Source organism: Archocentrus centrarchus, chromosome 15 (assembly GCF_007364275.1).
Source record: "Archocentrus centrarchus isolate MPI-CPG fArcCen1 chromosome 15, fArcCen1, whole genome shotgun sequence".
Classification (NCBI taxonomy): domain Eukaryota; kingdom Metazoa; phylum Chordata; class Actinopteri; order Cichliformes; family Cichlidae; genus Archocentrus; species Archocentrus centrarchus.
Window position 1 is genome coordinate 2,540,019 of NC_044360.1, and position 144,179 is coordinate 2,684,197.

Consider the following 144,179-nt stretch of genomic DNA (forward strand, 5'->3'; position numbering starts at 1 on the left):
CGTTTTACACAGACAAATTATTCTGTATGTTTTTAAAGTTTATATTCAAGATTATATTTAACTAAACTTTTTATTTAGACTTAAAAGAAAATGACAGTACTGTTGTTGTTGTTGTTGTTGTTGTTGTCATGGAGAATCTGTCCAGAGACAGGCTGTAAATATGATTTTTAATGCCTTCAAGTGACTCAACTCAGGTTTGAGTTTAAACAGTTTTGCTCTAAACTCATAATGAGGAGAACATTATGTCTGCTCATTATGAGCACGTTAATGTTAATGCGTATTTAACTTCAGTGTCAGGGTGACTTCATGTCTGCAATCTTCTTCTGCAGAAATTAAAATATAAGAACTAAAAGGAAACGAGGCGCCCAGAAATCTGAAAGAGGCTGTGAGGATCATCATCGTGATCATCGGGTTTCAATAACCCGATGATCTGGTTTCTAGTTTCATGCGTTGCTCCTCGTGACATCTTCATTTTCTGGCTCCTGTTTGGTCGACTGTGACCTCGTGCTGCACATGAGGTGACATCACTGCTGCAGTATGTACTGTACATTGCTGTGACATGTGTAATATGCAGCTTGATCACATTTACCAGCAAGTCAAAGAACACCTGATATGATGTCACCCGTCTGTCTGTTGACCTTTGACTTCGGTGTATGATTGGCTGTGCCACAGTGAGAAGATGTTTTTGAAAGTGTGACTATTTATTCCCCATCCACCAAGAACCTCGCAGTGATGTCGCTGCATTTCTGTGACCACATGACCAAAAAGATACTGCCAGAGACGGTCTGCGATCGGGAGGATGAATCACTCAGCATGTTTAATAGTTAAAAAAAAAAAGAAAAGAAAGATAAACAGAAAAATACCTTTAAATCTTCATGTAACTGTTTAATGAGCTCTGCAGAAGTTAAAGAACACTGAAGATTTACATTTTAGCTCCACTGATTGGACGGTTTAGGACACTCAGAGTCAGACGATTTTAATAAGGGCTAATGTGGGAAAGGTGGACAGCACACAGGCAGGAAGTGAAGGAAGGTATCAACACAAATTAGGAATAATAGCCCCAAATAAGGAAAATTCAATAAGAAAGAAATGATGACTGCACTGCTTATGTTCTTTTTAAAAAATATCTGTCTTCATGTTTACAGCGATGTGACTGCTTTATAGAGCAACAGAAATATGCAAATGAATTGGAAACAAATAAATATCAACAGCATGTTGAACAAGACTCAGCATCAACATTTGATGCAGAGTAACTCATCAAATCTCATCTCCGTCTTTGCACGGTGACAGACATGCCAGCAAACTGGGCAGGACTTGGGGTGGGACGGGCTGAGTATGGAAATGAGGAGAGGATGGGAGGGGTGGGGGGGCACTGCTGGTAGCTCTGTGAATGCCACATGAGGACAGTGATGTAACTTGACCTCAGTGACAGGGCCCATATTTTTTTCTGCAGAGGTTTAACAGAGCTATATAAGAGGCCGAGCATCCAGCAGCAGGCTCCAGAGACAGACTGACTGACCGAGCATCGGTGCAGAGGACCGTGGACTTAAATCTGCCTCCAGGTACCCACAGCACTGTGAAACCACCGCTCAGGGAGAAGAATGGGACTGCTCAGCGTCGAGGAACTGGTAAGATCTGCTGACGAGTGCGAATGTGATCGATGAGAAAGTGAAGCAGCGAGAAAATGTGCAGCTGCTAAATCACAGCTGTAAACTTCATATGAAAATTAGAAATTAATCTTTTTAAAATTATATAGCCATAGCCATATCTTTAAAAATCAAAATGATAATTGTTTAAAGTCTTAATTAGTCTTAAAATTAAGTTCTTCACATTCTAAAATAACTGAATTAAAAACAAGTTATAGAAGAATGTATAGAAATAAACAGTGCGAGTATTTATTGTTGCACACAGTGAGACACAACAAATAACACAACACATTAATATTAAAAAATCTCTTTAGGACAGACAAACAGTCCCTGTGGATCGAGGCGACTGTTGCTCTGATTTGGTGCTGTATCAATAAAAGTGAACTAAATCACTGAGTCCACCAAGACTGATCTCACTAAAAGTTACTGTGTAATAACCTGCCTTTCTTTTAATACAGAGAAGTACAAGTAAACATTCATATTTAATCAGCGGTTCAGTTACAAATCAGAAAAAGAAGATTTAAGTGTCGTTACAGGAACACGTCTTATTACATGTGTATTACAGTCAAAAGCACAATTTTTGGACCTCAACAACCCATTTTACTCTTAATGAATGGAGCAGTGTGTGTGTGTGTGTGTGTGTGTGTGTGTGTGTGTGTGTGTGTGTGTGAGTGTGAGTTTAGCTGTTAAAACAGTTCAATATGATCTGAACTGTCTGGTTGCCCAAAGCTCAGCTTCCTTTACCTCTAAACTCTATAAATCACAGGTTTTTTAGCCTCACTCACTGATTACGCCTCACTGTCCGAGGTAAGAACATAGTTTTAAAGCAGTGAGTTAAATCAGGACCAGAGGAGCTGTTTTCACCTTTGTCTTTGTTGCAGTTTAGCGTCTCTTTGTTTCGTGTTACAAGATGTGTAAATGATTACATGACTGGGACAGTTGTAGCTCCTTAAAGAGCTGAGTGAGTGAGTGTGTGTTAATGCGTCGACACTGCGGTGTGTTTACATTCCCGTGTTCTCAGCAGGACTTGGCTGTGCTGACTTTGACTCTGCAGCAGCAAAACCAAAGCTCAGTGCAAAGGGCTTCGCTCAGAGTTCAGCCTTTCAGCTGCTGGATACGAGGAATCCAAGGCTCACCGACTGTCCGGCTTGTGACATCTCCACCTCTCTTTCTCCTTCAGGTGACTGGTAAGAGGTCAGAGGGCATAGAGGCAGACGACTTTCAGGGAGGCGTGTACGAGGCAGCCGTCAATCAGGAGAAGCAGGATGACCGCAGATCCCGCAGGGAGCTGGGCGTCAGCGGGCGTCTGTCGGAGGAGAGCGACAGTGGAGGCGAACAGGAGGAAGTCAGCGTGGCAGCTCTCAATGTAAGAACAGCTGCTGCAGTGCAGACGGGTTACACTGTGGAAGCATTGCACTGCATGCAAACATGTCGATATAATTATGTAACACTCTTGGGAAATGATAACCAGGGGATAGATTTTTTTTTTCTCCTAAAATTCATTAAAATATGACTTTATTCAACTTCATATTATTGGAAGAAAACTTACTCATAAAAATCAGTTTTTGAGATGGAGCAAAAAAAGTGTATAATATGTATTTTTATTTCACTGATCAGGCTGACTGTGGAACGTTATAGTAAACGTGAACTGCAGACGATGAAGCTTCAGGTCAGGTGTGCAGGTGAAGTGGAAGGTGACATAAAATAAAAATATGAGCACCTTAAAATGATTAGTTACAATTAATCATGTGCTTGATACATTTGAAGCATTTGTGAAAATATATTTACAAACATTTTGTCCTGTCTGGCCTTAAATAAAACAAAATTCTACTGCAAATTTTCCTTATTATTTGGATGAATATTGGATAATTAGAAGAAAATTAACTAGAAGAAAATGCAGCCTTTAAATGATCACATAATGAAGAAGAACGTGAGGAAATGATGTCATCTTTAATCTCACCTGAATCGCTAAAGGAAAGTATTTCCTTCATTTCTTCATGAAAACGTTAAACTGTCCTTTTTCCACAAGAACCTGCTTCAAACTCGACTCTGCTCACAGCTCAGGTGGCTTCAGTTTAATGGTGACAGATTCGTACCTGTGAGAATGGAAATGATCAGCATAAGCAGGAAAAACAGGCAGTGACACATTAAAATAGTAACAACAATAACTGCAGCAGTATTAGAGGCAGCAGGAGTGTCTCATTGTGCGCTGTCACACATCCTCTCTCCCTTTGTTTCCTCGGGCAGCTGCTCTTTAAGGTTGTGTTTACATTCAGCTTTTTGCTTCTTGCTGCAGTGGAGAGAATTACAGGTGCAGAATTATGTAATAAGCAAGACTGACGTCACACAGACTGTTTAAATCCAGTAAATGATCTCATGCAGGGACAAAGGTGAAGGAATTCTGAGGGATCCAGTTGGCTTTCTCCCCATCTGTGCTGCCACCTGGTGGCATCGAGGAGTATAACAACCTGCTCCCATCCACATTCTGTTTGTTGGTGCATGAAAGTTAAATACAGACGACAACAACAACAAAAAAAAACATTAAAAAAGACATTGTTATTGATATGCAGATTTAAGCACCATGTTCTGTTTATTTATTTTTCAATGAAATATTTAATGTAACAGATTCTTATTAATCAGGCACTTTGTAACCTTCATAAATAAGACGAGAGCTCAGTCTCAGGTTTTACTCAGTGGCATTAAAGACTGATTAAATCAGATTTTTCTTTTAAAACCAAATGTTCTGCTCATAAATAAAAGTAATTTACAGTATGCACATTATAAATATTAATAATAGAAAGGACATAATGAATTTCACTGGATTATCATTCTGTGAATAACTGGAGCTGCTTTTAAAGAAGATGTTTCAGTGCTGCGTGGTGACGTCCTCGGTCTGCTCCCTGTCCTGTCAGACAGATAAAAAGCGGCAGACTGAAGCTGGAGACGGTGGACGACCTGTTTCAACATCCTGCAAGCTGAGGAAGAAACGGAGAGAGAGGAAGACCTCCGGTCCACAAGAAGGAGCAGCCAGAGCCTGAGACCGTGGTAACAGTTTAGGCCGACTTTTGACTTCCTGAATTTGCTTTGATTTCCTATTTGGAACTCATATTATCAGCAATATTATACACTTTAATGACAGCAGATATTTGAAGGAAAGGCAGCTCAGTGTAATGAAATCTGGCATTCACAGACTGGAACTGGACTGAAATTAATGACACTTAAGAAGTTAATATTAGTGAAACTTCTACAGCATTAAGTTGGTTGCTCATTCTCTCCAATCATGTAAGGTATAAATACATATTCTATTGGATTGAATGCACAATAAATGCATTCATGAGAGTCTGTTGCCTTTTTAAGCAGCACACAGCTGAAAAAAAAGCCTCTCTTATGGCATGCTCCGAGGTGTACTGCTCTTTTCTTCTGTATTTTTTAATTAAAGTTCCCTTGCACACATCTTCCAGCCAGAGATGGTGGATGAGCAGCTGTTCCTGACAGCAGCCATGGAGAACAAACTGCCTGTGGTGGAGAAGTACCTGTCTGATGGAGGAAACCCTGATGCAAGCGACAACGTGAGTGTCCCACAGCGATGTCTGCCTGCAGCAGCTCACAATCTCAAGAATAAGCATGTTGATGTAATGCTATTTATTTATTTTAAAAGAGCTTAGACTGCACGATAATCTATGCTGTCTAACATCCAGTTCCAGAGAACAGCTCTGCACAAAGCTTCTTTCAAAGGTCACGTAGAGGTCATGAAAAGACTTCTGGAGGCTGGAGCAGTCATGGAGAAAAAAGACAAGGTGAGCAAGTTTTAAAAAGCCACGCCTTCTCCTTTCCCTCGTTTATGTTCCCTACACACACAGAATCACTGTGTGTGTGTGTGGTTGTTGTGTGTGTGTGTGTGTGTGTGTGTGTGTGTGTGTGTGTGGTGTGTGTTTCAGCTGGAGGCCACAGCAGTCCACTGGGACTGCAGAGGAGGCAGCCTGCCGGCCTTGCAGCTCCTCCTGGACCGAGGAGCTAAGTTCACCTCCAGAGACAAGGTTTGTCCAAAGCTGCGAGTTCTTATTTTGAAAATTACTTTTGCCCCACCTAGTGGTGGCTGAGAGCACGCACCTCACAGCACTCTCCCAGGGAAAACATAAAAGTATTTTCACAAAATGCTGGCACAGTTTAGACCTTTAATGTTTTGGTGACATTTAATATTAGATATTTTCTTCTATTAATATGGAAATCCCCCCCCCCTCCCCCAGCTGCACAGCACTCCCTCTCCACGTTGCTGTGAGGACAGGACACTGCGAGTGTGCTGAGCACCTCATTCACTGTGGAGCAGACCTGAACGCCAAAGACAGAGTAAGGACTAAACAAAGCAGCAACAGCAGGGACGTCTCTGTGGCTGCATGCATCCTTTATATACAGTCTACAATTAGGACATGAAGGTAATGCAGCCTCAGGTGATACTACAAGTGATCCTGCAGGTGATCCTGCAGGTGATCCTACAGGGGGGCTGAGTCAGCAGCAGTAAAATGTGATGCAACCAACACCAATACATGCGAGGTTTGGACTTACAGTAACAGAGATAATTATTTGGGCAACCTGCAGTAAACAGCTTGTCATGTGTTTGGACCTGAAGTTTAGTGCCGTATTTTTGCAATATACAGAACGAGTTTGGTTTGTTGCTCAGCTGCTGAGATCTTTTTCCCTCTGTGGTTTATTTCTCCCTGAATTTGGGCCAATTAATAATTAAATCACCTGAGTCCTGATACCTGTGATCCATGATTACATAAGCTAAGATAATGATGACAGCCTATAAAAACTTCCCTCCAGTCTCAGGTTCTTTCTTTAGCTGAGATGTCGGTTTTCCCCCTGGCTGTAGGAACGGAGACACACCCATGCACGATGCGTGAGAATAAACCGATTCAAGATGATCAAACTGTTGATGATGTACGGGCCAGTCTTCATACAAAGACTGTGTGAGTACACAGCAGCTCCTCTGGAGATTCACAACACTTAATATATACCTAGAGAAGTACTTAATTACAAGAGACAGTCTTAAATTAGTGTTTAAACATTAGAACAAAGCTCATCTATGTATCATAATTAAAAGTACATCTTTGGAAAGATTAAAACTGAAGCATAGAGAGACCATGAACAGCAAAGAGGACAAACAAAAAAAAAAAAAGTCAATGAGACATAAATAACAAACAAGGAGTGAAAAGAGGGAAGAGGAACACTTCAGTGCATCATGGGAAGCCCCCAGCAGGATGAGCCTCTAGCAGCGTAACTAAGGGATGGTTCCGGGTCACCTGATCCAGCTCCTAAATTTAAAAGTCTGTTCCTGACCCGACTGGGAACCTGGTTCCACGAAGAAGGGCCTGAAAGCTGAAGGCTCTGCCTCCCATTTAGTTTAGAAACTCTAAAAACAGCCGATAAGCCTGCAGTCTGAGAGCGAAGTGCTCTGCTGCAATAAAACGGATAATTTGAGGTCTTTAAGTTACGTTGGGATCTGATTATTCAGGACTCTGCACCATCCATGCTGAAGCTGATGTGCTGCAGGGTAATGTGACTGAGGGTCACAGTCACCTGATTCTTATTAAATTATAACTGGGTTTGGGAGACAAGCATCAAAAGAAAGTAGCTTTTCTATCTGCAGTTAATACTTCATGTATGGTCCTGTTCTGGAAGCCCTATGCTCTTTAATCTGCAGACATGGAAACCCTGAAGCAAACAGTAAGATCTGAGCCCATTAGAGAGCAGTCATCAGTGACAGCAGACACGACTAGTCAGACAGAGCCTGAACGGCAGAGGCGGGATGCAGAGCAACTTCATATGAGAAACAACTATAGGCAGATAAATAGCATCAGCAGGGCAATTACCTGCAGTGGCTGGCCCTGAGATCAGCTGATCTACCTGTGTTGCAGGCTCAGCTCAGCCTTGAAGCCTACATGAACTAACTTGATGGAACTTTACTCGTGTCAAGTGCCTCAAAATTGCACTCAAATACCTTCATTTAGTCTTATGTGTGTAGTTAAAGCAGACAAATGTGTGCAAACTCCCCAGAATGGTACTGTTTCAATTCCCAGTGTTGAATACACCTCAGGTTTTCTTAAAAAATAGGAAGGACTTTAGGTCATGGCCTTGAGAACAGCTCTAAGAACTGTTCCTTCACCACACGTAACCCAGTCAGGGTGAGCCATCTGCAGGGAAAACAACACTCCACTTTTCCAGTTTTCATTGACGTTTTCCTGTGTTTGTTTTTCCCCGTGCAGGATGGAAAACTCCGATGAGACATTGTATTCATGGCAGAAGTGGAGCCAAAGCCTCCTGTGCAACTTCAGCGAGGAGAAGCCCGATCAGTAGAAGCCGAGTCAGTCCAGTAAAGTCAAACTGAAACGGAGCCGCGGGATCTCGTGACCACGCTGAGGTCCATGAAGGGCAAAGTCCACTTTATCCAGAGAAGCTTTCCGAAGTGTGGACGCTGTTTTCCAGTCTCACGCGCTAACTCACAGACATTACGTTCCTCAGGAAATTGGGTGACAGGTGTTACCTTGTACCTGTATCTCCTCCTAGTTCAGGGATTTAATTTGGAACAGTTGAGGCAGATTCACCTTTGACCTGCTGAGTTTTTTCAGGATTCATTTTCCTCATATGATATGAGTGCATGACGTGTATGGTCACATTGGAGACCAGAGTGAAGGAACCTTTGATCAAAAATGTGAAATGTAATCAGGATGATGTCGTTATTAGCTCTGATAGATTCACTGATATTGCTGGACAATGTCTCGGAGGACAGTACAGAGATGTGCTTTTCCTTTCCTGTGTTCTTACTTTAAGCTGAGTTAAAGTCTAGCATCGGAAGGTGACTTGTTTATTGATTAATGGCATTTCAGTATCAGACTTCATTAACTTTGTTCTGTCTGCCCAACAATCCACTTAACAGCTGAGTGACTGATTATGTGGCAGTTGGTTTATTGATTTTTTTAATGGTCAGAGTACTAACTAAATATGTACAGTATAGTTAAATTTATTAGCATATTAGCAAAAAGCAGTGAGTAGATTCAATGTAAAACTTAGATTGTTTAATAAAAATGTGCAGCTCAGTAAGATGATCCAAGTTCTTTGGTCTTCTGTGTTTTGACTAGATGAGACGGGATGAAGTAGGTTTTTGAGTCAGGTTGATGAAGCGTTCTCCACCTTATTTTTATTTCTGTTTAACTCGGTAATCTGTGTCTGGACGTGGGTTTGAAACGTGGACGTCGGTGCTGCACCCGCTGGTTCATGGAGGACATTTAAAAGCTGTGACTTCAGCTGTTTGGCCTTGGCCATCTCGGGTGTTTGAAAGCGCTAACTCTTCTTGTTACAGATAAATGTAACTATAGCATCAAAATGAACATCCTGTTGTATTTTCCTTTGAAACTAAGAACTGAAAATCGTCGCCCCCCTGCTGGCCATTAAGATGAATGCACGTTTGAGGCACTTTCACACCTGATAGCTTTACACACAATTTTCCTTTCCATATAATAGATATTACTGTAAAATCGGCTACATCAGACCTGTTCTCCCAGCACATGCTTTAGATCAGTGTCCAAAGTGCTCCTCTTTGGAGCCTCTGCTGCTTTGACGTGCTGAGCATGCTTGCTCCTCCTCGGTCTGAATGCAGCCCCCTCGAAGGTAAATTTAGATAAATCATGTTGTTCCTGCTATCAGACCCCAAAGCTCTGATTTAGAGTGTGTTTTCTCTAGAAGAGTTCAGCTTGTGGTTTAAATGAGTCATCCCAAGCATCCTCGGCCATCGGCTGCAGATCCCATTATTTGTTCTGCTGCAGGGGTAATGATTAATTTCTGATTTCAGCTGTTTCTGCACATACACACGAGCGTGAGAGAGAAGGAGTCACTGTTGGTTAAGAGGAAGTTTTTATGTTACAAAATATTAAGATGGATATAATATTTCTTTGTGTTTATGGTTTGATGTAACCAATAAATAAAACTGATTTTGAATTTAAGCTGCTGTTTATTGAAGGACGCAGTAAATACAATCTATGCATTAAATTCATGCATGTTTTTTTTAAACTGTTTACATTTAAAAATACAATTTATTTATTTAATAAAACATTTGATCTGATCATTCCTTTTGATTTTTTTCCCCTGTGAACTCACAAATGACCGTTTACTGTTCAAGAGGTTCAAAATCATAAAATAAAAGTTACTATATGTGGCATTTTGAAACCTCCACCTTATTTGACACACACACACACACACCACACACACACACACACACACACACACACACACACACACACACCACACACACACACACACACAACACACACACACACAGGGCAGCTGCTCACAGTATTTAAACTAACGTACACTGTTTATTGTTCTGTTTGAGTGCAGCAGGTGGGAGCAGAGAACAGAAACTCACTTGTTTCTCCAGGCAGCCTGTGGCTGATGCTGGATCAGCAGGAGGAGCAGAGTGTGAGGGACACTTAAATGCTTATATACACTATACTGACAATGTAGTCACTCACCCATTCAAATCACTGAATTCAGGTATTTTCAGGTGTATAAACCGAGCACCTAGGCCTGCAGACTGCTTCTACAAACATTAGTGAAAGAATGGGTCGTTCTCAGGAGTGGGCTCGGCCCTTAGTTCCAGTCAAAGAAACCTCTTAATGCTTCAGCATACCAAGACATTTGGGACAATTTGATGCTCCCAACTCTGTGGGAACAGTTTGGGGATGGCCCCTTCCTGTTCCAACATGGCTGCACACCAGAGCACAAAGCAGCTCCATAAAGACATGGATGATCCAGTTTGGTGTGGAAGAACTTGACTGGCCTGCACAGAGTCCTGACCTCAGCCTGATAGAACACCTTTGGGATGAATTAGAGCGGAGACTGTGAGCCAGGCCTTCTCTCCAACATCAGTGTCTGACCTCACAGATGTGCTTCTGGAAGAATGGTCAGAAATTCCCATAAACACTCCTAAACCTGTGGAAAGACTTCCCAGAAGAGCTGAAGCTGTTATAGCTGCAAAGGGTGGGCCCACATCATATTAAAGCCTCTGGATTAAGAATGGATGTAATCTGTGTGATTGTGAAATAGCTTCTTTCAGCTTCACTAGGACTTCAAACTGATAAGTCCAACAAACATGTGAGAACCAGTTTAACAGAAGTGCAGTATTTCCTCTGGGGGCATGTACAGTTTGGTGGCTGTGCTGGAAACCTTTCAAATCTGTGTTACACACTCTTTTAAACTAAAGGGTTAAAACATGTTAGGATCTGTCTCCAAACCTGTTGGAGATCTTCATGAATGAACAAGATGAAATATTTGTCTCAGTGAGCACACATATGAGGACAAACAGAATTTGTCCACCTAACTTCTCAGGTCATATTTTTGTGTTGAAAAATATGGACTAAACTACCAGTGACAGAAGAAATAAATGGCACACTGATGCGAAAGTGTAGCAGATCCACCTCTGTGTCACTTTCTTGTGGGTCTCAGCAGAGCTTCAGGTCATGAGCCTCAAACTGAGATTTAAATAAGCTGTTGGCTGTCAGATCATTCATTGGAGTCCAAAGACATGTACTTAGTGGGGTTAGGTTATTTGTTCATGGGTGTGAATGTGAGTATGAATAACTTTACATATAAGCATGTTTTTTTGGCCATGCACATGACCAAATGCCGCTTCTCCACCCTTGAAATGCTCTGCTGGGCCTTTTCTGCAGCTACCTTGAGGAGTTGCTTGTTTGTACAGGTCTTAACATCAATAAACATTCCTGAACTCATTCCACTGTCATCCGTACATGTCATAACACGGGTACCACCTAGATCTGACAGATGATATAGTGTGCTTCTGATCCAGAGTCAAGAGATTCAAGAGACTTTATTTGCCATTTGTACTCGCACCAAGGTTTGGGTACATAGGAATTATTGTGCAGAGCTCTTGAATAACAGTGCACAAAATATAAATTAAATAAATATATACACATAAATATATATACATGTACAAAGATATAAAAAATAGGAAATAGCTGTGCAAGATGTAAAAAAAATGTAGATGGGAAAAAATCAAATATCATAGATGGCGCTCCTCAGTGTGCGACATCGCAGAGCCCTCAGAGTGAGACTTTAGCTTTGTTTATTATTTTCACTGATCTTCACACTTAGAGTTAATGGCACAATGCGAGTAAACATCAACTATGACCGAGCAACCTTGTTCCCGCTGGAAGTGAGTAATCAGAGCTTAATTTCTGATACAAGTGTACTGGACTCTTTTCTGAACTGCTCACGATGCCAGGTCAAGCCACAGCAGGGGTCACGGCTGAGGAAAACAGGCCGAGGAGGCGAGCGGGTGGTAGAAGGGGGTTGGTTTAGGGTTAGTAAGAAGGTGGGGTTTAGGGTAGATGTTAGAAGGAGAGGAATTGACCGGAAGCTCTGCTACCTGGTGTTAGCAAAGGCAGGCTAACTCTCCTGGTCATATTGTTCATATTGTTCCGTTCGTGCAGATCGGGACTGCTCATACTGGGCTTCTGAACACATGGCTTGGTAAGGATACACTGGCTAGAAATGCATACAAACCCAAACCCCATTCCCAATGCTGCCTCAGCCCTGAACTCTTCACCCTATACACCCACAACTGAGTGTCCAACATGGACAACACAGTCATCATCAAATACATGGATGACACCACCATCCTGGGCCAATCAAGGGTAGGGACGAGACAGGGTACAGGGCTAGAGTGACTGACGCACACTGGTCTACAGAGAGGAAAACAAACTAATCCCCAATTTAGAAAAGACAACAGAATAATCACTGATTAAGGAAGAAAAGCTCTCAAACTGCCCCCCACCCCCCACCACCCACCCCAACCCCCCCCCCCCCCACCCCCACCCCTCACCATCAGGGGCACTGAAGTGGTGAGAGCGGAGACCACAAGTCCTCGGCCTTCGTGTGTCATTGATCTGAGCTGGTCGGCAAACACTGCAAGCACAGTGAAAAAGGCCCAGAGTGGCTGCACTTCATCAGACTGCTCAGGAAGGCTGGGCTGAGCTGCCCCCCTCACACAAGCCTACAGGGGCCTGCTGGAGAGCATCCTCACCACTGACATCTCAGTGTGGTATGGCAACAAGGCTCTCCAGAGAGCTGTAAAAACTGAAAAAGTTATCAGGACTAAACAGCATTGCAAAAAAGAGGGTACAGCACATCATCAGAGACCCACACCACCCTGCCCACTTTCTCCTCTGGCCCAAACACGCAGCATCCAGCCTGAGGGAAAGCAGAGCAGACAGCAGCATCACAAAGAGGACCAGATCCCATAAAAGATTCTTTCCTGCCACAGTCACACTGATGGCATCCCAGAACCAGAGTAAAGGACCGTTCACAACCAAAATCCACTGTGCAATATTTCTCATACAACTAAAAGTGCAACATTTTATTTACTGAAATAACATTCATTGGTGCAATATCTGTTTGAGCTACATGTGCAATATACACTTCATTATCTGTGCAAAATCCACTGTGTTTGTAATAGTGTGCACAGTCTCCAATAACCGGGTACTCTGTAATCTATATTCATCAGGAGCACCGGATAAGAAATCATCCTTTTCCTATATGTATTTATATTTATCTATATATTCATTTATTTTATATTTGTTACTCGAGAGCTCTCTGTACCCGAGCCTTGGGTGCGAGTACAAATGGCAAATAAAGTCTCTTGATCACGAGCTGTTCCTTTTCTTGTCCACACCCCTCTCCTCCCATCTTTCTGGTACGACTTCATTTTGTTTTTATCTGTCCAACGTTTCAGCCAGAGCCGGGCAGCAGAGATCCAGAGGTATCGCTAACTGCCTGCTGACCAATCGGTTCACAGGAAAATAGCATCACCAGATCCTTCAGACCATGGTTCGTGGTAAGTAATGTTTGATCCCACAGGTATTTTACCTCTGTGACAGCCACTCCGTTTCATAGGGTCCAGGCCACACCTGAAGCGCGGTCTTACCCTCTTCTGATAGTTGTGACACTACTTAAGCTGTGGTGGGGCTGTTCGTCTGGTTCTACTGCCAATATACCTATCATCTGCCCCTCTTCCTCTTTACTCCGATGCTCCTGGTCAGGAAGGCAAACACAGCCAGGCCCGAAGCAAAGTCCAGATAGTTTTAACAGCCAGCCCCTTTGATCAGTGCACTTGTAACCGACCAGAAATCTTTTATCGGTTTGGAAAAATAAACCTAAGGGACATATGTTTAAGTTGAAGTGGACTTCATACGACTAGTGTGTCCAAATCCGGATTTCTCGTACTGGAATCCATATCTGCTTTTTCCTCAGCTCCCTGCGCGTCGGGTCAGCTCCGGCATGGCCTAGTGCCTCATGCACTGCTTCCGTTACCCCCTTCACGCAGTCTTTCGGGACAATCTTACCCCTGGGGGTGTTATCCCACTTCCCGATCCCGACAAAGACAATTTTCCTCATCAAACATTTTTTATGCATGTTTTTGCTTATCAGTAAGAAATTTGGGTTCTTATGAACCTTCATGTGTTGGTTGTAATTTTAAAAAATTCTCAGTTTTAGTGTTCTGTCATCACGATGCTAAATCAGGGCACCCATCTGTACAAACATTTGCAGGTAGACTCAATCTGAATTATGTTTTTATATTTAGTTTTTAATGGACGTTAGACCATTAAGCACCAGCAGCTGCTGTTGTGCAGTATTTTAAAATGAGAATGTGTGATTCATTGCATTATTTCCAGAGAGACAAAAGTGTCAGGGTTTTGGGTTTTTTTCTCCAACAACAGCTATCTGACTTCCTTCACCCCAGGCTGCAATCAGGCTAAGTGATCACATGAAGCTTTCTAAATTGACAGTCTAGTTGGCAGTTCTGGTTTTTTTTACAGTGTGCACACACTTGTGCTTAAACAAAAGCTGTGCGCTCTGCTGGTGCCCAGCATTAAGTCTGCTGTGTAGCCCGGGTGCTCTGTAGTCTGTGTGAGCGCCACTGCACCCTGAACTTCTCTGCCCCACCTCTCCTCCTGGAGATGGAGGTGTAAATCTTTTTTTTTTTTCAGTGTGACTCATTTGAAAGAGCAGAAGCCAGTGTCACATTGTTGTCATGGAACAGCTGTGTGGCAGGCAGAGAAGGACCCAAATGCAGGACTTGGAGGACGATGATTCGACTTAAACTTAGCTTTTATTCGCAGGGAGAAATACTAAATAAACACAAGGCTGGAGCCAGAAATACATTAACCAGGAAACAACTGAGGAGGACACAAACAACACACACATGAGGTAATCAGGGAGAGTGGAGACAGCAGGGGACAACAGGTGACCTAAATCACCTGACAAGACAAGGGAAGCAAAACTGAAAAACAAAGCACACGATGCAGGGACTGTCAAAATAAAACAGGAAGTGAGTAAACACAGAAACAGACAGCACGGGGAGGCGGGTACACAGAGGACACGAGGAAGTAAAACCAGATACAAAACACAAGAGACAAAGAACACAGAGGGACAAAACAGACACCGGGAACAGAGGAAACAGAGCTGACATGGAGAACACGGGGAACCAGGGGAACCAGGGGTTAAGAACAAATAAACTGGAACCAAGAACAGAACACAAAACTAAACCAAGTATGTCCAAGGAAAGAAACAAAGAAACCAAACAGGGATTACTGCGAAAGGTACACAACTCAAAACTGCAAAAACCCCACAATAAACTGAGAATCAGAGACATGAACAGAAACAGTGAGTCACAGAGTCAGGATCATACAATGTGAAGTCAAACCCGACTGTAATACAAGAAAATGTTTCCATTTGGAGTAAAATAGCTAAAAATAATGAACTGAATTTAGAAAACAAGCAAGAAAAAAGAGGATGACATCAAAGCGCTGAGTACATGAACAGAGGCTGAAATAATGCACACACACACACACACACACACACACACATCCCTGTGTGTGTGTGTGTGTGTGAGAGAGAAATGTAGTGACAGGTGCCCCGAGGTGTCTGTAACTTTCCACTCCTATAAGGAATACATGTAACTCTGCACTATGTAATGGCCATATTATTGACAAATGAAGTGAATGCAAACCATGACAGCACCACATCATCAGAGGGGTCAAAGGTTCATCTGCACAGACGTAAGTACAAAAATGAAAACAAACAAAGTTCACACTGTATGCTTTTAATTTTTAAAAAGTATATAAAGATAAGCCTACACCCCCATTTTCACTGTTTGTTTTCTACATTCACATCACACCAAACTGAGACTGATTCTTTGTACTTAATCTTTAACATCCATGTGGGGCGGGGGGGGAAGCGACAGGCCCAGGCTTGGACCTGCGCTGTGACCTGTGGTGATGTGCTTTGAGAAGCACTGAGAGTTATACTTTAAGTAAGTAACCTGAACTTTCTTGTCTATCTTATTCCAAGAAAACAGGTCATCTACACAGGAATGCTAACATGTGCTAATCATTGGCTCTGATTGGCTCTTTAGTCTGTCATTGTCTTCTGGGGTACCACCTGTTGGTGAGGGCTGGACTTTCACTCTGAACACGTCCAACTTCTCAGGAAGCAGGTTTTTGTTGAAGAGCACGGACATCAGGTAGAAGAAGAACAATATGGCACCAATGGAAGACACCATGGAGATGGTCTTTACCGGGGCGTACTGGACGTACACACCGTCTTCAAGGGTGCATCCTGGACAGCAGAGGAGGACTGGCAGTCGTAGAGCCGGGTCTCCGCTGAGCACTCTTAACGTCAGTCCCACCACACAGCCCGCGATAACTCCGTAACCATTGGAAATTTTGAAGAAGAGGGCACAGACGAGTTGAGGGAAAACTACAGCATAGGCCACCTCAGCTCCAACGAACCAGAAAATGATGATGCTGTTTTCCAGGCTAGTGAGTGATGTACCAACTACGCCCGCTACAACAGCAGCAGCACGGATCGCCCACTGAATCTCTCTGTCTGATGCCTGAAGAAGACAAAAGGACAAAAAAAGAGAGAGATAAACTGCAAACACTGATAGTTGCTTTTCCGTCCTTTTCTGTTCTCCATAAAAAATTTTTTTTTTTCAAAAAGAATGATAAAAGAAGTGCATTTTATCACCTGAGGCCTCAGGACACTTGTAAATGTTGGTGGTGAAAACAGAAGACGCAGAAAGCAAAGCAGAGTCAGCTGATGACATCACGGCAGCAGCAATACATCCAATACCAATAATGGAGATGAAGGGTGGGGTGAGGTGCTGCAGGGCAATGGGGAGCACTAGTCCGGCTTCCCCTCGTTCATATGGAGACGGAGAACCATATGAAGTCAGGTTCCAAACTGAAGTACCAACACAGACAAGACATTCAGAGCGACCTGCAGTCCAGACACCACAAATAATCTTCTTAAGCTTTTAGTGTCCCCCAGGTCACCGTGACTCTCCTCGGTTTAGTTAAAACTCCTTTTTAGAGAATTTTTCTTTCTATCTGAAACACAAAAATGTACCACAAAATTCAATGCAAAAAAAATCTAAGAAAACAGATTACGTGACCTTAGACTATGTGACCTGTCTAAGGTGTGCCCCACCTCTCACCCTAGGGCTGGGTTAGGCCCCAGCAGATGCCCCCAGCAGTGTGTAGAGACTGCCATTACCTGTGGAGGACACAGCAGCACCGAGCAGTATGGGAGGAATTCCAAAAACAAGAAGGACGAAAGCAGCAACGATGCATGTTAGCCTGGCCGTGGCTGAGGAAGAAGCTGCCAGCGTTCTCTGGTGGAAGCACTGATATCCCAGACTGCCTAATGACTGGAAAGTAATAACATCAATTAATTATGGAATAGAATAAACACGAGCTGATTTCTGTCTGCTAATTGCACTGAATTGTTAATTCACATGTAAATAGAAATGAAGACATATATCTTTGATTTAGGCCATATTTCTGCATCATCATCGTCTTCATCCTACCAGGTATAAAAAATCATCAATCACAATCCAGATCCTTTTCAGCTCCAGTCTTCCGATCCATGGAGCGTGGAAGGGATTGTTCATCAGCGTCTGGCTAATGTCCAAGGAGTGAGGGTTCATCATGACAAAGGGAACACAGATCCACTGCAGAGAGATGGTGAAGCTTTAATTATTCTTCTATTTATTTTGCATTGCATTCCCCATTTTTCTCCACACCAAAATGTCTCGACTGTATAAAAGATAAACATGTAGCAAACTCGCCAAGCTGATAAATATGAGGACAAGCTGTATAATATCTGTGTAGGCCACAGAATAGAGACCTCCCATCAGCGTGTAGATGACGGCAATGGCAGCAGAGATCCAGGTGCACAGGTGAAAGGACAAATCCAGCACCACGCTCATGGTTCCTCCTGTCAGCCACATCGTGTCAATCTAGTTTAACAACCAGCCATTCCCATCCATAGTAATGAGTCATGATTACATTATATTTACAGCAAATAAGCTGACTCTAAACAGTGTCTGTTCAGTCTTATTATCTATGGACTTGAAAAAAAAATGATCAGACACGACGATCAGTGACTGCCAGTGTGAAATGTTCCACTTCGGTCCACAAGCAAAAATAAACAAAAACAAAAAAAATTTTTAATCTTGTCTCTGTGGAAACTTTCAAATGAAACAGTCAAGATTCAAGTGCTGAGCTCCAGCTCACACAAATTTAAAATATTGGCTAGGACAATGATAATGATAATTATGCATGAAGTGTAATCAAGTATACCTAGACCAATTAGTGTTGTAGGCACCCAAACCACATCCTGAAAAAGTGAAGGCAGGCACAGTCCAGCTGTGACTACTTTTCCATATTTCAGGTGAAACGGGTCCAGCATGGTCACACACTTCCTCGCTCTCATCGGCTTCACAAACACCAGCCCACCTTCATTTAAACCAAAGGACGGGACAGTCAGGAAAAATATGAACTGATGGCGCAAAAAGACATTTATTTATCATATTTTAGATTCTTTTTAATGTTCATTAACTTTAATGTTTTCATTAAAACCTCAGGCATGCTGTTTCCTTCATATATGCTTTTTGTTTTGTCGGCCGTGCAGAGGGGCAGGAACTTGTTAGCGATGCTAAACCCTTACCAAAAATGAACGATGTGCTGTACGCTGTTATCATCATGATGGTCCACATCAGTCCCATCGAGGGTGTGTACATCATCTCAGTTAGCCCAACAATGAAGCCTCCTCCGACCCACGTGGCTACAACACACATTAACACACAGCAGCAGATTTAATGGATGATTACTTTTATTAAAAACAAACAAACTTATACCCAGTGTCTCACTGACGCAGCTCTGCATCTCACCATGATGAGCAAATCCTTAAAATCTGAGAGCTCAAACTGATGGTATATGCAGACTCTTCTACAGACCTGCTCTTTTATAGGTTTAGGGGAAATACCGTATAGTTAACACGCCTGAACCTGCCACCTATGTGAGGTCTTGTATTAAGCTGATGTTCTTTCTCCGTGGTTAATCTCATTAGCTGGAAGTGAAACAAACAGCAGCAGTGATCATAGGCATCTCGCCTCAAACACGTCCCTGGACCTCACTGCTTCAGATCATTAAAGGTTCGTTCTATTATATATTTTACATATATTCACATATTTACAGTACAACACACAAAACATGTAAAATGTTAAACTGAGAAATTTTACTATTTATGGTAACAACACATTTCAAAAAAGCTGGGAGGGGGAGGAGCAAAAGGCTGGAGAAGTGAGTGGCGCTAAAAGGAAACAGCTGGAGGAACATTTAGCAGCTAATCAGGTTAATTAGCAACAGGTCAGAAACAGGACTGATGTAAAGAGAAGCAGAGGTCCACTAATCAGCAAAAAAAGTGTCTACAAATTGTGTAATCATTTCAGAATAATGTCCCTCAACCTGTGAAGATTTTAAATATCTCATCAGTACACGATGTCATCAAAGGACTCAGCCAGTCTGGAGAAGTGTGTGTGTGTGTGTGTGTGTGTGTGTGTGTGTGCAAGGCTCATGGGTGATCTTCACACAGCACTGCATTCAGTCAGTACCTGTTTGAGTCTGCTAAAACCTTTGTTTGTCTGATTGAAGTGTCTTTAGTGTTTTCTTCTGTCCATACTGGGTGTTTCTAACATGACCTCACTGCAGCATTCCTGCCTGTTCTACATGACTTACATATATAAACATATGAGGAACAACTAAAAACAAGGTTAAGCTGAATGCATGTGTCAGGTAAAGAGGTTTTTTGTGAAGGAAGACACCTGAAACACTTTAATTCATCCATTCATCCATTCTCTTCTGCTTATCCGGGGCCGGGTCATTTAATGTATCAGAGAACCAGAAAAAATACACACATGCATGTGGGGACTCTTATCTATAACAGAAACAATCTCTGGGTGCTATGAGTTGACCTTCGTCACAAGCTGGTTTTCATGACTCATTATTCCTCAGCTGTGCAGTCATGAAGCACATCATCTTCCTGATGTTTTAATTATGCATCCTTGTGGCCGGTCCTCAAGATAAGATGCACTGAAACAGAGAAGTTAGTCTACTACTTTCTGATCTGTTGCTCTCTGTCTAATGTATTATTTAATTGTTTATTATTTGGTTGATCCACTGTTTATTAATTAATTTACTGGAGTTTAGCTTTAAACATTTGTCCTTTATTCACTGAGTAAAAAATAATCCCTAACACATGAATCACTTTACCATTAAAACGTATACCATACACAACTTTCAGGGTGAAAGTGCTCTTAAAAACTTCATAATGCAGCTCAGCTTATCTATTTTTCTCGGGTCACTGCAGATGCTATTCATACTGTAATTTGAGAAATGTAAATCTTTTGTAAATCCACTCTGCAAACGGGCATTAAAAACAGAAAGAAGCCTCGAGGCTCTCGTTGCTTTGGTGTTCCTCATTCCTGCTTTGACCCTACAGCTGCCTACAGAACACGGGCTGATCACTCTGTGCACGTACTTTTAGTCAAAATATGTTTTTTTTTTCTCAAACATTTTGTTTCGTTATGTTCTCTTTTGCATTTTTTCCAGTAAACATGAGACTCGCCCTTTTCCCAGATGTGTTCTCCTCACCTGTCATTGTGAAGATTCCCACCACCCAGTTAATGCCTCGGTTTCCCAGCAGTGCCATCTCCATTCCAGTGGCTGCAGTTTTTTTCTGTTCCCTTTTGGACTTGCAAGAGGCCCAGATGCCAGTCCCGAGGACCAGCCCGTAGAAAACCACCATCACTATCACACCTGGGATGTTCACAGCCATGATGGTCTACTCAACTGGGAACAGTTGCTCCTTTCCACCCTGACTGACTGACTGGAAAAGAGCATTCCAGAGCAGAACAGGAAAAACCTCCTTTCGAGATAAGCTGTACCTGAAGACACTGGCAGCATTTTTTTTTTTTTACACAGCAGGTGTATCATGTGTCCTGAGTATCTTGTACACTGAGAGACTTTCTGATTAACTCTGTCACATTTTTTATATCCTTTATCCTTGTGAAGTTTGTCTCATTTGCAAATCATGCAGCACTTACCTCTCTCTCTGAACATGTATCAGGTGTAGTGGAAATCTGAAATAAATTGAAGTGCACAGCCAGGTGGTCTCTCTGAGTTTTATTTGACTTTTCAAATCACACAGAGCCATTTTTTGACCAAAAGGGATGTAAGAGAGACAAGTAGAGACAAGTTATCTGTCAGCCATGGCCACAGAATACAGTCAAAACACTGTGTAAAGAATTCATACATCAACATGTGGAATACCTGAAAGATTACATGGACACAGCAGAAGAGTACTGAGCATGGCAGCTTGACACAGAGAAGCAGCAATCTTAGTTTCCATTAGGCCACCGGCAAAGGTCGGGGGTGGGTTTTGTTTAGCTCACCCACTTGTTCTGACCTACTTGGCCTTACACTGCTCTCTATAGTTAAGCCTAACCTTGTGTTAAACCCTCACTACTTGTTTTAGTGCCTAAACACTAACCAGCACCTAATATATATATATATATATATTAGGGGTGGGACTTTAATGCGTTAATTTCGATTAATTAATTACAGGGAAATTAACGCGTTAAAATTTTTAACGCATTTTAATCGCACTTTGCACCGTGGAACGTTTCTCAGTGCACGAGTTCCCGGCATACAGATTATATCGACGCACAATGTCCAAATTAGGGGCTGCATCCTGCGAAGGACCCGGCCCACGTTTTTCGCAGCCCACGAACACCACAAAGGCCGGAAGTGAGCGGCTAGCCTTCATATCAGCGTCACCGTTTTTCTTCTCTTTTTTTTTTTTGTTTTTTTTTTGTTTTGTTTTGTTTGTTTCTAATTAATTTATCCTTTTACATTTCTTTCCCCGTTTAACGTGTGAAGTATTATCTTTAGCTTATATATCATTGTGTGCCTTAAATATGTAAAACCTGATGTGTTTATTGTGTATACATGCCACATGATTCTGTACATTTGTTCAAATGTTTAATTAAAAAAAAAAATATCAGCGTTGCCTGCCGTCACCTCTGCGTAGCTCATGTCGCCTAGCAAGCGTGAGTGCGAAGCACAGCTGTGTAAAAGCAGCTGGTTAAACTGAGAACGAACTTTTTCTCCTTTTTGTGCTTTAATTTTAAGTCTTTAATTCAAAATAAGCTGTTAAAACAAGCATAACACATTTCAACATCAAGGAATACAGCTGAGAGAATGATTAATTTCCATTATAACAAGTGAGACATTAATGTTGAATAAAACTATCCAGTTATGATGCTTAACTTTAATTTCAGGAGTTTGCTTATCACAGGAGTACTTCCACCCTTCATTAGTCTGTGTAGTAGACTGGTGGGAAAATAAACAACATTTTGAAGTTTAAGCTTATGTATATTGATTCATTCATCAACTAAACTTAAATTAATATTTATCATGTTAAATATTGAAATGCGATTAAAATGCGATTAATTAATTACAAAGCTTGTAATTAATTCGATTAATTTTTTTTAATCGAGTCCCACCCCTAATATATATATATATATATATATATATATATATATATATATATATATATATATATATATATATATATATATATATATGTGTGTGTGTGTGTGTGTGTATGTTTTTAAGCCAAAGATAGCAAATATTTCCTGATGTCTTTTCTGTGGTTTCTGAAAAAGCCTAAAAAATGTGTTATGTAGTAAGAGGAGTAAAAACAGATTAATTCATAAATTTAAAACATAGGACTGCACCGATGAATCCGTATCTATTATGTTAGTTGGAATTTAAACTAATCTTGAAGGTGAAGAATTTCTTTCACTGAGCAGAAAAAGTGCCGGTTAAATGAGCAGAGATCAGAGGGACGCTGAGAGCTCGGCTTTAAGAAACTGTTGGACTGTTTACAACAAATAATAACAAATAATAAATAACTCTGCACTAGAACGCAGCTGCCTTAATACCTGATCACAAAACAGAGCACCTATTTGTACTTGTTGGCCTCATACCAAGTGTGTGCACAGTCTACGTCTACATTTGAATTCTGTTTTTATATTTAAGCTCTCCACTTATGATAGAGCTGCAGTACCAAGCAAAATGCTGAGCTCACACAGTCGACCTTCCTGTGAGCCTCTAAACAGAAGAGACTTTATCAATATAGCAGCTTATTTTCAGTCTTATGGAGCAAAATGCTTAAAGTTCAGACACATTCATACAGACCTTTATGTTTCTGTAACAGGCCCCGTTACAGCGGGCGTGCAGACAGATTACACTCCTGTAAAACAGGAGAAATAATGAGCAGAAGAAAACGTGCTGCCGTTCGCCTGGTCAGTCTTGCCAGAATTTATTCACAAAAAATAAACATCTGTTTACGCTTGCAGCACAGCGCTTGGGAGACTTATTAAATCTCATGTTATTTGTACACAAACCGTGTGAAAGATACAAGATTTTATACATATAATCAAACTTAATTCACAAATGTGACCACATATTCGTGTGGGTCACATTTCCTCCACACACACTCTGCTGCTTTCAGTCCATACTGTTTTCAACCTCTTGGTAGTTTCCTAATATGAGAGGGGTTTTTTGTAAAATCAGCCGCTCTGCTGCCAGTTTTCTGATTGGTCAGATGCTGCCAGCGCAGCAGCCAGATTGATAAACCCTGAGTTCAATTATCAAGTTCATAACAGCTTCAAGTGATCGCTGATGTTAGAATAAGAGAAGTCAGATAAGGAAAAGATTCTGAAGCTGCTTTTAGGGCTCGGCTTGAAAAAATGGTTCAAAAATAGATTTCTGCATGAATTTACCATCAGGAATCTGAGGACCATGATTTAGCTTTTTTTTTTAAGCTCATTTGTGTTTCTGTTTTGAATTTTTTGTGTTTAATTGTTTAGGTTTGTTCCCGTACCTTTTCTTTCTGTCCTTTGAGAACTGTTCCAGCATGTTTGATCTACCGTCACTCAGATATTAGTCTGTGTCCTTTCCCACTTGTTCATCTTCAGCAGTCCTTTAATGTTTAATGAGGCTCATTTTAGATAACATGACTACTCTCTTTCACTGCAGTCTAGGTTTCTGTTTCACAAAGATGCCCCACTGATGTGTTTAAGCCAGGGGTCGGCAACCCGCGGCTCTTTCAGGCTTAATCTGCGGCTCTGTGCGGCTCGTGGAAGTAAATTATAAGTATCCAATTGAAGTGCATTTTATTTTTGTCAGTTCGGTTTTTGTTGTAGTTTTACATTGGAACATTGTTGTGATCTTGAAATATTAAAATAAAATCATTTTATTTATTTGTTTTCGTTTCTCAATATATGCGTCACTCGCGGTAGCCGCTACCGGCTTCCGTTAGTATTTGCGGCTCTCACTGTTTCTTTTTCCGTGGAAACCGTGTTCAAATGGCTCTTTCCGTATTAAAGGCTGCCCCTGGTTTAAGCTCTATGCATCCTGTCTACTGATCATCGCTGGTAGTTCTATTGTAATACCCCCTCTGACCATAATGTGGCGTTATTAGACGTGAAATGTCACATACTCGAGCCAGCATGTAAATCTGTGATGAACGTCAGTGTCTTCCTTGTTAGTGAAGTATTGCGTGGCCCTGCCTGCCACGTTTGAGACCACAGTTCAAATCCCTGATGAAGAGGTGATCTTTCTCTGTCAGAGTGCACGCAGCATTTTAGTGATTCAGGGGTGATAGATTCTGTAATTGGTTTGCTGTACAGTGTAAGAGTGTAAAGATACAGTTACCTCACCCACAGACAGTGTAACTAAACAAGAAGATAAAATCTTTGAAGCCCTGAAAATGAAAAAGTTCAGCACCTCCCCAGGCAGCTAAAACAGGATATACTGGGGTGAAACACGGGGTGAAAAAAGGAGCAAACCTGAATAACCTGGCTTCAACCTTTAGGCAGCACACACTGCCTGACATTTTATATTTTTTAGAAGCCGTCTCTTGAGTTCACGTCTCCTGCACAGGGCAGGGCGTTTTGGAAGCACTCGTATTTGATGGTAGGAACAAACAACTTGTTGACTTTGTTGTCATGACAGATACTGAATGTGTGTCAGTATCTTGTAAGAATAAAAAAATGAATGAATCAGCTGAAGGAACATGAAGATTAGATGTGGTTAAAATATTACAATTTCTCCGGCCACTTGAGGAGATTAAAGTAGAGATTATTCAATTCTAACAAAGTCTTGACCTCAATTTTCAACTTCTCCTTTGTCTTTCATCACCTGCAGAATATTAATGGACCTCAGACCAGATCAGCTGTTGTGTTGGTCCAGTCCAGTTAAACTGCACAGCAAGATTAGCTCAACACTCTGAGGCACTGAGGTGCAGCCTACGAGGCCTCTAGTTGTATTATTTGAACTGAAGCTGGCCAATATAATCAGTCATGATCTCAGCCGTACTGTAGTGCAACATTAATAGTAACAGAATACTTTATTCTAATTCTAGCCAGACTGTCAGCGGCTCAGAGGAAATGCAGATCTTATTGTGTGATAACACAAAAGTGCTCTCAATAAATATGATAGGATTTAAAAAAATAATAATGAGCCCCATTTGGATGTAGATTTGATACAATATAGATATGAAGTGGCAAACATATCTGCAGAAACAACAGCTAAAAGGTAAATGAGAAATCAGTTCAATCAAATCCACAGTAATGGGTCATTAAAACACTCTGGTAACTTTTAATATGTGATTTCAGGATGATTTACATATTTTTAATGACAGCATCACTACTCAACAAAACAATGCTTCCTGTTACTCACAGTGAGTGCTGAATGACTGAACTGGTGAACAGCCAGAGATGCTTCAGCTGAGAGCAGAGAGCTGAATCCACTGTCAGACAATATTTACAAAGAGTGCTGTTTGCATATCTCAGTTTTTTCCTGCATCTCTCCCATCTTTCGCTCCCCTTTTTCTCTGCCAACGTCAACCCACCGGTCTGTACTACCGTGGGTCACACTGCTGATGCGGCGCTAACATCACTGATGCAGCAGCACAGATATGCCAGCAGCCTGTCAGTCCACCCTTTCCACATGAAAACAAATAGAATCAAATCTGCAAAAGGACTGAGCAGAAATAATCTCAGAACAGCATCTACGGAATACGCATCTGGCTGATGTGATCTGGCATGAAGAGTCAAGGTGATCATGGGAAAGATCATCACAAAGTAGTTAAGGAACAGCAGAACGACAGCACCCATGATTCTTCGTTTTTCGTCAACAGGCACCGAGGTGGCAGCGGGAAGGGCCATGAGGCTCCCTGCTAAGAAGAGGATGAAGAGGGGAGCAAAGAAGAGGGCAAGAATAGAAACAAGAAATACTTTCTCTACTGCGAGACAGACTGTGACAATGCAAAGGATCCAGATCACGACACAAGCCACCACAGAACCCTTCATGTGTCTGATGAAGTCCAACAGCTGGCAGGTGACGGCAGACAATCTGCAACACAAGTCAGAGAGAAGTTCTGATTATCACAGCACAGAATTGTGTATTTCTAGCAATTAGGATCTTTCACAGAACAGTATAAAGTTAAAAATATGATGGAAGTACAAACACAGTGAAAGACAGACTGGTACCTTTCCAGAGCAATGCATGCTTTGAAGCCAAGATTGGCCATCATACTGGCGGCATAAACAGAAATGGAGACAGAGTCGTAGGTAACCTGGCCTGCGTTTGCCACCAACGCGATCATTGCACAGAGCTGGAGGAGAGTGGTGATGAGGAGGTTTGTGTAATAGATGACAGGAACCTGCTTACTTTGTAGTATCTGCAGGAAGGATTCATAAAAGTCACATTAACACAGTAATAAACATGACATGATGAAAATGAGTGCGCAGTTTTCCTCTTTCTGCTGTCACTGTGTTCAGTTTCAGTGTTCAGTTATATTTAAGGCTGAATCAGGAACTGCATCGGGTGTAATAATCTGACAGATCAAACATGCAGCGCTACCTGCTGTGGAGAAGCAGGAAGTAGTACAAAGTATCGTGCAAAAGTCTTGAACCATGTGTGATTTCTTTATATTTTCTCTCCAAGTTTACTTGGAATATCTCAGTGTGTTCTTAAAAAATAATGAAAGTGGACAAGTTGCAATACAAATTCATTAAATTCACATTATTGCAGTAATAAATATGATGTCTAACAGGATTTGCATCAGATTTGATAGGCACGAGCTGCTGTTACTGAATTTAGTGTCAGGAAATGAATACTTTTGTTTCAGTTTTATATAAACTGGCTTCCACAACCCAGAACAGTTTTGTAGATGCTTCTGAAAATTGTTCACTGACAGAAAGATAGTAATCATTATTTACTTACAACACGACATGAAAAAGCGATGAGCAGAAGGGTCAGAGGGAGGCAGACACAGACATCAGTGAGGAACATCTCATATGCAACAAACGCCATCTCCAGCTGAGTCTCTGTGCCGTGGAAAAGTAAAGGAACAGTCCACTCAGTCCACTTCTTCAGTAAATAACCTGCAGTGTGGTGAAACAGCAGGTGGTGAAACATGAGCCGGTTAATGTCTTTGTTTCTTCAAAAGAGAAGAAGCAAAGGCTGCTGAACTGAACAGTCCTTCACAGATTCTTCATAAGATGAAACTAAGGAGTAACTTACCTTTCTCTGCTGTCCTGTTGTCCAAAAGGCTTCAGTTCTATCATGGATCATACCACTGCATTTACAGTATGGCGGGAGAACCACTTATGTAACAGGGTTAGCCAGGGACAGAACTGAATAATGTGATTTTAATGTTTAATTTTAACAGTTAATCTGGAAAAAATAGATATTTATGTTGATGTCAAAATTTCTTAACTTATTTAATAATTTCATTTGGTATTTTCAAAGTATACTTTTATCTATGCCTTGAGGGACATGACTAAATAGGCATTGTCAAGTGAAAAAACTATTTTATTTCCCATAAAAGGATGAAATTGTGTTCAAGTTTTTTTTACAGTATATCAAATAAAACATTTTAATGTACATTTAAAGCTGTTTAAATATAATTTTTGGTAATCTATTTATTAAAATACAACTAAAGAGGTGAGAGGTACTCAGTTGTGCTATTTTCATAGAATGCCTCATCTATCTATCTATCTATCTATCATCTATCTATCATCTATCTATCTATCTATCTATCTATCTATCTATCTATCTATCTATCTATCTATCTATCTATCTATCTATCTATCTATCATCTATCTATCTATCTATCTATCTATCTATCTATCTTTACACTACCAGTCAAAATTTCCTTACAACTATTCTACTCTTTAATTAAGGATAATCATAATCATTTGTCTTACATGTTTCAGGACAGCTTCCAGCTCAGCTAGTTGTTAAAACAGTAACCTCAACTTCCTTTCTCTCTCCCCCCCCTTTTTTTTCTGTGTAAGTCTAAAAACGGAAATTGTGGCTTTCTGTTTAGCCACCCCCTGCAGGAAGGCACACATTCTGTAGTAGGTAAACCTGTCAGCCGTTCCCTAGTTTCCGGCTGTACTTAATTTTAAACAGAATAATTCAATTGAACATGATTTAACACTAATCTTTGGAATTTCTGTGCAGGACTTTCTCTTTGTGCATGACGGGGAATAATAGCATGCCAATAAAGATTTGATTTGAGGGCATAAACAGCTGGCTGACTCCTAAAAGCAAAGTCTGTAAAATAATTAAAACACGCTGCAGATGTGACAGTGGTCACGACACCAACAGCATTTAATTCATCCATTGCTTCATAGGATATGTGCTGTCCTCACAACATGTGAGCCAGTATGCTGCTAGACCAAAATGAAGATAGCTCCACTTTTCTTGTATCTACTGGAGGTTCTCTTTTAATATCTTTCTTTTTTCTTTGTAACTAAAAATACTAACTAAAAATACTATTTATTTCGGCATATAAACTTAAATGGATGTGCTAGAACATTCACGAATACTCACAAAGACAAACGTTTTCTAAGGAACAAGCGTAAAGCGCACATTTAACACGAAGTCAGAGATTTGCTGTTCCTCAGCAGCTGGCCTGGCTTTTTACCTTTGGAGAAAAGACGTCAAAGATGTACTATTGTGATGAGAGCACCACTTCTACTCCAACAGTCACCACAAAGAAAAAGCAGCATACAGATATCTCACTCTGATAATTTCTCAGAACACTTATTAAAACTGATTTACAAGGAATTAAATCTATTTATTAATTAACTATGAACTGATTTCTTAACTTAATAATGTCTTTACATTTGATGCATAACATGCACACCCCTTCTAATGCACAACATGGGTCAAAAATGACTCGTATTCATTTACCAGGTTATTTCATGCTGACTGAGTTTTTCTTTGCTCTATCTTTTGAAATCAATTTATTCTTTAAATATCTTGTTTTTAATTACCACAGATGAGTATTTTTTTTGTTTCATTTACTACTTTATCAACAAAAATACTTTTTATATTACTACACATAGGTCATCCAAGTGTGATTTAAAATGTAATGTCTTAATACTATAATAAAAATCCATTGCAAGTAATTACTTTATCAGTGAATGGGGCCAAACAGGTATTTATTTAATATTTTCAACATGTTTGTCTTTTTGTCACACATACACATAAATCCTGATAACAGATAACAGCTATTGAACTGAACTTAATACAACTGTAAACTGGTGAAATAAAACACAATTGGACACATCACTAGAACACAAACTGCCATCTCAATTTTTACATGCCTCACAAATGATCACTAAGTGTTTGTGCTCCTTGCACACAGGCCTGGTGCACTGCTGGCTTTTTTGTCTTCCATAACTGGGGAAATCGTGCACCTCTTTCTCTTCCTTTGGCCCTCCTGTCCGATGTCCTTTTGTAGCTGGGTGGTGGCTGTGTTTTGTTTTTTTAACCCACACCTTCCCATTGCCTCAATAAGAAGCTTCTGGAGTTTAGGTGTGCCCTCCATGCGCCTCTTCATATGTGGCATGACAAGCTCTTTGCCCAGCTCCTTGATAAGTAGCCAGCATGCATTACTCGCACCACTCATATGATCAGGGTGTTGTGCACTGAAGTTGGTGTACAGTAGGCATTGAGTGTGGCAACATCCAGCATATTGTACCAGAGAACCATGGGCCACCTCCTTGTTCTCCACAAACATGTGTAGCTGCTAACCATGTGAACCATTGTGTCCACTCCTCCTTTCGTTTTATTGTAGTACTACATCACTTCTGGTTTCTTCTTCTGACTGCTGTTATCCACTGATTTGTCATCATGCATGGTGCTCAGTAGGACAACAGCCTTTCCCTTCTTCTGCACATAGCTCACCATGGTCATTTTGCCATGGAATCCAAATTCCGAGCTATGAAGCTCCCATGAATCGAACTGACCAATTGAAAAACAATACTTACATGTATTAGATGGGCAAAGGGTCCTGTGCTGAGCTGTGAAATATCTGACACGAGCACAATTCAGAGTTCCCACTAAATGCTGTAGTAAATGGATGAAGGTCATTTCTGACCCATGTGTGTAAACTTGATCTAGAATTAGAAAAGCTGTGCTTGTTCATAACTTAAAAAATGAAAAATAAAAATGGTGATTTGTGCTAAACAAAAACAAGATATTTACTGCATAATTTTAAAAGTAAATGATAAAATTAATTTATTTCAAAACAATATCATAGAAACAGTCAGCCATACATGAAGTAACCTGGAAAATGAATGCGGGTCGTTTTTGACCCATATTGTGCATTAGAAGGGTAGTGATACAAAAAGGGTTTTTATTCAAAAAGTAAGAAAGGAAAAAATAAAATAAGGATATATGATGATGAAAAACAAGTTAATTGAGGAATACCTTGAATGCTGAATGATAAAATTAAATTATTGCAAAGATATAAAAGATAAAAACTCAGCCGGGTCACTTTTGACCCATGTTTTGCATCAAAGGGTTAAAGACATCACAGGATATATCTGCACCTTTTGCTCTTTGAAAGAAACAGCCTCTGCAGTAAAAGCGCATCAGTGAGGGAAGGGAAGGAAGTCTGTTATCTGTACTCTGGAAATATACACAAAGCATCTCTGAATCTGGAAAGAAACAGCCTCTGCACCCTTGTAGTGTGGTAATTTATGGGCATTTTATAATGCATGCAATTTTCAAAGAGCTCACTTGCTATACTATGAATACAAAATCAACAGTTACAATTATGAATTGGAACCTGAAGTATTTGGTTTGCCACAAAAAGGTGTAAAAGTTATTCCAGCAGGACATCAGAGACTGATAGAAATCCAAAGTTCAATCAATACAAAGAGTGCAGGTATGCAGAGAGGTGAACAAAACTGAGCTGGCAGCCCAAAAAACATCCATGAGGAGAGCTTTCTAGAAGCATCAGGAAACATATCATATGAGGAAAGTCCAAACCAGAACCAGCCAGTGGGAAAAAGAACTGAAAACAAGAAGCAACACGGCAGCCTGACAGCAACAGAAGGAAGTGAGAGGGCTGAGAGGACTTAATGAAGCGCAAGTGGTTCTCAAAACATAACGAAGGAGTGGAGTGGAAATAAGTGACGTGCATGACCCACGAAGGTTTGTGTGGAACAGTCAGGGTTGTTTTAGGAAAGTCCCTAACTCAGAGATTATGTGACTCTTACAGTTTGTGAGCTTGGCATTCGTCCTAACGGCTGACATTTTTCTTCAAGATCAAGAAAACATTTTCAGAAAAATTAACTTGAGGAATTTTTTTTTCTAACTCTGCCTGGAGACCCTGCAGGGTCTTTATCCCAAGCCCGGATAAAGTGAGGAGGGCTGGACGTAGGGCTCGTACTACAGCAACTGTAACGAGGGGCCCTGTGGTTCACAGACAGCCAACAGGCATGCCTCAAGACAATTATTTTCAGCTGTTCAACCACAACTGTAAAGAAAACATAAAACAGGAAGTAATTCACATGCATGACAGCTCTCAGAGTAAGTGCTTGAACAAAGCCCAGTAAATTCTTTGAGTATAGGAGATTTTTAAAATGATAAGTTAAGTACAAATACTTCATTAGAATTTTCAGGTATCTGTACTTTACTTGAGTAAACTTTCTGCTTTTACTCCTTACATTTTTTTTTTTGCATTTTTGGCCACAGCGGCTTTTGTTAGCAGTGGAGAGAGACAAGAAATGGGGGAAAAAAGGGAAGGACTGCTCAGTGACATCTGATAAACCTGAAATCAGTGGCGCAAAAAGGGGGTATGCACTATATGCAATGCATAGGGGCACCGCACAAGAGGGGGGTGCCAAAACGATGTGGGAAAATATTTCTCTAGTTGCATTTTCTGTATTTAACAGCTGTGCATATGACATGATCAATAACAGAGGCGCGGCGCTGATTAGGCGCCCCTGCGCTCCTTCACCTCCCCTCCTCCTGTCCCATTTAAAGTCCATGAATAATTGATCTGCACACATGAACACAGTAAACGTTGAGAGGATGCGGATGGTGCGTTTTGTGTGTGTGTGTGTGTGTGTGTGCGTGTGTGTGTGTATGTCTGTGTAGTGTTCTAGCTAGTGGTTGATCCCAAGGCGCCGCGCCAGGCTGAGACGCTTCACTTTCGGAGCTCTGCTGTCTCTGCATTTAGCAAACAGGATTTATTTAAATCAGTAAAATAAATTTGAATGGCCAGAATACAGCAGCTTTTTTCCTCAACACATTAAATAAAATATAAAATTATATTATTCTTCAAAAATCACATTATATATATATATATATATATATATATATATATATATATATATATATATATATATATATATAATTTCAAACTGATGAAAAGTTGCAGATTTTTCAGGTAAAAACTGTAATGTGAATTTCTGCACTTCACAGTCGGGAAAACGCTGCATAAACTGTGCAGTGTGTCCAGTTTATCAGCAAATAGCGCAGCTGCAAACACAGCGGTGGAGACAAGTTATCACGAGGTCCAGTCCCCAAAGCTGCAGGGACACATTATGATGCTTCATGAGAAAAGCCGACTCTCAGCCACCTTTCATCCCGGAGCCCTGCTGAGGCTTTTCCTTCACTTTCTATGAACTGACAGATTTCCTCAGGCAGCTCATCGCACCTGTGTAATAAGGCGCGTCACCAAATTCAGAAGCTATTTACTCCAGAAAAGACTGAAACTGCTGCAATTTAAACCTTTGCCTCTTATAAAGTTACCTGTCTGTGTTTCGGTGTTTATGACGCGTTCTGTCTTCAGGACTTTGCTGCGCGGCGTTTCCTGCTGTGTGACGCAGTGATGCACTGTCAGCTCACCTGTGCAGGTCTCCTCTTCATCTTTTCCGTATCTGTCCCACCAATCCGCTCTTTCCCTCGCAGTGCAAGTGAGAAAAAGAGACAGATGGTTTACCTTCAGTGTCAGCGTTCAGGTCTTTTGCCTCCCACCTGTTTGGAAAATCCCTGTTTTCCACTTTTCGTTTGGTCATTTTTTGGGGAGTCAGGCAGCTTAAATGTCACTGTAAAAACTGCTAAAAACAGTTCTTGGCCTGCCTGCAGCTGCTGCAGTGCGTGGAATTTGTAGTATAAGTGGTGGGAGCACATTTACCCGCGGGCTATTAATAATAGCTGAATGAAATCATCTTGCTGGCCGTATAAAATTAGATCGTGGGCCGGAAGTGGCCCGTAGGCCTTGAGTCTGACACACGTGACATAGAGAAAAACTGCAGTATGGAAGTTAAAATGGGCAGATGAATTGTTAGTATGAAAAATTATTTCTTATCCGATTACTTGATTAATTGATGGAATGATTGATACAATACTCGATTCTGAAAATAATCGATAGCTGTATTCATAAAGCCATAGTCAAACATTAGTTTTCAGCACCAGTGGAGCTGTGAAAGGCCTTAAAATGACATGCACCTCGACAAATGTAACTACAGGTTCACAAAGACTGTGATTAGGCTTTAGATGTGCTTTCTGGTTACATGTGTAGGACCCTTCACTCAATTAACAAGCGGGAGCAGCTTTTAGCGGTTAGTATTAGCTTGCTAATTAGCATTACCACCCCCGCCCCTGGGGGGGGGGGGGTGTATATAGCTGCGCCCCTGCCTGAAATTTAAAGGTTTTTGTGAAATGTCCTGCAAAACAAACTGAGGTACACACTTATTATTAGTGTACCTTTATTCAAAGGTTGCATGAAAATACTGCAGTTTAGTGCAGGATAAACAGGTTAGTTTGCTGTACTGTGGTAAGTTTACAGTAAAGTTCTGTGATGGGTTGGTGCACAGTGGCTGTGGTGTTCATGGTCAACGTTAGGTTACATCAAGTGAAGCAGAGATGAATTTGAATTTAAACCAGGGGTGTCCAAAGTTTGGCCCACGGGCCAAACATGGCCCAAGCTTGCCTTTTATATGGCCTGCAAGTTTTGTCTAAAAATGTGTTATTTTTGGCTCGCTGGCACAAACAACTCATGGAGGCAGTGTCATGTAACAGATGTCTGTCAAATGCTTCAAAACCTCAAAAAGAACAAGACTGAATGCTTGACCAATCACAGCCCACGCTGCGGCATCCGTTGGGATCACAGGTGACACAGAGGGCTTCACAGGTGTACGCTGCCGAGTTGACACTTAGCGAGCGGTGAGTCAAAACAAAAGCAAGCGATGAAGTGTCTGTTGATTACTTAACATGGCAAAACTTTTTTACAGAAGGTGACTTTACTAAAGGTGAAAACAGCAGAATGCATTTGCATTCAGGTCAATGAAATTAGATTTTTTTTTTTCGTGAGCCTTCAAGGAAAAGATGCAGCAGGGAGCCACGTATTTCCAAAGACTTTGAAACAAAGCTGCAACTTTTCCAGAGACATTTGTCACAAATGGAGCCCTGCACCACATGCTTCCCATCTCTGCAGGAGGTCATGGTTGTCTGCAGGGCCAGATGGAGGCATAGGCGACATATGCGGGTGCATAGGGACCCCTGACCACCAGGAGGCCCCCAAGCTCACCTAAATTTTTCATTTTCACTTTTTTTTTCATGCCAGTGTCCTAAAAGAATAAATTAATTGTTAAAACACTCCAGAATTATGCAATTGTAGCAATACTAATAATCCGAATACTAATTTAATGAGTAGACTACTTGCTGACTGACTTTGTGTGTCAGCATGAATTTGAGTAGTTTGGGCAGGCATGCCAGCGAGGCTCCAGCTGACCTGATGGTCTGTCAGTTATGGTCATTTGTGGATGAAGCTACAAAACAGAAATGTGACAGAAAGGATCTGTCCCTCTGAGGCTGAGAGGAGGAAAAGGAGAAGATTAGAGGAAGAAAAAGGCTAGAAGACAAAGGTATATTTTCATGAGCAATTACAGTATGTTTAGTTGGTAAATGGTTGAGTAGTTAGCTATTTCTAGCTGGCGAGGTATGATCTTTATCATGTCGCTATATCTCTATCTAAAAAGGACAACAGCCTGTGTCAGCGACCTCAGTGTGTTTCTAGTTAATGTACATTTTGCTTGGATCTTATTGTTGTGTTTCTGGGTTTATGACCCAGCGTTTTTAGTTTTTGGACTTTCATTTTTCTATTGTTTAAGGTTACTGTTTGATTCCTAGTTTATTGTTTTTTTGCAATTTTTAATTTGTGTCTTTTTCTGGTCATTCCTGGTTGGTTTCTTTATCTCCTCAGGCTTCTTAGTTTAGTTTTCCTTGCTGTTGTTCCCTTTGTATTCAATCCTGTGTTAAGGAATATTTAGGAGGATGCTTGTGAATACAGAGCATTACAACATTAAGCTCATGCAGCCCCCAGTTTTCCAACAAAAACACTGAAAACACAACAGCAGCAGCTGTTTTACGTTGTTATGGAAATTTATTTCTCAAATGAGAGAGACAAGATTCCTTTACATGGTTTATTACTCGTACGAGGAGACGTCGCCCACACACTGAGAAGCATGTAAGTGAGTTCTGAATCTTACACAGAAACACAACGTACTTATACCCTTTTCACCCCCCTGTTCTCCCCCTCCTTAACCCAACCATAAAGAAGAGGAGCTCCTCCCCCAGTTACATGTCCCTGTATGAAGAGACTAACCAAAAGGACAATAAAACTAACAAATGTGACCCCCATTAACACAGGAGATCCTGAGAGAGGAAGGGTGTGTGCAGGTTACAGATAAGGGAATGGTCATCTGGACAGTTTTTACAACCTACCGGTCACTTCATGGTCACACACTCCCTAGTTGAACAACATATAAGAGGTTAAAGTAAAATTTTCCATCACAACGTGCAGTCTGTCTGCACATGCGCGCAAAGATGCGGAGCCGTTACCGAGACGGTGAGCTCAGGTGGAGCGAAGGGAAACGTTTTTCTAGCAGCAGCGCTTTTTCCTGTAAGCACCATTAAACCTTTACTGGGAAACAGCTGGAGGTCCTTCACCTGCTGATCAGGTGGTTGATGAAGAAAAGAGAACTTTGTAGCTGCTCCATCCACCCTGTTTGTTTCACACAGAGACAAACTGCAGTACGGAAGTTAAAATATGCAGATGGACTGTTAATAAGACAAAAGTATTTCTTATCTGATTACTTGATTAATCGATGGCATAATCCATAGAATACTTGATTACTAAAATAATTGATAGTTGCAGCCCTACTTTGAACATATGTACATTTTGCTCAGTGTGAATGTAAATAATGCTTCCAAAAATTTCCAGGTGCAGATCAGCATCTAGATGAACAGGTGGGCACGCTTGGCTTTAACTGACCGTGCTGACTCAAGGTGAGTGTCTGCCTCAACTCAGCAGCAGATCCACCTTCAGATACCAGGCATGCTTTCACATTAGGCCACATCTGTCTCACATAACACTCATTATAACCTATATTAAGACCACTTCATGATTTGGGGGCCATGCTGGGCACTCGTCAGTGCTATGACTGAGCTGTAAATCCTAAAAATAGGCCAGAATGATCAAATTTTCATGTTAGGATGAGGATACAGCAATAAACAGTGGGACGCAGAGAACGCGCATTTTATTGTCAGTCATTGTATCCACAGGTCAAATAATGAAACAAAAATATCCTGTAAATATCACATAGTAAAAATAAATAGACATTTCAGCATTATAAAATTGTCCTATAACTATAATAAACACCACACTGATGCTCACTGACGAAGTCTAAAGAGCTGTCACAGGATAAATACACAATAATAACAGTAAAAAATGTTTTCATTTGTGCAAACACTTTTACAATATTAGGGATAAACAAAAGAAAACAGTCACAACAGATTATGAGGAACGATGCAAAATGTTAAATGTGTTATTGTTTGTATGATTGTGCACCTGCAGGGTGCAGACACAGACTGTCTTCTAGCTGGAATAGTAACAGCAGCTTACTGTAAATAAATGGATTATTAAAGAAAAAAATAATAATTCTGTATCAGTCATGAATATTCAAACTCGCTCATTAAGATAAAAACAAAAAATCCAAAGGAGGTTTGGAGACACGTGATGATCCCGGTCACATCATCTGTGTGCTTACAAGATCTTGATGCAGCATGGCAGGGCCGAGGAGCTCTTCACACTTTTCTTTGTTTCATTATATTTTTTGCCACTAAATAGAGTGATTTGGGATCTTGGTAATTAAGATGGTCTGATTCCAGTTTCCTCTACTGGAAGTCACTGGGTCTGTTTGCATTCAAAATTTTAAAATTTGCTTTGGATTCAGTCTTTAAATTCTTTCATCATCATCATCCCTTCATCTTCATCTCTACTGCGAGTCTCTGGCCCGGGACTCGGAGGCAGCAGCTCTGCATCCTTAGAGCTGCTCGTGCTGGCAGCTCTGGCAATCCTGGTGAGGGTCTGTTCGTATGGAGAGGGCAGATAGACCATGAGGAACACGCCATCTGTCACGTCCTGCTCGGAGCTGGAGCTGGGAAGTGGACCTCTGTTGCAACGAAGGGAGGACAGGAGCTCGCAGTTCCTCTCTGGGTCCTGCAAGTCCTCCAGGGCGATCACGTTGGCCAATCCCAGCTTCCCGTCAAAGCTGAAGCCCCGCCTTCGGCGGCAGACCAAGAAGCCGAGGACGCTGAAGAAGAGGACAAGGAAGGAGATGCTCGCTATGGCGATGTAGGTGACTGATCCACCGCTGAGAATGGCCTCACCAAAGCTCTGGCTCTGTGAGTCACACAGCATGGTTAGCTCAATGACCAAATCCACACAGTGTGCATATTATCACATATTCTTACATTCATTTTTATTTTACTGTTAATCTGAAAAATTCACTTTGGACATGTTGGAATATGGGAGTCACACATTTACACCAACTAAATAAAAATAGTTTTAACAGAGCTAGCGGCTCATTTCAGGCGGCACATATTTATTCTCAGACTCTCAGACTTTACATGAGCTGCAGTTCAAATTATTAATTAAAGCCGCAAGCGGCGATGAGCGGGCCCTCGCACCCGGCGCGCGTCGACCCCTGGCGCGCTCCAGCCAAGCCGCGCGTCGACCCGTGGCACGCTCCAGCCGAACCGCGCTCGGAGGTTCTCGCAGACGAGAGAGTAGCTGGCTCACCCGGCTGCTGACGGCTCAGCAGGCTAGCCGTACTTCGCGTCGATCGTCTCCCGCTTCCACTAGGTGGCGTCGGTGAGTGCCCACTAATTAATATGTCACAATGCTCTATGTAATGCCTGCAGCCATCAATGAAACTGTAATGACCATAGGATGATGAGTATCAGTGTCCTACTGATTTCCTGTTGCCACTAGGTGGCGTTATGAGTGTGAAACAAAGCTGATAGAGGGGTGTGTCCGGTCTCCCTTACCCTCCCATTAAGCCTGTGAAGTTTGAGGCAGATCGGACAATGTATGTCAGAGATGTAACAATTTGGTGCACTGTGGTATATGAGTAAAATCCCACATTTAGAGGGTTGCTACGGCAACACCGTTCAATATTCTACAAAACCATGAATATCTTTTGATGGGCTACTTGTGTAGATGATCTGGAGCCATTTTGGTGTGACTGGATGAAAAGCTGTAGTAGAAGATGATTCAAATAGCAGGCCTGAAAAATGTGAAAAATGCTGCAAAAATGACACCTTAATTAGAACATGTCAGGCTTCCTGTTGGATTTCGGCTATCGGTCCAAGAGACTTTTTTGTACGTCTTAGGATGTTACTTCAGCATGCACGATTTCAGGTACACAGACCAAGCACTGCCCTGGGGCTGATGTTTAGAACCTATCTGGGCCTGAAATGGAAAAAAAGTCCAAATTCAGAGGGTTGCTACGGCAACAGCGTTCAATATTCTACAAAACCATGAATATCTTTTGATGGGCTACTTGTGTGGATGATCTGGAGCCATTTTGGTCTCACTGGGTCAAATGCCCTAGGAGGAGTTGAGGCAAAAAGGCCTGAAAAAGGCGAAAAATGCTGCAAAAATGACACTTTAAAGTGAACGTGGCTGACTTCCTGTTGGGTTTCGGCTATCGGTCCAAGAGACTTTTTTGTAGATGTTAGCATCTTACATCAGCAGGCACATTTTCAGATACACAGAGAAAGCACAGCCCAGGGGCTGATGTTTAGAATCTCTGTGAATTTGAAATTGAAAAAAGTCCAAATTCAGAGGGTTGCCATGGAAACACCGTTCAATATTCTACAAAACCATGAATAACTTTTGATGGGCTACTTGTGTAGATGATCTGGAGCCAATTTGGTGTCAGTGGGTGAAATGCCCTAGGACAAGTTCGTTCAAATAGCAGGCGTGGAAATCGCAAAAATTGACACCTTCAAGTGAAGATGGCCGACTTCCTGTAGGGTTTGGGGTATGGGTCCAAGAGACTTTTTTGTACGTCTTAGTATGTTACATGAGCATGTACATTTTCATACATGTAGATAAAACGTAGCTCCGGGGCTACTCAAAAAACTTGCTATTTTAAGATATTCCGAGCTGCCACTAGGCGGCGCTCTACCGTTTTTGGACTTTATGCATATGAGTGTGTTCCGGACAGGGTGCTTATCACACCACTGAAGTTTGAGCCAAATTGGGCAAGTTGGGTTTGAGTTACAGCCATTTTTGTGTTCATGGCGAATCATCGAACTTTGCCGTCCCATAAGGGTCACGCCCTTTTGTCAAAAACTCACAGTTTTGAAAACACAGTAAGTCCAACTTCTTAAGGCTTTCCAGGTGAAATTTGAGATAGTTCTGCTAAACCACCTTGGAGCTGGACCTCCAAGTGTAAAATATGACATTTCCTGTTCCCACTAGGTGGCGCTGCGACTGATATTAAATATTGTCATATGTATGTGTTCAGGGGGGCACCCTCATCCTACTGGAGAAGTTTGATGCACATTGGTTCATGTAGGTATGAATGAGAGGCAATCAAAATTTCATGGCGAATGATCAAAGTTCAAAGGGGCATAAGGACCCCTCCCCCTTGGCAAAAACTCACCATTTTCGAGATTTTGATTCCCCTGGGGGTGTAGGTTAGACAAACCAAATATGAAGATGATAACGTCTAAAACCTCTGAGTTATTAGAAAAAGTGTGAGGGCTGCAAATCGCCAAATTTGCATAATTAATTCAAAATGGCGGACTTCCTGTTGGGTTTAGGGCATGGCTCCAAGAGGATTTTTTGTGCGCCCGGACATGATATACATGTGTATGAAGTTTCATTCATGTACGTGAAACACAGCGGTGGGGCTCCAGTTTAGGGGGCGCTAGCGAGCCATTTGGGCGCGCCCTTGCCCGAGCCCATTAAAATACTTAAATTTTCACCAGGTGTGACGCATGTGCAAAGTTTCATGAGTTTTTGAATATGATAAAGCCCCCAAAAAGCCAATTCATTTGCCTGAATAATAATAATAAAAATAAAAAAAATAAAAAAAAAAAAAATAATAATAAACGAAGCAATTACAATAGGGCCTTCGCACAGTTCGTGCTCGGGCCCTAATAATAACAGTTCCCCGAATTGGATGAGTGGAAGAAAATTCATGAATGGATACTACTACTACTACTACTACTACTGTTTGCGGGATCTGTCTGAACATTTTCACAGTTCTTTTTTTTATACTTTTGTAATTAAAGTCAAAAGGTGCACAGTTGTTGTACCAAAATAAGTGCTGACAAACACTAATCCCACCCAGTGTGTATCATTTACAGGAACACTGCGGTCATTTGGGATTCATTAAACATCTGTCCAGCAGAGGGAGCTGTCAGTGACAAGTCTGTGCAGAGACGTTTGCACTGTGAGGGACAGACTGAGCAGACGGACAGTTGATGTTTTATTTTATTTTGGAATATATGTGGAGCAGACAAAGCTAAGACTGCAGTGTTTAGCCTTTCACCGTCTGATCTTTACTCTTCTTTCTAAAGAAGACTTACTGACGAATGACTTTTTCAGTTTTAAAACCTAAAAATGTTTTTGAAAGTGAAATAATATTACTGATCATTGTTGTGGGAAAATTATTGAAGGATCTCTTCCATTTCTACACATTTGAAATGTTTTGGATGTTTTTTGAGTCTGGCTTTCAGCACAGCTGGATTTCAGGCAATGCAATAAAAAATTGTTAAAATTAGATTAAATAAAGTTGCAGTTTCAGTTTCAACACAAAATATTAGTTTTGAGAAGAGCGGCGGTCACAAGTGCAGTTTCAGAAAGGAAAGCATCAACTTCACCTGAGAATCATCTCAAAGTGAAATCTACATTTGATGCTGCCGTGTAGTTAGAAAAGCCCCATAATAATAATAATAATAATAATAATAATAATAATAATAACAACAACAACATGATATCACCTATTGTAATGATTACGCTGAAATGTCTAAATGTCAAAATCCTGTTATTAAGTAGGATTTAGAAAAATCGGAATAACTATAACTCTGTAGATAATCGTTGAAGTGATACATGCTTTGGATGTGCAAGCTTTGTAACATCCATCCATCAACAATAATTATTAATATTTTATTTGATGATGTGGGCTCTAAAACCTTCTGCGGAGTTTAAGTTTTAAAAATGAGATATTTTTCAGATTCAGTTATAAGTGGATTATGGACAGCTTATTTAATCATAAAAATAACATCTACATGAACTCACCGGTGCTTGTCTGTCAGTGGAAGGCAGAGCCGAGGGTCCAGATGACCAGTCCAGAGAGTCCCGGCCAGCAGGTCCGAACTTCCTCCAGCTGCTCTCCATCAGAGACCGCATGGTGGACAGGTTTAGGATCCGAAGCCCAGCCAGAGGCAGGGGCCGCAGGGGCCGAGAGCGCTCAGAGGGCGGGATGAAAGAGACGAGGAGACGAGTCTGCTGACAGCTCACAGGGACACTGACTGCAGCGCTGAAGCGATCAGCCTGAAATAATGTCTGGGAGGGGGAGGGACGGAGGGAGAAATGAGGGCAGCAGACAGCCCAGCATAGAAGAGACGCATCACTGGTCCCACTGGGTCACGCAACCAAGGGTGTTTCCAGGATTATTGTTCACGCCAGACCACCTGAGAACTGGTCTGAAATTCAGCAAGAACTAATTTAATCCTGGACAGGTACAGAAGACCTCCCGCCTCCACAAATATGCATTAGGAGACATCACTACTCATATGGATCCCACATTAAAGCATGAGACTTATAAGGTAACCAGAGAAAATGCATTTATTATTATAATCCTAAAGATTTTTTATTCTACACTGAGCAGGAGGCTTAAAGCAGCCCAACACGTGTTTGTTTGATAAGTGCAGAGGAAAAAGAACACAGATGGCTGATGTATAAACAATGAAACAATGGGGAGCCTTTTTTCAGGATAAAAAATTCAGGCTGACAGCTCACAGTGGATGATATCATCCCTCTGAGCATGCAGAGTGCTCCACTAGAATCTGAATACCAGTTTATTCACCTGACCTGTTAAAACTTAAACGTTTCAGGATAAAGTGTGTCTGAGAGGCAGAGGTTTCACACTCTTTGGGACAATTTAAAAAGTGCAGAACAGTAAGGTATATCACAAATTTTGTGTAAACTGCACAACAAATCGCTGCCAATAGTCTCAGCACACTGTTCACAATCAAGTCACACATTTTCTTAAAGCTGCAGAACTATTTATGGACTGAAGAGAGTCTTACTGAAGAGTAAGACGAGGATGAAGAAACACGATGAACGCAGTGCTGTAGAAACACTCTGCGACTGGACTTCTTTAAGTTCTTCTTCAGACTCAAGAAGCCTCTTGGATAAGAACTGAAACATCCTCAAGAACTTAAAGAAGTCGAGTTGCCTTTTTTTCAAGCTTCAGGAACTACCGTGACCTGGATAACGGAGAACCTACAGACCTGTGTTAGTTACACTGTTTCAGGAAAAAAGACATCAACATTTCCTCCGTTTTCTGTCCATGGTTAAACTGGTGTGACTGCACTTTTTTTTTTTGGAGGCTTCAAATATCACAGTGCCACCTTGAGCTCCAGCCCCACACCTTCACACAACACAGCTGTGTGTGCCTGTGCTGTATTCAAGTATCCGTCCATCCATCTTCTCCTGTTTGTCCATTTCAGGGTCGTGAGGGCAGGGTACACCTGAACAGGTAGCCAGGCTGTCTCAGGGCTAACAGAGAGAAATCTAACCTAACCCCACTACCTGCATGTCTTTGGACTGTGCACCCCCATGCTGCTCTTGTGTTAAAGTATATGGGTCAAAATTCAGTTTTTGTATTGTGCAGGTTTATGAGACTCTGGAAATGTAATGAGCAGGTATAATAAACAGAGGCAACCTCACTCCCATATTTAAAACGAATGAATTCATGTTTCATTTTCAGCAAAGCAAAAGTTTAATAGAACTGGAATTACACGAACTGGTAAAATAAACAAGTATGACTGGCGCAGGGGAAGGAAAAATACTTTCAAATGGCCATCCTGCAGTCCTACCATGTACTGCTACACTCAAAAATGTAAAAAGTCACATTTATTATCCTCACAAATAGCTTCACAAACAAGTTTTACTAAAATTTGAGTGCATTCTTCCATAATTCATCCCTGACTGTCTTCATCTATTTGTAAGGACAGGTCTAATTCCACCTTCATGTCAGCTTAGCTTAACACACAGACTCAATGTGCAAATGGCATCAAAGCCAAATTATCAGCAATAACACAAAATAAAAAATCCTCAGAAACTAAAACATTAGTGCTGGTTTTGTTTATTCTGCACAAAAATCCTTTTTCCTGTTAAAATCATTCAATTCCAGATTGTAAGTTTGGATTGAAGGCATCCAAACTTTTGATCATTATCAGACGATAAAACACGATGCCAAAGATTCAAGACAAACTGCTTTTATTTAGCAACAAAGAGCAAACAGGCCTGCCGGCAAAGCGCTTTACAACTTACAGCAGTTACACAGCTGAGCTCGGGACAGAGGAGAAAAGCCAGAGCGGGTTAGAAACAGCAGGAGAAAATATTACAGGTGCTTTTCTTTGATATCAAAAGCAGAAAAAAATGCACTTTTAGAAATCACAGTCACAACATTAGCGGACCCGACGCTCACGATGGTCCGGCAGCCGAGCTTTGAGGTCAGTGAAGGAAGCAAACAGACAAACTGACCTGAGCGAATGAGCGGAGAGCCTGAGGCCACATCAGGAAACCTCTGCACATTCATCTGCAGGGACACCGAAGGCTGTGTCACATCTGAACCATCCGAAAACAGTCAAACAAAAACCATCTGCAGGTTCCCCCGGGGGTGAGTATATGTATATATATTTATAGTATATATATTTATAGGCTTCAAGGCCATCGTGTGTTACATGAAACACAGAAATTAGCATCCAGTCTGTTTATGTGCACATCTGCACATCCAACCGGCAAATCTGACGCAGGGTGCTGCTTCAGCCACATCTGCAAGCTGCTTTGCAACCCGGCTCCTCCCGATTTAATCAGCATCCTGTGTGTTGTTACCATCTCCTCTGTTTTTTTGCTGGGGTCTTGCTGCACCTAACCCCACCCTCTGGTATAATATGTAGAAGGGTGAGGTGGTCCCAGATCAGAGCTATGAAACGAAATGAAAACGACTGCAGATGCAAATAGCAAATCTCGTTTCTGCCCTAATGATCGTGACTGAAATGTAAATGTACGTTTTCTTTGTTACTACACGAACTTCATCTCGGCCCCAAAAACCTGAAAACATATGGATCAAATCTGTTCCCGTGATCGTCCTTTAGAAACCAAACGTTTAAAAGTTTACAGACACAAAATCTTTGCAAAGGACATTTCTAACAATTTGACTGCAAAGAATAAAAATGCTCATTTGGTCAAGACAATTTTCCTTTGTAATATTTTTTTCCTCCCTGGTACCACATGCTGTCACGGCATCCTTCACTTAAGAAACTGTGTCAGATGTCACAGAAACTTTCTTCATCCATGTCAGACAAAACAGCAGAAGAACCAAAGCTGCTTTGACTCCTACACTCTCAGTCAGTCAGTCAGCTGCTCTGCAAGCTCAATCATTACATATGTATATGTTTCTCTGTCAGCCAAATCACTCACTCAGTTACTCAGTTCTCTGTCTGAGCGCTGCAAAGCAAATACAGTGAGTCACTGCCACTTCAATCAGTTCAGTCTCTCAGTAATCTCTCAATAAAGTCACTAAAATGTTGATTTGACTGTAAATCAATAGTAGAAATATTAAAAATTCCCAGTAAACGGAGAGAAGGAGGAGCTGTCAGGGTCTTGAATCAGAACGCAATAAGAGCTTAGACTCAAACAAAGGCTCGATGGAACATGCAGATGGATTTGGAGCTTCTTGTTAGCAGTGAGTTATACCCACGAGCATCAAATCTGCTTAGAGTGAAGATAAAGTTTGTGCTCATGATGAAGTCACAACATCCACAGTTCGAGCCCTCCTAATCTCAGCTCTTCCATTTCAAACGCACGTTGGATACAAGTCATAAATGCAGACAAAGATTGAACTAATCTTCAGAGTCTGCATCACAAATAAATATGTGGACAAACTGAAAGCAGAGCGATGATCAGAGCAAACGTCTGTCAGAGCAGGAGAGAAATCTGCACAAACTGCTGATGCAGAACCGCTGCTTGATTCTGACACATCAGCCAACTGCTGGGTTTTTTTTTTAGATGGATACACTGTCACAGCTTTAACACCCACTAAATCCTTTCCTTTCACTACTGCTGATCACACTGATGGCACACAACATCTGTCCAGTTGCTGCTCGCCCTCGAACAACAGGGAATAAGGACAAATGGGGACAGGTCATGGACACTGGGAGGGGCTGAGGGACAGCAAAGTGAGCTGAGACAGAAGTGGATGGGACACGGTGGCGAGACATGCTAATGCTGTCTGACTGTCTGACCGTCAGCAATTATTTCCCAAAGATAAAAAAAAGTGCAAAGTAGTGCCCCTGCAAGAAGGAAGCAGGAATTAGGGCACAACCTTCCAAACACCGAGATTTCTGAGAGTCAGTATCACGTCCCCTCAGGTCAGAGCCTGCAAGGTGTGTCCAAAAGATGGATCCCAGAATATGTGGACCCACATTCTGAAGCCTCAGCATCGCGATCTACAACAATGCACCACATGGGATAAAATAACCTCAGGCTGGCCTGTTATCACTGATGTAACAAGGACAATGACTGATGAATTTTAAGATGCTGAGCTCATAGTTTCCAAACGTCTTCTATGACATACATAGATGTTTTCCATACTTCCTGAGTCAAGCATGTCAAGAGGGCATGTGCAACAAAGAGTCTTGAAGCTCCCCACATTTTAACTTTCACCTGCCTACAAGAGAAGACGAGCTCATTGCAGAAGATGATCAGGCGCGAACATCTTCACGTGGGAGGATGGGTGAGGGTTAAGGAGAGTACGCAGTTCCTGTAGCTGGAGGAAGAATGAAATGAATGCAACTACAGAAGGAGTTTGACACGTCAGATTGCAACTGCTGCACTGCAACAAGGAAGCATCTGCTTTCCCAGCAGCCATTCCCCTCTTCTACCCAGAAGCTGAAAGATTAAGGTCTGAAATAAAATGTAAAAGGAGTTCTTCTTTTAAAAAAAATAATTCTTTGGCATCACTTTGGTTTCAGAGGTGGCCGGTCCCTCAGTGTCTCATCTGTGGCAACAGTAACTACTGAGGCCACAAAATATAACTGATGATTAATAGATGAGCTACCAACTGTAGTTGGTGGATTGAGGATTTTTAGGCTTCTAGATAAGAAGATGATGTTTCAACACTGACTACTTGGGGTTTTTTTGGAGCTGCATGTCCACTCGGAGCACTGCTGCCAGAGAGGAGGCGACAGCTGGCACAAAGGAGAAAATGAAGCGACAGATGAAGTGAGGAAGAGGGAGCAAATGAGACAGGAAAAGTCTCAGCTGTAGACAAACTGGGTGAAAAAAAGAAGGGTAAAGCTTCTTAGGAGCATCAGATGCAGCCGCCCTCCCCGGCCGGCCTGCCTGTCCTCGATACGGGCCGAGCTGCTGAAGTTAGCATCAGTTCAGCACTCTCTCATTCATTCAATCATAATCTGTCCTAAAATGCACATGAATGGAGGTCAGTGGAGTTACAGCTCATTGTGGTTGTGACTGTGTGGTGAAAGCTGGATAAAGTACAGCAGATCACTCATTTGGTTTAATTCATTCAGTTCTGATTCCAGGATGTGAATCCACTTCTTTCTCTTTGAGCCATATATACGTGATGATAACTATGATCCATATGTTGGCATCCAGGGGAGAGTCTGACTGTTAGACTGTTAACTGATAAGTAAGATGGGTAAGACTGTAAATATGACTGAGAGTGAGGAGGTTAAAGGACAGAAGTGACAACTTGTTGATTATTACAGAAATTCTCTCACATTATTTGTTCCCCATAGAAGCAGTCAGTCGTTTTAAACATTCTCATTGGAGCAGTGATTTGCTCGGTAAGGTTAGCAGGACTCTGTCTGCTGTAGGCTGAATAATGTGGAAGGTTTGGTCTGATGATGCTGCCAGAGGAAAGGTCAGGGGTGATCCAGAACTTCAGGATTCGTCCCGTTGAGACTGAGACATCTTACACGGTCAAAAATAATATACAAATTCATTCATTCGTTAAAAAATAAAAATAAATCCTCTGTTTGGGGATTGTCTTTGGTCACTTTAACAAGAACTTCCACAGTCACTGAGTTACTGATGATGTTAAACTGATCAACACTGATGCCCAAACCCGCCTGGTCTCCATCAGGAACACGGTCTCAGTGGATGGTAAAGCTTATGAATGCCAGCAGACCTACCTGTCCTAAACGAGACAGGTGAAACACTCAGGGTGGAGTCAGAATCACTGGTAACATGGTAACAACTCTCAGCCAGGATCCAACAGTAACAAGCACAGAAAATAAACTCTGACAAAAAAATTGAATATTCTCAACATAGTAATAATTTAAAATAAATAATTGGCATAAATACATAACATGAAAATCAACATGTGGCCGGCATTAATCATCAAAACACACTAAATGTTGCATTTGATTAAAATAATAAATATTTGATTGTGTCAGAATAATAAAGACATTTGATAGGAGGAGAAAAATCATGATTACACACATACACACACATTCATGAACAATCAGAGTAAAGAAACCACATGTGCTCAGTATCTAATGAGCCCTCACTGATCTGTGGTTTGCCCGTCTGCAGCGCTCATCACTGCAGAGTCACACACGACATTTCTCAGAAATCTGCTGTCAGTCAGAGCTTGTGGGCAGAGATGAGACGCACGCTTTACTTTTTAGGCAAATCAGATTAGTTTAGGACAGACTGCCTGCACTGTATCTGCAAAGTGATCAGATCAGACATCACCATACCATCTGTAAGGGTTGCTGTAATAATGGTGTAGGCATCACTATAATTTGTAGGTGACACTGCTTTCTTCCAGCTTTGCCCTACAAAAAGTCTCCTCCCAGAGTGAAGGCAGGCAGTTTATTTCTCATCTGTAAAATTGATGTGGATATCCCAGAAAGGGCTGAAAGCAAATTTGCAGCAGGCTGCAAAAGGATTAAATCATCCAAACAGGCGCCCTGGCTGAGTTACTTGTGACCACCTACAGAGCAATATGCTGATGAGCTGTTTTTGTAGGGTCACAGATTCTGGCTGAGGTTAAGCAGATATGCATATAAAGAAATACAGCAATGCAAAGACTGTAAACACGACTGTTTCTTCACAGGGAGTCAAAAAGGAAACACGGGTGAAGTAAAACCCCTGGAATTCATCCACATGTTGCATCCACCATAAAGCATGAAGCGATCATCATTTATCAGCCTCAGTGATTGTTGTGTTGAGACTTTATGACGATACTGAGCCAAAATTCTGATCCTGCAAGTTATTCGTTTTCCCAAACTCATAACGGTAAAAGCTCTGTGTGTGTTTCTTTTAGGAAATAGTTCAAATATACATGAGCACAATAATAATAAGAAACTATTTAAATAATATAAGGGAGCCTATTAAACTTTGATTTCTTTTACCATATCCTTAATGATCAAACAAATCCTTCATACTGTCCTAATTTCTGCCTGCGCCTGACTACAAGATTTTGGCAAGGATCAGCAGCCAATCCAACCCTTGATCGATTCTCATCAAATCTTCTGCAGAATTTCATCTGTTTATGTCCTTCACTGACCGACACTTTGCAGCCTTTAGCCGCTGCGTCATCACACGATGATGTCATAGAGTCTGCCGACCCGGCCGAGCCACTCGCGTAGGGCCTGGCGAACGCGGGCGTCGGTCACGTGGCAGGAGAGCTGGCTGAGGCAGGGGTAGAGCGCCGGCTGGAGCGCCAGGAAGGAGGAGTCCGACAGGAGGAGGACCTGATTCAGGAGAGTCAAGACCATGTTGGTCCACGCCTGCAGAACGAGGAGCACAGAGGTCATTTCACAGGCGGCAGCTGGTCGCACAGAGGCTGCCTGTAAAAAACACCATCTCAGCAGCTGCAAGTTTCCTACAAGACAACTGAATTTTAGAGCATTTGTTGAGGTAAAATTACACTTTGATAATCTGTATTTTTTTAAAATATCCGACTCTAGTAGAATAGAGTCCAGCATAATTATGTATCTTATACTGAAGCTTTGTGCTGCCTCTCAGTTCTCAGCTCTCCTGTTTTAGCTCCTGTTGATTATTGAATCTCTTCTAACACACACACACACACACACACACACACACACACACACACACCTACACACACACACACACACACACACACACACACACACACACACCTACACACACACACACACACACACCTACACACACACACACACACACACACACACACACACACACACACCTGTATCTGAGCCTCGGAGTCTCTCAGTGAGATGCTGTGGGAGCTGATGGTGGACCCCGAGCGCTGCCTCTTCTCCTGCCTGAGCACCTCTGGCCCTGCACTGACCGAGTGCCTCAGCGAGGGCCCCTGCTGGTCCACCAGCTGCTGCGGCCTCTGCGGGGGCCTCTGTGGCTCCACCGGGACCCTCCTCTCCCCGACGCCTCCTCCTGCCGCTGCCCGGCCCTGCTCTTTCATGAACAGGTTGACGTGGCTTTGCTGCGGCTGCTGCTGCTGCTGTTTCCTGCGTTTGTACTCCATCATCAGCTTGCTGATTGTTCTGTCCGTAGCTATGGTGTACAGCTTGTTTCCCGCACTTTCCCACCATTCCTTCCTCCTTCCTGGGCCAGCGCAGCCAGGAGTGGCTCCGACCGAGCTGCTTGTTATGTTGGAGTCCCTCCGTTCACATCCAGTGCGGAACTGGTTGGACAGGCTGCCTGCGCAGCTGTGAAGAGAGAAGACCCGCAGGTTTTATTTGACAGGAGAATAAACGGACTCTGTTATTTAGCACTGAACAAGAAGTCCTCAAAAAGTGCAAATTAATATGCGTGAACTCCAACCTGAATCCTGGACTTGGGGTTGGTGTGTCCCCTGGTGACGCTGAACTCACATCTGCTGTCTGACACCTGTACCCGCCTTCCTCTGAGGGCGTTCCCCTCGCTGAAAGCCCGCCCGCTGAGGTCGGGGTTGAAGTCTCAGACTGGAAGAGAGGCAGGAAGAACACGTGGTCTCCTCCTCCTACGCTTCCTCTCAGCAGAGCGGTCTCCTCCAGTGTGCTCTCCAGGTCGCGGTGCATCTGAATGTAGCTGTTGCACAGATCCATGCACAGCTTGTAGAGGCGTTTGACCAGCCAGGCCCAGTCAGCGCTGCCCAGCGGCTGCACGCTGAGCGAGGGGACCGGCGGTCGCCACGGATGGCGCTTGTCACGACCGCGAGGGGGGCTGACCTGCCAGACGAGACACTTATAAAGTAAATGAATATATTGAGTCACCTGTCAAATTAGGAGGGTCAAAAGTTTAGAAAACCCTCAGAGGACTGGCCTCAATAAAGAGGAGAAACTGAAGAGAAATTTACTAATGGATGAAAAGAACAGCGGCAGGATTAATCCAAGGAGATCACCTGTCAGTCACTGTGACCTCAGAGTGACCCCTCCACTCTTTTCTTTGTGTGTGTGTGCGCGTGTGTTACCTGAGCCGTTTCTTCAAAGATGTCTTCATCCTCTGAGGAGGCAGAACCAGGATGAGAGGAGTCGGAGCTCCCCTCCTCTTCCTCGTACAGGATCCTCTTCACCTGAACACGACGACAGGGTCAAATGTCAAACAGAAAACTAACTGCCAGTGAAGGACTCGTCTGATGTATGAGTTTCTACATGTTATCATCAATGATTCCAGGCGTTTGCTAAGAGGTTAATATGTGATTCCTGTGTCTGATATGGTCGTTAAAATATGCCAAACACAGAATTAAAAATTAATGACTCAAATGAAAATGTTAATTTATTATTATTTTTGTGACATATTTACTCCAAACATGTCAAATACCTGCTCTGAACTTCTTTCATTAGACCTACCAAACACACAAAAGTGCAGTTATAAATCTGCAGCTAAAAGATTATTAAAAAACTGAACTAGCAAAGGAAAATGCTGCAAAGTGGCAGCTTGGACATCATCACCCTGAACTTCTTGTGCATTTCTTTCTCTTGTGATAAGATCAGTATTTCTTGCTTTGTAAGAGACGGCCTGACTGGACCATCACTGTCTGTTATCAGTGATGGGAGATAAAAATCAACCATCTCTGATTCGTGGAGGAAGTGCAGTGTGATTGTATTGGCTGCTTATAAGCTACAAAAGCTGAGCTGCTCCTTAGCTTATGGATCTTTGTGTAGGACTACAGCGGGAAAAAAACACATACAGCAACCACATCATTAAATGAAAATTAAGAACTTGACTGGTTCCCACCTGCTGTGCAGTCATGCTGTCGGCCTGGCTCAGTATGGCACACAGCAGGGCCTGGAAGTACAGGTTGAAGCTCATGGCTGACTGACGGTACAGATTGGCTGCTCCACAAACACCAGACACCTTCATCAGCAGGTACTTCAGACCCGGCCGAGTGTCAAAGTCCCGCGCTGTCCTGCTCAGAACAAATCAACAGATTTGAAGTTGGTAAACATTATTATAAAAATCATTAGTATTAATGGATTTCCTTTGTTTCTATTCTGGGAAACTGGCAGGATTCAGGATCAGCCTGACACTACCATCTGCATATATGATGCCATTTTTGTTGTAATAACCTGTAAGAGTCCAGCAGCAGATCCAGGATTATGGCTAAATTCGTCATAGAGATGTAGCGCAGGAAGCCTGCTGTGGGTCTGCTGGGGTCAGAGGTCACAGGTGTGACCCTTTCATGACCTTCGGGCTGCTTGACGAACTCCTCCAGCAGGATGTCGTAGAGGTTTTGAAGCAGAACCTGGTGGGACAGCAGGCTCACCACAATGGTCCGGAATGGGATCCTGCATGTCAGTCAAATCACATTCATCCAGTTATTAAAAAAAATAAATCCTTCTCCAATAAAGAAAATGTCTGGAGATTTTTTGAAGAGGAGGAAAATATTTTCTCTCCAAGTCTCCAAGTGAGCCAAATCAATTCATTACACTTCACAGAATGATTTTCAGCATGCATCATATTTATAATAAATTCCTCATTCCAAAAAATTTACCTGAGTTCAAATGAACTTGAACTGAGTTTTACACAAAAACTGTAAAAAAAAAAATGGACGCAGGTCTGATAAGCAAAGTCTTAAATCTGTATTCTCGCTAATGGCCAGCAGGGGGCGACTCCTGTGACTGGAAAAATTAGTTCTATTATCTGGAACTCTACAGGAAAACTGTCCCGGTCTTCACAGTTTCCCAAAGAATTTATGGTCTCAGTCACTAGTTTCAAGTTTTATTGATAATGATTTTTGTTTTGTTAATTATGCCCCTGATCAGTGTTAAAGCAGGGTGTGCTTTAGGGTGGGACTTTGCATGCAGTCATTTTAACTTACCTGTTGGAGCACCACTGATACACTAACAAAAAAAATCTCAATGCACTGAAGAATAAACATGCAGGTGCAACATAGAAATGGACAGAGCTGCACAATGTACAGTCTGATCTCTGCAGGAGTGCAGTGGCATTAATCAGTCAGAGCTGGTATCTTCTGTTCTTAGTCTGAAAACCTCTGCTGGAGTGTAACGTGTGAAACACTGGAAATATGCAAAGAGCGATTCAGATGACATTTCTTGTTACGTAAGATGTTAACATGTCCGTATTCAGCTTCTTCTTGCAGCTGCATCACCAATGATGCAAGCAGGCATCACTGACATCAGCAGCAAACAGCGGTTTGAATGCTGAATTAATTACTGCAATCGCCATAACATCTTGTCTTTACATCCCATCCGCCGCTGTGTATTTTCTGTACATTGTGCAGCTCTTGAGGTGGTCAGTATAAGTTTCATATTGGGGACCATGCTGTGCGCCATGCCTTGTGTGGGCACTTTTAAATGGTGGTGATGTCACAGAGAACAGCCTTACCCAATTTTCCTTTGACCACGACAGCAAAAAAATACAAGCAGAAAGAGTTTAGAGAATTTCCTTCAAAGTCACTGACAGGGTACAAACATGGAGTTGACACGTAAGAGATTTAACTAATAAACACGGCACCTTCAGAGCCTCAACAGGAAACGAAAACCAATGACAGGAGTAACAAAATAACCATGTGATTAGAGCTTAGGGAAAGCAGTTTTAGTTTGAGATTAGAGAATAACAGCATGAGAATTCAGTGTGTGTATTTGTGCATTTGCTGTCCACCTCTTCTGAGCGTGTCCATTGGACTGCTGGTCAGACGGCAGCTCGATGATGAGGACGCAGGACTGAGCGTGCTCAAAGCCTTCCTTGTTGTTGGGTGTCTTAGGGGAGCACTGAGTGTCCAACATAAAGACCTGGACACAAACATGGACATGTGAATAAACTCTACCAGGACGGAAACAAAAAAATGGTGACAATCACTGGTGACAAAAATTTGATACTGAATCCCTCGACATTCCTCAGTTACTAACAGAAAAATTTACGGTGTATTTTTCAAGAAATAAATTGCAAAGTATGCAAAGGGTCATCACAATCATTGGAATCATAGAAAAAAGTTACTGAACAGTTTTCCTGCACTTAAGCAAATTGTGTGAAACAGGAGGAGAGAAACCATACAAATGCAGACACTGCGGGAAAAGCTTCTCACGATCAGATAGTCGTAACGCTCATGAAGGTACTCCGCAGGACTACAACAACCACATGCAGTGAGACCGACCTGCTGGGCCATCGCTTTGATCCTCCAGTACTCGGCCTCAGCTGAAGGCGAGTGAGACGGAGCCGCCACCTTCACCTCGCAGGCGTCTCCAGAAAAGCTGTCGGAACCGCTGTGGAAACACGCCAGAAGGTTCTGCAGAGAAACAAAAGGAGAGGGAAGTTAACAGTGGTATGCATCAAATAGGAAACAAAGACCTCTCTGAAAGGATTTTTAACCAGGCCTATTTTTCTAATTAAAACTACCATTTTTGATGAGGCTTCAGTGAACAGTAGATGGATCAGCTGAAGGTTCATCCCTTGAGTTAGGTGCATTTTACGCCTGAATGACTCACAGGTCAGCGTTCGAGTGAGTCAACAAACATACAAACAAAAAATTCTTCTGAAAATGGTCAGGTACAAGGACCGGACTGAAAACGAGGGAAAAAGCAGCCAACTTTGAAAGACCTTCAGAAAGCAGGAGAAGTGTTGCCCAAGGTGACTTTAAAAATGATAAAGTCTGGTTGTGGAAGTCAGGAAGTAAAATCTAAAGAAACGAGGGGTGACTTAAGACTTTTGCACAGCACTGTAGTTTCACTCCATATTATCCCCCCCCCCACCCCCCCCCCCTGAGTGTCTCAGCCTCTTAAAGCAAACAGGAGCACCGGAGATGTTTGTGTTTCATTTCAGACACGTGAAGAAGATAACAGAAGGAATCAGGTTTGACAACAGGAGATGCATCTATCTGACATTCATTCATTTTTCCGCTGGATATCCAAACCGGATTACTGAAGTATCAAGCGGTCGAAACTCTTCCTGAAACTCTTTCCTAATCATGGAAGCACAACTGGAAACTGTTGAGCTGATTAAAGATGTAACAAACTAGCTTAGCAGGATGAGAAGCTTCTTTCAGCTGCCACAGCGGGTAGCACTGCATGTTTGATTTTTGATGCAACCCCAGAGGGATCTGTGTCACACTGTGTAAACCACTGCATTATGAAGCTGCTGAATGTCTGCAGGATTAACCTGCAGCACAGCTTCAATGGTTTATGGGAAAAATTCAACACAAACCAGTTTTCTTTCAGTCAGGTTTTATATCATATATGATATACTCACTGGTTAAAGTTGGTACGACCATCATGTCCGTCTTATTGATCACGTTAAGTCAGCTGTGACCTGAATGCAAAGCTTTTTAACAAAAGCAGCTTTTCTATAAATCCAGTCAAAGGCTGCATATTCATGTGTCTATGAGCATAAGCTACATATTAAGACCTGATGTCTACATAGTATAATACAATACATTACATTACATTACATTACATACAATAGATTAGAAATGGCACAATAAAGGCCACACAAATTTTCAGCTTTTAAAATATTGCGTCACAGAATCAAAAAGATTTTTACAAACTAACATAACTATGATACATTAAAATATTTTACCTCATCTTATCCTGTGATTTAAAGTTGGCATACAGAGTGAACCACCACCTGGTTGCAGGAACTTATAAGAACATGACTAATTCAGGGCCCAGATTAACAGTGAGCAGGTTAACAAAGGGGAAAACTTCCTTGTGTGGAGAAAACCAGTGCCAACCACAAGGGGGCGTCACCAGCCATCAGCCCACGGGTGCCAGTAGAAGTTTGCTAATGCTAACATGGTACAAAAAGTTAAGAGACGCTCAGAAAACAGTCGTCCCCGAGAGAAACTTTGTCTACTTCAAAGAAGCGCCACAAACATTTTGGTGAACATAAAAAGTTTGCCTGTTGCTGTCCATGCTTCCGTTTTCAGCTACTTATGTGGGTCTGGGTGGGTGCAGCAATATAAGAGAAGCAGAGACCTCGCTCAGCTGGACACGCCTGAAACATCTTCATTTTAGAATCCTCAAGTTTCTGGAAAGTTCTTCTTTCGGCTGCTCCCTTTAGGGGCCACCACAGCAGATCATCTGCCTCCATCTCACCCTCTCCCAGCATCCTCCTGTCACACCAACCCTCTGCATGTCCTCTTCCACTACATCTTTTCCTCCTGCCTGGCAGCTCCATATTCATTATCCTTTGTCCAACATATCCACTATCCCTCCTGAACATGTCCAATCTCTGACTGCTCAACCTGAGCTGACCCTCTGATGTCCTCATTTCCCCCCTGTCCATCCTGCTCACTCCCAGTGAAGATCTGAACATCTCCAGCTCAGCCTCCTGTCTTTTTGTCAGTGCCGCTGTCTCCAAACCATCTTAGCAGGACTCACTATTGCCTTGTAAACCTTCCCCTTCACTCTTGCCGCTCTCCTTCTCTCACAGATCACTCCTGACGCTCGTCTCCACCCACTCCACCCTGCCCGCACTCTCTTCTTCACCTCTCTTGTGTCCGTTGTTTTGGATGGTTGATCCCAGGTATTTAAACTCATGTACTTTCACTGTCAGTGATGCTGGCTAACTACATTCTCCCTGCCACCACCCTGCAGTCTAAGATCCACCTGTGTGCACCTTCGTCCACTCTTAAATGTCACCTTATGTTCCTCCAACTTTGTGGATCTTTCTGGAAACAAGCAAAGAAATGTTGCCAGTGGTTTATAATCATCAGCAGCAGCAGCTTGCTGTCTGAATCTCTCTCTCTCACACACACACACACACACACACACTCACACACACACACACACACACACACACACACACACACACACACACACACACACACAGATGTGGTGCTAATCTGTAAAGCTGCTTAGCAGCAACTGCAGAAACCCACAACATCCAATAATAAAGTGCCTGTCGCCGCCAACTCTGCCGAACACTCACGCACACTCGGCGTTAGCAGCGGTTCCCTTTGTAAGTGAAAGGGAGCAGCTTCCCGCTGGGGCTCTAAATCTGCACACGGACACAGCAGGTACTGAACCATCATCAACAAATTAACACAAATGTTTCACTAAAGCTGAGCAGGCCGGCCTCATACAGGATATGCACCAACACTCAACTTTTTAAATGATTACACTTCTGTCCGAGCATTTAATGCGGGAAAGAACACTGAGAAAATGTATTTATATAAAACACTGTACTTAAATTATGAATATTATCAGACTTAAAAACTAAGTAAGTAGAGCAAGTCTGAAAGCTGTGCACCGTGGTGCTGATGAAGGACATTTATCAGCTGGATTTATTTGTTGGTTTGACTGTTTGCTGTTGTCGTGTGCACTGGAAGAAATGATTTATCTTCATTTGATTTCTTGCTGTGTGATGTTCCAAAGTCTCATCATTTATTCTGAAAATATCCAGCTGTGCTTCTCAGTCAGAGACATGGGATACAAAGAGGAACGCTTCAAAGCAGCCTTTTCCTTCCTTCTCCGACTTTAATCGCTTCATCTGAAACAATTCAGACGAAGAAAGAAGTGACCCCGCGAGGAGACAAAGAGTCATCGCTCACGGCTCTGATGTTGAGTGTGTAATGTGTGTTGGAGGTTAAACGGGGTTATCAAGCTTAATGTGGAATATCAGCATTGTGACTGTTTTCAGATGACTTCTATCTGGACCAGCAGCTTCAAACTCAGGATGGATAATGTGGTTCGCTACAGTGGACTGTCCTGTTGGTGTGACGGGTCATTTGTACAGATTTATGTAAGGGAGCTGTACCACCTGATGTCTGCATTTAATGGTGTACCTTGACGGGCTCTAACGTAGCAGAGAAAGCATCCTGCAGAGCGCAGCAGGCCAGCCTCCACATTTCTTCTGTGAACACTGGACCCACCGTGACCAACACGTACCTGGAAACAGACACAGAACAGCAGAAACAACAGTGGTTTGATTAGACACTGAAAAAAAAAATGTTCACACCTTTTAATTCAATGTCTAAACTACTAAAAACTACAGCTGGAATTGTTCTATGTTTCTGTCGCTGTGAATAAACCCCGTGAACACAGTCTCTCCAAACATTCCCACTCAGCTGCTTGTGGGGTCTATAGTGGTCCTGATTGTGATTCTGCACAATCAGGACATATAAACATAATCAGACAGTCACACAAGTCCTGAACCAGCAGCATCAGAGCTGGCATCAGTGACAGCATGTAATGTTCTGATTTCAGTCAGTTTAAGGGAGGAGCTGTTGGATGTGGGTTGCAAAGTAGCTTGCATGCCCCATTTATTGAAGCTAAAGCAGCTTACAAAGCTAGCCTTATTAGAGAGTAGGATATGCAGAGGGCCTGAGCTGATGTAGGCTGGCATTAAGATGAACTAAGTCTGGCTAAAACCTGCTCCTTTAACAGCTGATTTAGACCCTGTTATTCAGTAAAAACTGCGCTTTTAAAACATGAACTCTTAACTTGTGATATAATATGCCCACTTCTTGGACTCAACCACAGCAGTTCAAAATAACCCTTGTTTATCTAATGCTTGGCCTTAGAGCAGCCTCTCTGGATGGTGACAGGTATGTAACTGTCACCTGATGCAGGAACAGCCCACTCTGGAGATGGTCTCTGCTGGTTCAGACACACAGGCCACCAGCAGCTTGAAGAGGTCCTTCAGCATCAGGTTGATCAGTGACTCGTAACCAATGTCTGCAGAAAGGGAGGAAACACACACACACAGAAAAACACACCACAACAGGCTCTGTGAGCACATGGGGTGGGGGTGCAGTTTAATCTGACTAAAGAGGAGGACAGTGGAACAACAAGGTATCAGTTATGCTCCATTTCACTTGAGAGAACGAGCACATTATACGCAAGAGAAACAATAACAGTTCATCAGATCTGTGACAGAGCAGCTGACTGTGCTAATGCAGCACGCTAAAGAAAATCTCCATCTTCAAATTTCACAGAACTGAAGGTTTCAGCAAAGATTCAAATTTTTCAGTCAGGGAATCTTTGAGCTACTAAAATGAAGGCTTAGAAATGCAAAGTCTTCACACACGTTTCCAGCATCCTTTGCCATCACTGATGTTCATCTTAGCTTCAAGATAATGAAAGTCATGAGGTCACAGAGGGGAACACACACACACACACACACACACACACACACACACACACACACACACACACACACACACACACATCGAGCTGCCTCCCACCTGAGTGTATAAAACTGTTGATGTGCTCCACCACCAGCTCGCAGGACAGGCCTATTGCATGTTTGAAATTCGCTGCTGCCACATCCCAGTAGGAGTGGTCGCCATGGCTACGCTGCAGCCACAGTGACATCACAGGAAGCAGCAACTGGATGACGGCAAAGATGGCGAACCCTGGACCTGGAGAGATGAGCTGAGTTTAGATGGACGACTCTCGGCTGATTTTTGGGGCTTTTTTCCTCTCTTTGGTTTGATTTGAGGTCATTTGACCTACTTTTGTTGTTTTTGTCCCTTTAGGATCACCGTCCTGTCACTTCTTCCTAAAATGAAGGTACTATGTTATAAAAGCCATTTGTGCATCACCTGGTACTGTGGTGACCTCTCTGAGCAGTGTGAAGAGCAGCTCCAGTGTTGGAGGCTGGTGCTGTCGGGGGCAGTTTGACACGGCTGCAGTGAGCTGCTCCAGTAATAAAATCCACACCTGGATCAAACCTGCAGGACAGAAGAGAACAAAGATGCACTGAAGAGAAAGAAAGGGGGAGGAGTCTGTGAGACAGTGAAGCACAGAGAGGAGCGAAAGACGAAGAAAACCTGTGTCATCATCAAACTCCTGGAGGACGCAGTCCATCCCATCCTCGCTGCTGATCGAGCGTTCCTGCGATCTCATTGGCAGGCTGGCGAGCCGCGCACCCAAGAACACCGGCTTCGATGGCATCTTGTAAATCTTTGCTAGCAGCTGTCAATCAAATGCAAAACACGGTTTCTTTTATTATAATAGCAAAGAATATCTTAACTATGCTTATACAACATAAAAAAATGCTATCTGATGGATAATGAGACTGAAACATGTTAACGTTGGTGTAATATTTTTGGCAAAAACAGATTTCTTTCCTTTGAGCACTTCGGTGTGAACAGCGGAGCTCCTACCTGCGAACATTTGCGGAGGTAGTCGAGAGCGGGCAGGCAGAGGTCAGTGGAGCTGTAACCTGACGCATGAACACAGTCTCCGATCTCTTTGTAGTCCACCTCTCCTACACAGGAACACGGGAAGCAACAAGAGCCGAGAGAATAAACTTTGCAAAACACTTGAAAAGCACTTGGATGATACTGTAGTTGCATTAAAATTAATATGTGGTAAGAAAACAATGGTTTACACTTCAATGAGTCTTTTCCATCACTTTGGTTTGTTTGGAGTGTTTGCAGAAAAACTGAAATTAGTGATAATCTTTTTTTTCCTTCATGTTTTCAGCTGTATCGATGTTTCCTCGCTGAAACCTGCCTCCCACTCACTGTGATCATGACTCTGTTTCTCCTTCTGTGAGCTTTTAAGGAAGTTGATGGTGACAACTCTACTGAAAACCAGGAATTCAAACTATCTTTATTAAAAACAAACAAAAAAAAAGGCTTACCACTCATAGTTTGGATCATTTTAGGAATTACTCAAAATTGAGATTGTAAAACCCAATAAAAAAAAATTCACACACTAGCTTCTGTATCTTATGTTTCCTCTTAAAGCTTTTGGATGATTTATTCACCTTGTTGTTGAAAGGTGATGCATAAGAACATTTCATATAGAAAAGGCATTTTGGCCTGTTTTTGATGAAAATGTTGAGCATGTTGAGGCGCACACAGAAATCAGAAATCCCTTCTCTTCATGTATTGAAGATGTTACATAAATACAAGATGTACACGCATGTTAGGAGCATATAATAAATAAACACATAGCCTTATTCCAGGAAAAATAAAATCCCTGCGGGCTTGAAAAGTAATATCTCCAAATGAAAACTAGCCCACAGACAAATGAGACGAACCTAATCCTTTGACAAACTTCATGAGACACATGATGTAGTCGGTGGCAGCATTGGCAAAAACTTGGATGTTGTCGGTGTTTATGAACGCCTCAAAGACGTCAAACACCGGCGCCTGGGACTTCCCTGCACGAAAACAAAAAGACAAGAGAAGGAAACTTAGTGGATTTCATTTTTTCTGCAGGAAACGGCTGCTGTGTTTCAAACTGTCTGATGATAAACTTTGGAAAAAAGCTTATTAGATGTACCCATGGAGTATTCTCCCAACAGGTAGTCTTTGGTGTCAGTTTTACTACCGTGGACAGTCCTCAGGGCGCTGAACAGAGGCCTCCACCCTGACAGGATCTGAGGAGAACACATCTCCACCAGCTCTCCTATTGATGTTATTACCTGCAGGGAGACAAGCAGAGAAATAAACTGTGTGGCAAAATGAGCACGCAACATGTAACGATTCACACCGGCTGATCTGGTCGATGTGATTAACCTGGTCCTGAACGTCCTCGTCGCAGAGCTCCAGCTGCATGATGTGCTCAAAAGGCCTGAACAGCGCCTCGTTAAAGTGGAAGTGTGGGAGCTCCGCCCAGCTCGTCAGCACCTCAGTGAGAACGTCGTGGATGAAGGAAACGGCCTTCTGGGACACGTGGCGCTCTTTGTGACACGCAGCCTGCGACAAGGACCAAAGCTTTGTGTTTAATATTTTTTACAAAGAAATTCATATTCAGTGAGTCCTGGACAGAGCCTCTAATATTCCTCTAACATTGTAGCCTTCATCGCCCATATCTGAAGTGTATTCTTGAAAACACTCTACATTTATTTAATAAGTGATTCCTCCGAGTTGAACTGCAGTTCATGCAGAAGAATCGCAGCTGCCTGAGCTAAATGTTACCACAGTGTGCAACACTACAAGCTGCTCAGCACAGAAGGAAGGAAGATAAAGGGAAACCCGCGCTGCTGTTATACCGCTTCATTTCAAGACCACTATAATCAAAGGAAGATTGTTATTTCTGTGTGCAGTCCCTTGTGTTTGGCAGCACAGCACTTTTCCACCCTTCTATGTGCACACATGGAGGGTATGAGGTGGGGATAGCAGCAAGCAGGCAGCAGTGATAATAGAGATGACGCTGATTAAGAGTTGGGCTGCAAAGTGGCTCAGAGATACCAGCATTGTAGGCAGACTGAAGTGTGAGACAGTCAGCTGGGAGCCTAGAAGGATATCAGCTGAGCCATCAGCTGATGTGAGATACCTCAGATGACTTTGTGTCCTGCCCGAGCTAACGCTACGCTATTGATCTGAAATCAATCTCCATAAAAGAAGATAAAAAAAAACGTTTATTTTACGTCACAAACTGGATAAACTTCGCTTCGTGGCTTCGTTGAACGCCAATTATTCTTATTAAATCATATAAAAAAAAACTGAATGCAATCTGGACAATTTCCTTTCAAAATGACAAATTACAGTATGTGTCGCTCGTTTTGGGCTACACGGTGTTTAAAGTTAGTATCCTACCTCCACCAGATGAGGCGCCACCACGCTCCAGGCCCTCATCATGTGGAGAAGCGGTCGGTTCTTATTCCTGACGATCCGCAGCATGGCTTCACCGAGGCGGAAGAGATGCAGGGCGCTGCGCCGGTCCAGTGTCGACTTGGCTTCTCCTGCAGACACGAAGAGGACAGAAAAAGGTCTCTGAGCTTTGTTTGTACCTTTAGCTCATCTTTAATTAACCAGTGAGAGATTTTATGTTCACCTGAGGCCATATGAGTGCAACTAATTAATAAAGATTTATAGAACAAAAAGAAGAAAGGCTTCTTCTCTAAGGGAACATGTTTCACATGTATCCAGGCCCCTGGCTTAGTTTGCCCCGTGTCCCGAATCAAGACGCAGTCGAGAAGGGACTCTCTACATTAGTTCATTCAGTTTTTTATTAATGTGTAGCAAATAAAAAAAAAGCCACAGATACAGTTAACGTGTTAATTGAATTTTTTTCATTCATATTTTTCTCTACGTTTTTTCTTCCCGATCATGTCGATGAAAAAAGTATGAACTCATCAGCCATGACATCACGATGCCATTTCATTCAGCCCATTTCTTCCAGTTCACTCACAAACATCGACTCCTGTTTCCACCCATTTATAATTCGCTGGTTCTGCATTTTAAGGCATAACGCTTTGAGTTTTGTTTTCTGACACTTTTAAGTCTTTCCTCTTACAGCTTCCTTTTGTTTGTACACAGCTGACCTCGCCACACTCAGCGCTGGATTTTCTTCTCGAAGGCGTTGAGTGCTTCTCTTCATTGTTTCAGCTCTCTTGTTGGTTCTGTGCTTCTTATCAATGAGCCAGCTGATTGTTAACTTTGCAAACTACTCTGCACATTTGTGCAATATTTGTTTTAGAAATGCAAACTGCAAGTGTTTGTTGATGATTCTGCTTTGTCAGCAAAGAAATGTGCCAGAATTAAATCATCATAATTTAACTTGTCATTATTTGCAGTGGAAGAGGAGAAGCCTGTGCTGCGTACCAGCACCAATCAGCAAATACCAGGCCTGGACAATGAAGTCAACACCAAAGTGCAGAGAAGTGCAGTTCCTCTATTGGCCACTAGAAGCTAGTTCCTCAAGTGAGTCAATCCCCAAAGATTCCCACGTTAAAACGCCCAAATGTAGCCATGAAATTAACATGTTTACACTCTGGTACAAACTGCTTTAGTCTCTAGAGATTCTGTCTCCATTCAGATAAGCTGTTCAGGGATCCATTATTGTTTATAGCTCATCCATTCAGCTGCTGTAGATGGACCACTGCGTTTATGCTCTTGGTGCTAATGCAGTTATCTGACAAACAATACGACTTGCTCTCTTCTCCAGTTCGACGAGTGAAATCTGAGTATTTTATTTAAATCTGTTACTCAGCACTAGTTAGCAGGTATTTGAGCCTGTGTGATGCACCTGCACAGTTTATGGACGCAGCTTGCTGACCAACCTGCTGCAAGTGTTGGCTGATCTGACAGCTTAGAAGGTCCTTAACCCAACAGCAGGACCGGTATCTGCTCTGTGCTCTTCACACATGAGAGCAGGTTCACCCTGAGCACATGTGACAGACGTTAAAGGGTCTGGAGAAATTGTGGAGAACATTATGCTGCATTATGTGGTGATAGTATGCAGGAAGTTCCTGGAGGATGAAAGAATTGATACCACTGACCGGCCCCCACGCTTGCCTGACCTAAATACAATAGCACACCTCTAGGACATTATGTTTCAGTCCGTCTGACGCCACTTTGTACTGATATCCTGCGTGATTTGCTTTTTTCCCCTCTGAGATCTGAAGTGTACCTTTATACACTGCTCAAAAAAATTAAAGATGTGCTTTAATGTTAGAGTAAAATTAGGTTCAGGTTAAACAATTAGCTTATATTTCTTTGAAAATAATGACAACATAATGACGTGATGCAAACAGGACTGTGTGTGTACCTGGCATTGCCAGTGAATAGTCTCCAGTCTCTGTAACAGAGTCAAACAGCTGACACTGAGAAGCTTTTCTCAGCTGCTGCAGGAAACCGATCAGACCCACCAGGTTTAGTTTGGTAGCCGCTTCTTCAAACAACCTGAAACGCACACAAAGTATTTCATTACACTCATGTGAACATCTGCAGTGTAAAGGGACAGTAATGCTGCCAGGCTAGTTTAGATTAAGGGCCAGAAGTGAAGTTACGTGAAGAAACGGGGCTTGGTAACATATATTCAAAAACAAACGAACTGCCCTTTCAGCAGAGCTTTTAGGACAGCCCTGTGCAGCAGTATTTACTATGGTTTGCCACATTGAGCTTGTAAATGTGTTCAGTCCATCTGTTCCAAAAGATCAAAGGGATTTTTTTTTTTTAATATTTGCTCCTAAAAGCAGCCCAGATAACTGGTTACATAAGAGATGATCCTTGGAATGAACACACAAACAAGTTCCACATTTTCTGCAGCTGTGTGGATCTGACAGATGACTCATAACAAGTGGCACACACACACACACACACACATACGTATTTGTACACATGTAAGGACATTAGTCTCATTTTAAATTTAATCCTGAAACCAAGTCTCACTCCCATAAAAACCCTTTGAAGAAGTGATGAGCACAAAAAAAAACTGTTCTCACTGTTTTTAAAATTGCTCTTAGGGTCCGAATAACGAATGAGTCATCTCACACACACACACACACACACACAGACACACACACACACACACAGCAGTACCTCTACTGCCATCTTATGGCTCTAAAAACTCACCAGCCTCAGAAACTCCTGCTGAGCACCAAATGTCAGTGAAATGTGGTTTTGGAAGATAAATTCATTAAGAGGCTCCATCACGCTGCTCTTAATGAAACACGGCGGTGTAACAGCCACAGGCCGTCGCACTGATGTGTAACTTATAATTCTGTTTCTGCCTCCTTTGTCACATCGCCCACGGTGACATCACGGCACTGTGTTTAGAGATTATCCTTATTTGATATTTTAGATATCACAACATTTGTATTTTTTAAGACTCGTGGTTACTTTTCACTCTGGAAAAAATGGACATAAAAACAGATTTAAAAAAAATTCCTATAAGTAATTCAAACTAGGGCTGTGCAGTGTCCAACAATTATTAAAACAAGACAACAAAGTCAAAAACAATTATTATACCACATTCTGTTTCACCATATCTCTCTCATCTTTCCTTTCCTTCCCTTGTCTTGCAGGTATAATCCACATGTTCAACCAGAAAGATAACTATAACCTCATTAAAGGGGACCAGAGAGAGAAGTCAGTCTTTCCAGTTCACTCTACGCATAAATGTAAAAAGATATATTAAAAAGATTGTAATAAATATAAACCACTGACAATGATTGGCATTATAACGGTAAGAATGAACTGGCCTGAGATTTTTAGTTAATGCATCTGTGGTGTGAATTTGAACGTCCCAGCTCACATCGTTATCGAGTTGTCCGCCCGCCCGCCCGGCGGGGTGACAGAGATAACCCATCAGGTTAAAAACTATGAAACAACCGATCTTCCAAGAACCCAAAGTTGGACATCAGTGCGGTGATTCTCTGAAATATTGACTGCTACCAGCATACAGACAGGAAACCAAGACTAACTCACTAATTCTTCAATTAATTTGCTCCTTAAACTTGGAAAAGAGTGAATTAATAAAACTAAATAAAAGCACTAGTTTTGTGTAACACATACCTGAAACACTGTACCCACAAAAACTACAGTTACATCTCTCCACTCCTCCACATCCACAGACCTGTGGATACTGGATAATCAAACATGCTGTTGTTTTATGGTGCAGAGGTTATGTCGTTTCTAGAAAGTGTTGGTGCTAAAAATATGTGCTTGTCTTTTGAGTCCATTTTCATGATGGACACAAGTACTCATCTCCCTTCTCAGTGGAATAAGTCATTACCATTAAGTCGTTACACTGTGTTACTGTGGTATTTATCCTCTGCCCTACCTGTCGGCCTGTGTTGACAGTGTGCACACGGCCTTGGCGGCGCTGGTTCCCGTCATTAGGCTGCCACTCTTCAGGTCCAGCCCTCGGCCCCCTCTGCTGCTCTCCTTCAGCAGCTCCTGGATGGAAAGCGGCTGGATGACCGGCTGGCTCAGGCTCAGCTCAGAGGCCTCCGGGCTGGGGTCGCAGCTCAGCTCCAGCCCGAGGTCGATACCAGCCATCTGCTGGCTCTGCTGGGTGATGGTGGTCAATGAGGACGGCTGGGTGGATCCATCACTGAAGTGGGTGTGCTCCAGTGAGCTGATGTACTCAGTCACCCTGAAAGTAATTTGAAGAGGTTTAAAACACACTCAAAGCGTCGGCCCTCTTATGAACCACCACAGTTTCTCATCCTACTGTTTCTGGGCCTGAAATTTCACACTTATAATTATTAAATGTATTTTGCAGGTTATGTGAACTGGAGTTTGGTTAATTGGTGATTCTAAATTGCCCACAGGTGTGAATGTGAGTGTGAACGGTGGTCTGTCTGTGTTGGCCCCGCAGCAGGCTGGCGACCTGTACATGGTGTACCCTGCCTTTGGCAACTGGGATAGGCTCCAGCCCCTCTGTGACTCTGAACTGGGTGAGTGGAAGATGGATGGATGGATGGATGGATGGATGGATGTACCTGAAAACATGTGGCCAGCACTCATGGTTGTGGCTGCCCATCTCCAGTCCTACGTTCAGGATGGCGTCCATGCACAACACATGAGCTGTGTGGAGGCGAACTCCCTGAGGACGGCTGATCTGCTCCAGACGCTGTTCAACACGCTGCTTCACTGGACACACACACACACACACACACACACACACACACACACACACACACACACACACACACACACACACACACACACACACACACACACACACACACACACACACACAGAATAAGGTATATTTAAAGGTCACAGACACCCTAAATATTGTGCTTGAACTGCCTTGAGATGAGCCTTCAACAAAACCTTTAACAAAATTGAGGTTATAGAAAAATCTCAATTTTAATTTTGCTTCTCAATAAACTGAGTTGTAAGAGATTCGACCCATTTGCTGGTAGTTTACAGCAGCTGTCACTAGATGTCACTAGATCCCATTTCTTATTGTTAGCATCCCTTTTATGTAGAAGTGATTCACAAGGTTTGGGCTGTGGTCAGTCAGGAAATTCATTAGAAAAGTCATATTCTGACACTTCAGTTAACTTCAGCACAAAGCCAAGTTTTGGTATTGTGCTCACAGCTAAGAGCCATCGGCCCAAAGAGACAGTTACTCGTTCTCATTCCAAATAAACACTCCTAGAAGCCACAACAGGTGGCAGATTATTCTGCATTTTATGCTCTTTGGCATAAAATGCAGAATAATCTGCAGTAAATTGCTTGCTGCAAACTTTGTAAATCCTGTTTATGTGATTCATTTAAATATTCTCCTGCTGAAAATGAAACCTCTGCAAATACACGTCCCATAAAAACAGCTGGGAAAATGCCCACATCCACGACTTTCACTCACAGAACTGACACGGTGCTTTTTAGTAAATCCAGCAGCTTTAACATCAAAATAAAGCCTCGGACTGCTGCAGACTGTCAATAAATCTGGCACTTTTGTAATGAAGTGATAAGAACACACTGTGGTAAGATGCGTGTTTTGTAGTCCATCTTCTGCACACTGTGGTTCTCCACAGCAGACACCCGGCATCACATTTTAAGGACACTAGTGTACAGTCGTTCGGATTCTCAGCACACAGCTCTTCTCATTTCCTAAGTCCTTATCTATTCTCCTACCCACCTTTCCTTGGCCTCATGACATTTTCATCGTGGTCAAGGAAAAGGATACCGGAGGTATATTTTTCAGTCCCATTGCTGTAGGTGTATAAAATCCTGCAAATCCAGGATGCCACTGCTGCAGTCAGCTTCCCTCCTAGACTGAAACGGGTATTATTGCAAAGTGGAAGCATTTAGGAACCACTGAGGGTGTCAAATCCATGTAAAGTTATAGAGCAGGGTCACCAAGTGCTGAGGTAACAACACTCTGCAGTAACTGCAGAGTTTCAAATCACCTCCAGCATTAACATCACATAAACTGTGCACCAAGAGCTTCATGGCATGGCTGTGAGCAGCTCCTGCAGGTGGAGCCCAGTGCTTTAGTCCATGTAGTGTGAAATAAATAAAAAATGATGCAAAGGGAAAAACTGTTTCTAATCTCAACAAACAAATCATCAGAAGACAAAAATTACTCAGTTAAATTAAATTACTCTGTGTTGAATCAAAGTTGTGGCCTTATTAAGAGTGGGAATGGCTTTAAAGTCAGAGTCTTGATTAGTACCAATGTCAGCTATCAATATTTCTTTTATCTGGGCTACATAATTAAAAAAACATGACCACTAATTTGAGATTTTACCCCTTGATTGTGTGTGTAATGATGATGCAATCCCCTCAAAATCTGTGTTTTTGTGATAGTGTGTTATATCCAAATGTGCACGTGTTTACGAGGTAACGGCGTGTTTTTGTGAAAATACCTTGTGTGATCGCGTCTCCCGTCTCCCCCACCTCCTTCTCCTCCTTCTCTTCCTGCACGCAGGAGGCTGCAGCCATCTGGGCTAAAGCTGAAGCACAGTTGGCAGCCACACCTGACACACACACACACACACACACACACACATGCACACAGGTAAAGATGAGCAGTTTCATTCATCCACAATACATCTCTGCACGTTTAAAACGAGTTTGGAATCTGCCATTAACTGGAGACACAAACTGCATCATCACGCTGCAAACACCGTCCTCTCTCACAGATGAGGCTGTGCACCATGTGTTAACTCATGCTCTGCACTGACAATTTCAACCTGACTTCCTCCTACATACATGCTGGGGTTATGCCACTAACTCCATAGACATCTGACAGGGGTCGATAAGAAAACTGCATTTCCCCAGAGAGTCTCTGTAGTGTTTGTATTTACCATTTTGGAGACAAACCTCCCAGTTAACCTCCAGGGGAGCTGCAGAGGGCCTAAGAGGTGCAGGCTGTTACTGGGCAGCTGCCACCGGTGTCAAATCTGATTAATGTGACACAGAATGAAGCTGACAAGGAAAAAAATCAACACTCAGCAAAACCTTCCTCAGGTGAAAAGGATTTAAGGCAAACCACAAAGTACGCCACACACGCTAAAAGCATGCAGTACGGTGAAACGGTTTTCAGGCATGGAGGATATAAAATGATCGCTTAAAATGCTTATTATGAATTCCTGTGTTTAGAATCATAATTTAAATTAGTTATCAACAGGAAAGGACTGATATGACTTTAAGCTGTGTGCTGTGTTGAAGTGATATCAACTGAAGTACTTTTGTGTAGTCCTAATTTGCACCACAAGATGGTGCAGCTGGTGGATGCAGCTCCAGTCTGCACTTCCAGCATGAAGAGGAAGGTTGTAACAGCAAGAGAGTGATGGAGGATTTAAGCCAAGTGTAATTAATTAGTGGACAAACGTGGAACAGTATTAGCCAAAGAGGGCCGAAGGCTTTTGATTATCATTAAATGGAAGCCAATAAAATAACTTAAATTGGAGCCAATTACATCTGTCAGACAGTCAGAGGCAGGGCACACCTAGAACAGGTCAGCTATCCATCACAGGGCTAACACAGAGACGGCGAGTTAACCTGCTTACCGCTGCACCACTGAGCCACCCTGATCTCAGACCAGATATGCTTCTTCCTACTAGGAACCACAGCTTCAGGCAGCTTCCTGCTAAAACACTGCCCCCTAATGGTGAAAGTAAATGGTAAATGGACTAGCTCTTATATAGCGCTTTTCTACTCAGTCAGAGCACTCAAAGCGCTTACACAACACGTTTTACATTTACCCATGCACTCACATTCATACAAGCACTTCCATGTTTCTACTAAGCTAAGTGCTTTTTTTAATTAACTAGCATTCACACACATTCATACTCCGACAGGACGGTCAGAGAGCAACTTGGGGTTAAGTATCTTGCCCAAGAATACATTGGCATGTAGCCTGGAGTAGCCAGGAATTGAACCGCTGACCTTCTGATCAGTAGGTGACCTGCTCTACCTAGTGAGCTACAGCCAAAGTTTGAGTAACACTTTTGAGGGGGTAATTACAAAAAGCACCTTTAGCTTCATGTTGTTCGCAGCTAACCACATGCCCCTAAAACTGGATGTGTTCAGGAAGTGTGTGCGTTTTGTGTTCTTATGGCTGAGAACAACATTTTAGAGCTTTGCCCAGTGTTCATGTTTGAACACTAATCTGCACTAATCACACTGGTGTTATTCATTTTAGTTCTGCCTGCATTTTTTTTTCTTTTGTTTGGCCAAATGTCGAGCTGGGAACGAAAGGATCCCTGAGAGAGAAACATGGGACAGGACGGCTGAAAGGCCGCTGGCACTCAGTACAGACTACAAGTCATTCAGGTTCACTGAATTTCTTTTCAAGGACGTCTAACAGGAAAATTTACAATGTTTAATTTCACTTAAAAATTCACATGTCAAGTGGTATTTCCACTTCATTAGTGTAATTCTGTTTCCCTGTGACTTGCTTCCAAAACATGCTTAATACCAATTAAAAGCTGTGTAGTTCCTCAGTTCTCTGTCATTGTGGGTAATTAGACCTGTGCTCTGGCAGGAGCTGAGCTCACACGAGGGCAGTAAACACCACGTTAGAATTAGAAAAACATTTTGTCTGTCTCTCAACAGCCTCTACAGTCTGAACCCTCTTCACTCAGACTCCATTTGTAAATTCATGTGGGGGGGGTGCCATCCCGACAGAGCTGCTGAGGAGAAGAAGTGAGCAATAAAATCACTCTGACAGCAGCGTGGTGCTCTCTCTCTCTCTGGCTGGATGCAGCTCTGCGTTACTTCTAAAAAGTCCTATACGTTCCTCTTACTCAATTCTGACTTGAATCTGCTCCAGCTGCAGGGCAGATGTTCAGTATCTCATCCTGACCTTTGGCCTGTCTGTGCTGAAGGGAGGGAGAACAAATGATCCCCCACAGGGATGAGCGATGAGATGCATTTGTCTTATTAATACAGACACATGAAACACGCTTCACTTACCCAAAGCACAACTGAGCGCAGCAGCTTTACGGAGGCCATCTAAACTCAGGCAGATGGTGTCTCTCTCCCTCTGGCTCTGCTCTTTGACACCTTCTGCCCCCAGGATGAAGGCCAGGCCCTTGGAGCTGCCCGCCATGCGACCCGTCAGCGGTGTGGACAGAACATCAATCAGGTTTTTCCAGACACCCGTGAGGATGAAACGTGAGAACACGGCTCCTGAAAAATACACAAAGAAAAAACTTTCAGTTGCACAAAAAAAAAAGGGGGCAGCTTTTAATCTTTACACACCAAGTGGCAAATGGATGATGGTGATGCATCAAGCAGGAGCATTAGTATTTCACACACACATGAGCATAAATGTGGCTCAGTCAGCAGCAGCTAAGTCTGGCTTGATCCTGCAGTGCAGGTGGTCACTGACTCATTCTCTCCTCTGTGCAGGTGCCCTCTTTTTACCCATCCACCTCTTTATACCCATTTCTTTCACCTTTTCCTCACTATGCAGCCTTTTTACTTTTTCAGTGCAGTTACACCAGGTCGAAACCAGATACAAAACAACTGGGATGACATGAACAGACCGACAGCATCGAGTTTATTCAAAACCTGAAGGTTTGGCTGATTCCCATCCACGTTCCTACAGACCTACAGTAGGATATAAAGCATCCAAATATTCATCTGTTACGTTTGTAATCTTTAAGGCACCACAAACATAAAATCTGCGCCTCTTGAACATGCAGCACTGCTCTGCCAATGCAGCAGTTTCTCCTGATTAACACGGCAGCGCTTCAGGAGCAATTACAGGCTGAGTGAACTCCACAAAAGCTCCTCAGCTCAGAAGCATAATCCAAACATGAAAAATCTCTGAATTAACAGTTTAAGGCAGCTACAAAAAAAAAAAAAAATCAGCTGCTGACTGCAGAGAATTAAATTACTTTCTCAAATAAAGCAGTTTCACAGCACTGTGCTCCTGACCTGCCATCACGGTGTCACTGCCGGCCTTTTCACAGCTGAGCGGCAAGTGGCTCGACGCTCTGCTGATCAGCTGACCTCCGATTGCACTGCTGCCCAAGCCATCAATATCTAAGAGAGGAGACAAGAGGTGAGGACAGAGGGAGAAAGAAGAGGAATCAAATAAGAGGACCTGTTGTTAGGTAAACTAAAAGTGATGGTGTGATAAGAATGACTGCAGGGTTTGGTGGATTATTGTGGGAATATTACCTAAATTCTGGAATATTTTTGTTTGTGCTGTTTTGTCCTGTACTGTGACCTCGGGATAATGGGCATCGAGTACGACTGAGTATAAGGTGGAGGTAGTATGGTGGAAGCTGGAGAGAGTGTTGGGGACACAGGAGGGCGGTGCGGTGTGCCTGTAGGGGGAGCTCGCTGCCACAATAGGCTGAGAAGGCGATGCTCCAGAGAGGAGGTGGAGGATGTAAACAGTCAGTGATGTGGAGCAGCCTGGACAGTGTAGCATACCGCCGGCAGCCCCTAAACACATCTTACAGCTCGTGCACACACACGCCCCCCTCCTTTGTCTTCTTGATAATAAATACTGTTGCTCCATTTATGCCTAAATCAATATTTGTCCCTCCTTATTATGTGGAGGCATTTTGATCCAGTGTGTGGAGAATAGCTGAGCATGCAGAAACCGCGCGTGTGTGTGTGTGTGTGTGTGTACCTGTCAGCACGGTGATAAGCGGCAGTGTGTGGTCCTCCCGGGAACCCCAGAACCCAGCCTCAGCCAGCAGGTTGCGCTCTAACACCTGGTGGTAAAGCTCCTCGATCCAGGCCTGAGACAGAACCACGAGGACGCCGCTGCTCTGGATCAGACGCACAAACTCCTTCTGCTCAACGGAACAAACATCCACCCATTAAACATCACCGCACACAGTTCTGTGCTGTTATATCCAGACATGAGGCCCTTTTAATCCTCAAGTCTGCAAGTTTTGTTTATTTTCTCGTACTCTTGGATCTTACGTGCCAAAATTTATTCTACCCAAGTACAAATTTACCTTCCAAGTAGAGCTGATTCAGTATCTGGTTGTGTGGCTTGAGAGATACCAAGATGCATCTAAAATCTTAGCTAACAGTGTTGCACGGTGGGGCTTTCAAACAACAGGACGTGGTGGCCTTAAAGCAAACATCTCCAGACCTCGATTTAACTTTTTAATCTCTGAATCTCTCTTTTTAAACACCAGAGAAAACTGATCAGAAGAAATGAAACTCACCAGGCTCAGGACGGGCGTGAGCGTCCGCCGTCTGTAGTAGTCGCAGCAGCAGAGTTTCAGATTGAGCAGCAGAGCATAGTACGAGACCAGGTAAAGGCCGTCTGCGTTCATCAGAGCCTGGCAGCTCAGAGTGTCGCCTGCTTCGAAACCCGGGGAGTGAATCCCACCTGGAGGGACAGAAATTTAGGACTACAAGTTCTTAATTTTAAAGTGTCAATGTTCTCAGAGGTGAAACAGGACAAAAAATCTGCAGCTTTGCTCACACTATGTCCAAAAGTAGGAAAAGGGAAAATAAAAACAGTCTGAAATTATACATCTGAGCAAAGAAGGGAGAAAGAAAAGAAAGTAAATGAGAAAAATGATTAAATAAAGTTGGTGAGCAACTGAGGGTTTCAGGAGCAGCAGAAGGAAGATGTGATGGTGTGGAAGGAAGAGAAGAGAGTGAGAAAAGAGCGAACCAGTGAAGAAGAAGAAGAAAGATGGTGGAGGTAGAGAAAACGCAGAGAAAGCGAGTGCACAGGTGAGAGCAGGCAGCCAGATCTGTTCGTTGATGACTGAAGTGCTTTAATCAAAAACCCTCTGCGGGGATTTAAAGTCTCAAACTATTTCACTGAGTCAGTTAAGCGTAACGTTTCATTTAAGTCCTGATTTTGCTCTGCTGATGTAAAAACTCCCAGCAGGCTCGCTGCTCTTAGCGATGGATTCCAGGTCGCACCTTGAAGGCAAAACGTTTTGTTTAATAACACCTGGAAAATAAATGTACTGTACATATTCAGACTATATGCAGGTGCAGGTGCTGAGCTGTTGATCAGAGAAAGTCTGTCTCATTTCCACACCGCAGTGAGATCTGAAAAACTGACACTTTCACTGCCTGTTAATCATTAATCAAAACTGCATCTCTGCCAAATTTGTTGCAAAAGAAATGTTATACAACAACACTGCACCCATTTTAACCACACTAATACTGCACAACCTTTTCATCTGAGACCTTTAAAAAACACACACACACACACACACACACACACACACACACACACACACACACACACACACACACACACACCGAGAGCACTCATTTAAGCTGCTGAACGTTTGACCAGGTTTCCTCAAAGTACTGCACGCACAGAGAAAACAGCACGAGAAGCTCTCCGACTCCGATTTTATGTCACCGTCGACTTCTTTGCAAATGCCGTTTATTAGAGAGCTAAATATTTTACACCACAGTTGTTTCTTATTGTTTTCACTGAAACTTCAAAGAACAGAGTTTCATATCCATGAAGGTGCTCCAACCATCACCCATCGTCTATGAGAAGAAAGAACCACACATTTACTGCTGGAAGTGTGAAGAGCACAAACACTTGGATTGTGTTTAGTAAGGAGGTAAAAACGGGGATGGGACTGAAGACGAGACAAGGCCGGCTCAGAGTGGGAAAACGGCAGTTTGTGGCAGATGCCTCGATCATTGGGACACAGCGGTTCTTAAAGCAGGGTCCCAGGGGTCAAAGGTCGGCAAAATCATTGATTCTAAGTCATCAAATTGGGCTGTAACACTAAAAAGAGTGCACATATATTTTAAACTAATAAAGACTCCTTTGTCCAGTTAATCTCTTCTTAGGAATAACTGAAGGCAAAGTTTATGGTCACTGTATAAACTGATCAATGGCTGTAAATTCATTCTGTTTATTTAGCAACTTGTGCCAAAATGATGCAAAAAGATCAGCTGTATCCATTCTTGCAATTAAGTGTAAAGTAAGCACCGTGTCCTTAAAAGATTCGAGGAAACTGGACAAGGAAGGTGCCAAAAACCAATCTAGATGAACAGAATCTGAAAGTAACGTCCTTAAAAAATAGGGGGAAAAAAAAAAATCCAGCATAGACCCGACGCAGGACCTGGACTCAGGAGGGAGGTGCTGTCATGGTACGGGGCTGCATTTCAGCCAATGGTGTTGAAGACTGATGGAATTATGAATGCAGAAAAGTGTGGTCAGACTTTGATCCACCATGCAACACCATATGGAAAAGCAGCAGCTTCAATGATCCCAAACACACTGCCAATGCAATAACAGCAAAGCTGGGTAGAAAAACACACAGTGGAACATATCAGTCATGGATGGGCCTCCCGGAGCTCAGCATCACTGAAGCTGTGCGCGATCATCGTGACGGAGACCAGAACAAAGGGCAGAAACATCCAAAGAAGCCTGGAGAACTATTCCTGAAGATTACTTCAATAAATTATAAAAACGATTTCCTCAGCGCTCAGGATGACTTTCAAGCTCATTTTAACTTCATTCATTCGTTACAGTCTCTAATGAGGCAAAAACAAAATAAATCATCAAACTAAATTAAAACACCGGACTCCAGCGATTCAAAGACGTAGTTGAAAAACCAGTCAAGGCGCACCGAGGAGCTACTGTTAGCTCCAAAGCTCGGAAAGCAGAGCAGAAATTCAGTGAAGAATGAACCTCTGCACCGTCTCCAACTAAGCTGCACTTTTTGTGGGGAAGCTCTCCTAACCTGTGACAGAAATCCCCACAGCAGCAGAAAAATGAATGCCATTAGCTGTTGTCACCTTGCTTTGGTCAGCTATAAAAAAATCAAGATTAAAAAGATGCAGATATGCTGCAGGAGGAAACCGCAGCGAACTCCAAAATTAGTTTGTAACCCGACCTGCACTGGTGCTGGACTGTTTAACACAAAATCAACTTTATTTAGCCCAAAAATTGGGATATGATTGTGTTACAGAGGCCAAAAAATACAGAACAACCTAACTCAATAAAATCATTTAAAAAATAAAAACAGAGCTACTGGAACAGCAGCAGCAGAAAAATTCAACACTGCATTATTGTCAGAATTGTGACATCATGCTTTTGGTTGAACAATGCATGGATGTGCAGGTCAGGTGTTCATTAGTCAGACTAATCTCTACAGTCTGATCTCTGATTGGATGATTGAAGCAGCTCCTAGAAGATGCTGTGCATTTACCTGATAAAGGCTGACAGACACAAATCTGATTTCATAAATGTTCCAGGAGGAAGTGAGAAGGTGTGAAATTTCCACCTAATTGTCCTCCTGAAGTATTTTCCTCCAAAGTGCCTTCAATTCATTTAGTGTGCAGAGACTTTGTACATAGCTCCTGCTATAAAATCACTGCTCCCCTGTAGCTTGGCTTATTAGACTGCAAGCTCACTGGTGAGCATGGAGAAATAAGGCTAATTACAAACTAATTAAGTCTGTTAGGATTGGGAGGAGGCCCTGGGAAAATGCTCTCCCCTGTAATGCATCCATGGCCTCAAAAACGTTAAGGACCTTTGAAAGTGGTCACCTGAGCAGCTACAGTACCATCGATGTATGACAAATCTGCTCTCCACCCACATTACACATTAACTCTGGGGGAACTGAGTTAGATTAGCCAAATGTTTAACATTTACTATAAATTATGTTGTCTTGTCATTGAGTTTTTGCAGTAATAAAGATTTATTTTTATTTTGTTTGCGCTCCATCACTGATATTCCCAGTGTAATATATATAGACTTATATATGAAGAAGTAGCTGCAGAGATCGCGTCTCCCTGAGCAAATATGTGTGTGTGTGTGTGTGTGTGTGTGTGTGTGTGTGTGTGTGTGTGTGTGTGTGTGACAAGCAAACACATGCACAGCAGGAAATCAGCTCACATCACCACATTAAATCTAAACTCCCCTCCGTCTCCCCCCTCTCACCAGCCTGCATCCCGGAGCAGAAGGTGGAAGAGAAGTTCTGCAGTGACAGGTCCACCTCCGTGGCAGTGGACAGTCCCAGCAGCCTGGGCAGCAGTGGAGCCAGAGACTGGAAAAACAGTCGGGCGCTCTGCTGGTCTGCCTCCTGGTTGCGGAGCAGTTTGAGGGACAGGGCGGCAGTGCGCAGGGAGCGGTGACCCGGGCAGTCACGAGGAGTCTGCTGCTCCTCGTCGGCCAGCGACACGTTGTCAGAGCCGATATCGGACACGTCGGAGCGCCCCGAGTCTTTCTCAGCAGCCATGGAGTACTGATCACACGAGTCAAACTCAGTCCGTGACAAGTCCTGCTCCTCCATGCTGGTGGACAACAGGCAGAGGCATGAGATCATTTTTAAAATTACTATTATGATTATTATATTTTCATGTATTTTACAGAAGCAGGCGTACCTGAAGTTGCTCTCGCTGTATCGTGACCCTCCTCCGTGGTGTGGCCTAGACCTGGATTCCACAGACAGGAAGTTAGTGATGTCGGGGTAGACGAGGCCATGACTCCTCTGCACCACATCTGGAGGAACTACACCTCTCTCTCCACCTCCACCTCTTTCCTTCTCTCCTCTTCCCTCAACCTCCCCTGTGGGCACCCCTCCCTCCTCCCTCTGACCTCCCTGGTTGGGCCCAAGGATCGGCTCACGTTTGGTTTCCTCCTGATTGTCACAGAAGGAAGGCGAAGGGAGGCGAGCATCCTCTCCGCACTCCTCTGGACTAGTGTGGCCCACAGCGAGGCTGAGCTCCCCCACCTCTAAATCTAGGGTAGTTTGACCCGTTTCAGTAGTGATGCTGATGCTGATGTCGGGGCTGCGCTCGGTGGCCCCGGTGGTGGCCATATTGGAGGAAGAAGAGCTGGGGTCCCATGGAGTCTGCTCTGAGGACAGGATGTGTCTCTGCCACCTGAAGTCGGCCTCGTTGATCTCCATGGACTCACGTGTCGATTCTGTTCCATCTTTCAGATCATCCAGTCGTCTGAGGAGAAGCCGAGCCTGGAGAACACAGCTGATGAGCTGCAGTTTTATTCATTTATCATCATGCTGTACATTCCTCAGCTTTTCTTCTGCCTGAAACACTACATTTTAGCACCTTTAAGGCCGCCCTTCCTGCTCTGATTTGTCAGCTGTTTCAACAAACCAAGCCTGAGAGCTGTTAGTTATTAACAAAAAGCTGTGATAAGCCACAAACATACAAACATTTGAACAAAGAACTGCAGCCGGGGCGGATGCCCGTTCTTTGTTTGAGGGTGGGTCAAACTAGCTGCTGCAGTAGGAGTGTATTACGTACATTAGTTACATCTGTAACTTATCTATGTTACACAGTGACAGTAGAAAAGCTTGGACTCCTTTGGCCTGGACGTTTGGACCCAAATCCTTTGACATGCACAAAAAAGCTATTTGAAAAAGTAAAGCAAAAAACTAGAATGTCAAATATGGGATTTTAATGTCTGTGGTTTCATGTTTTAGCTGTGTACCTGCTCAGGCTGGATGCCACGGCCTTGTGACAGCTCATCCAGTGCACTTAGGAGGGCGCAGGCACAGGAGACGGAGGAGTAGCATGCCTCAATCCCTCCCTTGATACAAGCCTCCGTCATCCCATCCATTACTCTGCCACAGGAAGCAGAAACAAACAGCTCAGTGCAAATGAGTCAGGATTGATTGCCAGTGTCAAACGATGTGAGTGAGGGAACACATTAGACTGATTTCCACTTAAGAAAACTTTCTGGCAGAGACGAAGCTTGTGATGTGATGACTAAAACACGGAGAAACCAAAACAGCGCATAGCTTTAAGGGAATGGGCAAACATTACAGCACGATGGATTTCAGATCATTCAACCCCTGAATTTAACAGTTACAGCAAATACTCAAAGAAAAAAGAGGGATTACTAACAGCTTTAGCAGGTCCAGGTGGGACTTCCTCTTTGAGAAGGAGCGCTTCCTGGTCTCAGGCTCAGCCATGCAAGGACCTGCCAGGTCATACAGCCGCTGGGGACTGCCCAGAATCTAACACACAGACACATACAGAAGGATTACAGCCTTCAGTCACCATTCATTTCCTGTCCTGGATCTAAAAATATATGCAGTCATGTCAAACTGTTACTGGATCCCTTTGTAGCACACCACCGTTGGAGGTACACGATTAGCAAAATGCTTTCTCTCACCTCCTTCATGATGCGGATGGCCTCGGTGCGGTGCTGCGGAGGTGGGTACAGCAGGATCCTGTGGTAGAGCGACTGCAGCACCGGTTTCATCGACTCGACGCAGCTCACCAGACGCACCAGCTCCGCTGCAATGTAGCACACCGTCCGCACTACAGGTGCAATCCTGGCAGGGGCGCTCGAGGAGCAGCCAGATCCTCTGCCCTGATCGGATACTCCTCCGCAGCAGGAGTCCACGTCCTGGCCAATTCCTGGGAGAGCAAAACAAGGAGGGACATGAGCCAGGAAGAAGTCACTCCTCTTTAAACAAGCTGCAGAAGCCTTCAGACTGTTAGCCTGATCTTCATAGCTGGTTAACATTTATGAGCTAGTAAATCCAGTTACCTAGACTGAGTCTCTCTGAGAGGCGGTCTCGATCTGAGGCCCCCGTGTAGCCGTGGTGGGAAGCAATAGTTTTGTCATTGACAGGATTTCCCATGATCGCCACCAGGGATGGACACAGCTGCTTCCTGGGAAGGGGAATATTAACGTTTTATTGATCACATTAGAACACAGTGAACTCTGATTAAGGAGAATGTTGGTGAAATTTCACTTATTTAGAAAGTCTTACCACACAAGGTCTGTGAAACCTCTGAAGAGGTGCATTGTGGGAGGGCAGCTGCTAAGCATGGAGAGGATGCACTCCAGATAGAGTAGCTGCAGGAGCTGGTTATCGCTGGAAAATGCACAAATCATAACTGCATCAAACCGAAGCTTTCTAGTATTTTAAGCTCAGCTTCACATGAAAACTAAAGACTATCAACTGAGTCTCAGAAATAATTACGGTCAATAACACTTGTTAACATTTGGCATATCCACACAGCCTGGTCAGCTGGAGTGGAAAACACTAAGGCTGATGAAAAGCAATGAAATAAAAGAAGAAAAACTCTTTGCTTTCAGTGACACTGAACTGGAACTGTTACTGAAATTATCAGATAAATGTAAGGCAGTCATACTGGCGGGAAACATAAATCGGGAGCAGTCTTAAAAAAAAGAAATTAGAGCTGCACACTAAATATGTCCAAAAGCAGTGGAAGTAACCGAGATTTAATGCTCAGTTCACCAGAGACGATAAAGAGGAAACCGTGATATTCCTGGATTCTGATCGTTACCGCAGCAAACTGGAGGTCGGGCTTGAATGCCTCCGACAACCAATCAAGTTGCAGATTTTTTTAATGACAGGAGACAATGAAAGCACATGCAAACTTCATGCAGTTTAATGTAAATCACACATTTTAAACCTGTGGTAAATCACACCTACACAGCAGCTAAATTGCCATTTGGAGTTTTAAAAACTTTTCCTGGATGCCTCCATGTTTTTTTTTTTCCCCATCCACTCATCCATTAACTGATATTTAGAGTGAAAGGAGATGAAACACTAATGAAAGTAAGAGCAGAATGATTATCAGTAATGTCAGCTTGTTACATTAATTCATCTAAAACACTTTCTTTTGCTCCAACATCTCACATCTGTGTAAGAAGCCAATGATCCACAGACAGAGCTGACAGACTGAATTATCACCTACATGTCAAGATAAGACAAATATAAAAGCATATTAGTGAGGTAATGAGGATCTGCAGTGTTACCTGTCTACTGACTCCAGCTTTTCACAGAAAACGGTCAGAACCGTCACCACATCTTCACACAGAGCCTGGCTGGTGGGAGAAATATCTGCAAACACCCAACCCCCCCCATACCATAAAAAAGGTTAATTCGCAGTACCTGCTTTATCTTTATCCAGTATGTACACGAAGCGATAAAAAACTCATTGCTTTCCCCGTTTTCTCCGTAAGAAGCAGAATAAATCAGTTCCCTCACTGTGAATCTGTTTGGCTCTCTGCCTGCAGAGGCGCCTATCGAAATTGTGCATGCGACTCTTTATGGTATCATAAAAAGCCCCTACCGGTCTCTCTCTGAAGGTGTTTCTTACCACCTGCAGACTGGTGATTACACTGCCTTTATAACGGCTACAAAACAGTTTGAGCTGCACAGTAAACATGACTGAAAGTCCACAGCCACCGGCCCAAGCTTTAATGCTCGATTCACATGTGAAACTAGATTTATATTCCTGGATTTTCACCACTGCTCGGTTAAACTAGACCTATGGCCTCGTGGTTGTACACCTCCACCCAACAGTGATATTTCAACTTCCACATGTCTCTGTCCAGATTCACGCCAAATAGTACTGGACCTAATTCAGTATTCAAGCAAATCTGAAATATGGCGCCCTACAACGGCCAGAAAAGTGTTCAGTTTTATTTTCATAATGCTGCTGCACACAAACAGTGGTTTCAAAGTGCTTTATATGGTGAGGGTAAAGGAGAAGAAAAAAAATTTAAAAGAGAGAAAAAATTTGACAACAGTGGGGAGGAAGAACTGCCTTTTAACAGGAAGAGACCTCCAGGAGAACCAGGCTCAGGGAGGAAGAACTCATCTGATTTGACCAGGTGGGGGGTGGGGGTGGGGGGGCATAGAACAGGACAAAAACACACAAAAAACTAAACAAAAATGACAGCAGAGAGTAGTTTTTGTAGAAACACTACGATGTCACAATGTAACTGAACTTCGACCACCAAATTCTAGTCAGTTCATCCTTCAGTTCAAGTGAACATTTGTGTGAAATTAGAAGAAATTTCCTCAAAGCATTCAAGAACAATAACATGAAAACAGGATGAATCCAGCAACAGCTGTGAAGTCTGTCCTGTAGGTGGCGCCAAAGGAAATACCATTTTGTTGTGCCAGTAAAAAGTGTTTATCCTCTGTACTACAGTGGCCTGTTCAGAAGGCCTAATCTTCAAACATGCTAAATGAAAATGAGCAGAATTCAAACTCCAAAAAATTAACATAGCATTTCCAAAATGCTAAACTGCAGTCTTTAGAATGGTAGTCAACGATCCAATATGTGACTATCTTTTATATACAGTCTATGTTGGACACTCATATCAAATGGTCCCATCTACAGCGCTCATAACTAAATATTAGGTAGAGAAAAATTATAGGCTCATATGCAATACTATACATTAAAAAGGAGAGCTGTATATCCCTACAGCTAACAAAGGGAGCTGCACAGGTGAGAGAAATCACTGACAGTGAGGTACCTCTTCTCTGCAGCGGCGGTGCGGTCACCTCGTCTCCATCTGCACCCTGAGGAGGAACAACAGCAGCAGCAGCAGCAGGCGTGTTTACGCTGACTCTTGTGTCAAAACAAATGTGGTGCTGTTCATTATGCTCTTGTCTTTCTGTAATTTTCTCCTAGTTTATGTGTGCACATGTGTACCTGTATAATATATCTGTGTGTATATAATTATAGTGTGTGTGTTCTGTGTGACCTCCTGTCTGTGCCGCAGCTGCAGCGTCAGGTCTCCTAATATCTGGCTCAGCGTGGCTCTCACCGCTGTGTTGATGCTGCGCTGGTGACAGCTGGACACGTAGGTCTCGATGCACACCTAAACACACACACAAACACACACACACACACACATTTATGTCTGTCAGTGTGTGGTCTTTCTTGTGTCACTAAAACAGAACAACCGTGACGCACAGTCCCAAGAAAGCATCGTGGACACACACTGAGCTGTTTGGGAGACTGATGGGAGCTTTCCATGGCGTCACTGGTTACTACAGTAACCAGACAAGGCAGCAGCGGGGGCAGGAAGATGTGCTGCGAGTGTCCGACATCTTTCAGGAATATTAGAAGGTTAGAGAGGAAACACTAAGTCAGAAGTTGGTCAGCAGCTGAGCAGACACACACACACACACACACACACACACACATATAACAGAGCTTTCCAGTTTATGTTTTTTTTTCTTTTTTTTAATCAACTCTCAGAACACCTGGCTGTATCCCCAGAGTTCAGTTATGGTGCTGTGATTAATGACTTACTCTGAACCACGTGGAGCAAACACTCATACTAAACTGTAATTCAGTTAAATTCATTTATATAGCCCAAGCTGCACAACAAGTTGCAAGGTAATAATGCTTCAATATTATAAAGAGAGAATTTTATTTTCTGTACCTATTTTTGCAAAAATATTGCCTGTCAGGTCCGAGCAGCTTAGAAACCACGCAGAGCTTGACTTAACTTGTGTAACACTTCTTAATCTAAGATTGTAAGTTAAAAAAGGGGCACAGAAAAAAAAAACAAGTCTATAAGCCAAGATTGATTTAACCAGTTGCCAAATTTCAGTTCCATCCTGTGAGCTTGGAAGAACTGAGAACTACCAGGGCCGGCCTCATGTGGAGCCCAAACAAAGTCCACATCTCCTAATTACATTTGAAATCTTGGCACCCTCAGGGATGTTTTACACCACCTGTTCCTAATCAATAAAGAAAAAATACATCCTGAGCCAAAAGTCCCTACAGACGTCATGAATATACATGCGAGAGGGACCAGAGAGGAAGGCACAACCTCACATTACCTCCTGAAATTAAGACTTGCTCCAGCTCCTACAGTTTTAATGCTTACACTTCCTGCAAGCAATCAATACTGCACTCTCTTTTTTAAAGAGCTGCCAGTTAGTGTAAGTATGAATATGACTAAGGGTTAATATTAAAACCCTCATAATGTGGGGTTCATGGAGTACATCCACAGGATGCATTCATTTAGACAGTGTTTACAAGCTAAAAGCTTGTGTTGTACAGTCACACACTGGCTACATGTTAATGTGCAATGTACTGTATGAGTAGACAAAGAGAAAGTAACAGCTGGAAAAGTACCAAAGCTGTTTTTAGCCTCTTTGTTGACACACTGATGCTAATCCTTTGCTCCTCTAGGTGGCACTGGTCAGCTGGTTTAAAACCACAGACTGTAAATAAAAGATAGCCACAGTGATGTTACCTATTAGCATTTTGGCCACTGCCATGTTGGTTGTTTGGAGCATAAAGTGACCATATTTTGATGGATAGAGTGCTGCATTATAGACTAGGGCTAGCAAGCTTGGTTAGGAAGCCGCATCTGTAAACTGTACAGGTGAGACAGAGTGATACCTGATAATTAGTGCTAAGTAAGAGGCTAATAGTCTAATAGCACAGCTAGAATTTCACTAACTGAAACAAAAGCATAAACTTCTTAGACTGGAAGTACCACATATATTTACCATATATGTGTCAGATAATTCTATTAAAGAGTCACCAAGGGCACAAACAGGGTCAAGAGGTTCAGTTCACTGGAGAAGCTAAGCAGACAGCTGACATCTACAGCGTCCTGTGCCAGCACACCTGTCAATCAAAGCTCCGCCCCTAACCTAACTTAATTTTCCAAATGGAAGTTTTTTCCCGTTGTTTTGTTGAATGCAATTCTAGGAAATTGTTGTGTCTCACTAATCAGGATGTATCCATGTCTGAGTGATGCACTGCACTTAGCACTCCATCCTCACACTAACATGGAAGCAATGTTTCAAAACAGGGCTTCACAAACTAAGAGGTAACATCATGGCAGCTACATGATGATGATACTTTATTGATCCCACAATGGGGAAATTACATCCAGAATTTGACATTTTTTTCTGATATTTTCAGTGTGCAGGTTGGCCTGCTGTCACAGGGAGGCGGGGTACGCCCTGGACAGGTCTCCAGTCTATCTCAGGGCTAACACACTGATACATTTCACATGTCTGCAGCTGTATGGGTGGGGGTACGATTTCATGTAACTGACGATCACATTAAAGCGGTGAAGTGTAAGCCTCGAGCTCCCAGTGTTTGAAAATGAATAAATCCCTCCGTGCTGCCAATCCCCGCATTAAAAATTAAAAAAGAAAAGAAAACTGTGATGGGCCTCACTGTTTAGATGTTATGATAATGGAGTGTTGCTGACAGCCTTTCCAGCCACCCTGAGTTATGACCTAATGCAAACACACTCACACACCAGATGGCCCACCCTGGCAGCACAGAGCCCATTAACACACCATGTTGACCAGGTTTTTATGAGCTGTTAATGGACGTCAAACATCAGTTAGGTACAGTGGATGGTTCCCCTGCTGCTGAGGGAAGTGATGTAACAGGACAAAAACACTCAGGTGGCATGTCTGAACATTAATGATGACACTGACAGAAGCATTTCTGCTCAGAAGAAACAGACCCACTGCAGAAATCAGCAGCATTATGCTTTATGAAATGTGTCCTAAGAAGAACTATAGAGATTCAAAGATATAAAATTTAAATTAAAAAACAGTAAAGCACCAAAAGCAGCTAAAACTGATCAACAACCCCCTCTGATACTTACTGACCACATCAATGTCACAATTTAACCCTCGAGATCATACATTTAGTACTACTAGTAATACTACAAAGGGAATGGGTCAAATTTTAATTTTTGATTTTAAGTAAGCCTCACTTTTCCATAGCCTCACCGAACTCCTCCCACACCCGAGTTTTTGCTTTGGCCACTACCCGAGCTGCATTCCGCTTGGCCTGTCGATACCTGTCAGCTGCCTCCGGAGTCCCACAGGCTAACCAAGCCCGATAGGACTCTTTCTTCAGCTTGATGGCTCCCTTCACCTCCGGTGACCACCATCTGGTTCGGGGGTTACCACCACGACAGGCACCAACCACCTTGCAGCCACAGCTCTGAGCAGCAGCCTCAACAATGGAGGTGCGGAACATGGTCCATTCGGACTCAATGTCCTCAGCCTCCCTCGGAATGCTGTCGAAGTTCTGCCGGAGGTGGGAGTTGAAGATCTCCCGGACTGGGGCTTCTGCCAGGCGTTCCCAGCGCACCCTCACAATACGTTTAGGTTTTTAAGTAAGTTGTGATATAAAACAGTATTACAAAGACTGTTCTGTTTACCTGATTCGTGGTGAAGCCAGCAACACAGAAGGATTTGATTATTCTTTATTCTGCTGTAGATCAATTAGACTGAAACTGTTTGATGATATATTCAGTGCTGGTATAATCTGTAGTTCAGTCTAGAATTGATCCTGTTGACCTTCAAGGCACTGCAATGATGTGACGTGCAGTATATCATCAGGCACAGGCAGAACTGGGCATTTGTTATTAATCCAAACTCTCAATCTATTGATTCATTATAGCAGCAGAAATAAAGGCAAGCAGAGACCAATACTGGAAAGAGATTTTCCTGATTACAGGAAGAAAAACTGAATATGATTATACAATATCATGATAATATAGCCTTAAAAACCACGACTACAAAGCTTTGTACACATGGTTAATCCATGGTGTACTGACACCAGTGGACTTCACCAAAGTTTACTTTCTTCTGGTGCTTCCAGCATGTCACAGGCTTGTTTTATGGCAAATATTTTCATCTCCTTCCCTCTTTGTTTGTGTGTTTATAGGAAAACTCATCTCACTTTTCTGAATAATTGATGAGATTACAGCATGAGACAAAGTCTGAGGGCAAGCGAGGACAGAGAAAAGCTTCACCTTTAAAAATAGACTCATGTTCCACTTGCTGTGCTGACAGTTCACTTTCCTTTAAAAAAAAAATAGGAGCGGTGCCATCTATCATCGGTTCAGTCTGAGACAGCCCAATCGATACTGTGACCATGAAAAAAAAAATCTGTTCCTTAGTTTAACTTTGTCGAAGCAAAAGGCAGAAACAGGATAAACAAAAAGATGCAAGTTGGTTCTTAGCATGTTTTAATTTTGGCCCATTCAGTCCCAGTTTAATCCTGCCCATCATTTCATCCCAATTCCAGGTGCCAGCAATAAATAAAAAGCCCATAACTTAATGCAACACCTTGAAAATGAATACAGGACAGCCGTTTCTGCACAGTGATGATTATAAAGATGAAACATGTCAGTCTCAGGCTGCCCTACCTCAGCAATCCGGAGGATGGAGTCGCCATTAATGTCAAAGTTTGGTGAGTAGGTGATACAGAGCAGGACCTGCACACAGGAGAAACACACACACACACACACACACACACACACACACTTAATAAGGAGGGATTAATTCTGTTAATTCTTATCTTTTGTAACATGACAGATTTCACAGTTCAGGAAAAATGATTTTAGCTTCTATAACCTAACTTTAGATGTAAGCACTGCGTCAAATAAAGTCCAAATTAAGTTAAACGCAAATTGGAAAGATCTGTGAGCTGGAAAAGAAAAGCAGTAAAGAAAAAGAGGTGATGATCAGAGCGCTAAAGAGGCCAAATTATAGGAAACGTTCAAATGTCCTTATTTTGTGGCACATATAAAGTGCTCAACTGGTGGATGTTCATATTAATTATGGACAAAATACCAAGTGAGCTTATCCATCCATGCATCCATTTTCTTCCACTTATTTGGGTCTGGGTCGCGGGGGCAGCAGCCTAAGCAAACAGCCCCAGACCTCTGTCTCCCCAGCCACCTCTTCCAGCTCGTCCAGGGGGACCCCGAGGCGTTCCCAGGCCAGCTGAGAGATATAATCTCTCCAGCGTGTCCCGGGGTCTGCCCCAGGGCCTCCTCCTGGTAGGACATGCCCAGAACACCTCACCCAAGAGGCCCCTCCCGAATGGCTGCACTCCTCACCCTAACTCTAAGGGAGACGCCAGCCACCCTTTGGAGGAAGCTCATTTCTGCTGCTTGTATATTGCCCTGTAGGCCCACCACCCGCAGGAGGCATCATAGGGGTCGGGTGCAATGTGTGTCTGGTGGCCATCAAGGGCAGAGGCTCTGGCGGACCGATCCCCGGCTATCGAGACCGGCTAATGGGACATGGGCTTTTCCCTGTGAGCCAACAGCTCAGGCAGCAGACTGCTCTAAACACTCAGTTTCAACTGTTGGCTCAATGACATCGTAGAGAGTGGATATCCTTCTGCGGTCATCTCAAGTACAGACAGCTCAAGCCACCTGTTGTTCAAACCTACTGTAAAAACCCAGAAAACCTGTTCTTACTTTCATAACTTCCACCTGCAGGTCTTCATGGAGCGATGGCGTGACTCTGATGGCCTCCAACATCTGGCTGAGCAGCTGTTTCTCCAGTGCCTCCACCTCCACACCAGCACCGCCCACAAACCTGTCCTCACACAGGAGTTTCTGAGCGGAAGAAAGACACAGATTCAGGAAAACTAGAAATGTCCAAATAAAGAAGAATAAAATCCAAATAAACAAATAAACCTTTTTATATATATTTGTGTCTTCCCGTACCTGCATGCCAGAAAGCGCAGTCTGACCCAGTTTGGTGTTTTTAGACTCCAGAGCCATCTGCAGAGGTAGCAGACAGCGCTCTCTGGAAGCAGACAACACAACACAGTAATGCAAGCAGTGCCGTCACAGCTCTCTACCATCTCTCACCATCAAGCAAACCGCTTTCAGTTTGCACTTCAGATAACACAATCATTGAAGTGAGACACATATTTTGGACCCAATTTAACTGAAAAAAAAGCAAAATTTGAAATGAGTTTTAAGTTATGTTGCATGTGTGGAATATGTCTTAAAAATGCAACATGAAAATACAAATCTGTGGGATCTGAAAACATTAAACTCTCTGATATTATTTGTTGCTCTAGGACTGCAGTACTCAGGAAATGAGATTCTGGAGATGTGAGAAGAAATCAGATCAGCAGAATATGAGAACGTCTCCTTCACCTCCTCCATAAATCAGCGTCCACTGTCTGCAAATCCAAACTAGTTTAGAATAACTGGAGTCAGGAATTCAAGAGGAGCAATTAACTTGAGCTTCTCTTGTCTGACTACAGATTTCCTTGGCCAAACTGTCTGACGGGGCTTCTGCTTCCCAAAAGACCAGATGGTAAAAATATATTAATTACTGAATGCAACACACCAGCTGCAGGTATCACATTAATACCACCGTTTAAGAGTGAAGGGGGTGCAAACCATGAAGTTTAACTACATTTTAGGACTTGTGTCCTAGGTACATAATTGAAAGCATAAGCCCTATATACTATAGGGCAATATTTGTAAGAAACATTTTCTAGTAAATCAGGTTTTTTTCATAGAATTAAAAACAGTATCATCTAAAATAAATCAAATTGAACCTGGAGATCAAAGAAAGCAAAAGCAAACAATATCAAAACTGCTAAAATGAAGAGACATCATTTCTTTCATTGTCCATGTTTTTTGGCCCATTATGCATCCTATCTGGCACCAATAGCATATAAAGCAGGGCAGAAAAGATGGTTGCAAAAAGACGTCAGGCTGTGTGTATGGCTCTGTTCTGGGTCCTTCCCACCCGGCAGTGACAGAACACTGCAGAGCATCACTGACATTGATTAAGTCAGACACGACACAACCTCCAGCTGGGGTGGAGGTGGGTTGCAAAGCGGCTTGCAGAAGTGCTACAACTGCTGTCACGATAACGTCAATTAACCACCTTCCTGATGGGTGGTTAATTGACGTTATCGTGACAACGTCAATTAACCACCTTCCTGATGGGTTTATGGCCTTGACTGCTGGTTACAAAGTGGTGCCCATTTATAAATTATATCCCACAGTAACATGCAGAAGGATATGAAGCTGTGTATGATTTAGGGCAGGCCTGCCTTATGACTGATTAACATACCATATCGTACCACACTGTATGAGCTCATAATGTCATTTGTTTTCTCAGATCAATCCCTCACTTGTTCCTATAGACATGACCAAAATGCTAAGCTTGAGACTTTGCACTGGGACTTCATTAATCATTAGGTGATGTCATGGTGGCTGCATCCATCTTTTACACACAGTCTATGGGCACCAATGATTGGCCAGTGAAAATGTGAGAAAATGCTACAAGCAAGCATAACTAACACTAATGCAGTGAATGTTGGTCAGAGTCGAATGTTATAATTAGCTATTATTGCTGTTTTCTGTTCATTCTGTCAGAAAATACAGTGAATAGTGATACACCAAAATATTCTTGGCAACCAAATCCTTTGCTACATAAGCTATTCACTGTGGTTTAAGGCAGGTTCCTTTATGTAAACCAGCAATTGTGTTTGAGCTGCACCCCCCCCCCCCCCCCCCCCCCCCCCCCCCCCCCCCCCGTTTCTCATCTCCGCGCTCAGGCTGCTCTGAGCTGTCACAACTACACCACCTCAAATGGGCTGCGAGACGCCACCATTTATACCGACAGTGAATTCAGACAGCAAGCTACAACGAGAACAGCAAAGCCAGAAGAAGCAAAAACTGGGACAAAAAAAAAAATGCTGATAATTTTTTACCTAAACACCAAACTCATTGGTTTCAGATTTTATTAAAATGCATAAAAGATGACTCAACAAATAAATTCGGAGGCTGTACTTTAGCAGCTCTCCTTCAGAGACGAACACCGTTTCATCCTTTGTGAGAGCAGCTGAGAGCCCATTTTTTATTAAGCGGCTCGAAGTCTTATTTGTAGCGCCAGAAGAGCTCACAGGCTGAGAATGGCTACACTATATTACAAAGACATTATCATCAATAAACCCTAATAAAACAACACAGATTATCAGATGCATAATTCATGGCGTGTTGAGCTGCAGCTGCATCCAGAATTTACGGGCCCATCACCGTCCAGTGGCCGCCAGCAGCTCTCCATTTACTTAACACTTCACTAAATTTGACTCAAAATTTCACACATTAGCTAGACTCAATCAGTTCATATTTCTGTGTTCCTATGATAAAAATGACTAAGCTTGAACAGCTGTCTGCACTATTTAAGTGTCCAACTGGATTTTTTTTGAATGATTAAACAGATAATCAGCCCAAAGGTAGGTGTCACCTGTATTCGGTGAGACCCTGAGACTGCACCCTGCCCAATCATCTGTTCCGCATTAATGGGGACCATAATTCACAAAATAAATATCAACCTGTATTCAATAAGATTTCAAACTAGTGAGTGAGACTATTAACTCATCAGTAAAGTGTTTGCTGAGGTCAAAGATCAAGTGAGAAATAGGATCATTTTCTTCTATGACATTTTGTAACCAGAGGTGTCGCCCCCTGCTGGCCATCTGAAAGAAAGCAGGTTTAGGGCACTTGCACATCAGCTTCACTTTTCAGACCTGGAAACTACATCTGTCCTTTATAGACAGTCTTTGATTGCAGCATATATCTGACACAGAACAACAGAAGTATCCTGACTTTCAGATTTTTAGCGTTTGTGTCGAGTGATAGGTTTACCTGAGCAGTCTCAGACATGCAGATGTTACTGTGTCCAGCTGCTACAGTTGAAGGTATATGTTTGAAAATAAATGAGCACTGAGCCTGAGTTCAGTGCTTAAGCTTGATATTTGCATTATCAACATGTATTCAAATCATTCAGCTCAGAGACAACAGAGGAAGGGAAGCCACAGAGCTCGGAGCCGAAGAGCTTCAATATTCAGCTGCATTCAATTTCATTATCAGGTCAGGTAGACATTTCACACTGTCTGAGAAGCCTTTTTAAAACATACCACAGACTGTAAATATTCTTTGTATATCAATTATAATCACACAAAGTTTTGACTTCATGTTTAAACTTACCGAAGCTGTGAAGGGGAAATCTTTGCTGATCCATTCTGAGACTGAAGCATTTCTATTGGAACAAAGAAAAAATAAGGCAGTGTGATTAAGGGCCATGTGTTTTATTAGCTGCACCTAAAACAAAATAAAATTTATATCTCTCAACTTATAACTATGTTGAGCTCAGGAAGAGGAGAAACCCTTTTTTTGGCACACTGTGCGTTAGATACAAAATCTGCTGAACATGAAAACAGCTGTAGAGTCACATTCAAAGTACTTCTGTGCAGCAGTTACAGCAAACGTTGCATCATCCTGTGACATGACCTCAGTGAGCTCAGGGGGAGATTTTCACCTTGTCTTTAGACTCTGACAGACAGTTTTTCCTGGCAGGAAGTTGAAATATGAAACTTGCTGACATCTCTAAAACCTGGCAAATCTCTGCATGTGCCGTCAGGCTGCCTGTGTCTTTCAGGGTTTAGTGTCCCTGCGCTTTATGTTTCCATACATGTGCTCTACATCTGTGAATCAAAGCTGTTTAGCATCCTTTACACCTGGCAGGGACCGTGACCTGCATAGTGACTGATTTCTATGCATGTCAGTCATCTGTTTAAAAAGAATGAGCCAATAGAACTGATATATGATACACTTCTTTGTTTTTCTTTTGGACGAGTCACAGTTCAGACCTTTTGTGTACGGAAGCATATGCCTGGTAAAAGGGCCTGCTTTGGTCATGCACAATTACATCTATGCCCTTGGGCAGAGTATATGCATTAATACTGTGTGTGTGTGTGTGTGTGTGTGTGTGTGTGTGTGTGTGTGTGTGTGTGTGTGTTTAAGATTACACAATTACCCCTTCATCAGCACAACCTGAACTAGGGGTGTGCGATATATATTGTCTACGATAATATCCTAATTGCTGTGTTAACGATGTGCGAGCTGACGTTACTGAGTATGCTAATGAGGGAAAACAAACAAACAAACAATCCAGCACCACGCGTTCACTACTTCATGCTTTAAGCCCCGTTTACGCGATGCCGTTTCCACTGGAAACGGTGTCGTTTGGATGCGTTTCAGCCTTCCGTTTATACGATGGCGTTTCAGAAACGATCTGTGTTTACACGATGACACGTGAAACGATGAAAACGATGTAGTTCCTATGCCAGGCCACAAGTTGGCGTTGGTTTTCTCTTTGCAAAGCTTGTTTACACAAGACGCGCATGCGCGGAGTGACAGTAGGAAGCGCGGCAAATTATTCATTACCTACAAAACGGCCAATGTGAGAGGTTTTGTGTGGACTGACGATGAGGTTGGAGCGCTGGTGCACACAACGCTGAATTACAAAACGGTAAAAACACAAGAAAAGCATAAGAAGCACTCGTGAATCCGCGAGTACTGTTTATCAATTTGCGCATGCGCAGAAAACTGTGGCCGTCGCAACCATAGTGCGCATGTGCGAGTCACCCGTTTTCAAATCACCCCGGTTTCAAGCCTTTACACGAGAACGCAAGCCGGTGCGTTTCTGAAACGCTCCACTCTGGACCCCGTTTCCGTAACACATCGTTTTCACTCCGTTGTCGTGTAAACGGAAGGGCGAAACGCATCAAAACGACGCCGTTTTCATTTTGTAACGGTGTCGTGTAAACGGGGCCTTAGTATAGACTGCTGCGCGTGCGCATTGAGAGTGCCCATACTGTACGCTAGCATAGCTGCTTAAACAACACACTGCGCCAGGGGAAGAAACTCAGACATCGCAGCCTCGCAATCTACCGCCTTAATTCCCAGGCGAGGAGGTGGTTTGCAGGCTTTGTAAGAAAGCGGATAGCTCGACATCTAACCCTTCCCATCATCAACGAACGAGTATGAGGAATATGAAAAGTTTCGGGAACCCGCTGTCCAAGACAAACAATCAGCTAAGGTGTCTGACAAAACACACACTCAGCGAACTTTAGCCCTCCACCTCCCCGACCGACCACGACTGCAGACAATACAGGAATCCTAGAGTTCAATTTACTACCTCTAAAATATTTTTACTACCAGGACGAAATCGAGCAGCAGCCTTTTTTGGGGTAGCGGTGGATTCACAGCACTGAGCCTTGTCAGATGATCGCCCATCTCTCACCAAAGACAAAACTTTATCCCACTTACTTGAAGGTGTAACTGACTTTGTCTTGACTAAGACCTCATACACATTATTATTCCAAACACATTTCAAAAAGTGGCGCAGTGGGTAGGCGCTCACCTTGCAGCCGGCGGGTTGCCGGTTTGGGTCCCTTGCGGTGCTTTGTGTACCACCAAAAAACAAAATAGGGATCTGCTCCCCGCACACAAATCCGCTGCTGGTGGACGCTCGGTGTGATTTGATCGCCGTCACACCGTTTCAGGTCAAATTTAGATTTTTTTCTGCACACTTTACAAAACGCCTCTCGATCATTCCTCATGACCAGCTTAACCCTTCAGCACGACCTCGTGTGTGTGACTGTATAGTTATTCTTTCATTTTGACATACTGTATTAAGACATTGGACTTTTGATCACATAAAAACATAAAATCAGAGTAGAAAAATTTTTTTTTTACTGTAAAAATCACAAACATGCTTAACGAATTATTTTGACAATTAAAATGCAAATATAAGTTGTAAAATTTTCAAAACTTGTGTAAAAATATAGTAAATAATAAAGTTAAATACAACTATTCACATTAAAATGCTGGAAAGGCCTCAGGTGTTTTTGAGTACAACTATTTGCAGAGCAATCAGGACTCACATTAAGATGCTAGACAAATTATTTACGCCACCTCAAAAAAACAGTTTGTGTCCTCCACAAGACTGAGTCATTTAATATTCTATATGGAGTCATTTAAGCCTCTCATGTTTGAAAATAAGTGGAACTATTTTCTTATGGAATGATTTATTTTTGTTACAGGCGAATTGACATCGATTCTGAGAGTGAGGATGAGGAAAGACAACCCAGGAAAAACCTTCCAAAACCACCTGCTCCCCCTAAACCACCTGCGGTGCCCACCATCAGAAGTCACCAAGCAGCGTCATCCACCACCACCAGCCACTCTCAGAACTCAAACACAGCTACCTTCGCCACCCGCCAATTAGCAGCTCTGAACCTGACGCTTGAGTCTGGAGCAATCAGAAAAAATTGGTATGTTTAATTTATTGAAAACCTGCCTGTCTTGTACAATAACTTCACATGCCAAAAAAAATGTCAATTTGGATACTGCACGACAGTCACAATCAGCCTTTGCCTTCTGTGTAAACGGTGGCTTTTAAATTCTTTGTATTGTTTCACATTTGAGGTGCATCACCTGGCAGCCACTGGAGGAAGGGAGCTGAAGGTTGCAGAACAGTACAGCTTCCATGGACAGAAGGACAAAAAAAGCACTTGGTGGCGGTGATATTTAGTAAGTACTAAAAGGTCAGAATTTAGACCGAAGCTTTAGCCACTGTACACTTTTCTCTACAGCCCATGAAATCAGATTGTCTCGCCTCCTGACACCAACCTCAGTACATGATTGCATTTTTCTTGATAATGCACACTTTCAAAGTCTTTTTTGTCTGTATATTTTTCAGGGGCTGTTGAAAGAACCAAGGGTCAGATACTCTGACAGATACTGAGATCCAGGCTGTGGTGGGAGATTGGCTGAAACATGCCAAGTGTCGTAAAGACAAAGTTGGCCAATCCAGAACGTGACAGGTCTGATGAGGAGGAGGAACCCTAAAATCAGACTGTGCAGCATTGCTGGTTCGAACTGTTTCTCTGTACACACACAACAGTCTTCTACTCAGTTTACTGGTGGTCCAAAAATGTTGTTTATTCATCCAAGAAAAAGTGCATGTGCATATAGTAAAAACAAGATTAAAGTATGATTGTTTATCATATCAATACTTTGCCTCGGTTGTTATTAATGCTTTAGTAGGGTAAAACATGGAAAACATTTGCAAGTATTTTGCAGTCTTGATTTATGCAGTTAAAATATTTTAACATTGATTTTTCTTTAAATGGAATCATAGATCATTGCAAATTAAAATGTGCACATAAATGTGAAGATTTAGTGGGAAATGGCTGATTCTGCAAAAAAAAAAATTAAAATAAAACTGCAGCAAAATTCTTCCCTACCAGCTAAATGAAATTGTTCTTTGCTGAGTGTTAATTTTAAGTGGCTGGAATCTATTTTCTCCTTTGATACAAGCGTGGATGAATCTCACTGGAAAATGGAGGACATATGTTCACATACATTCAACATAAGGCAAATTTATGGAAATACCAGAAGTATAACGTTCACTGAACGTCACGGTGAATGTGAACGTTCACTGCTAGCTGGGTAGTGCATACCCACTCTTTGCGCCACTGAGTGGACCAATAGTCGCCAGGCTGACTTTCACGACCTCTGAGAGAGATGTTTCTTTTATTTATGCTCTTGGGAAAATATGTTTATGCGAATGTTAGAATTATGCACACACCTTTTTGACAGTTATCTTACTCCATATACAGGACGGTGAGCAAATGTCACTGCGCCCTGTTACCAGGCAGTGCAAAAATGCCTTGTCATGATTAGGGAAACATCAGCGCAGAAAGGCACATGTTTCTTTCACAGGGCTTTTATCACCGATGGAAGAAGTTTGTGCCATGAGGACTCACCACTGGGCGGACCAGTGAGAGAAGGCCAAGTCTAAACCACGCTCCGTCCATCTGTTTTGAACTGAGAGTTGTGTTCTTCTCCGGAGGGGAGTCCCAGCCAGCTATTTTACGGCCCGTGATTTTCTGAACCCAAGGAGTCCATGTACATGTGAGAATCTTCTGATTCTTTAATAATAAATGTTATTAAATGTTTTAAATGTGAACTAAAGTGATGGCTTCCAGTTGTGAGAGGAAGCACACCTGTTGCTAATGGTTTAAAAAGGGCTTGTGCTAACATCCTCTCTCTCTCTCATGTGTGGTTCGTTTGGCTTTTGGAGATTTTTCATTACGTTACAGATTTATTATATGAAAAGCGGTGCTGCATGGGCCTTACTTCAAAATATAGGTCCAAATGTAAGTTAATCAATAGCATTACATCCTATTTATAAGGATGTGATGTGTCTTTATCATCTTTCTCCTGTTAGACAGTGTTAAACATAAGGAAACATAAAAACAGTACGTTTTTTGGCCCACTGAAAATAACTTCTGACAGTAAAACATTTCAAAGTGGTAAAATAAATAGATATTGACAAAATACAGTTTTTTTTGTTTTTTTTTTTATTTGAGTTTTAAATTGTTTTGTTTATCTTATTTAACATAAGATCAAAAAACATATAATAGAATAGAATAGAATAGAATGCCTTTATTGCCATTATACAGGATGTACAATGAGATTGGAGGGCCACTCCTGTTCAGTGCCATGTAACAGAAAATCAAACTCTCTAAAATAAAAATATTATAAAAATATTATAATCTAGTATGATCAATATAATCAAGAGATATACAGAAATAAACAATGTGTAAAATATACAAAAAATAGAATGTATAAAAATATATACATACATTGGTGCATCTGTACATTGTAAGAAAAGTAAATATGTGTATACATATAATAATGAAGATGATGAATATTGCACTTGGTGAATGAATATTGCACTAGTGAATGAATACTGGATATTACACAATATAGGAATGTCAGATATTGTTCAGTATGAATAATATAATATTGCACAGTTACAGTGGGTGAGTGTGTGAGTTCAGGGTGGTGATTGCTCTGGCGAAGAAACTGTTCTTGAGTCTGTTTGTTCTGTAATAAACATATTCTGAGCAATTCAATTGGCGTATGCAAATAAAATTGAGTTAAGCTGTATAATATTGCTGGGTAAAGATCATACAATATTATATACAGAAACCCCCAACAATCAAACGACCCCCTTATGAGCAAGCATGTGGCGACAGTGGGGAGGAAAAACTCCCTTTTCAGGAAGACACCTCCGGCAGAACCGGGCTCAGGAAGAGGCAGCCATCTGCCGAGACTGGTTGGGTAGTTGCTTAACTAATTTTAATGAATTGCTAATTTAAGATTATTTTTGAGATGGACGAAATATAATGCCAGAGATCCACGTGTTTTCGTTGAGCATTTAGTCAAAAAAAGATTCCTTCATGACTCCATGCTAGAAGCCTTTTTTTAGCTCTTCTTCTACTCTTCTGAGATCATCTATCTCGGCTCTAATTGCTGTACATTTCTCCTTGAGAACAATTTCTTTTTGCATTGTCTTGATCAGTTTTTTCCATTCTTTTAGCTTGAGGTTGTTGTGCTGATGAATGCTCTTTTTTTCAGCCTTCACTGACTCATGAATCAGGTTAAGAACTTTTTCTCCTTGGAGGTTTCCGCGCAGCTCTGTCATTTGGGCTTGCAGATTGGGAGCTGTCAGCCTGAGGGCTTCAATCTCAGCTTCGAGATTTTTAGCTTTTTGCCACCAAGATTGTTCTTTTTTGACCTTTGACCGTAGCCCCTCAATCTCCCTCTCCAGAGTCGTATGTTGACTCGTCACGTTGTTTTTCTCTGCTTTCAGAGTCTTATAAGCCTTCTTAACATCAGCTAAATCCTCTAAATTCTTATTGAGGACCTGAATTTGTTGAGCTGTTTTTTCGTTTCTCTGCTTCATGGCATCTGTCTGATGCGTCAGCACAACATGTTTTTGTCTCCAATCTTCCTCAATTTCAATCTGGGTGGAGACACCAGATTCTTTTACTTCTTTTACTTTAAGTTTTCTGCTGTGTTTTTGCAGGACTTTCTCCTGAGCTTTAAGCTCTTCTAAAGCTTTTCTCATTCTGACATTGTCCTTGAGGTCCTCGATTTGAGCTTCCATTTCGGCGTTTTCTTTTTTGATGTTCTCAAACCTCGCCAGTCTTCCTCGATTCTTAGAGTTAAAAAACTCATCGAGGAGACTATCCCACTTCAGGCGCAAAGTAGAATTTTTAGATGTCAGAAACTCCATCATATCATGATTGGCCTTTTCTCTGACTAAAGATTTTATTCCTGCAAGATTTTGCTGCATCTCCTGAATCTCTTTCTGCATCTTCTCATTCTCTCGTTGAATGCCGCAGTAGAGTTCTTTTTCAGCCTCGTAACATTCAGCTGAACTTGAAAGGTGCTTATCCATCTCCTTGAGTCTCTGGATTTCTTTTCTCATTAATTTATGCTGTTCCCTCATTTCTTCATTTCTTTTCTTTAGTGCCTCGCAGTTCTTCTGTAACACCATTTTATTTTCAGGTGTTTCCTGGAGCTCCATCTGGGACGCTTCATGTTCTTTATTTAAAGCATTTTCTTCTTTAGGTTTATCAAAGCTGTCTGTTTTCACAGTCAACTTTGAGGTTTCTGCAGAGGGAATGGTCAGTTGGCTCTTACTCATTTTTGTTTTCTTGAAATCACTGAAAAATGTTGAATGTGTTGAAATTTTCACTTGTGGTCTGCTTATGAACTCTGAGGGAGGTGCTGTCACTCTTTGAACCTTTGAACATAGAACTCTGTGGTGAAACATCAAAGTCACTTGCATTCTGAAGACAAATCCACCAATCAGTTTAAAGTTCCATCTGCCAATCAGAATGCTTGCATACATTTAAATCCACCAATTGAAAACAGCAGTCAGATGCACTGCCTAACTGCTGAATTACAGGCACTTTGTGGCAAATCCCTGTTAAATTTGCCTCGGTGCACCTGTTGAACAACTGCTTCTAAATCAAAAACTGTAGCTCCTATCAAAATACTTTTTAAATTGTGGGCATCACAAGGACCTGCTCTAAACAGCAGTGTATCTTTTATTTACCTGGTGTTAAAAATGTCGTCATGGAAGCAGTTTAAAAAAGGGGCTCTTTTCTGGTTTTGAGAAAATCTCCTCTCTAAGATTACATTGTTCTTAATGGAGGAGTTGGAAGGTACTCCCTGTACTTGGATCCTCACAGTTTAAAATATATCCATCTGTTAGGGTGGAGAGGCACATTGTTTGAAAGAAGAGGAGCGGCTCTACATTTTGAGGGTAAAATTATGGCTGTAGAGTGAACACTGTGGACACAGCGGCAGTTTAAAAAGAAAATTTAACATGAAAACTTTGAAGTCTCCCACTCTGTCAGCTGGAGCTCTCAGTCTAACCGCCAACATTCCATCCAATACACACACATTCTACCCTCTGAGGGAGGTCAGAAAATGCATCAAACTTCATACTGTAGCGATTCTGTTAAAGTTAGATGGTTCTGTGCAGAGGTTCTGTGATTTCCCACCGTTTTGGTGGTCCTTGAACATATGTGTGCACACGAGGGAGAGAGGGCGAGCGTCAGAGGGAGTTGTTTCTGGCGTTGTTGCGGTGTTGTGCAAAATTCTGTTCCCCGTGAGAATCTGTTCCCCCTGTTTCGGGAGAGCGCAGCCAGAGAGGCGGATCCGACAGTCTTCACGGCGCTAGTCAGAGGTCAGCGACTCTGCTAGCCTGTGTGAAAGTAGCTAAACTATAGTACTTTGCACGTTTTAATTCTTTTTTAAATTTATTTTCAAAAGATGTACATGTACTTCACACCAAGTTGCAGGTTTTCTTGGATGTGAACATCTTGTGAGAAACTCTACATTTTGTGCCCTTGCCTCCCCTTTTACCACATAAGCTTTTATAAAATTTGGCCTTGGCTGGTCAGAAAGGTAAAATTTTGTGGAAACTCATAAAGGTGGAAACAGGAATAGACAGATGGAATCAACCTCACAGAAAGAGAATTGATTTACTGTATGCATTTTGGATTATTTTAAAAGTTTTGACAGTGAATAGGTAGATTCGCTGAAACCAGAGTGCTGTGGTCCTGTGGCCAGGAAAAACTCAATCTTTTCTTGCTCTTCCAATAAAGTAACATAACAGGACAATTCATGTATTTAGCACAGTGGTCATTCTGGTCTCAGAATCAATGGATGTTTATAGTCTTTGTAAATAAAGATTTGCTGTAGTGTTGTTTAAGATATATCAGTGCTAGTAAAAGGGAAAACAGTTTCTTGATGTAGTTGTATAGTTATAATCCTGTACCACTAAGAACTATTTTTAGGTGATTTCACGTACAAGCCGTCGGGTGAAGCAACTCAGAAAAGGGATGAAGGAGACCATGGTTTGGGACCTTCTTAAGGAGAGGGCAGACGTAATTCCCAAAGTTTTTCCAAGAAATTCAGAAGCTGATGTCAGTGCCCATGTAAGTATGACTTGCATGTTTCTGAATTTTAAAGAGATTAATTTTGTCCTGTCTTGTTTACTATTGTTGCTTTTGAAAACAAAAAAAAACGTAATTTTAGATTTCAGTGCAATAGTTGTACAAAACTGCACTAAGAGACTAGAATGACTTGTGTTGCAGTCACTCATACAAAGAATTTTATAGCCGGTCATGGAGGAGGAATTTGAATTTTTTTTTTTTTTTTTTTTTTTTTTTTGCCGTACTAGAATAAAGTGTAATTGCACATCCACAACAGTAGGTGGCAGTGGCGCTCTCATTGTCATAGTGATAGAGTAATAGCTCTATGGCGCACGTTTTTTTTCCTACTCACAGCTTAGAGCAGGCTCCGCAGCTACTATTTATAGTCGCGCCAGAGAGTGGGGGGGCGCGAGAGGTTTTCTTCTTGCTGGGGGGGGGGGGGGGGGGGATAACAGAAAATAACTGAGCAGCCCTGAACTAGACAAACTTTTTTTTATATGATGTCCACTCTAATAATAAGTTGGCACAGATACTGACCAAACCCAGGTTATTGTTTCTGCATGTGTGTATTTGCAGTGCAAGACAAGGCAACAGACTAAACATTTTTCCCTTGATATTCCAACCTGCCCAAATCTTGAACTTGCTTTGAAACACTTCATCTTCCTGCACACTACCATGAATATGAGGCTTTTGTAAGTGACATTAAAGCCTGCCTGACCTCCACTGACTCTGGCTTTGGCCTTGTTATCAGGAGATTTTTGTCTTTAGGTTCACCAAAAAGCAGTGTTTGTTATTTTCATCGCTATACATTTTAGGTACTTAAGCCAAAAATCCTTGTAAAATAGCTCTTTAGTTTTATTCAGACAACACATATAAAATGACAGTGTTCTGGCTGAAGTTTTCAGATTTTAGTCTGTCATGGGAAATCTTTACATTTATAAGCAAGCAAGTGAAGCAATAGGAGCACTGAGGATGCAGTCTCCATTGCACTACATTCTGTGCTCTCACATCTGGACAATAAAAAACACATACGCACGAATGCTGTTTGTTGATTTCAGCTCAGCATTTAATACCATAATCCCTGCCAAGTTAGTCACAAAACCTGGAGATCTGGACATTGACCCCTCCCTCTGCCTTTGGATTAAGGACTTTCTGACCAACAGGCCTCAGCATGTTAGGTCAGGCCACACCCATTCTACCACCATCTCACTACACACAGGTGTACCACAGGGCTGTGTGTTGAGTCCATTTCTCTACTCCCTCTTCACTCACGACTGCAAGACTGTTCATGAATCTAACTCCATGATCAAGTTTGCTGATGACATCACAGTGATCGGCCTCGTCAGCAACAACGATGAGACATCCTACAGGGAGGAAGTGGAGCATTTGGCCATGTGGTGTGCTAACAATAACCTGCTCCTTAATACCAGTAAGACAAAGGAACTTATTGTATATTTCAGGAAGAAGAAAAGTGACAAACCTGACCCCATCTACATCACGGGGATGGCTGTTGAACGTGCTGCCAGTTTCAAGTTCCTGGGAATACACATAACAGAAGATCTGTCCTGGACCACAAACACTTCTAGCCTGGTCACTAAGGAGACAACACCTGTCTTCTACCATCCTTGCTATAGGCCTAGTCTGCTGGGGGGTTCACATAATGCACTGTTTCTCATTCACCTTATTTACTTTGTTTATACTCCACTCTGCATTTAATCATTAATTGATATTAATCTCTGGCTCTCTTCCACAGCATGTCTTTCTCTCCCCTCAGCCCAACCGGTCGCGGCAGATGACCCCCCCTCCCTGAGCCTGGTTCTGCTGGAGGTTTCTTCCTGTTAAAAGGGAGTTTTTCCTTCCCACTGTCACCAAGTGCTGCTCATAGGGGGTCGTTTTGACTGTTGGGTTTTCTCTGTATTATTGTAGGGTCTTTACCCACAATACAAAGCACCTTGAGGCGACAGTTTGTTGTGATTTGGCGCTATATAAATAAAATTGAATTGAATTGAATTGTGAACTTTTATCGCTGTGCGATAGAAAGTATCCTGACCAGCTGTATTACAGTCTGGTATGGGAACTGCTCTGTCACAGACCATAAGACTCTACAGCAAGTAGTGAAAACGGCCCAGAAGATCACAGGGACTTCACTTCCATCAGTCGAGGACGTCCAGACGAAGCGTTGTCTGCGGCGTGCTCGCAGTATTCTTAAAGACCCCTATCACCCTGCCCATAGACTTTTTGTCACTCTGCCCTCTGGCAGGCGCTTTAGGAGCCTCCGGACCAGGACGACCAGACTGAGGAACAGCTTTTTCCCCAGAGCGGTCTCCCTACTGAACTCTGTCCAACATTAACACTCACTTACGTCCTGGACATTGACTGCACTACAATCATTTACATCACTTGTTACACGGTACATCACTATATTGAATATTATTATAGTTTTACTCATTCAGCACATATTGTATATATATGCACACATAAATACATCTATCTCATATTGAGATTTAAATGATAAATTATTCCATACATATGTATAGCACCTTATCTTTTATATTTCAACTGTATATTATGTCCATAATAATTCTATCTGTATATTATGTCTATAATACCTCTAATATATTCTCATTAATATACTCACATGCATATTCACTATATTCTATTACTGTTTAACTACTGTTTATTGCACTACTGGTTAGATGCTAAACTACATTTCGTTGCCTTGTACTGTACATGTGTAATGACAAAGTTTAATCTAATCTAATCTAAAGTTTAAAGCTGTTGCTGCCATGTACAATTTACTGTTTGTAAATAAAATTTCTGTCAAGATGCACAACTGTTCTATTTAAGCAATATTACAGGGTTAAATACAGTATATGAAGAGTTCATAAGATTGAAATGCAACATATTCATGCTGGAAATTTACATTTGAAGACAGAAGTACTATGTTTCTGGTGTATAACCAACCCATTACATAAGACAATTATATTTACACAGATTAACAAAGGTAATAGTCACATTTGACAATAGCACCAATAGCGTGCCCCCCCAGCGCCACCACTGATTTAAATAGTGGTGGCGCCACTAGGGGGTGATATAGCTCCCCCTGGAAAAGTCATAGCACCCCCAAGAAAATAGCTTGTGTCTGTGTGTGTTGAGAACTGAAAGAACAAATGATCCTTCATAGCACCCTCAGTAAAATGCTTAGCCCCCCCTTAGCACCTGCAGAAAAATATTTCTGGAGCCGCCACTGGTTAATACTCTTTAAGTTAACGTAGGTATGTTACAATCACTGCGTCATAACCTAGCAACGTTCTCGGAGCGCACCTGTTTGGAGCCTCGGATAATAAGCGGTCTTGCAAAAAAGCAGGTTTCTGATCAGGTGAAGGTGTGCAGTTTCTGTGATTTATTTTGCTATAATGTAGCAGGAATCCCCCCGGACAGCCTCCTTTTTGTTTCTTTGTTTCATTTTGTCAAGTTTTCTGTATTGAGTGACTGCTTTTGAAAAGCTTGTTAAAGTTTTTCTATTTGCATTGGTCATGCCCAGGACACTCCCGAAAAAGAGATTTTAATCTCAATGTGTTTTTCCTGGGTAAATAAAAGTTAACTAAAATAATAAGTTAATGTCTCAAAAACACTGATTTAAGTCTTATATTTTACCAGCTTGCACTTCTTGTATGAACACATTTTTAAATAATGCAAAATATCGTTTCTTATCGTTATCGAACAAATTACAGAAAATATCGAGATATTATTTTTTGTCGGTATCGCACACCCCTAACCTGAACTCATTCTTTACTTGCTGTCTCGATGAGTTTCACCTGCCTCCAAAAGGTCACGCTGACCCATCATCACGCTATTTAATGCTAACAGCCTCCTCGCTGACGTCAGTGGAAACCTTTTTTTTTTCTCCACGTGTCTCAGTTGCATTAGATTTATATTCTTTTACCCAGCTTGTTCTCATTGATGTCCCAGAGCACTGAGAATAAGGGGATTTGTGTCATTATCAGTTATGAGATTTCAAGCTGCCGGAGTAAGTTAAATAGTTATTTGCCATATTCAAACCAAGCTCTGACTTTTCTCTCAGACAGCGATCACTCTCTGTACCCAGAATTCACCTGTACGTCGTCAGCATCGTTCTATAAACGATGAAGGGGCAGAGCTGAAAAATAAAGCAGACAAGTACCAAAAACTGCAGTTCCTCTAATGTCCACTGGAGGCTCGCTTCAAAAGAGAGTCCATCCCTATATACTTCCCTGTTAAAATGCTCAGTGTGTACAGCAATAAAAAGCATATTTACAGCCTGTCATATCAAACTACTTTGGCCTCTGTGGATAGTTTCCCCTCTCATAACATCTCTGAGTGAGCTAAATTTTTTTCATAACTCATCCACCTGAATAATGAAGCCAGGAGCCTGGCTGTACTAACAGGCCAGGCTTCATCCACTGGGGAGTTTTAACATCATGGAAAGTCTGCTGATATGCTATTCTTTGATATTATGAACTTGATATAATGATTGTGTGAACTCTTAACTGTGTAAATAAAAATTAGACTATTTTAGTAGAATTAACTAGATATACTCCCTCTATTTTTTATTTCCCCCCCCTGTGAGGCTTGTCTCCTTCACTGAGGGGGGAACTTGTAAAAAGCTCTGAACTGTGCAGACAGACAGTAATGAGACTGAGGAAAGAGTTTCTACCCAAAGTCTGGAAACCTGTTTATGTATGCACTAGTTATGGCAGCGACAATCTGCAGAGGACTAATGAATCAGCAAATATTTTCTTCTGTAAGAATCCCATAAATCAGGCACACGTTTTTCCTCTCAAAGTCTGAAGAGCTGAAAGTCTGAATTTAAGTTAAGTCTTAGTGCGCACTGATCACCTTCCTTCTGGAAGCTCAGCTTATTTCTTTAGGAAAGGCTGGAGTTGGCCTGATAACGCTGATCCCTAAAAGGAACAGCTTTTATTCCTGCTTTTCCATGATGAAGCTAAGCGCATGCGGAAGTCATATCCCACCATCGCTGCTCAGACTAAAGCCTCATCTGTAATTTTCCTAAAGATTTGCTGGCTTCTTGCTCGGTGTCACCGCCTCACACACCGGCCTCTGAGGTGCGTGCAGGACCCGCTCTCAGTTTCCTGAAAGCCAGCAGAACAGCCGCAGGTTTCTCCCTCATCCCTGCCCTCCCTCCCTCCCACACACTCCTGCTGCCAAAGAGCCCGGGGGGGCTGTTGTGCACTCACCGCAGGCGTAGACGCAGGCATCACGGATGCCTTTGTGTTTGTGGCCGGACGCGTCTTTCTGCAGCTTTCGCAAGATTTCCTCCATGCTGGCTTCTCAGAGAGACGGCTTAAATGTTCAGAGACGCGGCCGCGCCGGGTGGGTCTGCGTATCGGAGGGATTTTATGGGTGCTATGACAGTGACAGCATCCCTGCACCCCCCTGGCGAAGGCGATGATTCATTCCTAACTGCCAGCCAATGATGTCAGACCAGCAGCCAATCCTCTGAAGGTGGAAGAAGGAAGCGTGTGCGCGTTTCTTCTATTAATCCAAGGCCTCGGCCTCCGGAGAGCGGCGGCGATCCCCTGATGTGTGACAAATAATCCTCTCAGACTGTTTTCCAAATTCAGCGTATAAACGCCCTCCTCAGTCATTTATTCCTCTGCGCTGCCGCGTTTGGAAGTCCGTTCCAGCTGATACTTGTGCGCTTCATGGAAACCAGATCCGGTTCTTGTTGTGGCTCACGTCGAGCTGCCTGCACGGCAGGAGTACGCCTCGCAGCTCTGCACGATCAGCGCCTTCCGCTAAAAGGTGGATTTCTCTCCAACCTGGCAACACAGTATTTACACCCTCTCCTTGTGGGGGCGTTTGAAAGTGTGGCAGGACCGGAGTCAGTGGAATGGGATTCCCTGCGAGCTCAGCCGACAGGTGGAGGAAGCTCAGGCAAAGCTGATAACACGATTCTGCCTTCAGAGTAAAGCGCAGCGACACAATTCAGAGAAAACCAATTTTATTTTGAAAGTCAGTGTCATGCTTTAAAAACAATTCCATCATATTTTAATTGCATGCTAAAGTCACCCCTCTGCTGTGAGCAGCTGGGTTAGTGTGCACAGAAACACAATGAACTGTCATGTTGTGTTTTCTGCTTTGTGATTTTCCTTTGTGTGTCTGTTTGCGTGTGTTATTTCCAGTGTTTCTGGGACAAAGTGCAACCTCAGGGATTGAAACATGAGGTCAGCCTCCAAGCATCAAAAACTGGAATCCATGTGCTGGCTCTAAAAGAGAGTCCACAGACACTGAGGATGGAGCGCTGGGTCTGAAAAGGGAAGTCAAAATAACAGCCTCTCAAACCTGCATTCTTTTTAATGAGAGCTGTGATTGCACAAACAATTCCAGCACGATACAGAAACTTTTCTGGTAACTATTTCGTGGTTCAGGCTTTACCAATCCGTTAAGTCCAGTTTGTAAATCGTGCTCATTCAAGTGTCAGAGCGGAGGATTATCCAGGATCTGCTTATTGCCTAATAGATTTTGATTGACAGGTGATGCCACTGCAACCTACATCCTTCTTTTATACCATCTGTGGTCATGTTCCACAGAGTGCTGTTAAAATGTGAAACTTTTAAGATGTTCCCCCTACAGTTACACTTTTTCCCCATCTTTGAGCCCAAATTTCCTTATAAGAGTAATGAGCAATAACAAAGATTAAAAACTTTAACAGAAGTTGGCCAGTTTTACATGATAATTCAATAAATAACAATTGTTTTTAAGAGTTAAGTCAAGTGACTTAGTTGCTTGAAAGTACAAGCAGGAATTAACATGTCGACAGACATTTAACCCATAAAATATGAAACATGCTCATTTCTGTAAATTGTCTAAGTTGCTACGAGCGTGAGATGTTGCTCACGCATGGGCACCTCTAAATTTAATATAATACCTCTGAAGTCTCGATAGCCGGGGATCGGTCTGCCAGGACCTCTGCCCTTGGCCACCGGCCAACGCACATTGCACCCGACCCCTACAATGCCTTCTGTGGGTGGTGGGTCTACAGGAGGGCGGGCCCGTGTCTCCTCTTAGGGCTGCGCCCGGCCGGCCGGGCACCACAGGCTAACGCCCAGCCACCAGACACTCTCCCTCAAGCTCCCTCCCCAGGACTGGCTCCAGGGTGGGGCTCCGGTAACCCTATCCTGGGCAGGGTAAACAGTTCCCTTGGTAACTCTTCCAGGGGTCTTTGGAATTGACTGGTGGAGGTGGCTGGTGAGAGGGAGGTCTGGGCTTCTCTGCTGAGGCTGCTGCCCCCGCAATCCAGCCCTGGATAAGCGGAAGAAAATGGATGGATGGACCTCTGAGGTAATATGAACTGTGCTTTCCAAAATGATTTCACCTGGTCAGTTACTAACTGGAGCCCCCTACAGCCACTAATAAATGACATAATTGAAAATCTAATAGTGATCTAATAGTGTTTGTCAGCACGGGCGGCAGATGTTGAGCTCTGATTAAAGAATGTGGAAACAAAATGCTGACTATGGACTCTGTGTGCGATGATATGTTCATGGTGCTCTTGAATAACTTTGAAGTGTTTTTCAGTGTTGCTCGATGCTCTGAAGGCTGGAACACTCTGACTTCCTGTTCACTGCAACAAGAACACGACCTTGATAAATACGGCGCGAGCCTGTTCGGCACACACTCTGCACTGAGTCTATTAATTGACTTTATGAGCACCTCTGAAATTTCCCAGATTACAAAATAACTATAATATTCAGTCTGTAGCATCTCTGTTATGTGGTTAAAGGGATGTTTAGGTGTCAAGGCAAAATAGTCATTCATTCAGTTTTGTTAATGGGAGCTTAATCTGCTCGTAGCAGATGACAGCTCTCTAACAGATATTATTACGTGACGGCCTACGTTTGGTGGTGTCTTTGAAATGCGGTGCTGCTGCGTCTGCTGCTGAGAGAGAAGCTGCAGGAAATGTCAGCAAACATTTCCACCATCTCAGGGATCACTGACTACCTGACAGGCAGGCCGCAGTACGTGAGACGGCACAGCGCTCTGTCTGATTTGCTGATGTGCAGGAGCGGAGCTTCACGGGAAACTGTGCTGTCTCCATTCCTGTTTACTTTGTACATCTCAGACTTTCAGCCCAACTCCAGGTCACACCACCTACACAAATACTCTGATGAGTCTGCAGTGGCTGGCTGTGTTAGTGATGGGCAGGAAGACGAGAGCAGAGCACTAGTGGATGATTTTGTTGAGTAGTCTGGGAGAAATCATCTGCTTCTAATTATGAATCAGAGAGAAGATGATTGATCCGTGTTTCTGCTGGGATGGGATGTTGACAGCAGGCTGAACTGGAAGACCAACAAAGATGCTGTGTACAAAAAGCTGATGGGCAGGTTCTGTTTCCTAAATGATGGAGATTTCCTATGGCTCAGTTGTGGTGAGAGCAGTGTGCTCTGCTGTGGTCTGCTGGGGTACCAGCATGGAGCTGGTGACACAAACAGACTGAATAAACTGATCGGGAAGGTCGGCTCTGTGATCGATTACAAACAGGACACATTTGAAACTGTGGACAGAAGGTCACTGAACCAACTGGTATCCATCAGGGACAATCCCGACCACCCTCTGCAGCACTTACTGTGCAGATAAAGGAGCTCCTTTTCTGACACACTGATTACAGGAAGTCTTTCCAACCATGTTATCATCCTCTGACAGAGAGGCATCTGCCAGAAAGTATTTGTTTAATTCATTCATTCATTCACTTCATTATCATTTCAAATGCTGTAACACAAATTTACAAGAACAATTTCTCATCTTGTTAAATCTACTTTTCGTGAGGTGGATAAAAAGTTTCAGTTTTCATATTTTTTAGGCATGGACAGAAATACTGAATAGCAAAATATGTAGACACCCATACATTCTGTCCATATCTGACAGTTTAACTTGACATTATTAAACTTTGAACATAAATTTGCTGCTTTACCAACTTCTGATTTCAGGCTCTTCACATGATGTTGGAAGCAGCATTCAGACAAAGGCATTACAGTAACGAGGCTGGCTGCACATTTGAAGTGATCAGACTCGTATGCCAGCTCATCCTTCCAAATCTGCTGAATGGAGATGAGATCAGGAAGCATGGGATCCTTATCTGCAAGATTACAATTTCCCAGAATTTAAACACACGGATAATAAGATGGACGAGACCAACAGGTCCTTACTGTGAGGGTTTGATTGTTCTGGACTCAGTTTAAAAAGTTTAAATGACCTTTGTGAATGTTTAATGTTTCTTTACATTTTTTAAGATTGCTGTGGTATAAAAATCAAATCAAATAAAAAAAAATTAAAAATATTATAATTTCTTTAAGAGATGGTTAACCAGTATGAGTTCATATCACAGGCTTCCACTTACATGCCATCATAATAAGATGGCACACCTGTCCCCAACACAAAACTGACGAGCTGCAACACAAATAAAGACAAAAAAAAAAAAAAAACCTGTTCTGCAAAACATTGTCAGTTTCTGGATCCTGGATGTTTTTCTTGTTGCAGTGGTTAGTGGTCGCCTCACAGCGGGAAGGTCTTGGGTTTGAGAGTTGGCCTGTTCTCCCTGTGTCTGTGTGGCCTCCTCCCAGTTCAAAAACATGCATCGGGTCAGGTTCATTGTGAGTCTTGGCTGTAGGCATGAATGTGAGCGTGAATGGTTGTCTGTCTCTGTGTGAGCCCTGTGACAGATCGGCAGCCTTACTAGGGTACAGCCCTCCCCCACAACCCTGAAGTAGATAGGCAGGAGAAAATGGATGGAAAGAAAATTAACCTTAAACTGTTATAAAACAAGGTGACAATATACAAACCTTAATGACAAGAAATGGGTCATAGAGCAGATCTTTTAGGATGCTTTAGACATCTGGCAGTGAATTCCAGCCCTTGGTGATTTCTCCAGGTCCAGACTGAAACACAGCAGCTTCATCAGTGAAAGAATAGTATCTAAAAATTATAAATAAAACTAACTCTAAAGTTTGGGGAGTAGATAAACATAATTGCATAATGCTTGCTGCAAGAAAAAAGAAGAAAAAAAAAGATAATCCAGCATTGTCCTCGCCAGGAGCATGCAGTGGAGGCTTATGATCACTTGGGGGAGGTAGTATCCAAGGCTACCTCCTGCATTAGTTTTATAGCCAGGTATGAACTTATCTTTCCAAAATTGCACTTAGATTAGAGAATGATGAAAAGGCGTCGGGAGCAGTCTGTGTTCTCAACTCCAGCAACATAAATCTAATAGGTTTTTGGAAGTGAGATGAAGGCAGATTGCACCTCTTGTCCTAACACTCAAAATTTGATTCCTGCAGGCTAAATAGGAAAATGATTGAAGTGCGAATCAAAGGAAATCCGTTTCAGCTGCTTCACTTAGATCAGATAAGAGCCAACAACTTTTAAAATGAAGCCACAAAAAAGAATTTACACATAAATATGGAATTATAAGAGTAGATTATTTTAGTCCGACTACATTCTTACTTATATCACCCAAAGAGGACAGGATGTCCTGTTTTCGCTGATTAATTATTCAGCAGCAGTATTCTTAAAACCATATATTGCATTATTTTACTGCCTGTTCAATTTCTGACAGCTTTGGCTCCGTTTGTCTTATCTGAACGTGCGTGTGTAAGTATAGACTGATAACACATGCATACATCTGAAATGAAAAAAATAGAATTTTTTTTCTCCATCCTGCGTAATTACGCACGGTCATCCATGGGCACAGTGTGTCCATTTTGAGCTGAATGAAGACCAAAATGTGCACTGTGTGTATTATTTGCATGTGTGAATACGAAGTCATCGGCAGCCTATAGGCTATCCAACTTGTGTTTTGACGTCACACGTCAACTTTTGTGATATACGCGCGCAAGGCGGCATTTAAGTTTTGCCTTGCTGCACATCGGTGATGTGCTGATGGCAGCAGGTTAAGTCACAGACAATAGGAAATAAAATTGCATTTTATAGGTCAGGTATTTTGGGAATATGCCCGCGGCGCGCCACGTGCGTAATGACGAGTACGCCTCTAAACAGATGAAATAAAGCGTCGATACTTTGTGAAAAGAAAGCGAGTGTGCAAGTGTAATTTATCCTGACGGGGGTTGTGGAAAATTGTCACTCATTTCTCACACCAACACCGCCACATCTGTGCGCGTCTATGCCACCTCCGGACGGCTTTCCAAGTCCATGGATAAAAAGGAACACAAGGCAGCAGAATGGTTGTTGCACGAGCAAGTAACGGGACTTTCGGTAGTGGCAACATGAGGTCGTCGTTCATGATAGAGGATAGAGTCGGTGGCGGAGATCCCGGGGGCTCTACTAACATGATGATCTCGGAGGCTCTTGCGCCACGGCTACTAAAGATTGCGCAAGGCGCCGCAGAGGCAGCGGCAGCAGCGGCAGCAGCGACTTCTCCGTCCACCTCCAGTCAGCCGCAGGTCATGGAGACGAACGGGACCCGGTGCGGCGAGCAGATCCTGAGCTACGGTCGGGTGGAGAAAGTTCTGATCGGCGCGGTCCTCACCATGCTCACACTGTCCACGATCTGCGGGAACTTACTCGTGGTCATCTCCGTCTGCTTTGTCAAGAAGCTGCGCCAGCCGTCCAACTATCTGATTGTTTCTCTGGCCGTGGCAGACCTGTCCGTGGCTCTGGCCGTGATGCCCTTCGTCAGTATCACGGACCTTATTGGTGGGCAGTGGATATTCGGACAGTTCTTCTGTAACGTTTTTATCGCCATGGATGTGATGTGCTGCACCGCGTCCATCATGACTCTGTGCGTAATCAGCATTGACAGGTGAGATAAACTTTTCTAACAAAGATTTCCAGCTTTAAAACTATCTTAAAATCATACTGTATAAATCTGCCTGAAATTATTATTAAATTATTAAAACAAAACCAGAAAAAATGTAAAAACTAAACAAACAAACAAAAATTATAAAAGCATTACCTTTATTTTATCTTATAAATATTTGGAATCCAAGTCTCCAAATATAGATTTAGATATAGACAAAAGCAGCGTCTTATTCACGTTTTTATCTCCACATTTTGCAGTCTTACAAAGATTGCGTTGTGTAGTTTAATAACAGATTTTGTCGCTCAGTCCTCGGTGACAGTGGAACGTGGGCTTTGCGCCTCGGGGTCTTGTTTTAGGGCGCTTAATTAAAATCAGTTAGGGGAAGATGCAGGGCAGACGCGTGACCTCTCTGCCCACAGCATCCCCGCTGTGAGCCCACATCTCGTTTGAATAGATTTAAAGGTTCAGGCTGAAAATGTCTCTGAAACGTCCCCCAAATTAAAATTCAACTGCAGCTGTCATTTTCTCCCCTTTTCCTAAAATGTTTTAAGTAAAATTATAAAATCTTTTTGTTTGCCTGCCAGTGTGCTGTGTGTGTGTTGCAGGAGGAAATTCTGAGTATTCTGTAGCTGGTCATTGTCACTGCTCTGCTCTGTGGTCACGCTAGCTTTATTAGGCATAAGAGGTTTGCCGTCCCAGAGCTTCTCTTTCATAATACTACCCAGCTCTCATTTGGGGACTGAGAATCAATACACCTCTTAGTTTTGCTCAAGGGCACCTTGGCCAGCATAGAGAGAGTGTCACCTGCTTAGGGTAATGAAAAGCAATAAAAAAACCTCAAATGTATTACATTAGACAGATTTTAGGTTCATATTCATTGGCCGTGTTTTTCTCTCTATAGGTATTTGGGTATCACAAAACCCCTGACATATCCTGTCCGGCAAAACGGCTGCTGCATGGCCAAGATGATCCTGTCGGTGTGGCTGCTCGCTGCCTCCATCACCCTCCCTCCTCTGTTCGGCTGGGCACAGAATGTTAACGACGGCAGAGTCTGCCTCATCAGCCAGGACTTCGGATACACTGTCTACTCTACAGCTGTGGCCTTCTACATCCCCATGTCGGTGATGCTGATAATGTACTACAGGATCTACCGAGCGGCCAAACTCAGCGCAGCCAAGCACACCATCACCGGCTTCCCCAGAGAAGGGGAACGCCGAGCTGTGGCGGCTCTTCGAGGGGGGAGAGGAGGGCATCAGCCAGCAGAGTCGGGTGAGACGGGAAGTGTTGAAGGGACGGAGGTTGAACACGAGGAAGCTGGGGAAGAGGAGAGCTTGGATTGCGTGGCAGCGGCGCTGAAGCTTCAGCGTGAGGTGGAGGAGGAGTGCAGCACGCGTGTCTCCCGCCTCCTCAAGACCGGCGAGCACCACCAACGACGGAAGAGGAAAAACCAGTCCATCTTCAAACGGGAACAGAAGGCTGCGGCCACTCTGGGCATCGTAGTTGGCGCCTTCACCTTCTGCTGGCTGCCGTTCTTCCTGGTATCCACTGCCAGGCCGTTCGTCTGTGGCGTGCAGTGCAGCTGCGTGCCCCTCTGGCTGGAAAGAACTCTGTTGTGGCTTGGCTACGCCAACTCCCTCATTAATCCCTTCATTTATGCATTCTTCAACCGTGATCTGAGGACCACCTACAGCAATCTCCTGCGCTGCCGCTACAGGAACATCAATCGGAAGTTGTCGGCGGCTGGCATGCACGAGGCTCTGAAACTGGTGGAGAAGCCAGACACTGATGCATAAAGCTGTAGGTCTGCCAATCAGAAAGGCTGCAGAGACCAGCAGGAAAAAAGACAGAAGGAAAAAGGAAAAAAAAAAAAAACAGTGGGCTCAGACTGTGGCATAAGGCCATTCTGCTGACAGACCTTTTTACCCCCAAACTGTATGTGGATTGCCAAGGCAAGCGGGGCAAGATGTTGTGATTAAGTGGATGTAGAGGAAGCCCAAGTGTTTCACTCTGGGGCTTGTGGAGAAAACTGGGAGAAAGTTTAGCTCACTGGTGATGAACTCAAACAGTTTAAATAGTGGCTGCTGTTGCAGTGGTTCTTAAGCCCACAGGGAAGTGCTACCTTGGCAGATTTGAAACTGGCTGCTCCAGCGCTGAAGAGGTGGAGCTACACACTCAGACGTTGTTCTCGGCTCTTGTAATGGATCAAAATGATCTTACTCAGTAACCAGTGTCTCGCATTTCATTTTCTAAACCAAGGACAACTAACTAAGAGAAAATAAATGATGCCTTGGAACTCAACAGTCACCAAATATGTTTACCTTGGGTCGATGGTCTTTTAAATGTAGAGTGTTTCATCAGTGAACAGGCATAACAAGTGGACATGATATGATTAAAACTATGTTATCTAGAAATTTATGTAAACAAGTCAATAGCCACGCTGTTTTTGTAACAAATGGTTCTGATCTGTTGTAATCTAATGAGTTTATATCTTTTGAAGATGAGCCAAAATGGGCTCCTTTCCTTCTACTCACGTCATGGCCACCTCCGTGTTGGAAAACACTTGACTGATCATTCATTTCTGTGATACGGCAGCTAACTTATGAGCAAGCAAGGAACCTTAGGGGGAAAGAATTGATGTGAAAATCCAGCACATGATGATACTGAAGTCGAGCTGAAGATAAAGTAGAGGGAAACAACATCATTAAGGACACTTTCTGAATGTGACTGTGCCTTTTTCTGCTTTGTCTTTTAAGGTTTGGTTGGAGCACACAAGAGTCTCCTTTTAAAGTTGAGACACTGTGAGACAGTCCTTTGGGCTTTGGCTTTGTTGTGCATTACATAACACAAGAATCCGCTAATAAAACGGGAAGTATCCTAGCAAACGAGATTAATGATGATCTCGCTCTAAGATTTAAGAATGTTCTGCTTTTATGGTGTTCTTTTTTTTTTTTTACATGATACTAACTAAAATTATTTTCACAGTTAATTTAACAGTTGACCAGTTTTGTGGCTAAAGTTCTGTTTAAAGTGGGTTTAAATACAGTAAAATCACAGTTTGTTATTGCACAAGTTGATGTCTTCAGATTTTTGTCATGCATGACCAACTGCCCAAAACCCAAAGATTAGAAATTACACAGTAAGCAACAAAATACAACTCCATGTACCAGCTGCATTTTCAAAAACATAATTTCCATGGAAACTGGGTTAGAAATATCTGTAAACAAAAACTCCCTTCTTCGTAATATATATAAATATATTCTATAGTCTTTGTCCTCCAAGCTCGGGTCCTCTACCAGAAGCCTGGGAGCTTGAGGGTCCTGCCCAGCATCTTAGTTATTCCGAGGTCTGCGCTCTTCTGGACAGAGATCTTGGATGTCGTTCCTGGAATCTGCTGGAGCCACTCTCTCAGTTTGGGGGTCACTGCCCCAAGTGATCCAGGACCACTGTTACCTTCACCTTCCACATCCTCCAGCTCCTCTCTGGTATTTGGTATTTTCGAGCTTCTCGTGTTCTTTCTTCTTGATATTCCCATCACTTAGTATTGTAACGTCTATCACTACGACCTTCATCCCTTGTTTGTCCACCACTACGATGTCTGGTTGGTTAGCCATCACAAGTTTGTCTGTATGTGGAAGTCCCACAGGATCTGAGCTCTGTTATTCTTGACCACCTGTGGGGGCGTATCTCATTTTGACCTCGGGACTTCCAGGTCATACTTGGCTCAGATGTTCCTGTATACTATGCCGGCCACTTGGTTGTGGTGTTCCATGTATGCCATGCCTGCTAGCATCTTGCACCCTGCTGTTATGTGCTGGATTGTCTCAGGGGCATCTCTGCACAGCCTGCACCTGGGGTCCTGCCTTGTGTGGTAGACCCCATCCTCTATCGATCTATCACTAATCATGGCAGCTCAGTAACAAGCTCTGAGCTGCCATGATTAGTGCCTCTGTGCTGTCTGTCAGTCCAGCCTTGTCCAGCCATTGGTAGGATTTATCTATGTCAGCCACTTCTTCTATCTGCCGGTGGTACATGTCGTGCAGAGGCCTGTCCTTCCATGATGGTTCCTGTTCTTCCTCCTCTTCTTTCTCAGGTTTCTGCTGTATGAGGTACTCACTAAGCACATGATCCTTTGTGGCCATCTTCCTGATGTACTCATGGAGCTCTGTTGCTTCATCTAAGACAGTGGTTGTGACACTCACTAGTCCTCGTCCTCTTTCCCTCTGCTTAGCGTACAGTCTCAGGTTGCTGGATTTGGGGTGAAACTCTCCATGTGTGATAAGGAGCTTTCTTGTCTCGACATCCATGGCTTCTATTTCCTCCTTTGGCCAGCTTATTATCCCAGCAGGGTATCTGATAACCGGCAGGGCGTACTGTAGGTGATGATTGCTTGGATCTTGTTCTTCTCATTCAGCTGACTCTTTAGGACTTGCCTTACTCTCTGCAGGTACTTGCTGGTTGCAGTTTTCCTAGTGGCCTCTTCATGGTTCCCATTTGTCTGAGATTCCAAGTCAAGTCAAGTCAAGTCAAGTTTATTTATAAAGCACATTTAAAACAACGACGTTGACCAAAGTGCTGTACAAGATCTGTAACCCCAAGGACTATACTAAATAAAAATAAAAATATATAAATAAATAAATAAAATAATAAAATAAAAATAAATAAATAAAAACATTAAGAACAATAAATAACATAAGAAAATTAAAACGTTTAAAACAAGTACCATAAAATACCATAAAACAATCATCTAAAAGGAGGTAGCACTGCAGCCAAATGCCAAGGAAAAGAAATGTGTTTTTAATAGAGATTTAAATGTGTGTATCGTCTGAGCTGTGCGGATATGGAGAGGTAGATCGTTCCATAGCTTTGGTGCTGCTGCTGCAAAAGCTCGATCACCTCTCTGTTTTAGTCTAGTTTTAGGCCTCTGTAAGAGCAGCTGGTTCGATGACCTCAGAGCTCTTACAGGGGTGTGACAGTGAAGCAGCTCAGACAGATACAAAGGTGCCAGTCCGTTTAAGGCTTTAAAAGTAAGCAATAAAATCTTAAAATCGATTCTAAAACGGACAGGGAGCCAGTGAAGGGATGACAGGACTGGGGTAATGTGTTCATGCTTTTTTAAACCGGTTAAAAGACGAGCTGCCGCATTCTGGACTACCTGCAGGCGGCGCACAGATGATTGATCTATGCCAAAGTACAGAGAATTACAGTAGTCCAGGCGGGAAGTAATAAAAGCATGAATAACTTTTTCCAGGTCCTGCTGTGGGAGATAAGGTTTTACCTTGGCAATGACTCTGAGTTGGTAAAAACTGATTTTGGTAACAGCACTTACTTGCTTCTCCATTTTAAAACTACTATCTAAAATGACACCCAGATTTTTCACAGCATCACGACAGTGAGGAGCCAAATGACTCGGAGTGCCAGAGGAGTAGCTTGAGGGGTCAAATTTACCAAAGCATATGACCTCGGTTTTGCTTTCATTAAGATTTAGGAAATTGTTTCTCATCCAGGACTTGATGTCACTTAGACAGTTCAGCAGGGGTTCCCATGGATCTCTGCTGTTCAGTTTGATGGGCATATATACCTGGATGTCGTCAGCAAAACAGTGGAAACAAATATTATGTTTCCTAAAAATCGACCCTAGAGGCAACATATACAATGAGAAAAGAATTACAGCTACAAGGTACTTGTAGCTGTCCTCAGTGTCTGCAGTGCTGCCTTCTGGTAGTATAATCCCCTCAGTTCTGACAACCTTCCCTCTCTTTGTTACATCTGAATATATGTCTCCAGTCTGAATGGTGTTCTGATATCATTGCTGTAGATCTGTTATAGAGCCACGTCTTTCCTCTCAATCCCATTTACATAAATTCCCTGTAATTCAGCCGGCTGCACAGCAGGGGGCCCTGGCGAGACAGTCCTCAATGAACAGGAGTGAATGGAGGTAAATGTTTAAAATCAGTATTTACACCGACTTCTAGACAGTAAAATACAGAATCTGATATTTTCTCATTAAAATAAAACAACAGTTATGTTGGTTTTCTTACACAGAAGCCTATTGTGCTCATAAATGCTAGCATCCTGCTAGAAGATGCTAACCATGGAACAAACACTCCCTCGGTGGCGCCTATTTCCAAATGATAACTGGGACATTTAAAGTTAAACCACAACAGAAAATTCTCACTGTGTGTGTGTGTGTGTGTGTGTGTGTGTGTGTGTGTGTGTGTGTGTGTGTGTGTGTGTGTGTGTGTGTGTGTGTGTGTGTGTGTGTGTGTATTAGAAGCAGCTTCTTGTGATGGTTGGAGGTGATGCTAATAGGAGGCTGCTGCTTGCATCACGCCTGAAGTCAAATGGGATGCTGTGAAGTGGAGCCCAGTGCCTCAGACACACAAAGTTATTTAATCATAATCAAAACCTGTTTGTTTAAAAAAGGAACTAAATCTATTGTCTCAACCCCTTCTATCTAAAAATGCTGTAATTTCCAAAAGAATCCCACAAAATGGCAATTTTTTTGGCTACAGCTGCATATGGCTCAGTTTATTCAGGATTTGATGATTTCATTCAGTATCTTTAGGCCCATCAGTTTCAACCTGGTGACAAACTCATGGATGAAGCATAAATTCATATAATACTTCTCACCTCATTTTATTATTGAGTTTTATGTGCTCACAGACACTAATTACTCAGCCACTGTTCCCATGCAGCTGTCTCTCAGGCTACAGGGTGATGCCCGGGGAAGGATGTGGATGTTAAAGGAGAGAGAGCAGATCGCAGCAGCTGTTTCACTGGAGTTTATAATCTCCCTCAGAAATCTAGAGCCTGTCTGCTTGAAGTTTAATTTAAAGTTAAAAGTACAAGTTTAGCTCTGGGGGAGTGAACTTAAGCTGTGACAAAGTGCACAGAGCTTTTGTACATGCACAAAATTTTAGTGCCACATCCTGCATACAACAACCTGCATTCCCTCTTCTGTGGAACCAGCTCCCAGCTTGGATTCAGGAGACAGACACCCTCTCTATTTTTAAGATTAGGCTTAAAACTTTCCTTTATGATCAAGCTTATAGTTAGGGCTGGATCAGGTGACCCTGAACCCTCCCTTAGTTATGCTGCTATAGGCCTAGGCTGCTGGGGGGTTCCCATAATGCACTGAGTGTTTCTGTTTATTCACCTCTTTTTACTCTGTTTATACTCCACTCTGCATTTAATCATTAGTTATTGTTAATCTCTGTCTCCCTCCCCCCTCAGCAGATGACCCCCCCTCCCTGAGCCTGGTTCTGCTGGAGGTTTCTTCCTGTTAAAAGGGAGTTTTTCCTTCCCACTGTCACCAAGTGCTGCTCATAGGGGGTCGTTTGACTGTTGGGTTTTCTCTGTATTTTTGTAGGGTCTTTATCTTACAATATAAAGCACCTTGAGGCGACTGTTTGTTGTGATTTGGCGCTATATAAATAAAATTGAACCGAAATGTAATTGAACAACGAGCTCTAACATTCTGTTGACAGCAGGAACTCTAGAAATTGTTCAGTTTCTTTCCTGGCAGCATTATTTTTGTGTGTGTTTGTGTGCATGCGTGCGTACGTGTGTGTATTTAATATGTACTGACATGAGTCTGAGAAAAGCATAATTCTTATTTCTTAAGGACTACAGTAATATTTAGTAATACTTTGAGGAGACTTTTCATTTCTGTGCTGCTGAGAATTTGTCCTCATTAACTTAGAACGAACAACAGGGGGCAGCTAGTCAGTTTAACAAAAATCCCTCTTTACTAAGGAAGTGTGAACACTGTAATTGTTGCCTTTATTCTCTTTAGACTCATTTATTAAAGCTGCTCTCCACAAGATTGTTTTGAATATTGAATTCCAAAACTGAGCCTTAATTACAAGTAAGGATGGCAGCAGAGGTGATGCAGATCCACCCAGTTTGCCAAAAGAAAATGTCAGTGGGACAACTTTTTGTTTCAAGTCACAAACTCTACTGACAACATAAAGTTCACCTAAAGAAAAAATAGGACTTTTCTTTCTAGTTTTTCTCTGGTATCAAGTTGGAATAAACCTCACTGTGTAACACGGGGGTGGGTGATTCATTTTCCCAAAGGGCAACATGAAAAACTGGGACTGTTGTGGAGGGCTGCACCAATAAGCTTATAAAGAGATAAAATTAATATTGAGCAGAGCTGAGTTGAGCTTATTGCTGCAGTCCTCCACAGCAGTCCCAGTTTATCACAGGGATCCTTGGGAAAATCATCTGCCCACCCCTGGTGTAAGATACCTGTGTATAAAAGTAAACTGTTATGGACAGCTAAAATGGGTAAATCTATCTTTTCCTGTCATACTTCATGGTTCTGCCCAGTCATGCCTTCAGCCATGTGACTAAGGGAATTAGTTATTTTGGGGGATGTGAGCTGAAAAGGTTGAGAACCAGTGAACTGTACTCTTTCTGGGCTCAGTGCCTCCGTGGCACAGCTCCACTTCCCGTCAGAGAATATTCGGATATCGGTTGCCAGTGGATGTAAGCAAGAGCACAGTTTTCCTGAAGAGCGTCCAAAAACTCTGAAGAGCAGAATGTTATCATTCACATGCAACACTAACACTAACTGGGAAGCAAAGCTGTCGTTAACTTGACAACATCTCATGAAAATATTCTCACTGGCGTGTCAGCACATTGGAGGGAGCTAGGAAGGGAACGATCACACACTTACAGGTAGAATAAAAAAACAGAACGTGACCTTGTGTGTACGACATCCAGAGGATGTTAAAAGGTAAATGGAAGGTAGAAGCTTACCCTGGCATTCAGCGGCCGTCACCTGCACCTCAGTATGTGACTGAATGCTCCCTTCTTTTATCAAAAAAAGCCATCTTCATGGATAAGTGCACTGCACTGCACCACAGCTAATTTTAAAGAAATTGATTGAGAGCTTGGGCCACAAAAAGTACATTTATGGATTTTTTTTTTAAGTGAGGGAACATGAACCCTCAAACTACGACTACAGCTGGAGTTCCTACCCCGAGGCTTCGATGGTCAAAAAATTACTCGTGTTATGTACTGTGATGAGGAGTAAGAAGCAATGAGCACGGACTGAAAAGATGGAGATATCAGCTGCTGCTAAATTTACGCATCAACCAAAAAAAATCTGATTTTTTTAAAGACCTGCCAGATGTTTGGTTCCAGTGTTTGAGTTTCAGTACTGTGAAAATGCTCTTAGAAAATGACTGTTGAGTCAGAATGCAGAGAAACTGTGATGCCTCAGTAAGGATAATAAACAGAGAGATCAACATTTAAGGCAGATGGTTAGAGGTGACTTAAATTACCTGCTGTCTCCAGCTAACAGCTGCTTTAGACGCCAGATGTTTGGAAATGTTCAGCCAACAGTTGCTCATCCTTTTGAGGATCCCCGCATCACAAGCTGTTTTGAACAGAAAGGCCAGAACTCAACTCTTTAATCTACACTTAGTCTTATCCTAGATATCGCTAGACTCTTTTACAGTATTCAGTTTTTAGTCTGTACCAGTTTCCATTGGCATGAATGGATGCCTGCTGCTTTGTCCTGTTTCTGAGAGTTGAACTGTTTTATTTATTCGCCTTTCCGCAGCCATGCGTCGTGGACGCCGAAAGCCAACACTGGCCATTTGAAACATCTGCCACTCCAGCTAGAGGGTTGTGATTCTGCGGTGGCAGAATGCCACTGATTGGCCATGTGTTAATCCTCCCATGGCAGTCATTGGACCCTTTGTTTTATAATCTCAAACCTGCTGCTTCACGTCACAGTATTAGATGAATCAGTCTGTGGAGTGAAGCCATTCAAAGATCTAAACCCATTCTAGCCTACCTTTACCAGACAAATGCACAAATAAGAATACGTGTGGAAATGGCTATTTCAAATTTTCTATGGTGCTTACCAACAGGCACAAACCAAAATGCCTCTGGATGCAACAGGACAGGACTCAGAACCAATCAGCGCAGCAAAATGTGTCTTTTTTTTTTTAGAGAAAATACACAGCAGATGAAGATCATTCCAAATCATCAATCTTGGTTTTTTGAGAAGTGCTGCAACAGTGTTTCTTTGAGTTATCTTTATCAGAGCGACTCCATATTAGATAGCAGGTGTAGGTAGGGGCCAAATGCATCCTTTCAGTACAAACAAAACATGAGCTCTCAGATTGGTGTGAGCACTTTTTTTGTATTAGGTATTCATGCCAAAGGCAGCAGTGTTCACTGGGACTGTATGGGACCTTGTTCTGTCAGCATTATCAAAGTACAAAGTGCAAAACAGTTCTCGAGGGGCGATATTGCTTTCATATGCTGTTTGTCACTGTGTGAAGAACCTTGTACATATATTATGATTTAAAAGAAAAAACAAAGAAAATCAAGATGGCTCCACTGGCCCCTGGTGACCACAGCAGGGGGGCTCAGCCACCCATGAAGCACAGCAGGCGAAGCACAGATGCAACGTGTGTTTGACTAGTCAAATTGCTAAAATTCTTTGTGTATTAGTACTAAACTATTCATGTGGACAAGACTGTAAAATATGCTTTGTTGGTTCCAGTTATGGTCGGTCACATTTTTTGACTTCACCTGCAGGTTTTTGAATATCATTTAAAACAAATTTGAATCACGAAGCTTCACAGTGAAAGAACAGCAGCAGCAGTGTTGCAGGATTTGAGAATCAAGCTGTTTCAGAAGCAGCAATGATGGAAAGATTCTCCTGTCTGGTTAAATCGCTTTAGACGTCTGTTAAATGTAATCTATATTTTACTGTCTGTACAGTTTTGTCAGGGTGGTGAGTGATGGGTAAAAGTGTGACGTGACCTCTTTTTGCTCGAATGAATCATTAAATACTCTAAAACATAAAACAGGTTTGATGTATCTTCTTTACTGATCTGATCAGCACCCGAAAACAGCAGATATGTGGAAATTATGGCTACTTCCACCACACGACACATTCACGCTTTATGCTTATATTTCTACACGAGCACAAGCTTTGTTGTTATTGTCTGGCTAAGCTGCAAAACTGTTTTATATTAAAATGAATCAACACATAAAGGAAGGTCTTAAATGAAAAAAGCACACCTGAAAAAGAGATAACACGACATTCGCCTTTACTGACCCGAGCTTTGTGGCTTTGCCCACAGATGGAAGGAAGAAAAGACAAAATAAAATACTGCTTTTGTCTGAAAATGACTCTTGAAAAGAACATTTTTTGTTTCACTGTACTTTCCTTGATTAGAGTTCCAAGAAAAGTAACCGTTCAAGGTTTCTGTCAACCTTTCTAAAAAAATGAGCAAAAAATCAAAAAGCTCATCTCTGCGTGCTGCAACATTCATTTGTGACATTTTAAAGGTGGGGAGGGTATTGATTCCCTGTCAGGATGATGCACATATGGCGTTATTTGACATTATACAAGATGCTGTCATTGTAACTGATGAAGCGTATGCGTAAGTTTAATAAGGAAGTTCTGTAATCCCGGCTGCAAGTTCATTCTTCACGTCGCTTCCATTTTCACATGCTGTCAAACTCAAAGCTGTCATCATTGCTCTGGTCCAATCATCTTTTTGCCCTCCTTCTTAAAGCCAATCAGGCTCCACTCTGCGCACTTTAAGTTGCACCGCTTACCTGCCAATCTCCCTGTCAGACTCATTCCTGCAGCCCACCTGCTCCTCTCCACCTCACGCAAGTCAGGGCTCCATCCAAGCCTCCATCTTTATCTTCACCACTGCCAGCATCTAGACTCCGGTGGGTCCTGCCCTAATTCCTATCCCACTCAGGTTCCATTCTGCCACGATGGGCCATCGGAGTCTAATCACCAAATGGCTTAATTGAATTCTATCAATAAATCATGCTCAATTCCTCCTAATGATCTCTCCTTATTGAAATGAGCATGAGTGGTCTATTTAGCAGCTCTGACTGGTTTCTTTCACTGAGAGGATGAATAGTTGATCTGGTGCATTTAAAAATCAGTAACATTAGTCAGAATGAAAGTTCAGACAACAGTGGAAACAGACAAACAGAAAAGTTATATTGCTGCTTTCTATGACGCATATTTTATATATATATATATATATATATATATATATATATATATATATATATATATATATATATATACACACACACACACACACACATTTTTAATAAAGCATTGACTTTTATTCTGTTAGTGGTCTAACTAGCATGTTAAAAAGTTACTTTATTTAACCTACCAATCTGGCATGAACAAGCTGGTGACCAGCATGAGGATGAGGTGCCTGTGTGGTTCTTCCACATGCTGCTGAGGCTCCTGCTTGTTAAATGAATAAATTATTAAATTGCCAATATGTCTCGTTCCATCATCCAATCCAATAAATGACACCAAACAAGAGACAATAGCAGCTGTTTGACATTGGCAGAGAAAATCTGGCAAGTTTTTCATGGGCCCAACCCACATACTCAACAGACACCCTCTCTATTTTTAAGATTAGGCTTAAAACTTTCCTTTTTGATCCTTTATGACCTTGAGGTGACTGCTTGTTGTGATCTGGTGCTATATAAATGAACTGTAACTGAATTGAAGTGTGTTACAACAAAGAAATAACTTACTTTCTGTGCTAAGTTTACAGTCTGTTTAAATATTATGGTACTAACAGTAATAAACATTTGCCTTTGCAAAACTGTGCCTTTCTGGTTTTGCTAAAAAAAAAAAAAAAAAGGAAGAAGAAGAAGAAGGAGAAAAAATAATTAAAAACAAAACATACAGTTATTGTGTATCTTACAAAGTACATTTAATCAGTGATTGCTTTGATTCAGTTAAAAACAAACTGTACTTTTAAAGACAAAAGCTTTTCCTCTGACAGCAGTGATATAACGAAATTCCAACCAGACTCACATTCAGACATCTCTGAAAAGACTAATGAGTCACCTCTTGGAAGTAGAAATGCACAAAAACATTTGCGTAATCATTAGATCAAATGAGATTGGTTTTAAAATGTGTATTTTTGGAGGAGCACCAAAGTGCATTCATGAAAAGACTCAGAGAGAAAATGAGGAGAACAAGGAAGTGAGAGACAGGAAGGCAGAATGGTGATTCACTGCTGTGCATTCAGCTTATTATATTTAACATTTTTAATAATTAACTGTCATCGAAACCATGAGATAATGCCAAGTCCGAAATCTAGGACACCGTTTTTCACCCAAACTTGAAAATGAAATGATGCTGTTTGTCGCAGTGGAGTGGCCCGGTCCGGCCTGCACATTGAATTAGTGTTATTACCCTCAACGGCGCACAATCCTAATGAGTTCACAGGAAAAGAAGATGCAGTCTTCTTCCTGCTACCTTTATACGAGCACCTCTGTTAGCCAGTCTCTAGAACACCTATAAAAAATGCTACAGTTGCCTTTAAATGTAGCAGATTTTAGTTCATGGAGATTTTTTAAGCTGTAAGTATTCTTTGACTGCTAAAAAACATCTTTAAACATGATCAAACTTCTCAGGAACACACTGCAGGATAAGGATATTCACTTCATTATTGCCTTTAGCTTTTCATAATTAAACCTTATCATTCATTTTACCAAGGTCTTCAAGAGAAGTCGTTCATTTCATTGATTAATTCATTAATCTTCCATGTATTTACCTTGCCTCTGTTTTTTCTCCCGTTCTTCTTCGTCCGGCAGTCCTGGCATTGGTGAAACAGCTGGATTATCAACGACTCCCTCCTGCTCCTCTGAGCCTTCTGCTTGGAGTACTGGAACATCATCTGAATCTGCACTCATCTTCATTTTGAGTCCAGCAGCAAAGTGATTTGAAGCTTATTCTTAAAAACCAGGGAAAATGATAAATCCCCCTTTTCTCACAACCCCACCCCAAAGGTTGAATTTTGAAACCATCATTATGTTCTGCAGCAGTGACAAAGACTGTGGTGTTGCTTCTGCAGCAGCGCTTCTCTGGTCATTTATGTGAGTTTTTAATCTAGCTGACTGCATATGGCATTTATTATTTCATTGGTCTATCTGTACAATTTTGCTTCAGCTCTTACAGGACAGAGCCCAAACATCAGTGTCAGCTTTACCAATGAAGAGCCTGTTTCCTGTTTCAGCATGGCAGCGCTCTGTGTGCAAAGCCAGATTGACAAAGCCAGAGAAATCTTTTTTCCCCCAATTTGCTGTAAAAGAACTGCACAGAGCGCTGACCTCAGGCCTGTCAGAGGGTCTGGAATGATGTGCAGTGCCGACTCTGAACCACATGTCATCAGTAAAAATCAGTGTTGGAGCTCATTATGTTCATCACGTCAGCTGGAAAGCCTGAATCCGCAGACAGTATGAAAAATGGGCATCGCTGCTGTGATGTCACCCGCTGGTTAGTGAAGTCCCCCTCTAGATAAGTGTTTTTGCCATCTCGTTACTTTAAAACCAGATGTGATGAGCGAGTGGTGGACCGTGAACATGAAACCGCACACTCATTGGCTAACAGACGTCTGTAGGGTCAGAGGTCTTTTTGCAACCACGGGTGCTGTCCCTTGTTGCAACAATATAACAACATGTGCCCATCTTTAGACTGTTCATGGCAGAAACCAGAGCGGTGGAGACTTTGTTGCAGGAACCACTTGTATTGTTTGCTCCTGCAACTACCCACATATCTCTTTAGAGCTAAACTGAAATCATTAAGCCATGTTTTGGGGATTTTTTTTGCCCTTTTGTAATTGTGGATACATATCTTTTAAGCACACTCTTTGCATATGGCTGTAATCATACACACCTGCTTGTAATGCTGCTTAAAGATGGTGGTTTATCCTAGAATTTGATGTGTACCCTGCTCTACAGTTTTAAATGTAAATGGATTTTTGGTTTGTTTGTCTTTTACTGTGAATCATAGTTTTCTTTTAGCTCTCTTGCTTTCTTTTTAAAAAAAAACCTTCATAGTTGAAATTCATGATCAAATGTCCAAATATTTGTGAACTTTCATGGCTCTTCTGATTTTCCTTCCTTTTCTCTAACCATAACTATGCTCTAACGGTGAATAACAACACAGCTTTGTAGCCACCAAGAGTTGCACTAAAAGTAGAGTTTTAGCTTCATGTGTAGTTGTGACACAAAGTTGCATAGATTTTGTGTTTTTATCGATCACTTGTGTGTACTTGGATTGATGTGCAGTGTGACGCAGTTTTCTGTTTGACTCATTTATTTAGCCGCCAAGGGCAGCGTTTACACGAGCGGCTTCTATTGATTCAGCCTTCCCACATTCATGCTCAGAAATATCATAAAAAGTGATTTCTACTTTCTTCGAAACAGAGTGGACAGCAGGGGAGAAGCTGGAGCTGAAGGACAACTTCACACCTACTGTACTGTACTTTTACACAAAAGAAGAAGACGGGGATTCTGTGGGTTTTTGCACTTTTTTTTGGTACATTTTTCTGCTGAGGTTTGGCTTTGTGAGCTACAAAGTGAGAAGTTTTCCCCGAGTCAAAATGTGCCTAGTGTCATGCCTGTCGAGATGGAGATGAGGAGGAGTGAGAAAGAGCGAAGGAGGGATGCACGGAGAGAAAGAGACTGAGATGTGAGGAGAAAGTGAGGAAGAAGCGAAAGAAAGAGTGGGAGGAGAAAGTAGGACTGAGGAGGAAGAGGAGGAGAGGTGTTTTCAGAAGGCGATTTGAGAGGAGAGAAAGGGACACTACACGGTGATGGGAGGGGAGGAGAACTGGGGGCAGAGAGGCTGCAAATGAATGAACGACAGAAAGATGAAGAAGGAAATGCTGCACTTGGACGACAGGCTGTCAAACTCATTTAACACTGAATCACTGGCTTTTGGTGTTATCATTGTGACGTAAGCTAACTAGCCATGTTAATATGATGAGTCAAAGACATGTTGATTATTATGAGTCAGTGTGAGGAGGCGGCAGGAAAATAGCGGTGACTTCATCTGGACAGCCATCACACTGATTTTGTCCTTAAGCCTGCTCTTTACTCTTTTCTGTCTCACTGGTGCAACGACTCACCCTGTCTGTTCTCTGTCAGCTGTCCATTTATAACATCAGCTAACGAGCTGCAGGTGAGCCCCGATTTCGTGCCCTTACTTCACTCTCATTAAGGCTGAGTTAAACTCGAGCACGTAAATCTAAGTCACATACACTCAGGAAAATGTCAGTAATGACTTTTTACATGATGCAACAACTGGCATAAAAATAATCAAGCTTTGCACCATCGGCCTTGCACCAAGACATCCAACCCGAGCTGCTCTCTGTTAACTTTTGCAACACTGTAGCAACTATAACTTTCCATCTTCACTTTGAGAAACAACAGAGACATCGAAATTGAAACCATTCTGCACCCATCAATATAATAATTTCATACACCTCTCAGTTTTAAAAGGTTTATTGAAAGGCAGGTGACTGAGGAGGTTGGATATTGCAGAGGGCAGTGACTGGAAACTCTGCCGGAGAGGAGAGAGGATGTTAACACCTGCCAAGGTGAGTTGAACAAAATATTGCTGAGGATGATGTGTGCTTGAGCAGGGACGTCTGAGGGGTACACGAGTGCAGGCAGGTGGAGAAAAGGTAAGTCCTTTTCTTCATCTGGGAGTGGGAGAACCAGAGTGGAGTGGACAGATGTGGCTGGAGGTTCTTGCAAGACTCCTCAGGTAGAGATCCAGATGAACAGGTGTTCAGGTTTCGATTCCGAGTGGAGAAATAGAAAGAAGGCAGATACACAGGGTTACAGAGAGAAAGGCAAAATCACCAGCAGGTAATAAGGAGGGCCTAATTACCACCATACTGGCAAGGATGATCTGGCAGAGAACAGTTGCACATCCAGCCTTTAAATACCGGGAGCTTAACTGCACAGTTCAGAACAGGTGTGAAAAGGATGGCGTGTGCAGGAGGACTCCATCGTGGGCAGGTCAGCAAGGCACGACCAGCCTGACAGCTCCACCTGAGACTAGAGAGAAAGTGTTAGAGGAGGAGAGCGAGAGAAAAGGAGAAAAGAAAACCCAAACCCGAATCCTTACAAGTCCTATTCGGAGCACTAGCACTGCGTGGCTGCAGTTTCATCACGGATCTCAAACAGAAAACATCCACATCTGTGTCAAACTACCTCAACTGTCCTCTTAGGATTCATTATAGCCAAGTCCTGGGCTACAACCCTGGGACCAAACAGTTTTTAGGGGAGTTATTCACCATGGTGTCACATACAGGGGAAATGACCTGAAATATAATGTTGATGTTTTTTTGTTCACACGAACATGAATCTTCCCCCCCCCAACCCAAATCGCCTCATTCATTTGAGAGGATGTCCTCTTCTTTAAACTCAAAGACAAGTTGAAGAGCTGCCCTATAACCTTAGGTGGTCAGAACGGGACTTCCACAGTGATTTAAAATCAGCTTCATCAGAGGAAGCAGTGCAGCGCCGCACAAGGATGCAATGGTGATGTTAGTTAGAAGAAGCTGTAAAGATTGAACTGAGTCTGAACAGAACACAAACTGAGGAAAAGTTCTTGGTTGGGTTTAGAAAATAACAGCACTGTGGACGTGTGCTTTCTGTCTCTAATGCTTTATTGTTCACTCTGAGACGCAGAGATTCAGCTCATTCCATGTAATGAAGTGTGTTTATACTCAGGTCACTGTCTGGGTACACTTTCACATTTTTTTTTTCCTTTTTATTATTTTTTCAAATGTTTGTGTATCACTGAAGCGTTTCTCTGTGACCTGACACAGTTTGTAGCACTGTTGTGGAAACTTGTGTCACTCACAGAATCAGATGGTTTTTAAGTAGGTGATTTTAAAACTAGTCTAACTGGACAAAGAATGATGTCAGCAACAAAACAAAGATAATGTTAATGTTCCTCCGTTACTACTGTATGTGTAAATAGTGAATTGTTTCTCATAGAAAAATGGCATAAGAACTATATAAAGTAATAATATATCACAGTGTTTGATAGACTAATGCATTTTAAAGGGTTAATCTAAGTGAATGCATTTTACATGGTGCTCATTTGGAGCCCATTTGAAGACACAATGAACACATTTGAGGCCACTTAATATATTTGAAAATCCCTCAATATCCCCAACTCAGCAAGTGGTTCACACACAGCCTCCGTGAAAGGGTTCATGATGCCTTTCTTTATATCTCAAGAGCCGTGCACTCAGCCATTACACACACACACACACACACACACACACACACACACACACACACACACACACACACACACACACACACACACACACACACACACACACTGTAGTGCAAGTAAGGAAATGTGCCCCATTGCATAAAAGATTGTTAATAATGTAATATTATGAATTTTCATGCACTTCACATGCATGATGGAATAAAACATTCCTGTCTCCCGGCAGATGCCGGAGGATAATGCATGAATCTAATTTTGATGCATGAAAAGGTCATTTTAAAATTGCCATCTAAACTTTCTAAGTGGTGAAAAATTGCAGTCAGAGTCTGTCTTTGCTTTCCAGGATCAACCAGCTCACCTCAGTCACATGATGTATGCATTTGCACATGACTGCCTTTTCCTACTCACACCTTTTCTTACCAGAAACATTTTTATGTTGACAAGATCTTCATATAGCAGTGTTTACTCCCACTGAAAGCCTGCACTAATATATATAGCCCCAGTGGGGGCCGCTGGCATTATTATGTTTAACTGCAACCTGAAGGCATTTGCAATGTCATTCACAGTTTTTGTCCTGATTGGTCTTTTCTTATGTAGCTGAGCTCCTTTACAGAGCTCGATCCCGTTCCCCTCGACATTTTCCTTGTTTGGATCACTTTCTGCCTGATTCAAATTTATCTTCATTTACGGATTTCAACTATTTGTTCTCTGTTGCTTCCGCGAGCTCTCGCTTCGGTCTCTGGGTTCAGTGTTTTATTCAGACTCTTCTGTCTCTCTGCCGCTGTCATTGTTTGCCTTTTTCTATTTTCCTTCCTCTTTATTCAGAAACAGCAGCGTTCGCTCACACAGCTTCATTTTATTCATTGAAACCAGGACTCTGAAAAAACACGGAGGGAAGGCAGAGTCATTCGCAGCATCTGGTTTCTTATTGCCAGCATCATCCTGCTCCATCTCTGGGTCATCCTTTCATTCACACATTCAGCCACTCTTTCTGCTTCACTTTCTTTTTTCTCCATCATTCTCAATCATCAGTGCTTGTATAGAGCATCTTCTTTGTGAAATCCATCCCCCTGTTTCTCTGTTTCAAGTTTCTGATTTCTACACATGTTCACTGCCACGTCCTCGTCACATGCAGCAGTAATGCACGGCTGCAGCCGGTGATGCACCAAGCAAAGAGGACATTGTTAAAAGAATGACATGGTGGATTTCAGTCAGACTAATCTGATTAACTGCTGAGGAAAAAGAAACAGAGTGCCCCAGGAAAGAGTCATCATCATTCTGATAAACTGTACAGTACCACACTGTGGGAGGGACAGGGAAGCTTGTGCTGTTGTGAGCATGCTCTGTCACTTTCCAAAAATAATTCAGGAAGATGAAATATGTAAGGATGAATGGATAAATAAATAAATAAATAAATCTTAAGTCCATTAAAAGCAGAGTCTGGCCTTTCCCTGCAGAAGGGTTTTTAAGAAGCGAGAGTGAGAGGGAAGCTAGAAGGAGAATTAGGAGTTTGACGATCCCTAAATAAACACGCCTTTGGCCGTGGCCTGAGAAATATTACACTCAAAAACTGCTTAGGAAGCAGCTGGCATCTTCAAAGCACTCTGTAACCCAAAAATTTCCAATTAAGAGGCAAAATCCTTTCATATCCTTTTTTTTTTTCTCACTCTCTTGATGCAAGGCGCTGCAGAATGATGCGAAGTTGAAAGAGATCCTCTCAGTTGGTGAGTTTAGGCTCATAATGAATGAAGAGGCAATGAGTCAGTGAGGAGCTCACCCCAAATTTAAATGCATTTAGTCTGACACACACACACACACACACACACACACACACACACACACACACACACACACACACACACACACACACACACACACACACACACACACACTAAAATAAAGCGCAGATTATGCAACGTTTCCCAAAAGAACACAGCAGATATGATGCAGCAATAAAAGCAGTGAAAAAGTATCTTGCAGAAACACATTTTTCTAAAGTACGAGGTGAGATCACACAGGTAAACAGACTCACGGCCTAATGAGTGTCAGTCTCAGTCAGCAGCTCCACACAAACGTCAGCTTCCTCTGAAACAGCATTTGATGCCTGAGCAAATTTTAGGCCCATGGTGACATCATAACTGCGAAGATGATCAAACAGCATTTCAGCTGAGTGATCTGAAAAAGCAGAAAGGGGCCCAGAGAAACAAAAGGATTACCTTAACCTTCATATTTAAGTCTATTATAGCTTTTGATGTTCATGGGCCTGTTTTAGAGAGCTATTCCTGGAACCTTTCTGTACTTTTTTGTTTTCTGCTGCTCCTTCTCATTCCCAGTGCTGATGTTCGTAAGAGCTGTTGGCATCTCACAGATATCCACAAGGTGTCCTTTGGTGTCTGCTCTGTGATGCATGAGATTATGGCTAAAGTGAGGGCCGTCTTTTGCTCTCAATTTGTAGTATACAGTTGCTTGTAAAGGAGCCATTGTCGGGCAAGCATCATTTTTTCAGTTTGGGGGGGTTTATGTGTATTTCAACCCAAAACACAAGCTTGTCCTAAAGACAAAAAAAAAAAAAAAAAAAAATCAGGTGTTGTGCGTGACATGATGAACTGTCTCTTTATATCATCCAGATATAATCAGGCCAGTGCTGTTTAAAATGAATCAGCAGACACAGCCTGAGGAAACCTGGCTGACAGTCTCATGACCCGCTCCATGGCCACTGTCAAAATGTGTAATGCAGGTTTTGTTGCTCTTTGATAGAGGACTGTTACCTTTTGAATATTACTGCAACACCAGCAGCACCTGACAGAGCAGGATTTGATTTGACAGTGTGTCTGCTTTGTAGGCTTGATATTGAAAGACTGCAGAGATTTACAGCCAAGGAAGTGGCTCACTCTGCATCTGTGGCAGAAAACAAGTACAATGAAGACAAACTTTTAACAGAACTTTCAAATTAAATTTTAGGACATCTTTATCACACTGGCATAATGTGACACCTGGTGCTGTTTTTCATCTTTATGTCTCTTTTATGTCAGATCAGCTGCAGTGAGAAAGTGAGAAAAATGTTTCCAATACATTTTTTTTTTTGCTGATGTTTTTGCTAGAAAAGCAAACAACTACTAAATTCCAAGAAGACACCAACTTTCATCATAAGCTCATAATTGTCAGATAAGCTACCTGCAAATTCTTACTTTCTTCCTGAAAATATAACTACAGATTTCAGTATAAAAAAATCTTAAAAGTCAAGAATCCAAGAATGTTGCCAAAAGTATTCACTCACCTCTCCAGATCATTGAACTGAGGTGTTCCAGTCACTGCAATCAATGCAGACATCAGTGAAAGAATGGGTCGCTCTCAGGAGCTCAGTGAATCCCAGCGTGGTACCGTGATAGGATGATACCTGTGCAACAAGTCCAGTCACTACTAAATATTCCACAGTCAGCTGTTAGTGGGATTATAACAAAGTGGAAGCGATTGGGAATGACAGCAACTCAGCCATGAAGTGGTAGGCCACGTAAAATCACAGAGTGGGGTCAGAGGATGCTGAGGGTCATAGTGCACAGAGGTCACCAACTTTCAGTCACTACAGACCTCCAACCTTCATGTGACCTTCAGATCAGCTCAAGAACAGTGAGAGCTTCATGAATGGGTTTCCATGGCAGCTGCATCCAAGCCTTCCATCACCAAGTTCAATGCAGAGTGTTGATGCAGTGTTGTAAAGCACGCCGCCACTGGACTCTAGAGCAGTGGAGACGTGGTCTCTGGAGGGATGAATCACACTTCTCCATCTGCCAATCAGAGGGAGGAGTCTGGGTTTGGTGGTTGCCAGGGGAACAGTACCTGTCTGACTGCATTGAGCCAAGTGTAAAGTTTGGTGGGGGGGGGGTTATGGTGTGGGGGTGTTTTTCAGGAGTTGGGCTCGGCCCCTTAGTTCCAGTCAAAGGAACTCTTAATGCTTCAGCAGACCAAGACATTTGGGACAGTTTGATGCTCCCAACTCTGTGGGAACAGTTTGGGGATGGCCCCTTCCTGTTCCAACATGACTGCACACCAGAGCACAAAGCAGCTCCATAAAGACATGGATGAGCCAGTTTGGTGTGGAAGAACTTGACTGGCCTGCACAGAGTCCTGACCTCAGCCTGATAGAACACCTTTGGGATGGATTAGAGAGGAGACAAATGTGCTTCTAGAAGAATGGCCAACAATTCCCATAAACACTCCTAAACCTGTGGAAAGCCTTCCCAGAAGAGCTGAAGCTGTTATAGCTGCAGAGGGTGGGCCCACATCATGTTAAACCCTCTGGATTAAGAATGGATGTGACTCAGGTTCATGTGTGTGTGAAGGCAGACGAGTGAATACTTTTGGTAATATGGTGGATTTTGTGCTGACTACAGGCAGTGGGAAAGATTCTGAGCTCAGTTCAAAGCTGTAATAATTTTGTAATAGAATCAGAATCAGAATCAGAATCAGAAGGTTTTTATTGCCATATGGGTGAACAGGTTCACAGCATTAGGAAATTGCTGCGGTACTTCGTGCGTACAGAAAAAAACAAATAAGTATAAAAACTATAAGACAATATACAAGTATACAAATTGCAAATATACAGAGATATTAGAGCTATAACTATAGCACAATATTACAAAATTACAAAATATACAGTGCAGAGACTAATTAAAAGATAAAAGAATGTAGACTATATTCCACTAATATGTACATCAGTGCAATCAGACAGGTGCATAGACATAGGGTCATCAGCGTTTGTGGAGGGTGGTGGTAACAGTCTTAGGGTAATTGTTCATGAGTCCAACAGCAGAGGGGAAGAAACTGTTCTTATGGCGGGAGGTTCTGGTCCGTATGGACCGTAGCCTCCTGCCTGAGGGGAGAGGGTCAAAAAGTCTGTGCCCAGGGTGAGAGTGGTCGGCTGTGATCCGACCTGTACGCCCCAGTGTCCTGGAGGTGTACAGGTCCTGGAGAGATGGGAGGTTACAGCCAATCACCTTCTCAGCAGAGTGCACAACGCGCTGTAGTCTCTGTTTGTCCCTAGTGGTGGCTCCAGCGTACCACACAGTGATGGAGGAGGTGAGGATGGACTCAATGATGGCAGTATAGAACTGCACCATGGTCCTTGCTGGCAAGTTGAATTTCTTCAACCGCCGCAGAAAGTACATCCTCTGCTGGGCCTTTTTGATGACAGAGGTGATGGTGGGCTCCCACTTGAGGTCCTGGGTGATGGTAGTTCCCAGGAAGCGAAAAGAGTCCACTGTGGTGATGGGGGTGTCAGTCAGGATGATGGAGGGTAGAGGGGCTGTGTGCTTCCTAAAGTCCACTATAATCTCCACTGTCTTCTGGGCGTTCAGTACCAGGTTATTGTGGCTGCACCAGGACGCCAGACGTTTGACCTCCATCCTGTAGGCCGACTCGTCCCCGTCTGAGATGAGTCCAATGAGAGTCATGTCGTCTGCAAACTTAATAAGCTTGACAGACTGGTGGTCAGAGGTGCAGCAGTTGGTATACAGGGAGAAGAGCAGAGGAGAGAGGACACAGCCCTGAGGAGTGCCAGTGCTGATGGTCCGGGAGTCCGAGACATTCTTCCCCAGCCTCACGTGCTGCTTCCTGTTCATCAGGAAGTCAATGATCCACCTGCAGATGGGATCTGGCACGTTCATCTGGGACAGCTTGTCTTGGAGGAGATCAGGGATGATGGTGTTGAAGGCAGAGCTGAAGTCCACAAACAGGATCCTGGCGTAGGTTCCCTGGGAGTCCAGATGCTGTAGGATGAAGTGCAGAGTCAGGTTGATGGCGTCGTCCACAGACGACACAGACGAGTCCACAGGATGGCTGTTATGTCACTTTATGAAGTGTTAATATTTTTTTCAAAGAAGAAAGTAACTATTTCGATTTTGACTTGTGGATACTTTTGTAATTGATTCTATGTCACTGATCTCTAAATGACTGAATAAACATTGGCCAGCATAACTCTCCCTCTCTGTGCTTTGGGTCCCTTATATGTCAACACATTTCAGTACAAATCGCAAAATGCTTGAGATGCCAGGTGTCCTATATGTCTTTTCAAAAAAAGAGTTAAAGTTCACTGTGTAATTATCATACTTTTGCTGAGCTCCTGGTGTCAGCAGGAACACCATTGTTCCAATTATAAATCCCATTCGCAGGTCTCTGGAGTCCTGAGTTGACTTGCCAAGTTGAAACTCCCCAAGTATTGACAGGACACTGCATACTCTGCACTGAGAGGCCCATCATCAAAATTTATAATCACTTTCTGCTTCACCTTTAATTTTAATATGAACAGTATTGCTGTCTGATTATATTCTATTATGAAGAATTCTGATTACTTTATTTCCTTTCTCCATATTCCCCAATCAGATAATGGGAAAGAATTAAAAATAGATGGATCCTTTGGTGATGTTATAACACAGATTGGTGCTCAGCTCTTGAATGAGTTAAATTAGGATGGGGCTCTCCTGGACTGGGAGAGCTGGTCCCTTCATACTGCAGGTAGGTGATTAGTTGATGATCTGCACCAGCCAGAGATGCAGCTGGTTTGAGTTGAATAGCCACACCTCTAGGCATCGTCACAAGGATGAGAGCAGATGTGCATACACGCAGAGAAAGAGTATTTTCACTTGTACCATTAGATCTAATGACTCTGAACTGATTGCAGCCGTACAGTGTTTTCAGTGTCAGTGGATTTACTTTGAAAGCCACATTAGAGATCAAACCCCCCCTTATCAGTCATATGGTGCAGATGGCTTGGAGAGATGGGTAAGGTAAAGAAAGTCAGAAACTGATACACATACAATTTCATTCATCACTGTATGATCACGTGCTGCTTCAGCCTCCTTTTTTACTCAAGATAGAAACATAAAATGAATATCATGTTTTATTCAGCAAGACTGGAAACCTCACATTTAGGCTATAAACTAATTAGCAGAGTGCTTATTTAAGCTATAGATAACAGCAGCTAGAAGGACAGAGTTCTCTTGACCATCTATTCTATTTTTATTTTTACAACCAGTGAAGTCGAACCTGGCTGGCTTTCAGGTAGGATCCAGGTTTAAGACTAGGTGGAGGCTACTTCAATCTTTGATGCAAATTTATGTTTATGATGTAATTTCATTGTCTTCAATGCAACAAATTAATCACCATGAATATAATAATTATATTATTAATATTATTCAGTATTTGCTGGTTGTTTTGCACACTGCTGCATTCAGAGCAGAGGGTTGTGGGGAATTTGTTGTAGGTTATGAACAGTCTGTTAAATCATATCAGTCATGACCCTATTCTTAAATTTCTATAATCTGGCTTTGATGGCAAGATGGCATCTTGTGCAGTTTTTGGCATTTAGTGCACCAACTCATGTGGTAAAACACCCCAGAAGGGCTTCTTGGCTGAAAACTAGACCTCCAGCCTGTTTGAGCCCTGCAGTGGACTATTAGAGTGTTTCCTTCCTTCTCTAAACATGCTCATTTGCATATGAATAGACCATCAAATACATTCAAACAAATCACATGTGATTACCTGCCTGGATGAAAGCTTCTGCAAAGCAATTCATGCTGAGGAGAAGGAGTTTATAATGACCATGTTTCATGTTTTCTTTTGTGCAGCTCTCAGGGGCTCATTAGTAGCAGTTCCACTATGTGATGTGGAGACAAAGACACAAATATTACACAGCTGATGAGATGCAAATTGGAGGAAAACTACCAAATAACTTGTAGATTCTGCTGAGTGTGTAATGCAGGGCCAGACCAAATACTAACATCAAGTCAAAGTTCATATACATTAATTTGCTTTTTTCTGGGTTATTTCTCATGCTTTCATCCCCCACTTCCAACTCAGAGAAATTAGTATATTTAAGATAAGATAGTGTTTATTTGTCACATGCACAGTTATACACAGTACAATGCACAGTGAAATGTATTTTGTACCTGCAACCTTATATACACACACATATAAATAAGAAGAATAAAAATTAAAAAAAAAAAAAAAAAAAAAAAAAAAGTAATTCACACTATACACTATACTCTATATACTATACACTATACACACTTTTTAAATTATAATATTTACACTGTGCAATAATGGTCCAGTTAGGGCTCAGAGTTGAGCAGACGGATGGCTTGTGGGTAAAAACTCTTCTTCAACCTTTCAGTCTTAGTCCTCAGGCAGCGGTAACGCCGGCCTGATGGGAGCAGGGAGAAGAGAGAGTGTCCGGGGTGGCTGGGCTGTTTTAGGATCTTCATGGCCCTCAGCCTGCACTGCTTGGTGTAAATGTCCTGCAGGTTGGGGAGGGTGGTTCTGATGGTCCGTTCAGCTGAACGAACCACCCTTTTTAGGGCCATGAAGTCCTGCTTGGTGCAGTTTCCCATCCAGGTGGTGATGCTCCCACGCATGATGCTCTCAATGGTGCAGGTGTAAAAGTTCCTGAGCACCTTGAGTGGGAGCTTGAAGTCTCTCAGCCGCCTGAGGAGGTAGAGACGCTGTCTGGCCTTCTTCACAGTGATGTTTATGTGATGAGTCCAGGACAGGTCCTGTGAGATGGTCACTCCCAGGTATTTGAAGGTGTCCACTCTTTCCACCTCAGCACCACTGATGACAAGTGGATGGTAGTCCCTCTGCTGCTTCCTGCTGAAGTCCACGATCAGTTCCTTTGTTTTGCTGACGTTGAGCAGGAGGTGGTTCTCCTGGCACCAGTTCTCCAGGCGGGAGACCTCTCTCCTGTAGGCTGTCTCCTCATTGTGGGAGATTAGTCCCACAACAGCAGTGTCGTCAGCAAACTTGATGATGACGTTGGACTCTGACGTGGCCTCGCAGTCATGGGTGTACAGTGAGTACAGCAGAGGGCTGAGCACACAGCCTTGGGGGGATCCAGTGTTGAGGGTGAGGGAGGATGAGGTGAGGTGACCCACTCGTACCACCTGTGGTCTGCTGGTCAGGAAGCTGTGAACCCACCTGCACAGGGATGGGCCCAGGCCCAGGTCCAGCAGCTTAGAGACCAGCCTGGAGGGAACTATGGTGTTGAATGCTGAGCTGTAATCTACAAACAGCACTCTCACATAGTTCCCCTTACCAGTGTCTATGTGTGAAAGGGTCTTGTGGAGGAGGAAGGATATGGCGTCATCTGTGGATCTGTCTGGCCGGTATGCAAACTGTAGTGGGTCGAGGGTGGTGGGCAGTGAGGAGGTGATGAATGTCTTGATGAGTCTCTCAAAACACTACATCACCACAGAGGTGAGTGCTATGGGCCTGAAGTCATTGGGGCTGCTGGGGTGTGGTTTCTTTGGGACAGGGACTATGATGGACTTTTTAAAGCAGGTGGGAATCACACACAGTTTCAGTGAGAGGTTGAATATCAGCGTAAACACAGGTGCCAGCTGGTCAGCGCAGGTCTTAAGGACACGTCCACTAATACCGTCTGGTCCAGCCGCTTTCCTGGTGTTTACACGTCTAAACGCCCTCCTCACGTCGCGCTCCGTCACAGTGAGTGTCTCCGCCCCTCCGGCCGGGAGCGCAGCGGGCTGTCGGCTTCCCGACTCAAAGCGCGCAAAGAAGATGTTGAGTTCATCAGCCAGAGAAGCGTCGGCACTCACCGGGTGTGTGTGTGGTGCTTTGTAGTATTTGTATTTGAAGTGCTGTCTGAAGCTCCTAAAGGTAAAATTGTTTGGACCTGTTCCTTATGGTCACAAACAAAAGCTGAACCAAAAGCCTGTCATCCCTCAGCTGTAAACACTACCTGTCCTGTCTCTAAGAGCTGTGTATGCTTTGTGTGCCCTGCCTGACTGTGCTCTACAGAGAAGAACAAGCACTGCCTTACTTTGAAAGCTTTGCACACCCAACCAATAGGGTGCATAAGTGGATATGATTGATTGTTTGCTTCAGAACAAAATGTGACAATTCCCTCGAGTTAGTTTTGCATGAAGGGGTAGCAGGACAGTTACATTTCTGTGAGTACATGTCACTTAGGCATTTCTCAAAATTTAACGACAGAGATACAAAGTAGAAACCCCCCAAAAACCCCTTTTTTCATGCCGGGTTATTGTCAGTTGTAAAATTCCACTATATAAGCTTTATAAAGGCCTTGGAAATGTGCTCCTTTTCAGAAACAGAAGCCTAAGAAAAGTTTCCTCGAGCCTGTTCTCTCATCACGTTTCTGTCACGGTGCACTGAAGAATCAAAACACAACTTTTATCGAAGGCCTTTTTCTATTTGAAAGAGTGAGGTCTAATGCTGGCGCTACCCTTAGGTTTTCAAGAAAAAACAAAGTTTTTTTTTTTTTAAAGTGTTTGTGTATCAGCTAGAAAGTAACATGTTTTCTTGTACTTGGAATACCATGACTTGAAAGAATTTTTAATAAGCCAAAAAATTAATTCTGATTGTTATGCACAGGGTTACAGAGACCTCAGAGGCTTAAACAAAGTCTAAAACTAGAAGATCTGGCCAATGTTCAGCCAATCACTTGGTACAACTAATAGTCCAAACAGCCTGGGTAAAGATCATAAAAAAATACCATATATCCATCCATCCATCCATCCATCCATCCATCCATCCATCCATCCATCCATCCAGTTCAGGGTCATGCAAAACACACAGATGTCTGAAAGGAGAGAGAACACTATTTACTGATGTGGAAACATAATATGTACTTGTGTTTTCAGCCATGAATATCTGTGTGATTTAAAAGAGGGGTTGGGGATTCAGGTCAGGTCCTTGTATAACCAAAGTGAGAGCTGTCACAAAGTTACATGTTTTCAGCGGGCGTTGGACTCCACCACCGTCGCTCCTTCTCTGATCTTGCTCTTGATTTTCATGAGCAGCATCTCAAGCCGTCTCCAGGGTGAGGAGGGTGTGCCTTCATTGGTGTGCCTTTGTCGACGTGCCTTCTTGTAACTTGTAGTCTGGGAACTTCTGAATATCATCTCTTCTTTTTGCTGATGATGCAGTTCTGTTGGCTTCATCAGAGTGTGACCTCCTGTATGAGCTGGAGTGGTTTGAATCTGAGTGTGAAATGGCTGGGATGAGAGTCAGCACCTCCAAGTCAGAGGCCATGGTTCTCTCCCAGGACACAGTCAGAATGCGTCCTCTGATAGAGGGTAGTGTCGTGGTCGCAGGGTTCTGTGGGGTTTTACTGATGTTACTGATTGTTTTGATGTTTTTATCAATCCAGTAATGTTGATTATTTTTATTTGATTTCTCATTTAGTTTTACTGACTTTTGGAGGCCTGTTAAGATGATTTTAGGGTTCTCCCATTAGTTTTTATTTGGCTTCAGTTCCTTTGAGTTGGTTATTTGTTTCAATTTAGTGTAAATTTGTAACTCTGTTAATTTTCCTCTCTGTCTTTGTTGGTTTTCCCTCCTTTGTGACTGTGTGCTTGGCCCTGATTAGTCTTGTCTCTGTTGTTCTTCACATTTGTTTCCTAGTAGTCAGTCACCCTGTCTGGTGTGTATACTTCCTGCCTTGCGCTCCCCAGTTGCCGGATCATCTTGTATTCTTTGTAGTCAAGCCTTCGAGCGATTCCTTATGTTGTTTTCCCTTCTGAGTTTAGTTCCTGTTGTTTGGGTTTTTGTTTCTTTGCTTTTTGCTCATTTGGATTGCTCATGATGCAGCCCGATCTCCTGTTTGTGACCTTGGCCTGTTTTGGATTGAACGCCTGGACTAAGTCTGATCTCGGTGTTCCTCCATGCCCGTTACTCACTGCTGTGACAGCCGTTTTGTCTCGTGAGTTTCTGAGTTCGTCATCATCGTGCCTTCTTGACTTTCATTATCAGCTCTCAAATAAAGCTCTTTTTTTTTAAATTTACTCCATGTCTTGGTTTGTATTTGGATCCACCTCTGAACTGAACTCTGACGGTCTTTGACTTTGATGGTCTCACTACTGAAAATACTCCATGTGATTTAAAGCATTGTTAAAATACACAATTAGGTTTACGTTTTAGGCGATCAGTTATGTAGTTACTCTTTTCAGTAAGCAACAACAATAACGGGTGTGATTAGTTGTGTCCCAGACTTTGTAGACCATTACACGTCTGATCTGACTGCATTGGATGTTTGCAGGCTCCCCTGCACTGCTCAGATGACCTGTGCCTGTGGCCGAGCACTACACATCACACAGATGACCTGGCAGCACTGCGAGTGTTTCTGTGAGACAACACAAACTTACCTGCAATCTTCATACAAGACAGAAGGCATCCCTGCAGATGGTGTTTGTAAAGGGTGTCCACACATTCTTAGCTGGACTGCAGGCTCTGCATTCTTTGCCCAAATATATCTCACTGAACTTGCCTTGCCCTTGATAAGGATCATGCTTCCAGGATATTTAAGCTGAACAAAGAAGCCTTTTTTGACTGAAACCACAAGAGGAACCAAAAGTTTTTTATTTTGTTTTTTCCTCCTCAGCTTGATTTCTTTCACCTTTCCACTCAGTTATCTTTTATATGTACACATAAATACACATATAC

General features: G+C 42.6%; 5 protein-coding genes and 1 long non-coding RNA gene across 9 annotated transcripts in view; 3 read left to right on the top strand and 3 right to left on the bottom strand.

Annotated features, from left to right (window-relative positions):
- LOC115793323 (ankyrin repeat domain-containing protein 1) overlaps positions 1-8,579 on the top strand; it is an 8,786-nt gene extending 207 nt beyond the window's left edge. Inside the window, 10 exon segments of the mRNA XM_030748251.1 lie at positions 1,454-1,628; positions 2,827-3,012; positions 4,563-4,691; positions 5,108-5,215; positions 5,345-5,443; positions 5,585-5,687; positions 5,902-5,994; positions 6,519-6,539; positions 6,542-6,617; positions 7,910-8,579. Coding sequence (XP_030604111.1) covers positions 1,602-1,628; positions 2,827-3,012; positions 4,563-4,691; positions 5,108-5,215; positions 5,345-5,443; positions 5,585-5,687; positions 5,902-5,994; positions 6,519-6,539; positions 6,542-6,617; positions 7,910-8,000 — 933 coding nt within the window. The 5' untranslated portion in view covers positions 1,454-1,601 and the 3' untranslated portion in view covers positions 8,001-8,579.
- Positions 8,580-15,809: 7,230 nt separating this feature from the next.
- LOC115793501 (high-affinity choline transporter 1-like) lies at positions 15,810-20,929 on the bottom strand. The gene is made up of 8 exons (XM_030748529.1): positions 20,714-20,929; positions 18,729-18,845; positions 18,362-18,517; positions 17,848-17,996; positions 17,587-17,730; positions 17,274-17,427; positions 16,746-16,961; positions 15,810-16,604 (listed from the first exon to the last, which is right to left on the bottom strand). Exons 1-8 carry the CDS (start codon positions 20,895-20,897, stop codon positions 16,093-16,095), a joined length of 1,632 nt encoding a protein of 543 aa, XP_030604389.1. The 5' UTR covers positions 20,898-20,929; the 3' UTR covers positions 15,810-16,092.
- Positions 20,930-25,969: 5,040 nt separating this feature from the next.
- On the bottom strand, positions 25,970-29,129 carry LOC115793658 (uncharacterized). Of its 3 annotated transcripts, none has more exons than XM_030748731.1 (5): positions 29,036-29,129; positions 27,719-27,831; positions 27,419-27,579; positions 26,683-26,873; positions 25,970-26,545 (listed from the first exon to the last, which is right to left on the bottom strand). In XM_030748731.1, exons 3-5 carry the CDS (start codon positions 27,506-27,508, stop codon positions 26,062-26,064), a joined length of 765 nt encoding a protein of 254 aa, XP_030604591.1. In that variant the 5' UTR covers positions 27,509-27,579; positions 27,719-27,831; positions 29,036-29,129; the 3' UTR covers positions 25,970-26,061. The 3 variants fall into 3 exon arrangements, with proteins under 3 accessions (XP_030604591.1, XP_030604592.1, XP_030604590.1); XM_030748732.1 differs by lacking the exon at positions 29,036-29,129 and adding an exon at positions 28,405-28,794; XM_030748730.1 differs by lacking the exon at positions 29,036-29,129 and adding an exon at positions 28,405-28,431 and having other exon boundaries at positions 27,719-27,871.
- Positions 29,130-44,298: 15,169 nt separating this feature from the next.
- arfgef3 (ARFGEF family member 3) lies at positions 44,299-107,509 on the bottom strand. Its single transcript, XM_030747735.1, has 42 exons — positions 107,052-107,509; positions 92,651-92,702; positions 89,354-89,435; positions 89,102-89,242; positions 88,040-88,108; positions 83,591-83,707; positions 83,360-83,405; positions 81,848-81,932; positions 80,832-80,936; positions 80,606-80,730; positions 80,225-80,472; positions 79,954-80,066; positions 79,538-79,670; positions 78,466-79,055; positions 78,023-78,375; positions 74,307-74,473; positions 73,757-73,922; positions 73,051-73,158; positions 72,082-72,297; positions 69,528-69,638; positions 67,647-67,797; positions 66,983-67,297; positions 64,967-65,100; positions 63,013-63,158; positions 61,990-62,169; positions 61,754-61,895; positions 61,509-61,631; positions 60,625-60,728; positions 60,289-60,433; positions 60,061-60,189; positions 59,701-59,877; positions 59,077-59,191; positions 58,300-58,402; positions 54,673-54,804; positions 54,180-54,310; positions 53,904-53,912; positions 52,625-52,843; positions 52,293-52,464; positions 51,526-51,627; positions 50,898-51,283; positions 50,302-50,782; positions 44,299-49,861 (listed from the first exon to the last, which is right to left on the bottom strand). The coding sequence occupies exons 1-42, from the start codon at positions 107,134-107,136 to the stop codon at positions 49,670-49,672; spliced, it is 6,900 nt and encodes a 2,299-aa protein (XP_030603595.1). The 5' UTR covers positions 107,137-107,509; the 3' UTR covers positions 44,299-49,669.
- LOC115793031 (uncharacterized) lies at positions 94,333-96,472 on the top strand. The gene is made up of 4 exons (XR_004021091.1): positions 94,333-94,544; positions 95,551-95,781; positions 95,936-96,040; positions 96,210-96,472. It is a non-coding gene; the product is annotated as an uncharacterized LOC115793031 (long non-coding RNA).
- Positions 107,510-112,784: 5,275 nt separating the features above from the next.
- Positions 112,785-116,658, top strand: LOC115793268 (5-hydroxytryptamine receptor 7). Of its 2 annotated transcripts, XM_030748166.1 has the most exons (3): positions 112,785-113,033; positions 113,386-113,632; positions 114,534-116,658. In XM_030748166.1, the coding sequence occupies exons 1-3, from the start codon at positions 112,994-112,996 to the stop codon at positions 115,423-115,425; spliced, it is 1,179 nt and encodes a 392-aa protein (XP_030604026.1). In that variant the 5' UTR covers positions 112,785-112,993; the 3' UTR covers positions 115,426-116,658. The 2 variants fall into 2 exon arrangements, with proteins under 2 accessions (XP_030604026.1, XP_030604025.1); XM_030748165.1 differs by having other exon boundaries at positions 112,785-113,632.
- The last annotated feature ends 27,521 nt before the right edge of the window (positions 116,659-144,179 follow it).

Coding starts and splice junctions, on each gene's coding strand:
- LOC115793501 (XM_030748529.1), bottom strand. CDS start 20,897: ATGGCTGTGAACATCCCAGGTGTGATAGTGATGGTGGTTTTCTACGGG. Junction 17,997..18,361: donor TACAACACTAATTGGTCTAG/GTATACTTGATT, acceptor TGTGGCTGACAG/GAGGAACCATGAGCGTGGTG. Junction 17,428..17,586: donor TTGATGATTTTTTATACCTG/GTAGGATGAAGA, acceptor ATTACTTTCCAG/TCATTAGGCAGTCTGGGATA.
- LOC115793658 (XM_030748731.1), bottom strand. CDS start 27,508: ATGGCGTTTGTTGCATATGAGATGTTCCTCACTGATGTCTGTGTCTGC. Junction 26,874..27,418: donor TCGCTTTTTCATGTCGTGTT/GTAAGTAAATAA, acceptor TCCTTCCTGCAG/ATACTACAAAGTAAGCAGGT. Junction 26,546..26,682: donor GCATGCATTGCTCTGGAAAG/GTACCAGTCTGT, acceptor CTTGTGTTGCAG/ATTGTCTGCCGTCACCTGCC.
- arfgef3 (XM_030747735.1), bottom strand. CDS start 107,136: ATGGAGGAAATCTTGCGAAAGCTGCAGAAAGACGCGTCCGGCCACAAA. Junction 79,056..79,537: donor GTGGCATCCAGCCTGAGCAG/GTACACAGCTAA, acceptor TGTGTTCTCCAG/GCTCGGCTTCTCCTCAGACG. Junction 63,159..64,966: donor CTATTCACTGGCAATGCCAG/GTACACACACAG, acceptor TCGTGTCTGCAG/GAGAAGCCAAGTCGACACTG.
- LOC115793268 (XM_030748165.1), top strand. CDS start 113,052: ATGGTTGTTGCACGAGCAAGTAACGGGACTTTCGGTAGTGGCAACATG. Junction 113,633..114,533: donor TGCGTAATCAGCATTGACAG/GTGAGATAAACT, acceptor TTCTCTCTATAG/GTATTTGGGTATCACAAAAC.